Here is a 144,179-nt window from a genome sequence, read left to right on the forward strand (position 1 = left end):
TTTTTAGTAACCAATTTTTTGTTCTTTTGGCATTGGTATTTTTCCAGTTCATATAAAAGAAATACAAAATGAAATATATATATTTAGTTTTTCCGTCCCTATCTACTTTAATGCTAAAACAATGTTGCGTTGAAATAATAATTAAATACCGTGACAGCATTGTATAATATTCTTTTGTATGTTCTGCATCATGGATGGAGGTGATGTTTTTTCTATTTATTCAGGTAGTTTTGCTCAAAATGCTTACAGGTCAGTGTAGTGAATAGGTCAGATGTATTTAGTAATTAATATAACATTTTTTAAGAGCCTTGTTTCAGGACCTAATTTATCTTCCAAAATTTTCTCTTCGTCCATGTAATATAACAAGTCCGTGATCTACAGGGTGTTCCACAGTTTTGCTATCCGTGTTATAAAAAAATATTTTGTAAATTTTAATAATAATTATAAAATTGCGTTAAATGAAATAACGCAATTAATTGCATTATATAGGATAATTCAATTAATATATTTCTTTATAAACCAACGATTCAAACACGATCCATAACTTTTCCTATTATAAGTTTCCTATTTTCAAATAGCGAACAATGTTAACTCATGACAATGTGTGAAATTGCATACGACGTGGTCATGTAGGGCTGCCTCTTGTGTTACTATTTATTAATATTGCAAACTCAGTGACAACTTTATGAAGCGTGTGTGTCTGTTAGCTGTTATAACCAGAATTATTGGATCGCGTTTGGTAAGTCGAAATCCTATAACGCTATTATTATACAACATTAATACATTATACATACAACAAAAGCTTTAAAATTTACAATAAAACAATTTTTTATCTTCGTTCATTTTATTAAAATACTTCGAGATACTAATTCTATTATATATATATGTACACTATATGTAAAATTATGCATATTCGTATAGCAATATACATATATATATATATATTAACAACCCTGTGTCATTCAGGTGAAAAGCTGTTAATGACTATGAATATCATGCTTCATACATCACAATAGAGCGCAATTATTGCTCCGTTGTTTCAACTCTTCATAATCCAATTGTTTCTTATATTTAATTAAAATATTTATTTTGTTTCCGAGTAAAAGTTGTATAAATAAAAAAAAATACATATTTAAAATAACTCGTTTAGGAACGATGTTTTTAGATCAATTTTTTTGTATTTAAATAAAATATTCGAACGTCTCCTTTGTGAGTTCTGGACTGTATCCGTATATGTTGAATAAAGAAATTCTTAAGTGACATTCTTTATATGTTATTTCAGAATTAAATTCTACTTGTCATACTGAATTCAGTAAGAAATATCAATTATTTAAACTGTAATAATAGAACGGACACGCTGAAAACTATTTTCAAATTTATTCAATACGATTTTATGTTATATCACAAATAACATAAATCCTCTTTTGACATAATAACTAGACTGTACAAATTTATTTGTATGTGTATAAATTTGAATCATGACCGAAGTTTAGTAAAAGCTTTCTGAGATAACATTTGAAATGGTTTCGCTCGTCCATCAATTAATTTCTAAACAACGTTCCGTTAAAACCAAGTTATATATATTTTTTTTAATATTAATGTAGCACACATGTCAGAACATAATGATCTAACTACTATAATAAAAATGAAAAATGTATGTATGTACTGAATCATAGATTTTTTTTTAAACTTTGAATATAACGTTAGAATAATATGAGATTAAAAAACTTAATTTTTAAATAACAAAAATTATGTAAACTCTTATATTTGCAGACAAATAACTATGAAATATAACTCAGCTGAATTTTCATATTATCTATAACACGATAAAATACAAAATTAACAAAATTCTTATAAAGTTAATAAATACACAACCACATATACTGAATAAAAGTGGTTATTCTGTTATGATGTTTCTACTAACACTAAATTTAACCAAACTTTTTAGTAATTAGAGTTTGAAATTTCAATTAAAACGTACGTCGAAAAGTATCTCAGTAAAATCTCAAGCATGAAATTGAATTATTAGTCCTTACCTGTCAAAAACAAATCTTTAGCTGTCAAGTTCTAAGAATTGGATGTCAAAGTTTTGAAGTTTTCTAAATCTCATATAACTTTATCGCTGAATTTTTATGCACTTCCATGTACTTAATGATAGATTTATATCTATTATAAAGAATTTTTTTTGTGGCATGCAAGTACCTTTCTTTTTAACTGTAGGTACTGTGTAAAATAGTCAATTGATTCTCTGGAAGCACATAGCCGTTGAGTGTTATTGCGATTATATTTATATGTTACATATATTGTATAATTTAACTACAACACATATAATATTCAACCCATGTAAATCAGGGTACATTTAATCCAAAATAATTCCCTTCTCACATCTGAAACTTGTATGAAGTACTAATAAAGCATTATCTATTCATCTATTCCCTTATCCTTAAACTAAAAGAATTACTATATGTAAAATCATACTGAATTTTAGTATCAACTTTGTACGAGAAATTTGTTTTATTTAACGAAAATGAAATTGCTATGTTAAAGAAAGTTTTCGTGTTGTCTTATAGACTGCAAACGTCGGAAAAACAACATAAGAGCTGTGGCTTGATTTGATCATCTTTTTTTAATTCATGATATCACTTCCTTTCTTGGCTATTGTCTTTTTACTTTTTCACCCAATGTTTGTTTATGCCTGATAATAAACGTTGAACAAATGAAGCACACACAGAAATATGTTTTTTTTTTTTAAATTTAATACTAAGTAGTAAAGCAGCACCTTTTAAGATTATACTTCTTCCATTACAATTTTTTTTTTTTGTAAAAATTTATTTAAAGTAAAAATTTCAGGATCATACGTTTATCGATAGTATAAATTCGATTATATTACCGACGAATTATATTATTCTTGATCTTGTGTAGAGCTAAAAGCAGTTTTTATTTAATACTTTCTAAAACATAAATTTCACCCACAATCATTTTTTATAATAATTAGTTATTTAATATTTTCTCCTTAAGGTAAATACATCTTAAATATAGAATTAATATCGAGATTTTTTTAGAACCAATATTAGTTTTTATTATTATAATATTCAGTACAGTCTAATTTACATTTTGTAGCATTCATGAAAGTGAAAAGATTTAGTGAAACTAAAATTTATAACTATCTCCAGAAACGTGTCTGAACTTAGCAAGAGAATGACAATTGACTAATACCAAAACAAATGCCACATAACAAGTTTGACTGTTATCAGCCAGTAGTTGATAAACTTCAGAATTTACCAGCAGACTATTTACAGTGTATATTAATATATAAGAATTTATTTTAGTAATTAACGTAAAAATAAAACATACATATTTAAAATGTTGAAGGCTGTGATTCTTATAGGTGGACCACAAAAAGGTTATTTGTTTTGAATTTATTGTTCCGACGTCGTCCCCGGTGTTTGTTATCTACGAATAGTATTGTTTATAACTATAAAATAATCTATAGATCTCCCTGTAGATACTAAAATTATTCACTTAGAATAACATTTAAAAGATAATGCAATAAGTTACGTGTTAATTTTTAAAGACCTATTAGTTTTAGAAACTACTGAAATTTAAACATAATTATATACTAAAAGTAATAAAATATCTACCGAATATTATTATTACATAATTAATTATGTAAAAGAAAATATATATACACCAAGCGAAATGTTTTACAACCCAAGAATAAACCATATAATTTTTTCTTACTCTGAATTATACTTTGCAGGTACAAGATTCCGTCCTCTATCTTTAGACACACCTAAACCTTTATTCCCTATAGCTGGCCTTCCTTTGATCCAGCACCATATTGCCGCTTGTGTAAAGCTTGGAGAATGCAAAGAGGTTCTTATAATAGGATCATACACCACAACTACCATGGCCCAATTTGTTAGTGACATGCAAAAGGAATACAAAATAATTATAAGGTAAGTAATTTACATTTTGCAATGATAATTTTATGGATTATATAAAATATGGTGGAAATTTAAGCAATGTATATTTTTCCACTTTAATTCCTTATTATTCTATATAAGATACTTTTATTATTAGATTTTAGAATTTCCTTTCATTTGAATAATTATAGATATGATAAGAAAAGTCAAACTGTTTCATAAAAAAGTCAGCGATCATTTTGAAGCATTTAAAAACTTAATATTATATTAATAAATATAATAGATATGTTTGTAGGTGTAGATGTAGATATAATTAGATGTAATCTTGTAGATATCTTCAAGAATTCACTCCGCTGGGCACTGGCGGTGGTTTGTACCACTTCAGAGATCAAATCCGTGCGGGCAATCCGACGGCATTCTTTCTATTGAATGGTGATGTGTGTGCTGACTTCCCTCTCAAAGAACTGTGGACCTTCCATGAGAAAACATCACAATCGTTGGTATGAAGTCACAAATAGTCATCAATTATTATTGTTATCTCATCTTATACTTTAAAAAAAATTTATAGTACTTAATAATCTGACTTTGACCATTTTAATTTATGCTGGGTGTAGTATAATTTTTGCATTATTTTTATTCGTGAAACTAATACATACTTCTTGCCGGAATATTCTATTAATAACTATCATTTTAGTTACTGAGTTTTATAGGTGTAAATCCTTATCCATATATAATAGGTTTAAAATCACATTATCATCAATTACTATAGCAAATTCTCATGTTTGTACAAGTTTGTTTTGAGTAAATTCAACTGACATTAAGATTAAAACGCGTTTCATATTCAAATATAAGCTATTAATTTATTTTATCATTCCACCAGTCTAGTTTTCTTTCAAATTTTATCGAAATCGTCATAGAAATTACACATTGTCATGAATTTTGTTCATCAATATATAAACATATAGGAAAAAATATTATATTCTTCATTATTAAAAGTTATCAATTGACTTCTATACAATTGTAATAAAATTTTTAAGATAACAATTATGGGCACTGAAGCTACGCGACAGCAGTCAGTTCACTACGGCTGTATAGTTCGAGAGCCAACCAGCAATTCGGTCACACATTATGTTGAAAAACCAAATAGTTATATATCTACATTGATCAATTGTGGGGTGTATGTGTGTTCGTTGCAAATTTTCCACACCATGGCCGATGCATTTCAAAGGAAACAGGAGGGATTTTATAGGTGAGAAATAAATTAAAAGTAGGATTTATTATTTATAAGGCATTTGTTTAGAAAAAAAATTAATTCACATCTCAATTTTGGACAGACTTAAACAATGATATGAAAATTCCAATAAATTACCAAAACAATAAAAGTGCCCTATGTTACAGATATATTCTTAGATCTTCCCGTGACCAATATTCAGGCTGTCTCACTCAGTCGACAATTCAATAATATTGAAAATGCAATACTTACCTCAAACTTATTTTTTTTTTAACAAAAAATTTTAGTCCACAGACAACATAAGTAAACAGCACATTTGATATAGTAATAAATTTAATTCTAGTGGCAATGGTCAAAATGGTTCACACCCCGGTTATATGTCCTGGGAACAAGATGTGCTAGCGCCTTTAGCAGGGACAAACAAGGTGTACGCTCTGCAGGTATACAATAAATATACATATATAAATATATTTTCTGTTTACTTGTTTTTCCATATTTTTTTAAGTGAAAATTAATTATGTAAATATTTACTATGGATAGTTAAAGATTTTACTATGGATAGTTAAAGCATGTTGTTTGACCTGAAAGATTTTTTACAAATACATATAATGATGTATAGAAGGCCTTATAAAATTGTCTATTTAATTAAAGCAAAGTCGGTAACAGGATTTAAACCGACAAACTATGTAAAATGACTGTCCAATTGTTTTTTTTTTTTTTGGCATTTTAAAGAACCGTTTAGCTGGTCACAATGTATGACATAATATATATGTTCCAGGTGACCAATTGGTGGTCGCAGGTCAAGACAGCTGGTTCAGCGATCTACGCGAACAGACATTACCTGGAACTTCATCCATCAACACCTGCAACCACTTGTCACATAATACCAGATGTATACATACATCCGACCGCGACAGTACATAGCAGCGCTGTTGTTAGTATATAGTGTGATATATAATATATGAAAAATATTCTAAAAACCTATCTACCTTCGCAAAAAATTTCATCAAAATCGATCCAACGGTTCAGCAGAAATATAGTCACAAACACAAGGACAGTTGCTTTAGTAGAAACGACCTTTTCGTCTCCTTATAGGAAACTTTATTAACTTTTACTGTCCTTGGTATGCCAAAAGGAAAAACCTTTCTGTTTATATCAGTAGTACATAAATACAATCAGAAATGATTCAGCCATGAGTGATGGGAGCCAATAACGACTACTAATATTGAGTAAATCTCTTCTGAGGAGTTCTACGCCGCCATAAAATATTGTCACTCTGAAATCTTTGCAACATTCTACATCGCTATTATGGTAGTTTCCAAAGTAATTTAGTTATTATTTATGATAAAAAATAAATTAATATAAGTAATTTTTATGATAGTGTATTAATAATGCATTTACATTAAAATATCGGGACTTCCTTCCAAGATATTAGACCCAAAATAAGTTAAATATTAGATATAAAAAAATAATCCGTTTTTGTACTACACGAACCATAAAGAAAACTAACTTTTTTTTTTGTCTGTTTGTTAAGATGTTGCAAAGAACCAATTTTTGACTCAAGATTTCTGAATAATCAAATTTTTTATTAATGTGACAACAGTCCACAGATAATATAAATTTATTTTGTAATTAATATCACAGATAGGACCGAACGTGTCTATTGGTGCGGGGGTCACCATAGAGGCGGGGGTTCGAATAAAAGAGTCCATCGTTCTTAACAACGCGACTGTACACGAACACGCGCTTGTTATGTATACTGTTGGTGAGTGTACTTCAACATTGTATATACATATGTCTATGACAATTTGTATAATATATACATCATGTATATAATAAACTGTAGTAAAGTAGTTAACGCAAAACACCAATAGATGGCGTGTATGCCATATGTATTTATTCTATATAAAATGTTATAAAAATAATAAAATTAATTGATAATATAATAGGTAAGCTCGTTCTACTTTATTTATCGATCGATTTTAAAGAAACATTGCCTTTGAGAGACACTTAAAGATAGGATATAAGCCAGTATTTATTTAAATACAGCGCCATCTATTATAATGTTTGAGATAACTACTTTATAGTAATTTATTATCTGGGAAGTATTATGTAAAAAAAAAATCTTATTTTTAATCTAAAAATCTAATGAGTTTTTGCATGTTTATTGTTTAAAACCTATTTTGGTATGACAAAACAAATCCTTAGAAATTACATAAAAAACATAAATTTTGATTAATTAATCCATAGAAAATAATTTATAACTAAAATTTTTGACTAATTATAAGTTTATTGAACCCTTGCTATTATAGTAATCTTATATAATTAACACTAACAAAGAAAAGTCACTTCATTATATAAAATTGACATAATGACGTCACAGTTGTCAAATGTATGACCTTGACTATCAAATAACAAATGATTTAAAAGTTCTAACTAGCCCTTGCAGATATGTTGATGAAATATGGACCTTATGCAAATATATCGTAAATTCAAAATTCCTTTTCATCAAACATGATTATGTAATATTTAATTATAAATAAAATAATTTTAGTGAAATAAAAATACACAGTATATTACTTATGATTACCTATTAGTAATATTAGACTGAATAATACTTATACGATAGAAACATTAATTTTTCAGTCGGTCAAGAGGCGTCAGTGGGTGAATGGTCCAGGGTTGAAGGCACGCCTTCAGACCCGGACCCCAACAAACCCTTTGCCAAAATGGACAATACTCCGTTATTCAACAGCGACGGAAGACTTAACCCCTCGATAACTATACTTGGTGAGCGAAGAATAAGTTTTTACCATGATTTTATATTTCAAATATGTATAGTTTTTAATATATTTGGTTTAATAGACCTATGTTATGTTAGTAACGGTCTCAGAGACCGAGAGACGATTTTAATTCTCTTTCCATGCGCTGATATATTTTTATAGTGTATGTATTCTATCAGCAACATATAAAAATAATACCTAATATTGGTTGGTTTAATAGACCTATGTATTGTCAGTAACGGTCTCTGAGACCGAGAGACGATTTTAATTCTCTTTCCCTGTACTATATATACATGCTTATATCATATAATGTTCTCCAACAGGGGCGGGTGTGGTGGTGCCGGATGAGATGATTCTTCTTAATTCCATAGTACTACCGCACAAACACCTGACGAGGAGCTTTAAACATGAGATCATATTATAGTGTTTGATATGTATAGACAGAACGGTTGAATTAAATATAAATATATTGTATGACCAAGTGTGAATGTCATTTCTATAAATTTAAAATCCTTATGCTTAAATTAAAAGTAATTTTTTTTATAATAATTTTGTATGTCTTTATAGTCTGTTTCCGAGTGTAGCTGTGTTGAAAGTTACATCAAAACCTGTCTATCGGTTCATGAACTCACAGGCATGTACCAAATTGTTTTCATGATGTGTATAAATTAATTTAAGCGATAACTTTTGGTTATCATTCGTGTACATTGCATAAATTTAGCTTCTCACTTTGTTTATGGCTTGTCATAGACAATTGTGATTTAAGAAGGTATTGAATAAAATATTTAAGCCCAACGGATGTTTCAATGTCTGATGACCGGTTCTAGTAAATGATATACTAATTGATATTAATAATAGTGTGTAGTACTAACATTTCTTGAATATGTTGTGCATATATATATATATATATATATATATATATATATATATATATATATGCACAACATATATATATAACCTACTTCAACATATATATATAACCTACTTCAATCTAATCAACTAAAAATCTTTTTAATAAAATATATATATATATATATTTACAACTTCAATACAAACTCTGAGATTATTATATATTTTTTTATGTCAAAGATGACAAACTAGCAGACGGCCTACCTTACGGAGGTAGTGCCGTCACCCATGGACATCCGCAAAAAGTTTTGCCGATTCGTTGCCACCCTTATCTGGGGAAGAGAGAGAGGAAAGGGTGGGAACAGGGAAATGGCAACCGTCTCTCTCACTCATCGGACGAAACGCAGCCGTATAAGACTACTTCACGCGGATCTTCTGTGGGTGGTACTTCCCCGGTCGAGCCAGTCCACGTTCGAGCTATATTAACTTGACCACAGCTAGGCTCTACGACCTCAATTAATTAGTTCAGAAGATAAAAATATATACATGTGTTAATTTTATCACTTAAAGAGACTTTAAATTACTATTATAGGAAAGATCTAAGTGGAAGTCATAAAACGACTGACTTGTTAAACTAGTTATAATAAATAACCACAGCTCAGTTCAAAAGAAACAAAAAAAAAACTTAAATATATTTGATTAAAGTTTTCTCGATAGAAATCTTTGACGGACTTTTAGTTGTCGAGAAAGAGATTTTGATGGGAAGATGTAAATGACGATTTAGGGAACAGCGTTGATATCTGAAACGAAGCTAGTACAAGAGATATGGGTAGATTAGCTACGTAGGTGTTTGAGTTAATAAAAATACAATAAGCTAATCACTCCCATTTGCCTTTGTAACGCTTGTAGGATCGATTTTATTGCGAAATACTCTCAGGGAAAGGTTGACTTTGACAAAATCTTGTCTCAATCGCATAAAATTGGGTGAAGCGAGCGTAACGCTATACTGGCGACTCAGCTGATCCACGGAGACGATCTCGGCAACCGAATGTGCGACCGAGTCGACGTTTTTTTGTTCGATAGCCCAAATGTCTGGGGTGGGTTTTATGAAAAAAATATTAAATCGGGCCACCAATTTAAATTTTAGAGCCCGAATACGGAACTAATGCTAAAATAAATGCGAGAAAAAAAATGCGAAGATTCATCTCCTAGTTACTGCCTAGAAACGTAGCAAGTTTACACTCTTGACGACTTTCTTGCTCAGTCTTTGCGTCCAGGAAACCTTGAGTCATAGTAAGAGAATGAATCGATGAAAAAGTACAAACATACACGTGGCAGATCTCTTAGTGGTGTTTTAGTAGCTAGAATTTGAAAAATATATATGTCGGATTTATTACAAAATAATTATTTTAAAGGCAGGACGCCAGCCTCGCTGACGTCACTCATGTCACTTGTTTCAGTAAGTTCCAGATATTTTAAAATGAAACTTCAATTTTTCTAAATGTTCTTGTACTTCTGGAAGGTTCTTCATAATCACATTCTTGATGATCCGCATTCGCTGAACTCTGCAGTCCGCTGTCGTGCGTCCAGACGTCATATTTATACCAGAATTCAAACATAGTTCTATTCTTTTTGATTTCGTTTTACTTTTAACAATAGTAACGACGACCAATAAGTTTTTATAATAATTGATGACAGTTATTTTCATGTTGCATCCGTCATTGAAGCTGCTTGCGCCGATATATATTAGGGGGTTTGAAGTTGAAATGTATTTACCAGGTCTGCTTTTAAATTAAGATATTTAACTAAAAAATAATATAAGATAACAAGTTAAAACTTTAATTCATTTTAATAGGAAGAAATAGTCCGTTAGTGTGTAGCAGCGTATCTTTGATTACAGAAAAGGTGAGTATTTAGCTGGACGTAATTATTTGACCAAATTTAAACTGTTAAGATCTGTGAATTATTCGAGTTAATTTAAATGACATTGCTAATAACGATAATCATATATGAGATATATATCTATAATCTATTTATAATAAAAACAACTATTTAAATAGTCCAAATAATAGAATAACAAGCAACAGATTTCCGTGTTTGTTTATCAAAAGCGATTTTCTTTGGAAGTCTTAATGAAATCGATTTGAAATTAACATAAAACGAGTTGAGGAAAAACACAAGCTTTTAAGTTATGGTTCAGGATAGTTAGCCTTCGTTTCTATCGCAATAATATTCAGACTAACAAGATGTTCGAACCTGTAGGGGACTCCCCTTTGATCTAGATTAGTAAAATATCTATGTCGATTCCATCAAAACACGGTTGTTCCCACAGTGAAAGTATCTATATTTTCCTCAGTACTGAGGTAAATAACCTAAACATTTATTAAATAAAAAAAAAACCTAATACTTAGTCATTTAAATATTATACTGATTTCGCGAAAGTTACCTGATTGGAGTAATGATTGAGTAAAAATTCACATCAATTTGGAAAAATCTGGTGTAACAGAACCACAGTATAACAATACTACTGGAATAATATTAACTAAAATTGGTTAAGATCCACCACAAGGAATTTGGTCTTTAAAATATCGCTTCAAAATCGGTCGATCCGTTTGAGAATTACGATGCCACAAACAGACACACACACAAAGTTCCAAGTAAAACTTGTAACCTATATCTTGTTATCATCACTAAAAGCAAGTAACAATGTTCAGAAATGTGAAAGCTTTTTTAAGCTATGCCTTATTCGCAATGGAATCGTGGAATACTTTGAACTAGTAAATATTTTTATTTGTATGACCAATTATAATCTTCATTACTATGTGGAGAAAATACGAAGGGGTTTGTCGAATGGAAAAAGCCTCTTTATTTCTTTTATAAATAGATAGGAATTCCCCTTAATCGAATCAATCGCTCCATAAACATTTTAACCGGATTCTAAATCGCCTTGGCATAGAAAGGACAGAGTGGATCTGTTCGATGGTCAGTCAATTTAAAAAAAATTTGCGCCTGACATGAAATGTATGTTGTTTGCTTATCTATATTTTCTTGATAACTTTTGTTGGTGATATTTTTCCAAACGAAACCACAAACTTGCTTAAATTAAGATTAAACTCTAAAAATGTTTATAGGTTATATATCAATAGTGTTGCCAGAGAGTCGAAAAATAAATACTGTTTCTACTCTGTAATAAGTTTATATTGTGGAGAAATAATATGTAGAAAAATAGTGTTATTGCACTTAATACAAATATATGTTCTAATCATTTACAAAATGGCGTTTTGTCTAAAATTTCACAAACATCGGAACAGATTCAGTAAATTAATATATTTTTCACTGGCGAACAAAAAAGGGGTGTTGTGAACATTTTTAAAATATTGATAAAGTTACATTGGTTGACTTAGAACGCATTCATAACTAACTGTTACCTATAGCTATTTGTTCTTCATCTGCACATTACCTTATAAAAATTACTTTTAACTTAATAAATCAATTGCGTACTGAATTTCTCCATATTCTAAATAGCCCCTAACATACTCACCATAATATAATTAATAATAGGCATAAATATAAATAATATAACTGTGTATCTTGGGTGAGTTTACACAACACTAATACCCAGAATTTTGAACAGTGAGTAAAAAATATTTTCATAAAGCATAGCTATAAGAAGGCACATAGACCTATGGGAGAAATTTATCTTTTAAATCACGCATATATCATTCCTATATCCCAATTATTTAAAAGAATATAATGGCATTTAATTCATAAGTTGTTAAGGATATGAAAATACTTTTTAAAGAAAATATTTATTCAAGTTAGTCAGAATTACCAAGGTGACAATATGACATAACATGAGTATTGAAATGACACAAACATTATAGGTTATAATACAACATGTGTCAAATGGTTGATTTCAATGTCGTAATGGTTTTTTTAGAAATTTAATCAATTTTGTAGCAGTAAATTACTAATCATTAACTGTTTAAAATATATTTTTTTTATATATATGTATATGTGCACTATGTGTTGTTAAATTTTGGTTGCAACATAAAATTAGGAATACGTGAAGACTCACTGATGTTTTTTTTTTAAATTTTGATGTTTTTTTTTTAATTTTGATGTTTTTTTTTAATTTTGAGCCGGTTGATCTTCATAGAAATCGGGTACGTCAATCTCATTCTCTTGTCACTTGATCACCTTTATTGCAACAATTATATAGTTTTTTTTTTTTGACATACAACAGAATAAAGTATAAACAAGTTACAACTTATAAAGATTTAAAATATGCAAATGACCTTTATTAGCGGTTACTTTATAATTGTTGTTATAATGTAACAAAATATCGTAAAAAAAATAGTCTGTGGAGCCCATCCGCGCGGAAGAATTGAAACTTCGTCATGTTGGAATTATAACAGGAGGGGGTAGAAATAGATTTTTAAGGATTTTTTTTGTGTTTCTTTAAAATAAACTTTAATAATATTACTTACAAGTCACAATTGATTGCCGGCATGCGTGCGAGCGCCACGCATTCCCTCTTGAGCTGTTTCTTTTTATCCCCCCCCCCCCCCTCAAAACGTTAAGCGTTCAACGCAACCATGTTGGCAGTCACATAAGAAGTTTCACGTCAATAATATTAATAGTTGAAGTACATATATAGGTAATAATTTTTGTACTATATTTTAAACAAATGTTTCTATATTTTTTTTAACATAAAACCTTATTTTAGTCTGGTAATAAAGACTTGCATAGTTTAATGTCTGTAACCAAAAACTTGTTACAATCATTACGCTATGTTTTTGCTGTCATTTTTGACATTCAATGTATAAAATTTCACTTTGTGAGTGTGGCCTTGACGGAGGTTCCGTTCCCCATCTTCTCTTCAGCTGTCCTAAACTCCTTCATCCCCTATATGATGTCCTCTCCGTCGACATTCCCCGTCATTTAAATACCGAATATTTGTTGTCTTTAGTTTTTGGTCCCTTTAGTAACTTTATATGTAACTACATATACAAAAATCAATAGAATTAACTTGTTATATATTGTTTTACCTTTACATAACATTAGTCTTAGTTTTATATATCTCCTATGTTTGCATCTAATTTAATTTGTTTTGTTTTAGATCTACTAACAAAGCTCCTAATTGTAACTCAGCCGAGGCTTTTAAATTTTATTTCATTCAAAGGTTAATCCCGGATCGTGTCTCTTCCAGTCGTTGCGCGGATGAAGGACATATTTTAAACAAACAACAACAACAATAAATTGCACTTTTTTTTAACAGAGTAGCATGATCTTTCTCTAGCCGCCCCTGGCTTCGCTAAAAATATTTGACTCGATTTTGATTACTACATATATATAATGGCAATAAACTCATTTTTGCAAACAACAATTTTAAATTTTTAATAAATAAAAGCAACTTAATAGCCTAACGTCTGTACATCGGTAATCAAAAGTTCCTATAATTGAGATTTATGTATAGATATTGCAGAGGGCAAAACATTTTGACACGTTGTATCGAGATGCTACAGTACATTTAAACCAACGTTTTTGTCTAATCCGTTTTGCATTAACAGTAAACATATTAAAACAAACTTGTGCATTGAGATTATGCATAAAATAAGCACCCACGGCGTTACCTTCACAGGTCACGTAAATGTAATAATTGCCAATACCGGACGAAACAGTAAACAGCGCTGTCAAATGTCAATTAAAAATGGCGGAATTAAAATACGAATTAACTTTTGTTACAATGGTTTCATTTTCATATGATTTGACATTCCAGTTTAATGATGTATTATTATTTTTTTATTTAATTGTCTTATTACATGGCACCAATTGTCAAACATAAGGATATCCTTTGTTTTTCATTTCTCCAAAGAGGCTACTACAAATAAGTCCTGCGAGAATTGGACTAATGCTGATCGAGACACAGCATCCTCAACAGAATCTTTACGGGCAATAAAAAATCTACAATATTTTCACACTTTTTAAATAATAGACTTAATAAGTACGTGTCTTTAATAAAAATTTTCTTGAAAATATTGCGATACTAATATTATCTTAATTCCAATATACTAACAATAACCAAAATAAGGAAAAAACGTGACGGATAAAATCTCATTTATCTCCGAGCTCGTAACTAACAACGTTTCTCATTAGTTCATAGCCATAATTAATTAAATTGGTAGGTAGCTAGGTAACATAAAATCTTGATAAGATTTGTAGAAGTAGCTTGTAAAATAATTATTTTTTTCTCGTCTCCTTTCGATTTTTTCAATATGATATGGACCAAAAAGTTTTAAGATTTCCTGGAACGAAAATCGATTGACATTACTCCCGATCTATAGAGAAATAGGGACAGACACACAAACACCCAATTATATAATATTAGTTACATAATATTGACTATAAGAAAAAACTTCCCTTGTTTTTTTGTTATATATTTTATAACGTAGATACTAAGATCAGACCTTCAATTCAACCTCCGTGTCTATAATTATTAATATACAGTCAATGAGGATGTTAGATTGGGTACATCATCAGTATCATTGTGCGGAAATATTTAAATATATATACATATAAATAAAATCCGAAAAAAAAAATGAATATCACCAACCCTAAATATACATTGTCAGATGTATATCAAAAATTGAATATTATTAGCAATTTTAATGCGACAAAACCCAAAACACTTTAATATTATAATAATACGAAACAAGCCTCCGCTATAGTAAAAAAATAAACTAAAATAGAAAACAACATTTCGTAAACCACCGATAAAGATGATTTGCAAACGAATCAAATAAAAATACCTCCAACATTTTATTACTGTATTGTCATTCATTAAATTCGAGCGAAACAGCCTCATAGCGTTTAAATAAAAGAAAAAAAAAAAACAATTAAAACTCAAATAACATTACATTTTTTTTCATGTAAAATTCATATAATTTTTACGTACATAATCAAAAAGCTCGAGTCCTTGTAATAGAAGTGAAGCAAATAATTCATTAATTTTATAAGGCAGTGTCATGCCGGCGACGCAGCCATCTACCTCGCAGTACTGAGGAAGACATTGTGGTGTTTGGATGTTAAAAAGTGTTTATAACAAAATGAATCTTATATTATCAAAACTAATGTGGCAGAATGGAACGAGAATAAACCAATATGTGTTCGCCATTATCAGTAAGTTTTACGTATTTATATTTATATAACTTCTCGTTTATTCCGTTATTGAAATTAATATAGAATTCATTGTTAAATTTTATTTGTTTATGTTGAACTTTGGAGAAGTTAAGTGAGTTATTTTTGTGTAATCCCGTTAAATAAGATGAGATCGTATTATACATCGGGTTTTACCCTAACATAACAAAAAAACATTGAAAATGCTAATTTTGTTTGTTGTAAATGGTAACTCGTTACATTTTAATATTCAAATTTTTTGTATTAATAAATCATTATAATGTTTTCTAAGCCATTTATATTCTATATATATATATATATATACATATTTGTTAAAATTTAATACCTTCTTTTTGTAAAATCCAGAATCTCACTATTTATTTCTTTGTTGTATGTACATGTTTGCCTTAATAGTTATAATTAAATACAATTACTATGAACGTAAAAATGCAACTCAAACTAAAATTAGCGGGAATAAAACGACAATTGCAATTTTTTTTTTTTTTCATATAGTCACTCCTAAAGTCATATCTTTTTTTTATCAGCGTGTAAATAAAATTGCATATTTATATTTAAATCTAAAAAGTTACACAGACAGTTAAATTCAAGTGAGTTATTTATATTGAATAAACTAAAATTTTAGATCGATTGTTACAAAAATTTCAGAACAGCGGGTTATTATTACATCATTTACTTGAATCGTATTCTGTACATGGAAAATTTTGAAAATGACTTATAATGTATTCATTAAAATATTCAACTTAACTTATACCTTGAAATTATCTGTGACGTTTCTTAAGCAAAGTAAATATTTACAGTCTAGGCAATGTACAGAAGTGAATTAACTAATCACGTATTTTGAAACTCGAATACTACGAACATTAAAATATGCAATTATAATTTAAAATGAAAATATATAATTATTATTATTATTTATGTATAATGTTATTTGCATTTCACTCATTAATTAGAATCCAAACCAGGAAGTTTAAACAGAAATCCTCGTCACAGACAATATTCGAATTAGTCCGATACTATACAAGATAAAAAAATCATTTAGTTTTTTTAACAATTTTAAGGGCATTTAAGTTAAACACATATTTAAATTAAATAGGTTTGTTTTCTGTGATTTAATTCTTTAAACAGTTGTGATAATTCCGTTAAATTATAATAATAATAATAATAATAAAATGATGGATTTATCATGCAATTGTATAATTTTAGTTACTAAATCTTTAAAAATATAAACGTCATGTGTCAACAAATTCGTAAACGTCACAACACTGATTATGACGTATCATTTATTTATTTTTTTTCTCTTCTATCGAGTCTGTAATCTCTGCATTCTTATTTGAATATACAAATATTCGATGTGAATAACCTTAACGATAGAAAACAAAATAAAACTTTCTAAATCAAAAATATCAACCTACTTAATAAATAATATACAGAGTCAAAATTATTAATTATATTACAGACCATAAATACATTAACATTTTTCAATAATTTTTACATATTTTTTGGAAATCTTATTACATAGCAAAGATAGTTATCAACTCGTCTAACTGCACAATCGTCTAACAACAGTTAAATGTATGATTAGGTTTATAGAAAAAGACATTTAACTGATAATTTTAAATATATATTTAGAAATATACCAAAGCGTAATTTGACTTCATGTTTTTTTTTCTGAATCGGGAATTTATGGAGTAATCTCAAAAAAAAAAAAATTTTTGAGAAACATCAAAAAGAATTGTCGTATCCTAAATATAAAGATTTAATTTAAACTTTCGTCAAATTGTTATATAACTTTTCAATACAACATGAAGATGTTATTAAAAATTATTTAATCTCGTCAACAAATCATTTGCCACTAACATTTTGACATGAAAATTAACCTTAAAAGAAAAATTATCGACCTTCTATCCTTAAACCTTCTGAACTGTTGCACCGACAAAATTAAGTTGAACCTACTTTATAACATTATTGGTATAGTAACCGACTAACATTGACAAATTCAGGCATGTCCTTAATGAGTGTGAATTAATACCAAGACGTCATCTTGACACATACGTATAACATAATTCACGGACTTCATTTTATTATTTGTATTAAAAATGAGTTCATATAAGATTTTGATGTAATATTAACCGAACTTTTACCGGTTTTCAAACAAAGTTATATCAATACCAAATGTTTTATGCAAAATGCATTTTTTTTTTATCATCCAAAAATAAACCGGGAAGTTCAACAACCAACAAACAGCAATCTCTTATTTCTTGTTTTGATGTAACGGAAAATTTAAGTTCGTAATGAAGTATTTTTTTATGTTTCAAAACGATAATATGTTGTACTAATATTCTTTATGTAAGCTAAAAACAATCCTAATCCAAAAATCGTTTAGGTAAAAATCTGGTCATTAGTTAAATAAAATACTGCTTTTTTTGTTTAAATTTATTATGATAAATACATTAAAAGTAACAATTTTTTGAATAATGTTTTACGACGGGTAATCTAAAGTAACTAGCATCATAGAATAAATTTATCAACATTATTAATAAAACATATACTAACAATATATATAAATATTGGCGATCAATTATCACATTGTTATATACGATTCGTTTGTTTGCACAGATTATAATAAATCGATATTCTATTTGTCATTTCTTAATTATCTATTCCTTTTCTAAAGTTACATTAGAATACTGACGAATTTTCTAAAAACCAGTTATTTTTAAACGTATTATTATGTTAATCTCTCTACTTTCTAAGCACTAAATACCAATCCTATGTGAACTATAATTAATTATATCAAAACATATGTGTGCAAATGCGATTAATTTAAGCGCTTGACCGATTTTTACTGTATGAAATGCAAAACTAATACCGCTTAGAGCGCTAAGACGCAAAAAATAAACTCAAACAACTATCATTAATTTAAAAAAGGAACCACATTTGTGTACACTTTTTTTAAATTTTTATTTGTTGTCGGTATTATTCAGGTACGGCTATCATTTTTTTGTTTGGAGTAAGCGATGATTTAAATTTAACAGACGAACACATTTTTCCTAATAATCTACTGTTTTTTATAAACATTGTTTATGTAAATTGTTTTAAAGTCTTCATTGCAATTCTGTTCTCGGGTCTTAACAAAACATACTCTTATTAGCCATAACGAAATAAAAGATATACAGCCTCAAACTAAATATTTTCTGTGGCAAATGCAATTTGAATATTTTTCTTCGCCACCTTTTGTTTTTAAAAAATATATATTCTTATTTATGTTGCTATTTTCTTGTTTACATCTCATTTTTGCCTTCAATTATATACGACCTCGATCATCTGTGCGATGAACGATAGGATATAAATATAAATAAGTGACGGATTAAAAAATTCTGTTTTTGTAACTAATTTTTTTCTCAATTACGAATTAACTTGAATCCCGGAAGGAATTAATTAGTGATGAATCCCACTAATTTCCGGAAACCTCAGCTGAGGTGCAATCCCTGATTATGTTATATTAGTAAACAATTTACAATATATATGATATTTATGTTTCTCGTATAATCGTTGTAAATTATATCGATAGAAAATTTTAAGATATAAAAGATACATTTAAATATTAATTTAGCATCTCAAAGCTACGAAGAATATTCATTCAAATTGAATTCTTATTATAACTATCAAATATAAAATACTTAAAGAAAAATACAATTGATTCCATTTTATCATAATACACCTGGAATAAACACGTTCAAGGTAACATAAGATTAATTATCATAAAATAAGCCGGTATTGTAAACATACAGTAAAGCTATAAGCATTCCTTATATATAGAACATCGTATATAATAGAATCAAATTGACAGTTACTCTAAAATATACCACGCTAAGTAAATGAATGAAAGAAGAAGTTTTTTTTTTTGAATAAAAATTTATTATATTACAAGGGCCTTAAAAATTTTCGCGTCATTATAAGCTAAAAGATTATAACTATCGTTTGAAGACCAGATAATTGCATATTCGTCGGTACCTGATAAAAATTCGTCAAAAATCACAGATAATCAATAATTTTTAATTATCCTACATGCATGTTATAGTCTGTCAGAATGCAAAAAAAAAATTAATAACATCTCATAAGATTTTAATTGTAAGAAACAATTTTTATGTTGGTATATAGAATCAGAGAAATTGCTTAACAATCTTATCGCTGTAGAATTATGAATGAAAAGCATTAAAACCGTTTTATGAATCAAATGAAATGTTTGCATGACGTGTAAACATTGAATACAAAAACTGCCATTATTATACACGTAGATAATTGAGCAAACCATCCGTCCGTGTATTCTAAAATAGCCCATTACGGGAATTCATAGCGTTTGTTATCGAGTAAATTAAAATGGCCGTTGATTGCTCATTAGTTATACAAACGAATTCTTATTATCTACATTTGATTTGTTATGAACTACTGCTTCTATAGTCGTTTTTTTAAGAACCTCGTGTGATTTTTCGAAATGAAAAAAGTCTATGTATAGTATGGAATTAAATTTTGTCTATGGGCTTATTAGAGCAAAACCTTATTGTCTATCTCCCAGTTGCCGCAGGAGTTATTTTTTTTTTTGGCTAACTATCATATAATTTTTGTAAGCAATTTACAATAAGATTTTGTTAATGCCGACCAATGTGGGAAAAATTTGAGGAAAATCAATGTATTTTTGTTTTAATATAGCCAGGATGCTGATATAAGGCTTTATTAATATTTTCACAGTAACAATTCCTTTGTTGAGCTTCGGTATGGTGCAAGGCTGGTTGTCTCCTATGATCTCAGTGCTGCAGTCACCTTCGGGCCCAGCGCCGGTTCCTTACACCAGCTCGGACATATCTTGGATGACCTCAGTGACTTACATCACTGCTATCATCTTTGGAGCTCCGATGGGGTACCTCACAGACAGATATGGAAGAAAGATCATGGCTCTGATCACCACGTTGTCTTTAATCGTGAGTACGGTTCATGGTTGATATGGAACAATTATAACAAAGCTATATAATTCTCTAAAATCTTTATTTCATTTTATGTTATTTGTGTAATTCTTATTTAATATGAACAAAGAAAATTACTTGAATTTTGTCCAAATGAAATAAAATTATAGTGAAAAATGCATTAATTTGATTTATTTTAAAGTTGTCCAACATGGAGAGATTAAAATAAAACGTAAGTTTATATATTATAGTTACAATCAGATGTTAAATGGAGAGGTTTTCACGCAACACAACAGTGTGCTTAGCACAATCTTCCATTGTCACACTACATACGAAGCGTTTCTCGTTTTTCATTCAATAACGTACGTCATTCAAAAAAAATAAAACATTAATATTGTAAAACTACACACGCTTCGTCAATAATTCGATGTTACAAACTAGTTATAAGCATACATTCAGGCACTATCATAAGTTTCATATTTATCGATCAACAATGAAAAAATATAAAACCTCTTTTTATAATTGTGTTTTTTTTTTAAGTAGTATTTTTTATATATAATAGGAATGAAGTTTTGATAACAAAAACAATTCGAGTGAAAAAACTATGTTCGATCACTATTAAACAATTAAGACGTCAAATAAAAAATATACTGAGACTTGTGTTAAAACAGTATTTTTTTTTTTTTGGTTATAACCCTCGATATAACATTTATATGTTTTTTTTTAATGTTATCTGTATATTTTTGACACAACCTATTTAGAAAACGTGTTAATGTCAGTTTATAAAAAGAATATAACCACAATTCCGGTTGGAATGAAGCCTGAAGCATTAAAAAAAGAACAAAAACCAAATACTTTCTTTAGTTATAAAAAAGTTAGCAAAAAAATCTTATAATTTCTGCTTACGTCTAAATGTATTTTTTTTGATAATTCAAGGTCAATCCATTTCATATACCCGGCCAAGGCCATGCTTTACCAACATTATATGACATATACTTTTGTATAACATATAATATACAGCAATGTCGTAAAAGTATATCGTAATATAAAGTTATATAACACTTTAGCCAACACATAAAATCAAAACCGTGCTACGTTTCATTATAAAACTCATAAAGTTACGATAGAAACATTTGAAAACGGAATATCGCGGCAAAAGCATGAATGAATTCATTAACATTGTTGTATGTTTCAGCTCTGATAATATTTTTTTTTATTTATTAAAACGACATTAAATTACAAATAAAGAATAACAGGTATGACGTTAAAAATATATAATTTGAAGTTTAAAAAAAAACATAGATTAAAAAAGTTTGTAAAAATTTTAATTCCAATTTTGATTTAAATAAAACAGTGCTAAGGATACATTTATACATTATTCGTCCTTCGATGAGCTTCTGTATAAACAAAAAATATTCTACACCAAAAATATAAGCTAAGTTATAACTATGTCGGAATAAGGAAGCGTAATTAAGACCTTGTGGTACATAAGTTATGCATAATTTTAAAAATTCATCACAACAGAGGCCATAAATCTATAAAATCAATTTGATTTTTCCGAACATCATGAATAAATACGTTAATATCAATATAAAGATAAACTGCATTTAAAATACATCTTTTAAAATTGTAACATTTTTTTATATACATACTTTTAAAATTTAAACGTATTTTCCAGCCAGTTCTAGCAAAATCTAAATACACAACCAAAGATATCTTTATCGTATAGTTTTATGTTTTGCAGAAAAACCTCACCTTTTTGCAGAGTTTAGAATAAAAAAGTTTTCCGCTCTCATTCTATTATCTGTATTGTTTATATTTTTTACATTAAATAGATTCGAGTTTAAAAACTAGATTAACGTTCTTTACAATTCCTTTAATGTCAACTTCCTTCCTATGTCTTTCTTTATTACCAATTTCCGCAACTTTATATCTAAAAATGTTTATAATCAAATATGACAAAACAATTATAACAGAAAAAGTTTTGCTTTAAAAGTAGCTTACTAATGTTTGCTAGCTAATGTGACATACATTTGTACGTTGGTTTTCGGCGGTCTGCTATTTTGACTCCTACTATATATATTTAATTCTAAAACCATTCACAACAATACAAATGCTATCATTTAAAATAAATTGAATTCATCCTCTATCAAGCAGAATGTTCGCCATTACAAAAAAAAAATTAGTTTTAATTAAAGCAAATACGTTACATATCTTTCAAGTTCCATCCAACCTCTACTTAAACAGGTTTCAAAGAAAAGAACAAAAAATATTACGGTTTCTCGCATCATATATAAAAAATGTACAAAAAAAAACAACAACAACATTCATGTACTCTGTAATAATCGAATATAAATCTAAACCAAGCCTCATTTTCCAGCTCTACTGGCAAATCAAGCTGCTGTGCATTCGTCCATGGGCGCTGATCCTAGCACGTGCTATAGCCGGCATACCTTGCTCGGCTTGCTACATAGTGCTGCCAATATATTTGAAAGAAATAAGCGACATCGATCTACGAGGTGCTCTTGGTTCGTTGCTGATTTTAAACAGGTAATAATAGTTCATACATTGATTTGATTTACGTAACGTAACGCATCTCAATCTGTCCTTAATTATTAACATTATATCCGTATAAACAAAAGTTTCTCAAGGAAAATCCCCTCGGGGTCACAGGCTACGATGTTTCGCGAGTTGGCACTACGAGTTTTAATCGGCAAATCATTAACGTCAATTTCAATGCTTCCAATTCCTAAAATCTTCAAACGACGTCATAAAAACAATGAAACTGTCTATAGCTAAGTATTATAAAACCTTGTAGCAGGTAGCAGCTCAAACTAGCTACTTTGATTATGCTTCATACGAAATAATATTTAATTTAATTCAAATTTCAAAATTCGACCTTTCGTATACATTTGAATATTGTTACATTTAAAAGCAACGTCATTTAAATATTGTTTGTTTGCAAGGAATATTTTTTTTTATTCTGTGGCACTAATGCGCAGATATAAAAAAAAATCTGAATAATCTGTATAATATATGTGAACGTACAAAAAGTTTTTATGTTAAAAGTTTTGTTTTAACTAAAAATTTTATTTTTGTAATTAGAATTATGAACTTAAATTATTATAAGGTATGTGAAATTTGCTAGGAATGTATTAGGTGCGATGAAGTATTTTGACGTCTGAGTTTCACTGCTATAAATTTTATATAAAGCCTGATGTACACGACACGGTCAAAGAAAATAATAACGGGTAAGAAAATTAAGAACTGTCTTTTTATTTTCAGATCCTTAAGCATTCATAAATTAAAAATCTAATATCATGTATAAATCGATAATCACAGATATTAAATAATTCATTAATGTAACATAACATTTTATTAAAAAAATTCAATGTACAGACATAAATAACCTTTTTTGAAAATATTTAAAAGGTTTTATATATATATATTTATATACGTTACAGTATCAAGGACATAATACATGCTATCGTGTAGACCGCATCTTATTTTTCTTTAAAATCAAAACAAGTAATTCTTCACGATAACATATTCAAAATAGATTCCTTCGTTGGTTAATTTTAATAGAAACTAAATCTATATTATGCAAAATGAACAGACGAATATTAACCCAGTTTTTTTTTATGAAATTTATCATGTTTATTTTTATTATTTTGCGACCTTGCTCCCATTCCTTCTTATTAATTCACATCAAATAAACCAAAGCGCATAAAGTAAAACATCTTTAAAAAAAAATGTCAATTCAAATTTTGACGTTTTTATATAAATAATTCTAAGTGAATACTTTTCCGTTATCAACCAAACAACGCGGTACTCTTAAAATATATGTTTTAAATACAAGTAACATAATTTTAAAGACGAAAAAGAAAATATAAAAAATATTAAAATTTCAAAAACCCTTTCCATAGGATTTTAAATTTTTTTTAAATTTAATATTTCTAGTAATTGAATGATCATTAGATCGAATAATTTTGGAACATTTTAGAGATTTTGAAATAAAATAACAATTACATACACCTTAATATTTAGTTTAATTCCAGTAATGGCAATAGTCAATCCTTGGATTACATCAGAGAACTGGGAAATATATCCTAAAAAACTCTTTACAAAGTCAACGATTATAACGATATATATATATATATATATATATATATATATATATATATATATTTTAACTCTGAATTTTTTATATTTTTATTATTTAATTGACGCGGAAACTACAAATTTAAATTCAATTTTGATTCTTATCATTTTACTCATTATACGCGAATTTAATTTCTGTATTTTCAAACTTTATTGAATACAGCATAGAAAAACAATATGTATCCCTAAAACTGTACTTACCCGTCAATCATCCGTTCAGGAATATCAAAATAAAAATAATTATAATAATATTTAAAAATATATTTTCATTATTTACATACCTTTTGGAAGTATTAAAAATACGAAACTGATATATTATTGTATTAAATTAAATGAGCAAATTGCTAAAAATTATAAAAAAAAGTTATGTTAGATTAGTGATTTATATATTTTATTTATTTTGCCAGGAATATCGGCTACCTAGCTAGTTATGTTTTCGCGGATCTACTCGCTGTTAACACGATGCTATGGATCGGTCTGTTGGTGCCCACATTAGTATTATTTATATTTCTTGTGATGCCGGAGACACCAGAGTTTCTTGTGAAACAAGGCAAGATTGACGTAAGTGGTACATAAACGTATATTTTGTTTCAAAATCATTTTATTTTTTGTTAAAACACGATTCAAACTCATTCAAATCATACATAGCATTATTTATGGTATAAAAATATATAAATCGACCCGATACGGAAAAAAATCTATTTTCCTATTTCTTATTAACGGCTATTCAATTGACATCTGGTGTTTTTTTTTTCAGGAGGCCAAAACTGTGTTAGCATGGCTTCGAGGTCTGAGCGTCATGGACCAAACTCTTGAACAGGACATAGACAATATCGTGAACGTGGAAAAACAGACCAAAGCTGACAGCAAATCCGTCTGGAGAATTATTTGTAAATACAAACTTTATCATAACTTAACCTAGTCAATTCTATTTGAACATCAACAAACGTCACGTAAATTTTTAACGTTTTTATTCCACCGTCAAAAACCGAGGACAAATAACAAGAATGTGACATCTATATTAGAAAAGACGGAATAAAGTTAATTCCGGTCATATTTTATAGTATATAAATTCAAAGACGTCAATTCATAAAGGAAGTTGATTTAAATATATCCAATGGTGTTTGTAATAATTGGCACGACGTACGCATTATGTTCTTGTGGCAGAATAGTTCCTTATATCTGTGCCAAAATGTGAATTCTAAATTCAAAATTCTAGCTATTTGCATAGAATTTACATCTTCATGTAAAATGTATAACGTTTTAAGGACGTATTACGAATTCTTTATACTGTTAGTAGAATTTAAATCTCAAAACATTGTTTGATAATACGATTTAAATTCCGCTTCATACTCACATAAACATTATACACCTAAATAATATAATTAAAATTAAATAAATATACGGAATAATAAATTAAGGCACTAATATGTAATTCCAAACGAACGAGACGTGTAAAAGTCTTATGTCCTAATCAAGTTCCACTTTCATCATTATTTTCAAATCTATGTCACACAAAGTATATAACGCTGAAATGTCCAGTTTAATGGAAAACTATGTGATATAACTTAATATGTAGTTTTGAAGAAGCACATATGAATCAATAAGTAAAGCGTTCGTCTATCTTAATATACATTCTGAAAAGTAATTTAGTTACTTCTTCCACAAGACAAAGACATTATCGCAATATACGCGTTGCTTAACTTACTTCAGTTACCCTTACAATTTCACGCGGACTAAAAAAACCTGAATACTCAAACATTTGTTCTTTTGTAATAATTTGTTTTTAGTTACAAACGAACGAATTGAATCAACCCAGATTCATCCGACAGTAAGGCCACAGACCCCTAAATATAATCTAGAAGATAGATGGTTGTATCGTTCTAAGCATTAAGCAACATAGAAACCAAAAACGAATACTTTACTAAATTTAAAAATAAACTATTTTAATTCAGCCTTACTTTACATTTCCTCCAATTAAATCAGTTGTAAGAATTATAGTAATTAAACTAAACTAACATTATTATTAATACACTCCCGACGTTTCGCTTACTTTGCAGCAACCCTGATCACGAGCAGAAGAGATGTGTGTTAGACCTCATAATTATAGTAACATTTGACATTTCCTTTCAGTACGAGACAGAGCAGCGTTTAAAGCGTTCATAATAACCCTGGTTATAAAGATAACTCAACAATTCGATGGCTATCTCATAGTGTTGATATACGCTGGTTTCGTGTTTGAGAGGGCGTCGGAATCCATAAGTCTTAAACTGAGTCCCAACAAGCAGGTCATGATGATAGGAGTAGTGCAACTATTGGGCTCCATTGTAGCTACATGTATAGTGGAAAAAACAGGGAGGAAGGTATGACATCTACATATAATTTATACATCATCATCATCAGCCTATCAGAGCCCACTGCTGAGCAAAGACCTCTTCTCACAAGGAGAGGGTTAGAGCATTAATCACCACGCTTGTTCAAGGCGGGTTGGCGATTTCAAACTTATAATTTGAAATTATAAGTCCAGGTTTCCTCATGATATTCATATATAGATGTACAATAATATATTATACATATCATACACATTAAACTTTGAGAAACCTAACACTAAAATGATAACTTAATTTAACTTAAATACCTACACAGAAAATAAATACTAAAAAAAAACTAATGAGCCTATTTAATAGATTTTTCATAATACATAAATATGGATACAATATACCCGCTTTACCCTAAAAAGTTACACACTAGCTAGTAACACTGACATCGCTAGCTGGAGGCAAACTTTGGCATATATCTGATGGATTAATTTGCAAGAAAAACAATCTTAAATACAGAAATCCCTATTCATTATACCACCTATGAGACTCAGTTACAGTAACTTCAATGATAACCGTCTCCAACAGCTTCTGTTGGTGGTGACGTCGCTGGTGGTAGGAGCAGGCATGCTGGTACTATCTGGCTGGTTCTATTTCACCAGCAATGGTACTTGGCTACCAGGCTGGGTGCCCGTGGTGGCTATGTGTATGTGCATCTTCGCTGATGCAGGAGGCTTCCAGCCGATATCGTACATCATTATCACCGACCTGTTCAGCTTCCAGGTATGCTTAACCTTATTTAGCTTTTATATTCAAGTGCCTATATTATTATTACTTTAAAAATCATTGCTATAAACTTATACTGAGTAATTATTTAAAAGTAATTGGAGTTGTATTTTAGCTATATAAGAGTTGAAAACTATATATATATATATATATATATAAGTTTTCAACTATATATATATATGTAAAAATGACATGTAAACTAAATATGTAATGTTAAGCTCGTGTTTCCAATACAATTATAGAAATGGTTCGAACAAGCCCTGATACATTAATACCTTCAAGAAATGATCAAGCGATATAAAATTTTCGTCAGAGCATTTTCCCTCACAAATGAGACTGACAAAAACATTCATTATACATAAAGCAGGATCAAACCCGATAATCTTTATATAAAGCCATTATAATATATAGCTTTCATACAACACGAAGCACATAAGCACTTACAACACTCACAATATATCAATATACACAATTCCAGCTCCGTGGAACGGTGTCGTCTTTCGCGAACATATGTGCTAAGCTCAGCAACTTCGTACAAATGAAATGGTTCACTAAGATATCAGAGCTCATCAGTATCCATTGGACCTTCTTGTTCTTTTCCATCGTCTGTTTCTCCGCATCCCTGTACACCGTTATTGTATTCCCGGAGACGAGGCATAAAACCGTCGAAGAAATATACGAGAAACTGTCAAAGAAAGATAATGACAGAATAAAAGCTGTGCCATAGATAACATTAACTCTATATATAATGATAGTTATTGATATCTGATTTACGATATTCCGTCATATAATGATTTGTCATACAAATCAAGACTGTATTAGATGTATCTTTAGTTATGTTCTAGTTGTAAAGAGTGTTATTGTTTATGTTAGTACCCTGTACCGATAAAAGATTGTTCTGTTATATGTAAGGGGAATAATTTAATTTTTTACGCATTAACAATACTTGTTGAACCCATACAAGTTGCTTACATCCCTATAAGAGCAATGAAATTAAAACACGCAGATAATATAAATTTTGTACATAATAGATTTCAAACTAAGTAATTTCAAAATGTTTTTATATAGTATATAGAAAATTATAATAGAATGATGTTATATGTGTAAAATAATTGATCGTAATTTATCCTGTTAAATATAAGTTCCAAATATAATTGTTAAAATTATATACACCTTGTTTTTTTTTAACAAATTCCATTTTTAAATATATTATTCTATCGGTAGCACAATAATAATGAAAAACACTAAGATAAAATTTAAATTATACGATTTAAAAGTCTGACCTTGAAGAAAACCAGACAGAATGACATTACTGTTAGTGATAACTATTGTCTGTGCTTTTGTTATATTGCAAATCGTCTGCGTTATGCATAACAAAAGTTTGCATCGACACACGACATACGGAGCGTGAAGCGTATCTTATTAAATGGCCAACTGTAATGTGACAGGATTTATAATTTAAAAACTGCATTTATTACGTAGCGATACGTAGCGAAGGTGAGCATACAGATGACTTTTAGGAAGTAGGAGTAGAGTTATTCAGAGTCACACATCTTTAAACAAAATACTTTTATAATATTAAAAAACTCATATACTTCTATATTCGAACTTATTAGATGCAGTAGCGACGTTGGGATTTGTCGCGGTTGGCCGATAGCCCCCTACTGCACCCTTTTTATCCAAAGCCTTGTCTTTTTTTCGAGATCTACTTACTCGTAAATTCCCTAAAACGAAAGAATCTTTATGTTGGCAATACTTCAACGGAAAAAAGTATTTAATCTGTTCGATCAAAGCGCTGCAATAAGTTCGTTCTTTTTTCGGGAATCCCGAATCATATAGAAAGTCAATGTCCATCTCTTTTTAACATTTTGGGTTAAAAAGAGATGGCGTTATGTTTTAAGAAGGGACAAAAGCATCTCATTATTGTTAGTAAAATTAGTGTAACTACAAAAACAACAATTTCAAATATTTAAACTCAGTAGACCGATGTTCAACTGTCTGATGAGGCTACTACTCCAGCCGAACAGCTAAAAGATTTCAGCTTCATGGTTTCATTGGTTATTTGGTATGACTAAATTTTCGAGTAAATTTTGTGATTGATGATTGATATATAAATGAACAGAAATGTTGCAAAACTGCTGCAATTTCTTGGAATACTACAGCCATAAAGGCTTTAAACGCGCTAGTTTAGTTGAGATAGAATTGGTTAAAGAACTAGAAATCGGACCTGAATTGAAAGCTCCAACAAGGATTGGAAATACTTAACTTCAAGCTGGTGAAACTGCTCGCGATGACAGTATAACCTCTACAGAAAAAAAATGGAGATTGAACTTTTCAACAACCTTTTGGATACTATATTATTTTCGGTCAAAGAAAGGATCGAACACTCAAATGAGTACTTGTAGTTTGGGTCTTTTATGTACAATATTAAACAGTTTCCGGAAAAACCTGACCTCTTCATACTCAGTAGTCATCGCCAGTTAAAGTTAACCGTGGGTTTTAATTCAGACATGGGCGATAGAACTCGTGATTCTGATATTCTTTTCGTCTGACCAGAATGTGGTGACCCACTCCTATTTTTGTTTCAAATTTCATGAAGATCGCAACTTCACGGAATAAATCCAAATGTATGCTAGCACTGCGAATATTGTTGACGATATCCGTTATGATCGCTTCTGAGGAGAGAAGTTTACAAATCTGAAACCGATGAAGACCGATTTTCGATCATCGATATCTGAATCTAGATTCAAAAACTTAGCGACTTTAAAACGAAATTGATGAAAACATCGGCTTTGATAACCTTATACACAATTACGCTGATAGGCAGGTAAGAGAACTAAAATTTTAGTCTAAATTTTTTTTTTTTTTTTTAAACCGTAATACTTATTTCGTAATATCTTTTGCGATTTATACTTTTTACGTATGAGTTTAAATTTGAAGTCAGGAGCACTGTAGAAATCTGGCCCACGACGCTAATAGTTTTAAAACTGATAAGATTAATATCATAAATTAATCGTTAATAGATACGGCTGCAGTTAAGATTTCAAGATAGCAAAAGATTGAACAAAATCAATTGCTATTTTTTTAAAACAGATAAACAAAATTGTGACTAAAATGGTCATATTAAAAGTTGAGTGACAATGAATAAATAGTTTAAATTAGTGCAATTAACCTATGACACGTTGTTCCAACACATTATGTTAGATAGCGTTTCTAGCCATCCTGTTTTCCGTGTTGCTTTTTGGGATAGCTTCAGAGATCTATTAAAGAGCTTTGTCTTTTAAATGCCCTGATGCCGTGGAATTTTTTAAAACTTTTGCATACACTTTTAAGATCCTTTTTAAAATCTCGAAAAAAGACTTTCCTCTTTTTTTAAGCTATGGCTTCATTCGCACTAGCATCGTGGAATATTCTGCCAATGTCAACGGTTTTATTTGTTGGACAATTATAATCTTGAGTACTGTGGGGAACTTTTCTTTTCTTCATTCGTCATCCTTAAAATGCCAAAATAAATTACTGACAAACGACACCTGATGTAAACGTCATAACTATGAACTAAATAGGTACGAATTGCAGCAAGTTTTGTAATTAATAAAATTTTAGCGTTTGAGATAAAAATTTACTATTGTATTATAAATTTTATACTTTTTTACATTTTTATGACTGTAGAGATGTTTTTTATTATGTTAATAAAATATAATTACTTATAATTTCCTAAGTTTTAGTTGATTCCCTCTTCCTATTTTTAAAATTGGAATGTCGCGGTTTATATACAAAAATCAAAAGTTTCATATTATTTGTTTATTTGACGGAATATATAGAAAAGGTTGTATATAATGTACCTACATTAATTTCTGTTGTACATTCGACATCACCTACATTTCTTTAAGAATTTTTTTTATTACGAGCTACATTATGAAAAAAAAAACGAATTATTTGATATTTTAAGTGGGCAGCAGTATGAGTAATTTTAAAGTATGCAAATTATATTATTTATTAAGCAATGAAACAGGTATTTGGTAAATTAAATAATGTTTGTGTATGTACTTCACACTGAAATTAATCGTTAAATACTTTTTGAAATTTAAACTCCTAGCTTAGCTTAAGTTTGAATCGTCGGGTTTCAAAGCGTGTGACTATTCCCCATCACCGAACTCCCCGCTAGGCAAGAGGCGTCCCAAATACGTTCTCCTAGACCCTGATGATAAGATAACAAACGACGACACAGACGCGATGACCCCATTACACAAAATCACACCAACACACACCGCCTTCGCCATGTAATCCAATCTCCGATGTCATCCCCTACTACAACGACGTCCTAAGCTGAGGTCCGGCCTGTTAGAGGCACCCTCGGGACGGACGTACCCCTCCGTCGGGACGGCCCTTCGGGCCCGAATTAAACGGGTAGGTCCCATAGGGCCACCCATCCCTCTCGGTGACGCTGTAAAAGCCAAAAGTGGCTAACAGCTATAGACAATTCGAAATAAAAAAAAAATCGTCGGGATACATAAGGAACGTTAAAAAATTTCATACAATAATCTTTTCACATTATTTTTTAATTATTATCATTTAATGCAATCTGTTTCTGTGAACAGTTAGGGTACAGTTTTTAATTTATGCATTTCGTCTTGGAGAGCCGCGAGTCCAGTGACACGCTCTTTATTTATATTTAAGAATAGCTAGTCTCTAGGGGACTTTCTTTTCTAGCCTTTTGAATATTGATGTGTTACTCATTAAGTGCGTCGTCAGTATGCTTGGATGGTTTCTAGTCTGATTCTGTAGGATTTCATTGAGTTCTTGATCTCTTCTTGGACTGTTCTTATTTCAAGGTCTTGGTGAAAACCACGGAGCGTCTGTTATTATCCTAAGAAGTTTGGATTGGAAACTTTGGAGTTTTTCCAGGTTAGAGATAGCAGCTGTGCCCCAGAGTTGGAATCCGTAAGTCCAGATTGGCTCGATGAGACGTTTGTATAATAGGAGTTTGTTCTTCATAGACAACTGTGATTCCTTTCTGAGCATCAAGTATATTTTTCTTAATTGCATCCCCAATGCTTTCTGTTTGTGAAAATATGTGTCCTCCAGGTGAGGCGATGATCGAGGTAAACGCCAAGATATAGGGCTTCATTTGCTTTGGGTATCTGTACTCCATTGAGGTTCACAGGGGGACATGTATCGCGACGAGTCGTAAAGGTTACCTGCACGGACTTGCTGTCATTTGCTTTTATCCGTTAGGTGGTTTGCCAGTTTGTGATGCTGTTTAGAGAGAGCTGTAGCATGTTACTTGCTTGTGCTGGTTCATCATGTACAGTTAAAGCCGCCGTGTCATCAGCAAAAGTACCCACTACCACACCATCTATTGGTAAGTCTGCAGTGAGGATCTTGCTATGCTTTGCTTTGCTCTGCTTTGCGATAGTGCTATGCTTTTTCCTAAAGCCAAATTGGTGATCTGGTATTATTTTACTGTCCACAATTACGGTATTTAGTCTCTTTAAGAAAAGTATTTCTATAACTTTTGATAGTATGGGCAGTAAACTAATCGGTATATAAGACGATATATCTTCAGACAAAACATTATAGTATTAACGTACTATTATTAATTGAGGAACGAGAAGCGCGTCATAACTGAATGACGATACGAACTTGTGATTAGCTATTAGCTATTCAATGTTTTGTCATAAAAAAACCCCTATTAATTTTGACACTTGTGTCTAATAAAATTAAGTGTCAAATTTCCTTAACATTTTTTCTTACCTTGTCGTAATATTCTAATTGCCAGACATTAAAGGTCACCTCATTTTAATTGGAACTATTGTAGTTACAAAACTGCATGTAAGAAATAACTTCACCTTTTCTGCCGTTGGTATGTCTCTTATATGATTGCGGACCTCTTTACCAATTTAATAATATGAATTAAATTCTCGTCATGCGTCATTACTATCATAAAAATGTATCCAAAACAAGAACTATATCCACGACATAAATTAATGGTCCTCGAAAGGTCAGACGGACACATCCGAGTTCAGTGATTACGTGTTTAGTCAAGAATAATTATATAATCGTATATCTAATCACAGGTCGTAAGTATCACGACTATAAATACTGGAGGCTTGGTATGACATTTATCACACGGTATAATTGAACTCGGTAAATGTTAGCCTCGAGTAACTTAGCTGAAATAAGAATGAATAATTCGGAATAAGTAATTTTTGATTTTTAAAAATAACACTACTCTAACCGGAGTATATTTTTTTTATATATTCTATTATAAACAGAATGTATTATTATTTTTTTTTTCATTGCCAAGAAATAACTTTTAATAGACGTTCTAAATAACTGAATAAATAAAATTATGTATTAACCGTATTTTATTATTATGAGCTAGACAAACTTTTTGTTTGTAATTTTGTAATTCAATTCTTTTTTTTTTTAATGGAAGCAAAGAATGTGGGTACACGGAATGATTTGTCCGTTAATTCTAAATAAAGATGGGTGAATATCAATTTTGAAACAAAATGTTCCTAAAAATATGTATTAAATTTTGTGAAATTATTTTGAATTTTTTTATTTTAAATGAGAACAACATAACACACAATTAAAATCCAAGTCACGTCAAAATAATAACATAAAATTTTTATAGTGGAATGTGTGAAAACTTCTATAAAAGGCAATTCAAACATGGCGTCTTTGCTTAACCATGGTACGAAATTTATAAAAGATGTACATTTAAAACTCCTTGAATAGTTTATACTGAATCCGACTAAAAAGTTGTGCTGTGAATCGGATTTGATAAAATATACATTTAATTTTAAGTTTTTGAGGATCAGAATTATGTTTAACGTAAGTTTATACAATATTGTTGTTTATATTCAATTCACGGTGTATAAAAAAATGGCGCCCAAAAGCGTTTTTGTTTATAGTCTATAATACAGATTATACATAATATTTGTAATTGGAATTAAGTCTGTACAAGTTGTTATTTTTTTTAATGTTGATCATTGCCTTCATCAATAACACATAAAGTTCATTAATAAAAAAAGTAACGTTTAGAAACTAATGCAGGAGTACCAGTTATAATTATTTTATTCCGGAATTTCATCATTCTGCTGTGCGCCACTTACTACCAGAATAAACCCGTCTAGTTAATAATAGGACTCGCTTTACATCCTTTTTAATTTAATCCGCTCAAAAAACTAAAGAATAACAAATGTAAATAATTTTGAAGGTTTACATTTTTCATGAAGGATAAAGTTTTATGGATGTTTAAAATTTAATTACTTTCATATATGTATCTCACTTGCGTTTATCTTATTCGCCCTGTAGTAATTAATTAACAAACAAACAAATAATATGTCTTCATAAAAATTTTAATTAGGATCCGGAAAATGATCTGTTAGCCCTTATCATTTATTTTTTTATCTCGACACTTTATTTCTCAAAGTTAATGTCTGTTTACTGTAGACAAACTCAGGAAAATATATAATACATATACAAAAAAATTATCATCTTCAAAAACCTTGGCCACATTTTAGTTTATGTTACTGTGAGGTCACATTTACATTATTATTATAAAGGGAAAAAAAAATGTTAAGATATTAAAAACATTACAATTGTTTTTTTAACTGTCCAAAGCAGGCTAAAGACGCTTTATATATTTTTTTTATTCCTGGTAACATAACATCAAAAACGTCGAAAGAGTAAACCCTTTAATGCAATAAAAAATATCTATATGAAAGAAATTATTATGTACATAATATAACGTATTTCATAAAATACTTTAGGCAAAGTGATTACTTAATGAAACTAGTATTATTCGGATTTACTACGTGGATTTTATTATTTAAAAACTACATAGTCCCGACATAGTTCCCGACGACGACGAGGTGATCTGCCCGTGATCACGGTTGCTGCAAAGTAACAGAAACGTCGGGATTATGTAGTTTTTAAATAATAAAATCCGCGTAGTAAATCCGAATAATACTAGTTTCATTTAAATGAATACTCGCGAAAATCCTAGATCTCATTAAAGTGATTACTGTTATTTTAATATGTTCTGGTAAAAATTTATTTTATTTAGGAGTTTTTATTTTTTAGCAAACAGTATGCATATGCTTAGTACTTCAGATGACGTAACTTCATATGAGAAACCTTAACGTTAATGTTATTAACTTAACGTAGATATGTGAACCCATCATACTTAAAAAAAAACAACACTTAGTTTTAATTATGAACAGGTGGTTCAGTGATTATCTTAAATGAACTCATTTTTTTTTAATCTATACTTATAATAAATTTGTAAATTAAATATATTTAATTCTGTACATGAAATATATTTTCAAATTTTACTGATGCCAAAAATGCAATCAGTAAAATTTTTGTCTGTCTGTCTGTATGTTCTTTATAGAAACAAAATTTACTCGACGGATTTTAACGAAACTTGGTACAATTATGTTCCTACTCCTGGGCAGGTTATAGTATACTTTTTATCACGCTACAATCAATAGGAGCAGAGCAGTGAACGGAAACGTTGGGGAAACGGGAGAAATTCCTTAATTTTTTATGCTTCCGTCGCGTATGCAGCCTGAATGATTAAAGCTACGTAGAAATCATGTATGACGGAAATATTATACATAAAATTATATAAAAAAATATCCCATAACTGCTTATGTCTATCTTTGACTCACAATAATACGTGTAACTCCCAATAGCTTAGAAGCTCGGAGCTTTCTGATTATATTTGTTTATAATACTCTCACTCATCCCCAATTAAAAAAATAATAATATTATTACCTATTCAATAAAAAAGAATCATAGAAATCGGCACAGAAATAGCAAACTTATACATGAAATACGCTAAGAAGCCATCACGCGTGATTGCTGATTCATGCTATAAGGATTATTTTTGGGTAACGGTTGCCGCGCTCGACGCGGCTCGCGGCGGTGGGTTATAAAAAGGCGGGAGGCGACCGCAGTCTTCATTCAATATTTGGCTGTTGATGCGTTCAGAGCGTTCGTCTTTATTGACAGACAATAATTGATATTATAAACCGTACTTATCAGCGCGACTTTTAGTCTTTAAATAGTTTATTTTAATTTCTGTTGGTGTGGTTTTATAAAATAGCTATTAGTTGTTTTGGTAGTGTTTAAAATTTAAATATTCGTTCACATTCCAAATTATTAATAGTTTCCATTTCATTTCTTTTTAGGTGGAGTAGTAGTAGAAGTAGTCCGCATAGATTTTTAGATACCGATAGATTAGTTTTGGATAATTTATGTTCAGTTGTTTTTAGTATTGTGTAGGTAAACGCGTAGGTACTTTTATTAAACAGTAGTTATAGTTATTTATTTTTAAGTGAAGTAGGTGAAGGTATAGGTAGCTAGTATAGCATAGGCGTTTCCGCTTTATTTTTATTTCTTTTTCTGTTGTAAGTTGTACATATTTCTGAATATAATTCTATTAGAATATTTTAGTTTAAATAGGCCCTTAGATTTTAAGTGTAAGGTTGCTATAGTTAAGACCTCTAACGTAGGTTATTTTATTAGGCAACTGACAGCCTTTCAGTTATCGTTGATTAAAAATAAAATAGAGAATGCCACCTAAAAAACAATTATGTTTATCTCGAACTTCGAGTCAAGCTAAGAGAATGAGAATTATTTGTTCTCAATAATCGGCAAAGGAAAGAGCACATCGGTTAAAATCTATGAGAGTTCGTGCCTCAACTTTTCGAGCCAATAAAAGCTCTCCAGAGAGAAAGATGCGATTAGCAGCTGACAGAGCGAGAAGAGCTACATCACGGGCGTCTCGAAGCTCTTCTCAACGAGAGCTAAGGCGTACCATTGACCGAGACCATTATCGCAAGAGTTTTTCATTTAAACTTAAAATCAATGGTAGATCTACTTACCACAGATGACATTTTTAGAGAAGTATAGTGTTGAGTGGCAAAAACGCGGCTTACCTCACGCACATATCTTGCTTTGATTCAAATATAAGATTCGACCTAATAATGCAGTCAATTCAATCAGTGCGTAAATTCCAGATCCGATTGCAGATCCCCTGTAATACAACATTGTTAAAACTCATGCGATACATGGTCCATGTGATGCATTTAATCAAAAGCATTAGTGGATGAAACTGTAACAGGACATGAAAGATACCGATTATAACGTCGAAGTTCAAGAGACAATGATGGTTTTACTGTTAAAAAGCGAGTGTGGACAACAGGTTACTTTAAATAATAGGTGGGTCGTTCCATATTCGCCTGTGTTGTCTAGAGCATTTCAAGCTCACATAAATGTAGAAATGTTAATAGCGTAGAGTCAATAAAATATATTTGTAATTATATTATCAAGGGCAGTGACCAAGCTACGTTTGCGTTGAGAAATCAACATGATGAAGTTACTAGATTTCAGTCAGGTAGATATATCAGTTCTTTAGAAGCTGTATGGCGGATCTTAAGTTTTAACATTCACGAAAGATACACTTGGCTTTCCCCCTGTATATAAGCATACAGTAATAAGACTTCAATAAAATACAGTCTTATATACCCCTGTATATATGACTGGGGAAAGCAAAGTGTATAGTTCAATAAATTCCAAACATTCATTTAGATAGAAGGTGACATTTTTTCTTTCCATGAGAAAAAATCAGAAGTGATTCACTCAGACCACATTCCATTATCACGTATAAAAAAAAAGGTCTGTGATGTCAACCTCCTTTGTTCACTTTTCCTGGAACATAAAATAATAAGGACAATATTATATTTAAAAAAATAACGTCTTATCTATTAAAATAAAAATAAATTCGATATATGTAATTTTATTATTTACAGTCTATTATGATGAAAAAATATATACTAATATCACAAATTAAAAAAAAAAATTAGAATAAACAATTAAAATGTCAAATTTGGAACACATCGAATATTCAAAAAAAGTTCAATCAACCGTCCAGGCGCGAGGGATATGCTGGTTTGTTTACAATTTTGTTTTATAACATTGGTATCATTGAAACACTGGGTTGAGTTTAGTAATTTGGTTTAGTATACGCCGTGCAATTGACAGTGGTGCACGTGCGCTCCAATTATTAACGTCATTGTTACGATAATGTGTTAGATATAATATATAAGAAACAATTATTCATACAAAACATATAGTGCGTACAGTTATTATAAGTATAGTGTCCAGAGAAAGTGATCCTCATTTGATCTGTGCTACTTGTAACGGTTATTTAGCGGACTGAATATTGTGAGTGTAATTGATTTATGTTATTATATTTATTTTAATTCATTTATTAATTAATTCTAAACATTTATTAGTGAGTGAAAATAATAATAGCTTAATTTCTTAAACATATATTTTAATTGTTTTTTTATTTAATAGTAACAAAAAACGTCTTTCATTTTTATCATTCTTTTTATAATTAATCCATAAAACGTTATATTCGGAATCATTTGAACAAAAATATTTCTTGAATTACACAATCGTGAAATTTATTATATGGATTCAAAAACGCATTAATCGAATATATTTAATAACATTATATTTAACCCTTACTTGTTAGATTTAAATTTAGTTCAGTTACTGTGATCGCATCGTCAAACTAAACACTAATTCAGAACGTGAAAAGCTAATTTCATCTGTATATTCTACTTTATTAATCTTATAAACCATAAGAATATAAATTATAGTTTTTTTTTTATATAAAATACCAATGCCTCTGTCTTATGACATTGGTCCATGAAATAACCATTATGACAAGATTTTGAGTCTACATATTTATAAGAATAAAAGAAAATAATAGTCTAAAGATTATATTTTATAACTATAATTTTTTTTTATAGACATTTCTATAAATTCAAGTAATGGCGTCGTGCCGTCTTAATGTATCGTAAAATTTTATTTCCATGAATCTATTGTTTTTTGAATGCTTTATCAATAATTAATTACCTATTCGTTTTGACAAATAAATGCTAAGGATTCTTGTTATTTAAATATATAATTTCGGAGCTTGAGAGACCTTTCTTGGAATAACTTAATAAAAAATGCTGGCAAACAAACGTCAAACTCAGGTATACTTATAATAGGAATAGGGAGAGGTTTTTTAAGTATTGCAGGACTTTTGTAGTGTTATTATTCTACTATAATTGAAAATTTGAGGATTGATTGATTGATTGACTGACTTACTGATTGATTATCTGTTACACTGCCGCAAGAATTACGCCAATCTAACTTTTTTCTAGGAGTAAAATAATCTTAAGACGAGTTCATATCGTTAAAGTTAACAAAGTTTCGAATTGTTCATACAACATATATCGATCCTTCCATGTGTTTAGATTTTTGAATAAAAAAACCTGAAACTGTCTGTGTTTTGTATGAATTCAAACTCATGGTAAGGTTAAGGCTGTTTAAAATTTATAAGCATTCTATAAAATGAAACAATTACTTAATATTCGAAAACTCTAGACAATTTAAATTAATTTATAGTAGATATTTTGTATGCAACGCCATTTACTGTACCTAGAAATAATTACGCCTTAATGAACTTTTTTAATTAATTTGATTTCAAACACATACTGACATAAAATTCCCACGCCTTATAAGACTTTTTTATTTTTATTATTTCACTTCATTTAAGGGCATTCTTATAGAAGATATAATAATATATGGCCAGTACGTAATGACAAATGAGTTTCTATATGATGTATTCTTTTTTTTTTTAAAACAAACTAAAAAAAGGCGTGTGTACACGTTTTTTATCATCTAATATCAAAGCTCTTAGCCAGATGTTCTTAAATAGTCAGTCAATTTATTCTCTGATGTAGACATGTGGTACTTGAATGGAATTTTAATTTTTTCATTTGTATTCAAACACAAATACTATTTAACTTTTCAATTTGGGCTGTGACTTTTGATAACAATAAATCTTCTGTTTTTGATTGATATACAATGTTTCCACCACTACTTTGTTCGTACTAGTCGCGTGTTATACGTTAAAGATTAACGGCGTTACAAACGAACAAAGTAACTTTGTTAATTATAACTAAATTCTCTACCAGTAACATGTACATACGTTTGAAACATTTCCCTATATTTCATGGGTGCATCGACTTACAAGTAGTGTCGTAAAATTTTCCATGGACCATATAAAGTCACAAGTGACTAGCCATCGCTGTTAACAGACAATGTTACTAATGTTATAACTTTTATAACTTATACAGACGCTTCTAATATAAAAAGAAAAACGATCGGATTCTTTTAAACATTACCAATATGAGACCTAATTAATTAAAATTGTATTTTAAAAACAAAAAGCAGAATACATCAATGAAATGGACAAGTTTTCCTTGCAACTGTGTCTGACATAATAAACTCCCCGGTGTAGACAGGTTCGATTCCGGAGTTGTTCAGATAGATATCAGTTATATAAGTGTTTTAAACATTTTAAACCTCCCTTAGGTTGACGGTTACACTAGTTCAATTCATAATCCAATAGACTTTATTAAATACGGCTAACACATTATAATATATATATTTAAAAAAAATAGCAATCATCTTTACTAAATGTATGTATTCTCACATCGTGTATCTATCTATATATCTAAATGTATTTGGTTTAAGTTTTCGTCTCTGTCCATTTGTTCCGTCATAGCTTTGATAATAAAATAAATTGCAGGTCATTTTTATTGCAGAATCTTTATCAATATACGTGACTATATAAATATTGGAGTAACTGTCTTTTCCATTGAATCGTATAAAACATAGTCACTGTTTCGGTATATGATTTCTTTTGACATAGCTCTATTTATCTACAATGTTCTCTCACTGCCTCTTCTTTCTCATGTTCTGTTCCTATTTCTTTATAATCTTCTCTACAATGAATTATTTTATTGTTTTTCATTCTCCCTCCGTTAATTCTTAGGGCCTGACCTATTTAGCTTATTTGACTCATTTGATTTTTTCTCCGTAAATATTAAATTAGTACCACCTTTAAACTTTTGCATTAATTATTATTTTGCTTGATTTTATTTCACCTTTTATCGTAGTACTTATAATGCTTCATATCGCATAGTTTCTTTTGTTTTTGATTAGCGCATATTTGCGTAGGCGCACCATTTTTTTTTTCGACCCTTCATCGATTCTTCGTATTGTTTTAAACAAATTTTTAAAGATTTATGTATTGTAAAGTAATATCAATCAATCAATTGCTTCTTATATTGGAATCATATTAATATATTTTGTTTTTTATAATTTAGAAGATACACGTTTATATATGATTTATCATAATTTTCATATAGAGATTTATAATCAAAATTAATTTTGATTTCGTTTATAATCTTGTCTTTTATGTTTGATTTTCGTTAAGAGGAATCGAGTCGCGTGAAAAATTGTACGGTAGAGCTTTTCCAAAATTTTTTGTGAATCTATTTTCGCTTTAGGGTTTGTTTGTTTGTTTTATTTTATAATTTTAATATTCTTAATAATTAAATTATTAATTAAAATAAAATGCTTTTGAACACGTTTATAAACACGTGCTCTAAATATTAATTAACTTTTAATCGACATTATAATAAACAAAACCGATATATATTTGATAATAATAATTTCCTAATTGGCATTCCATTTATTAGTTTTAATTTATTATACCTAAAGCTAAAAACTAAATATTTAATCATCGTCTCGTGTATACGCTAATAAATTAAAAAAATATATTCGAAATAAAGATAATGTCCTGAATAATAAGGCATAATTACAATTTCCATGGCGTTCGATATTTAAAAAAATTAGAATAAATTTCTTACCAAAAAGTTTAAATAAGCATTGTAATAAAATTAAAAATGTAAACGTAAGTAAAATTTAGTAAAGAAAAGAAATTAATGGGATTTTATAATTCATAAAACAGAATATATGAACAATTACTCTAATTTGAAGCCATACTGAGATATACTGATTAAATTTAATTTTACCTTTGTTTGCTTAACCGTTCGCCATTTTTTACTCAGCGACCGTCGTCTAACGGGTTAAGACGAATGTATTGACGCATTCAGCCAATAAGTCAATGATGTAACCCATTGTGTTTATTTAAAAAGTTGGTTACTAACCTTATATAACATAATTTTGAATATCAATAAGCTTCTCATTCTTAATAATAACACAATATTAATTATTCAATATATGTTGTATTTAATACATAAATTATCGTAACATTATGCATGACTAAACGATTATTAAACTAACTCTTGCCCGCGAGTTCGTCCTCTTGGAATTCTATATTTGACTTAGAGTGAAATGTATAAAGTGTGTAAGAACTGTAGTAATAATACCCAACAGTTAGCGACATCTATAAGTCTATCACATGACTTAATACTAATTGCAACTGTTTCGACTTCATCATGCGGTAACTACAAGAAATGTTGCCATAAATTATAGCCTATGTCTCATTCTTATGTCTAATGTATGTAACTATAGAGTGTAAATAAAATCCGTTGAGTAGTTTTTGTATGAAAGAGTAACAAACATATATACATCCATGGTCGTAGCCACACTCGGGCAAGCTGGGCGCTTGCCCCACCCTGGCTATGACCTTTAAGATGCCTAGTTAAACAAAAAGAAATTCTTATTCTCACAACAGTCATAATATCCGTAAGAAAGTTGCACAAATAAATTGTCGACATAAAAAAAATGCTATCAAAACAAAAAGCGCGCACGATTGACTGAACGCGCGTAACGCAGCGGTCTTTTGAAAGCGACCCGTATTACCGTAGGTGAATAGTATGGGTAGTCTGTAGCATAGCGAGGCGAGCCGTCTGTCACCGCGCGGTTACTCATCCCTGCCCGCGTCCCGCGCAGCGCAGACAGAACTCTTCTATGGCTCGTGGCGCGAATCGTATTGCTTGTTTTATTTAATTTTAATTTATAGTTAATCTAGTTGACTTAATATTTATTTTAACAGTGCTGGTTGGTGTTTTTTGTATACTTAAATAATTGAACGGACAAGAAAGACACGTGTGAATTGCGGAAGTGTTACATATGTTATGTGAAATTTGTACCTACTTTAGTTATTTTGAGAAGTTTTTATTTTACAGACAGTGACTGTTGTGTGTGCCTACCTAGTGTGAATATGTTGTGTTTCAAGCTATTTATATTAAGCACTTTTAACTTTTCTAAATCTAAATAAATCTAGTGAACATTTTGATAATAAAGTTTTTGTATGGACTAGAACGGCTTCTGATAGTACTCAAGAGCAGGAACCAAGTGCCAACAACTTTTCTGCAGGTGTTAGATTAGAGACGTGATTTGCAATGGATATTCGATCTTTTTATAGCACTGATAGAGGTAAGTACCTACTTATAATATTACCTGGCTTCTCGCGCCCGGTTGGGTTACCATCACGAAAATCATAAATACAATCAGTGCTGACACCTATTTACAGTTTTTAAAATTATTTGTTTATATAAATATTATTAAAACTAATTCTATGAATTATTAGTTTGTGATATTATGAATTTAAATTTATAATAATTTTTGAGGTATAAGAAATTATTTTCCGGCCCAGATTTTGTAAATACAAAGCGCACCCGCTGCACTAAATATCTTGACTTGGATGAGTCTATTTATTACTGAGATTTCGTTTCTCATTTTTTAGCGAACCAGAAAAGGAAGTAACCTGCAAAAAGCAGTGGCGAAAGTGATAGCAATCGAGAAGGGATTAAACAAAAGGGTTTAGTAGCGGCTAACGATGATGGTGCCATAGCCAGTAACAGTACCTACAACTTCTACCCTAACACAAGCACATAACAAGCACAACAAGAGCCATACGCCGAAAATGACGAGGGACAATTCCTAGATTGATAATTTTTTATGAGTACAGCACATAAACTAGAAATTTTAAAAAAACTGTCGGATGCCTCCTCCAAGTTACGACTTCGGAAAGCCAAACTGAAGGGCGCTCTTGCATACATTGTATTTTATTCCCTCCAGCGACAAGTAGTAAAACAATGGGTTCATTCTCACTGCGACCATTCGTCAGGTACAAATATATGCACGAGTACGTCAAAGCACATGCAGCGTCTCAATGTCAGAAGAACTCAATCACGTCTGCTAAAAATTTTGTATCGAATATGCCCGTGAATGAGCAGTTAGTGCACCTGCAAAACTAAAACACGAAAATAAAAAAAAAATTGTAGTTTCTGTAATTGATACAGTTTTTTTTTTTTGATCTGCCATTAAGAGGGAAGGAACTTCATAAAGGTCTATTTGAGGACCTAATTAAACCCAAGATTGAGTCTGGTGATATAATCTTAAAAGAGCACGCAGACTCATGTGAAAAAGAAAAGCAACATATAAGTCGCCTCAAATTCAATATGAAATAAAAATATTTCTGAGGATGTTATCAGAAATGACATCATAGACGGTGAGAAAAAAGCACAGGAATATAGCTTTTTGGCAGACGAAAGCTGCCACATAGTAGGCAAGGGGCAACTGTCAATCGATGTCAGATTTTTTGAAGAAGAAAGAACGATGATTCGCGAAGAATTTCTAGGTTTCGTCAAACTGGTTGCCATGGACGCCAAATCTATTGCCTCTGCCATAGATAATTTCATCAGAAACGTGAGTGTGGATCCAGCAAAGTGTGGGGCAATGCTTTGATGGGTGCTCCATAATGTTGGAAAAAGATGCTGGCGTTCAAAAACTGCTACGAAAAATATATATAAAAGCCCTATCCACTTCGCCAGCCACAAATTAAATTTTGTGGTTCATGATTTGAATCAAATGGCCGCTATACGTAATGCGATCGGCAGAATAAAAAAAACGCCGTAAGCTCAAACAAACCATGGTTTGTATGGTTTGTTCGGCTCAAACAAGCCAAAGTATGAGTCGCTGGTTGCATAAATATGAGTGCATTGGCATTTTTAAAGAAAATTATATTAAAATGATCACGGCCCATTTGATGCGTTCGCAAGAAAGCAACAGTGTGACAAGGAAGGCGGCAATTCCGAATATATTGTATCTGTTTGCCTCTTTGCGAAATATTCTGCACTGCTTCATCCAATTATAAATGTCTTACAGTGCAAAAGCATTGACTTGCTCTAGTGGGCGAATCATATGAAAAGAATCATTGGCACTTTTAAAAAAAACAGAGAAAATTTCGACGAACACAGCGGCAATTTTATAGCTGAAGCTGAAGAGGTCGCTGATGCTCTAGAGATTGATTTGTCAATGCCGCGTATCGCTTAGAGACAGACACATCACCCAAATCCACCAACATAAGTTCCTGCCCAGTTTTGGAAACCATCACTGTTTATTCCTTACCCAGACTTGCTGATTATATCATTAGAAGATCGTTTCGCGGAGAGTAACTACCGGCATATTCTTTGATAACATTGCACCCAGTGGAGTGCACACAATAGATGCAAATAAGCAGTGCTTACCCAACCTATATAACAACTAATCCAAGATTTTTAATTGTTACTTACATACTTTTAATCATACATTACGTATGACAATCCGGTATGTAGTAGAGTACGCCAGAGCGGCCATAAGCACAACTACTCAGTGCGTATTTTTCATACAAATAATCTCAAGGACGATATACAAATCTCGTGTTGTATGCAGAAAATGTTTGCACGTGTGTGTGCAAAAACTATGCATGTGTTATGGTCCGAGAGGCACAGCTTCCTTAACTCTATTCTTTTAAAAGGACATAGAAACGGTGTTAATTGACAAATGGAACGGGACTCTCTGATTGGTCGGTATACTGTTCGTATATTTTTTTCGCCATATTAAATAAGTTTTAATTAGCTAATGAGTGAATTTATTAACGAATTAAGGAAAATTAAAGTTCTGAGCTCTGTGCTAGTGATGTGTGTTTAACGACATTAATTACTAGTACATTTTGAATGGTCGTTTGAATTTTGAATTTTTCGCTGTCGTTTGTTGTTGTTCGACGATAAAATTAAAATATCACTATATTTTGTTTTCCTTGATTGTTGTTTTCAAATAATAATAATAATAATGTTCTGGATCTCCACTGGATATTCCGATTTTAATAACTCTCATAAAGCGGTGATGAACAGATCGTAATCGTTTTAAGGTACTTTCGTGGCTCGGAGGTAATTGATAGATTTATAAAATATATAGATAGATGTTAGTTCTGATCGGACTGCTGTAACTTTATGCGCGAAAATGTTATATGAAACTAATATTTTCCGATTACGATGATTTAATTATTTTTAAAAACTACATATTCCCGACGTTTCGGTTACTTTGCAGCAACCGTAATCACGGCACACATCTCGTCTGCCCTTTAAAAATATTATTTTCATTTAAATGAATACCCACGAAAGTATTAGAGCATATTATTATCAATGTTTGAGAAGAGGAAATTGTGATGAACATTCTTATTTTTTTTTTTCAAACATATTCTGCTTACCTACTTACCTACTCCAAATCTCTGTGCACGCCCCTGTTCTTGAATATAAATTTTTATCGTAAATCCTTCCCTGTCCAAGGTGCGAAAATTTGTAAATCACTCCCACCTTTTACATTTCTTTTAAAATACTGTAATTTTGTGATATTTCTACTTTTGATGCATAAGTAAAATAATAATATATATCTTTACAAATTAATTTTAGTTTGTCATGTTTCTTAATTTACTGGACCCTTAAGTATCGTGACGTACTTTACCTTTACGGCATTCCCCAATAATATAATAACTTTTTTAACCACAGTATAACAATTCGTATTAAAACCGGTCACGAACAATATTCAATCATATCCGTATAAGCTATCCGACTATCTATTTGTTCACCGTTCATATTCAGCAAAAAAAACATTTTGCTATGTAAGAAACAAAAAATACTACGGTAGATAAATAAGAAAAATCACAGATTACATAAGGATTGAAAAAGACAAATCGTTTTAAAAAAATGTGGTCTCGACAGAAAACGTAAAATAAATAAATAATATATTAGCTGAAAAAAAAAACAATATGCATTACTTGCTATCTAAGGATTAATCTATTAATGATAGGTCAATACACTTACACTTCTGGGCTGATATTAACCAAACGTAGCCAAGAACCACCGCAAGGAAATTGGCTTTAACATGAAAAAACAGCATCGAAATCGATCGATCTGCCTAAAAGCTACTATGCTACAAACTATACGATATACACACACACACACACACACACACACACACACACACAGATACATACACACAAACAGTGTCGACGTTAAACTTATAACACTTGTCTTTTTTCATGCATATATATATATTTAGGTTTTTAACGAAATTATTAAAAAAATAAAGTTGCCTTATTTATAAGGCAACTTTATTTTTTTAACCTTATTTATTTATTTAACAGTATTTTTAACTAGAACAAACTCATTATTATCTTAAATCAAAACACCTTAAATAAGACAAAACACTTTCCCGCGTAAAAGTGAGCAAACCAGATGTTATCGCTTTAACGTCACTTCGGGTGCGTTCGGGAATTTTACGGTTCGGTGCTAATTAAATGTGTGTTCCCTAAATATATATATATATATATATATATATAAAATAATGAGTAGCATTCTAAATATTAAGAGGTGTAATAAAATCAACCAAATTAAAAACCAAAACAAAATATTCAATATACATATATACAGTGAAAATAAAAGGAATATAATACAGTAAACAAAAAAACAAAATACCTAACTCACATAGGTACATTGAAAGCTGTATATATGTGACAAAAACAAAATGGACGCTTTGTCAACGGAATGACATTACGGGCTTTATGTGAGAGAATTGACTCATATTTTAACGGAAGAAATAACCGTTGGCTGACTTGTACAAAAAGGTAAAAGCAGCAGAAACAGGAATCTGCAATTAAATGACTATTACTCTATCTATACATAATAAATTAATTACTTTTTTAATCGATACGTTCAAAAACAAGACGATGTAGTCATAGATAATAGTTCACAATTTAACTTATATTATTATATGAATAAAATTACATGTAATGTAAAATAATTTTATTTCACATACGAAAAGGAAATTAATGATGACATCTAAGATTTTCGGTTATGATACCGAAACGTCGGGTTTAAGTAGTCATAAAATAAAAATAAAAACGCCTATTAACGTCCGAAAACCTTAGTATAATTTTTTTTTAAATCCTCACTGTATTCAACAGATAAATTTCTAAGCATATCAATCATGATCTATACAATCTACATCATTATCTATACGATCTCATTTTATCTCGGCTTAGTAACTGCTTGACATGTGTACTATGATCGAGATAAAAACGTTATTAATATATAATACAATCACTACAATACTTATACAATGACGTCACAATGACACAAACCTTAATAAATTTTCAGCGAATGCGACAGTAATACTAGATTTATGTTATTTAAAGAGCAAAGTTAATAATAAAAACCTTATCTTCCGCCTTGAGAACTAGTTTGTACCCGTGACTTCCGCCTTACAACTACATATTAGTATCGACTTAAAGCCAGTAGCACAATTCCAGACAACATCATTTACTACAACTGATTGTCTGCCAAAACTAAAGCAATGTCATCCAAATAGGTTAAATAGTTTTACAAGATGAATGAAAAGTACACAAACTCTTGAGATAATGAAATTATGTCTTGAGAATATTCGAAAATAACGTAAATCATATAAAATGTTATTATTGCTGTAATCATATGACTAATTTATATAACATTCATAATAAACGCGTCATTAATTGACATAGGATTTGATCTGGACTCTATTCAATCTATTTATCATAACCCTTACATGATACGTGCGTGTCACGTGCTAGTATCAAACCTGTCAAGCGTGAGTACAACTTATATTATCGGTTCTGGTTTATCACGTGTTTGCAACGTAAATACGAAAGTTTTCACGTTTCTTATTTAATAACGTTAATACTATTAACGAAGATTCATGTATGAAATACTGGATTGTTTTGTATTTGTGTGACCTTGGAATCAAAACTAGTGACGAACGCTGTCATATAGAACAACATATTGGTTACTATGGAAACGAAAAAAAAATTAAATTTCGAATTTCGTTTTGTGATTCTTTATCTTTATGTAAAAGCTTAAGAATTGTTTACGCATCACAGCTAGATAAAAGACAAAAATTTTTTACCCTTAAGTCAGACACTACTGTAGTATATCAGGGTAAACAAAATTATTTTCATAAATACACAGAAAATCCCGTGATCGATTTTGAAAAAAATCTGTTAAATATTTGCAACTGCATAATAGTAAGATTTTTAATTCTTTGCATAATGCAAACGTAATATCCCTCTAGAGTTTGTTGCTAACGAAGCAGACAAGTATTCAATATTATTTTTTTTTTTTTTTTCAGTTCCAATAAAAAAAAAATGTCTGTTTGACGAACGCAATATGCTCCGTGCACTAAAATGGCTCCATCGTATCCAAGATGGCGGCATCGCCAACCAGTTCTTCATGGCGTTTATGGGTGAGGTTTATTTATTACCTGATATATTTAAAAAAAATCGAAGAATTTAAATAATTATTATAAAAAATAAAAACTCATGTCAATAGTATAAATGTTACCATAAGAAGGCCACTAGTATTTCGCTATTGATTCATCTGTTCGTATAAAACAATTGAAATTTATTTAAAAAATTAATTAAATTAACATTTAAGTCGAACAGTCCAGAGTTTTATAAGCAAGAGTGACCATACCATCTATAACATTTCCAAAATACCACGAGTAATCAAATTCCAACCATCGGACTGGAAGTCGCTAGCGACAACAATCTGCTGAGGAGAAGTTCACCTTGTTTAATAAAACACACTCCCTTTCATACAATAATCTAATATTATCAGGATTATATAATTCAAAGTTTAAAACCAATTTTTTACTTTATGGGATTAAAATGTTTCTTTATTAACTGAAATCCACAATAGGCATTTAGTTACAAAATTTTTCAAAACGTCTCTTCGATTTTTTTACGTTATTTTAAACGTATGAACACGCGGTCTTAGACTATAACATAAAATCGTATTGAACAATAGAATAGTCGTAAATACGATCAGCATTTATCAATCAAATAGCATACAATAACTTCATTTATATCTACATTTATAATAAATTATTTTATAATAAATATAACCTTCGTATATTTTCCTACGCCATCTACGCACACATACCACACCACACAGACAAATCATTTTAATAAAATTATAATTCTTATCGCGGTTCTGAGTAAATCATAAGAATGTATTTTTATTTTTTTATATATATATACTTATATAATCGTAACGTAATCTGTGGTAAAATTTAGAGGATTTTTGCATTGGAAACAAACTTAAAAGATATAAGTTAATAAGATTCCAATTAAACTTCAAATCGTGAAGTCTTAACAGAAGTACATTTTCTTCCCTTTCCAGAAGTAAGATACTAAATTTTATTCACCTTTACAAACAAATCGTTTCGCAGAAGTACAGTTGCGTTTACCCTAGCTTAAAGGTAGTGGGTATGGCCTGATCTTTCTCATTTAATTCCCTGCATTTGATGTCCAAACAACTCACTGTATAAGACAATAACTTCTTTAAAATCTGCCGTCATCTCTTTGATAAGACAAATCAAAGATAATAGTGACTACAGAAAATTATTTAAGATCCCTAATAGCAATGATGAGGAACTCGAAAAAAAAAAGAAAAATTAAATTTTCCCGCCATATTATTAATGTACCCTTAGAACGAATTCTCATCTTCGAAATCAATATCTATAGTTTGTAAGTTTTCGATTTATAAAACCTTTCATACAATCGTACTAACGTACACTCGTGACTCTAAGACATTAAAACTGTTTGTGTATAGTTTAACGATGCAAAGTACTAAGGACACAAGAATGTCACTGCACTTTTTTCATTCTTACAATTAATTATTATATTCAAGCAAATTTATACTTTAAACCCCATAAATAAGACAGTATTGCGATACGCTATCCATAATGGATTCAGGCTATTTTAAGCACTAATCCTCAAGAATAAACATGATATTTTTAAAAAGGGGGAAACTAACTTTCTAGAAATAGATAACTCCAAGAAAGACATAGTAAAAGTTACGTTGAGTTTCTGAACGTTAGCTATTTGACGCGTTATTTAATGTAAAATTAATAGAAATATACAATATCATTACTGAAATAATTATCAGAAAATATCCTATGTCAGTAATATTATAAAAACGAAAGGGTTGACAGGATCAATACATGTATGTACGTTTGTTACTCTTTAACTCAAAAACTACTAAAGTGATTCTGATGAAGCCATGCAATAATGCAGCTTTAGCATCAGAATAAGGTATAGGCCATAATTTAGTCCGAAATTATAAGTTAGCTCAGGATCAAGGCTTAACAATTAAAATTTGTATGACGTCACGTGGCACAGGCTATATATGTCACATCCGGTTGGTTTCCATATGTATTATATTAACACACTATATTTCTCTCTAAACATAAATGTAAAGTAAATGCGAACAAAGTCGCGAATAAAAACTAGTAGTATTCAAATTAGTGCAACTTGTACCTATAGTGTTTTCGCGTTTCTGTGGGAAGTGGCTGAAAACATTGATCTTCGAATGCCTTCATAGTTAATTTTTAAATTTAGAATACTGGGTAGAATGTCTAAAACATTTTATAGTATACTATCTGAAAAAAATAATAATCAAAATACATGCAATTAAATTATAAATTACTTAATCACAGTTAAATTTATCTTCACGTAGCCATACAGCGGTTTATCTGACACAATAAAATTTATTACTATTGATTTTTTATTGCACCTCTAAAGTTCAGGAATATTTATTGTATAATTTATTTATGTTAATGTAATTATAATTACTTCATTAATAAAAATCAGACTTACGTTTAAATGACTCATGCAAATTATTCTATATTCATTTAGTTTCTAGAAATTAATTTACCCGTACCATTTGTTTAGAGATTTCGTATAAAAATAATTATGTAGTTTTATCATTATGGTTTACGTAAAATTAAATAACAATAGTAGGGGTTTTAGCTCCGCTGGTTCCCTTATGTATAACAGGTTTGTGAATCACGTGCGCAAACGCATCTAAACGGGTTTCCTTTCAATGAAATTATAATGATAAATACATAGATGTCAACGAACTCCGGAATGCTATGGGAACAGATAATATATACTAATCATTATTTCTAAGTTACGCTTCGTTAAAACATTTTTTTAACCTCCTCATGAATGAACATTCGCCTTAAGCAGCTGACTTAAGTTTCGGTGCTCAAAGACAACAAGCGTAGTGATGGATTACATTACATTATATTTTTTTATCGATAAGTCCTTGAAACGTGCAAACTTATGTATATAAGAATGAAACTTCGCTTTAATTTTGGCTATAAAAAACAAGCAATAAGGAAAACGATTTCAAAATCATAAAAATATCATCAGAGACAAGATGATTAGATCCATGCTGTCAATCTATAACACCTACTTGTTACTATGAAGAAATTGTCAAAATTTTCTATCGATATCCATATATTTTCTGATATCAATTTAATTTATTGTATATATATACAGGATCTATGAAAGCTTCACGTATATAAAACACCCAGAAAACTTATAACTGTTTAAAAAAAAAAAGTCTAACACACACGTACAAGTATAACCATATAGAGAATTCGTTTGGAGATATTATTTTTTTTACGTTTGTGAGCTCATTATTGAGAAAAACAGACAGTTTTTATAGTAATGCTCATTGAACAATTATTGTATTTAAATGAAACTAATATATTTTCGGATATACTACGCGGATTTTATTATTTTAAAACTAAATAATCCCGACGTTTCGGTTACTTTTCAGCAACCGTGATCACGGGCAGGCGAGATGTGAAACGTATATCCGAAATATATTAGTTTCATTTAAATGAATAAAACTCGCGAAAGTCTTAGATCTAATTATTGTATTTCTTTAGTATTAAAACATTTTAAATATACAATACACTACCATATGCTAGCTACTGACTTTCACTACTTATTACAATGTTTGCTAAATCATAAACATTAATCTACTAAACCTTGATTGAACTCGTTTTAACTAGACCCAATGATTACTCGGAGACTGTGTATCTCAAACGTTTACCGGCGGATACCCGATCTATCTGATATATTTATCATTACTAGATTTGACTTCTAGACTATTTCAATGTCTTACGTGAAGACATAACAGGCTGTATGTTTTAGTCCTTTGTTCTCATGATTGCTATAGATTATATTTCTTAGACTGGTTTCGGATTACTATAATAGAGAATTTCAAAAATAAATACTAACAAAAATATATATATTTTTATATATAAATAATAAACGGTTGGTAAAATTATTGAAATCGTTTGAGAATTTTTTTTCTCATATTATTAATGTGTCCCGATTTATTACAAATGTTATGACAGTGGCACTCACTACATAGATATATTTATCTTATCTCGAATATCTTATTGCAACTCCATGATAGAAGGCTGTATGAACACGAGGACTTGTAGATTTTATTAAAAGTTACGTCTCCGCCTTCTCTTAAGGACCTATTCTTAAAATTTGATGACGTCAAAGCAATTCACCTTTTGTATACAATTTGTTATTATCACGTTTTAAACATTCTAATGTTCTATTTTTATTATTGTCTTTATAATTATATTTAATGTCAGAAAATATATAAATATCTCACAATTATTGAGTATTGTTAAATAAGTTAATCGTATTGTAATTAACTCGAGAATTATTGTATCTTAATTATCTAGAAGTATCGTATCTCATCTTAAACTGTAGAAGTTATTGTATCTTAATTAACTGTATAAGACGGTGAGGTCTAAGATAAAAAAATTCTATATATATATAATATACGAAAATTATCTTTGGGGACTAGTTCTGGACTAAAGCTGGAGATTCCTTAGAGGAAGTTTAAACACAGACATTCGTAACTTTATATATATATATACAACACACGAGAGATGATAATTATGTTGTATAATAAAAAATATAATGCGTCATTATTCAATTACTGCTAGATAAGAATAAGCGTACACTTGATTGACTTATACACTGAGATATTTTTTTTCAATAAATGTATATTATTAAAAACATAATGAAGAGATCAATACAAGTTTTTGCGTCGAGTAAACGCGGACACCGACAGGATCCAGTTTTATGATCAATACATCTTCTAACAGCCGCATCAAAATGTGTTTAGTTTGACAATGGAAACTTATGGCTAGGAATACTATTAAGTTTCCTGTCAGATGATCGAAACTGATGGTCATTAATAAAGGATAATCGTTATTTGTAACTGCTTATATGAATATATATATATATATATATATATATATATATATTATTAGTTTTAAATACCATTGCTACAATTCATTTTATGCAAGAAATATAAGGCTTTTATTTATTCATTTATTTATTTATTTATTTATATGAATAAATTACATTTAGATATAATATGATTTGGTTTACTTATTAGGTGTAAGTTATCAAACAACTACACCTACTTCTATAAATGAGAGAGTAAGGCGATCTATTTGTTATCTTTGCAACTAATTTCTTTTAACTTATTTCATTGAAATGCTCTAGACATAGATCTAGAAGTCTATAGGTACATGAGCCATAGACGAAGATACCTCTAGAAGCTTCTTTGTCTTAATATTAGTTGAAAATTTCTTTTATTTTTATAAATCAAGCAAATTAAAAATATGATAAAAATTCAATGAGTAAAATTGCGGACTTCATATAATCGCATTTTTTATGTAAAACTTTTTTTATTATTCTATTTAAATACTATAAAAAATCAGCCAAGCATTATGATTTCTGACATAACAGTGACCGTACCGGTATTGAATTTCGGTATGCTGATGGGATGGCAGTCCCCTATGACTCCCATCCTCCAGTCCAAGGATGGACCGGCTCCTGAACCGATCACAGACGAAACCATATCCTGGATGGCGTCCATCACTTTCTTCCCTCCTATATTCTGCGGCCTCCTCGTTGGTGACCTGGCCGACAGATGGGGCAGAAAGATCACCACACTCCTCACATCTCTCCTGCTAACCGTAAGTATTTAAATTCATACATATTTACGTATAAGGTAAAAATAATACACAAAAAATCTGAAATATTAATCATAACTTTTTTTTTGTGGGAAAACCATTTCCTTCGCAGCATCCATAAATAGCACATATAATTTTGCATACTTATTTATTTCATAACTGTATTAATTAGGACGTATAATCAGACTTTCCATTTAAAAAAAAATATATCGAAAAAATGTTTTAGGACGTTACCAACTTAATGTAGGTATTTCTTACTACGAGTTTGCATGAGCGCAATTTATAGATCCTTTTCCGTTCATTTAATATATATCATCTTATCTAATGGTTAAGAACCTTCAAACTTTCGGTGTTTAAGTCAACTAAGCCAACTCGAAACTAAAAATTAGTAAAGAACTCTCATTATTATAATATATTAAATACGAAAGGATGTTTCAAAAATACAATGAACCACAAACCACACACTACACTGCTCATTAAAGTTTTAAACTTATCTGAAGATTAACATTTGTATGAATACTTGCAATGACATAAATATCAGTTAAAAATTAACACCATACAATAACTACCGGTTATTTTAACTGGACCAGTGAGACCGCTTTAATGACAGTTATGTATCCAAAGTATGAATAACCGTAAGTAAAGAAATAACTATTCTTTATATATTTTTACTATTCAGCTGGTTTTAAAATAAATAATACTCGTCATTATGAGGGCGCGAGCTCGGATATTCTCGTAGTTTTAAATATACATGACACTGAGAGCAAATGTAAGGAACGATTAATAAGAAACACATTGAATGTCTGATTTTTTTTTATTGAAGCAATAAAGTAACCTCAAACCTCTCCCATCGTTATAATACTATGTAACATCTAATAAAAACACAATCATTCTCGACTTACGAGTTTTTAGACATGTCATAAATTTTATTTCCTTCACGAATACAATACATTGTTTGTGAGACTGAGTTTTTCGGATACTACGCGAGACGGTTTCGGACTTTACGCTGTATGGGAACAGAAACGTCGGGTATGTGCAGTGTGAAAAAAAATTGTGCGTGAAGTCAATCCGCGCGGAAAAAGTGAAACGCCGTGATATGGAAATGAAAATAGTAAGGGGTACGAAAAAAATTTTAGTGAACTCATATTGTTTCTTTCAAACAAACTTTATAAACATTGCTTACTGTTCACAATTGACTCTCTCTCTCTCTCTCTCTCCTTCTCTATCTATTCCCCCTCCCTGGGAGCGTTCAAAAAAGTCGTAGTACCAGAAGAGCTTAGTTTGATATAAATGTGTACACGCGAAGATCTTAGATATCGCAAAACATTGCTTCATAGCTTAAATATCGCTTTGATTTATTTAAAAAGTTAGTTTAAAAAGTAACTTCTTTTAATTATTCCAAGATAAACTATATATATAGTGAAAATTTTCGCAAAAAAAAATTATAGTTTAGATATACAAATACCTATTTATTTATTTATTTAATTTTACTACAGAAATATATATATTTGAAATTCTTTTGAAACACAAGCCGGACTATAATCTTCACGATTCAGCTTATAAGAGTTCCTAACCTGCGAACTGCTGCTCAAAGAAAATACTTTTCCATCCATCAGATAAGTTGGAGCATAACTCTGTTCTCTCTAACCCCATGGGCTCTGATACTATCCCGGGGAGTGGCGGGGATAGCTTGCGCAGGATGTTACGTGGTCACACCATTGTATTTGAAGGAGGTATGCACTTTGAATTCTTTAAACAACAAACATTTCAGCTCGAAACTAATATTAACGGATTACTACGCGTATTTTATTATTTTTGAAAACCACACACTCCCGACGTTTCGGTTACTTTTCAGCAACCGTGATCACGGGCAGACGGGATCTCGTAGTCTTTAAAAATAATAAAACACGCGTAGTAATCCAAAAATATTAGTTTCATTTAAATGAATACTCGAGTAAGTCTTAAATCTCATTATTCCAGCTCGAAAGAAAAAATAACAAAACACATGTGTGGAATGTCTTGTTTGAAATTTCTAATATCTGGTTTACAACAAAAAAAAGCATTATTCGGAACAAAAAATGAATTCAATATAAATTACATTAATTTATAGGTAGCTTCAGACAAAATTCGCGGCGCTCTGGGCTCTCTCTTCATACTGTCACAAAATTTCGGCTATCTGGTGGTGTACGTGGCTGGAGATATATTCTCCTTCAACTCTGTGCTTTGGCTCTGCACCGCTATACCTTTCCTCCACATGCTGTTGTTCCTTGGAGTTCCGGAGACGCCCGTGTACCTCATCAAACAAGGAAAGGTCAAGGTAAGCACGAATGTATACATTATTTACGTATTCCATCTTCCATCTCTTCTTCCGTCAATCCATCCATCTATCAGTCATCAGTCAGTCATTTTGTATAAAAAGGCCATTTTTAAATTATACATATATAAATATATATAATTTACAAGTGATAACGCAAATATTGACAAGAAAAACACGTACATACGTTTAGTAAACAATGCACCGTGAAATCAATTTTTTTTGGGTGATATTTTTTTTCACGTTTTAATACTTACGACGTTTTAAATTCTGTCTGTATCGAAGAATATGTTGAAAAGAGATTTGAACCAAACCAGTGAAAAAATAATGACTTAGTCGTGATATAATATATTATAAATCCTGATAATGAATTCTCAGAAATCTTACAAGGTTACAAAACAATCCCCTTCTCGATATTTCATAGATGTTCCGTTGATACAATTTTCCTTAACCGTTCGAATGAGGCCTCAAAAGAATGTAAATTTATACAAAAAAGACGTTAATATAAAAATATCATATGATCAAAAAAAAATTTTTTTTTTAATTTATTTTAATCATCGCAAAAAATCCAGAAGCAGATTAAATCTGATTAAATAAAAAAAATATACCTATTTTTGTTGAATTTAATTTTTTATTAATATTAAATGTAATTTTATTTTATTTATAAAAAATATACGCAATTATTAAAAAGGAAAACATAAGTTACATTTCAAAGCAGTATAAAGCATACCTTCACCTTCTTAAGCGTCATGTTGAAAAACATATCAATTCCAAGAATCTGTAGCGATACAGACTATAAAAAATTATATTTTATCTGTATATTACTTCTAATATTTTTATTGCTATTAAAAATAAACAATTCCTCGCAAAATCTACTTTAATCTTAACAAACGATAACGCGGTATAAACTATAAATTGACACGCGTGAGATAACAGTCTCTCTCCTTGACCCGATAACAACACTTCAAATGTGATTGATAATTCAAATACACTTTAAATGAACTAAATGAACCCTTACACGATTAAATTTATTTAAATGAAAATGAATATACACTCAGCGTCGTCTAATAATAAATGAAGACAAACATTATCATATTATTCGTAACAAAATTTAAAAGCAATTTTTACTTGATATTATAAAAATAAATAACAATTTTTTTTTTCTAACATATCCAGAGAAAATACATATTTTTATAATAAATTTGTAAAAATATGCTTACTACTCTTTTGCATCGTCAAATCAAAAGGGCAATTTTTAGTTTTTAATACTATCAAGTGCGAGGATTTAAAAAAAAAAAAACGGGAAACATTCTGTTTGTAATATCACGAAACAAACTGTTAGTCAGTATTATTTACTAACACCCAGAACAACAGTATATTATATAGGCGCTAGTAAAACATATAAAGCCTTCTTTAAAAAAAAAAAAAAATTAATTAAATAAACGCCATTATTCCATTCTACAAACTCCTACCCGTTTTCTCCACACACTACTCCAGATGACAATTCCTACAACAAATAAAAACGACTCCAGTGAGAATGAAGCCATAACTTAAAAACATTGCCATAGCGTGTGCACGATTGGCTAACTGATACAAACAGACAAATAGCAGAACGCTTTCACTTCTATATAAAAACAGGTTCATAGTCCAAAGTTCAAAGTAAAATTAGTTAATAATTCTCTTAACTTTCAACACCGACATCTTATTGAACAAAGTATTACGAAACAGAAAAAAAAATCATTAAAAACAATTTCTTGGCCGCTACATACTTCAAGTTTGCGATGTCATTGAAATTTGAATTCGGAACGTTTTCGGTTTATGCATTGAAATACCTTTAAAAATTGACTGACAAAAAATCTGATTTCTCATATTATTGTAGTTTAAATAATATCAAGAGTCAATTTTATCAACGTTATTATTCGATATTTATTTTATTAATCTATTAAGGATATTTTATCTAACATAAAATGACAGACGAAATGAATTAATTATAATTTTATTTATAATTTAAAAAAATCTTTGTTCCCTTACGATATTTACTTTAAGAAATTTAATTTATATGCAAATTTACTGCTTACACGAGCATAGACAAAAAGGAAGATAAAAAACAAGATCTATTTGAGAAACGTATGCCTGAATGGATAGTTAATTTAAAAAAGAAACATATTCAAGGAGGCGAGAGCAACTCTAGCCTGGCTGAGAAACACGTCGCTTGATGACAAAAACTTACAAGAGGAGATACAACAGATGGAACGAGAAGAGGAACACGCCAAGTCCGTCCAGAAAGCCACGTGGCGTAGTCTGGGTATGATAAATATCTCATATACTTCATACAATTTCTTAAACTAGTCGGCCATCTTGGATTTTACGATGCTGGATTTGGAATGACGTCACAGCTAAGTAGACACTGTCATTCAGATTAAATATATAAAATTTCAGTTCAATCGATTTTTATATATCTGTAAAAAAAAATCTTAATAAAAATACCTAAAAGAATAAAGATATACATATATATGAATAAATGACATTCAAAAAATTTAAAATAATCATCAGTATATTTCATAGTGACACAAGTAACACGTACTAAATAAAAACAAAACGTTTTACTCAACATAGCTGCTTATATCTAGAAAATTATGAAAACACAACAACCACAAATTCTATTATAAAATAATATTTTACGAAACCTTATAAATGTTTACTAAAAAAAAATATTTACAAACCTTTGTTTTATAACTAAATGGTTGAAAAATATTACTATTCTAAATTCAAATCTACAGTCAAGGACAAGACGACCTTCAAAGCGTTCAGGCTATCTATGAACGTGATGTTATCACAAGAGACCTGCGGATATTTGGTAGTGCTCATGTACGCGGGCTCCATCTTCGAACAGGCCTCCGAGTCCATCCATCTTAAGTTGAGCCCCAACAAGCAGACTATCGTCGTCGGTGCTATACAGCTGCTGGGGTCAATACTGGCTAGCTGCATCGTAGAAAAGACTGGCAGGAAGGTAATATCTTGGCAATTTCATTCCGAACTGTGAGTTAGTAACGAAAAAACATCTTGTTTCAAATTTAGAATCTATCTTATATTCACAAAAAAAACTATTCTATATGCAAATGACAAAATGCTAGTAAATATATATAAATTTTCTTCTAAATATGTATATTTAATTTTTTAATATATGCAATAATAAATGTCATATATCCTCAGTGGCTGTTGGCAGTGACGTCATTCATAACGGGTCTTTCAATGCTGGGTCTGGGCGCGTGGTTTTTCCTAACATCCTATTCAATATGGCTGCCGGGCTGGTTTCCGGTGGCGGCCATGTGTTGTTGTATATTCGCTGATGCGGCTGGATACCAGCCCGTACCTTATGTTATTACCTCCGAGCTGTTTTCTTTTCAGGTAAATGTTTTAGAGTAACAAAAATAAATTAATAAAAGATTTTATTAATTTTTTGAGATTTTGAAATATAAAGTTAAATTAAATTTATTGAAACGAATATTGCTTTTATAATTCAATATTGATATATATATAAAGTAACTGTCATAAGTAATTTGTTCCAAATGACAGTTAAAAAAAACTTTAAATTAAAAAAAAAGTTATATGTTAGAAAAATACATTTTATTCCAGCATCGTGGTATGGTGACATCGTTTGTGAGTAGCGTCGACGCTTTGAGCGACTTCCTACAAACAAAAGCCTACGACCCGCTGCTCAAGCTGCTGGGGATACACTGGGTGTTCATAATGTTCTCTATAGTATGCTTCGCTGGCACGACATACACCGTGCTATACGTACCAGAGACGAAAGACAAAACTCTAGAGGAAATATACGCCATCTTGGACAGGAAGAAAGACAAAAGGAAAGACGCAGAGGCGGGAAAGGGTTTAGAGATGAGTAGATTATAACGACTTAATAAATGTACTTAACGCTTAGCGGGCATGTTGATATTTTTGTAAAAATATATACATTTTGAATACTTTTGATTGTGCAATTGATGTGAATCTTATTTGTACTGTGATAAAGTCGAAATTACTTTATGTTACGCTAGACCTATTCACCCCGATTGTGATATTTATGACGAATTCTATAAGGTATTATTAGTTTTAAGAACAGATTATATTAAAACTTAATTTATTATTTTGTTTTATTCTGTACCAACCATACATTTTGTGGACTTCTAATATGTTTCTGCTATATTTAATAATTGACTGAGAATATAATTTTTGTCTCCAATACTTAGCTTCAGCAATAGTCGTGCGTAATAAAGTTATACGTGCAAAGGAATTGAACGGAATTTATTAAATAATTCAAATACATTTAAAGAAATATGAACATAAAAATTTTATTTACCGAAGATCGTAAAATATTTTCGTTAAAATACATTTCACAGATTAAATAAAATATAATGTAGTTGAAACCGACGACGAAACAATGCACTGGGTTCTCGTTTTTATGACTCTATCAATGTTTTATAGCTATGTTCTGAGCTATGGAGACCAAGCCTCAGTAGGTAAGGTATTGATATGATTTTAAATTATAATTTTATCTTAAATAATAGCCGTTGGGTCAAAAAAATAAATAATCCGTAGACTAATATTGCTATCATAAAAATGCTTCCTGTAAAAATATATATGGAGAATTTGGTATTTACTTCATTATTAGACCGTGGTTTGAGATTATATTTCAAATAGGTATTTGTTTACGCACATCAAAAAAAAAAATATATCAATCATGTAAACATACTAACAATATTTTAATCGCTCAAGTCCTTTTATGTATTTAAGTTAAATTTAAATTCAATCTGGACCCGTATGGAGAGGCTCCGCTCCAAGATGGCCGACGGAGACATCGAGATAACAAAAAATCATTAAGAGTCCGAAACGACTTCCTGTTCAGTCTGAACAAAGACGCTCTCAGGATCCGGGGGGGGAATGCCACGGATACGACCAACTATCCGTACATAGCGGCCATTATAATCAACGGCAGGTTATGGTGCGCCGGCACCATCGTCGACGTCAACTGGGTACTGACAGCGGCGCATTGTCTGAATTAGTGAGTCATTATTACAAACAATTCGTTACTATTTCTCTGAAACAAACCTTGAAGTCCAAGCGAACGAAGTGCCGACCGGGGTTAGTATGTACTGTGGAGTATAGAGTAAAAATCTGACATTAAAATGTCAAGGTTTGATAGGTTGATGACAGTTGAAAGTCAATAACGAAATTGACTTTGACAAAATATTCGACAATTCCAATGTGAATGGAGCCATACCATAAAAGATGACGTAAATTCTGAATTGTCGATATTACGACCTTTTTGGTATTAAATAATTAATGGACGTTTCAAATCTTCAGACCGAGACTATATGTAAATAAGCATCCTAACCGCTTCGCCTTATAGCGTGCTTCACGTAGCGCCAATGAAGACCCTGGGGCAGTACGTGAAGGTCAGGGTCGGCAGCGCCCAGGCTCACGAAGGAGGTTTGCTGGTAGACGTCGCCGGGGCCGTGCGACACCCGAAATTCGAAGAAGAACCCGTGCCTCATGCTGATGTAGCTTTATTGAAACTAACTGAAAATCTTGGTGCGAAAGACAGAAGTTCTATATAATATAAATATTATGTTCATTAATCCAATTAATTTGCAAATATAATCTCATTAATCTACAGAATTCTCAACTCACATCAACCTGATTAAAATAAACGAAGATATGAGGGAGCCTTACGCGCAGAGTTTCGTGTCTGTAACCGGCTGGGGAGCGACCCGTGTGAATATAAATATTTTTTTATTAATTTTCATTATACTTCCCACTCGCAAACACAATGACAAGAACATAAATATAATTGTAAAAATTATTAATATTAGACTAAATGAACAAAACACATATTATACAAATATTAAATCCCATTTTTATCTCCCATATAACGGCACTCTTTATATTTCTGACACAATTTAGGATTCCAGATTATATAAACATCGTTTTTTGTCCTAACCTCAGGGCACAGACACAGCCTTCAGAGAACACACGCCCGACCTGATGACGGCTCGTCTGAAGGTTCGCACGGTCAACTACTGCAGAGACGCGTACCAACTGGTTAGCGGGTTTCAGTTCACCGCAGACTTCTTCTGCGCTTCGTTGAGAAACGGCACCAGAGACGCGTGTTTGGTAATCACATAATAAATACTTTGAAAAACTTCCAAACTATGTAACGCTATAAAACATATTTGGTTTATTCAATTTCGCTAAGAAATTTTGACTTACAATCATTGGCTGACGCGAACTCTCATTTGTTTAATTTCCAATCGCTGTTAAAGTAAAGTTTAGGAAAAAGAAGCTTAAACTTAAAAATTGCATTAACATTTTACACCTGCAGGCTGTATGCAGGCTGTATTCTAAAATTGCGTCGTCACACTATACACGGATCGCAAACAAGTTTTCGTTCTTAAATCTTCTTATTAGACTACTATATAGTAGGTATTAACGTAGGTTATTGAACGTATATATTTAGCTTAACGATGTAAACTTAGAATAACATTTTGACGTTTTAAAGCTATTTATCCAATGCTTGTGAGAAAATAAGTGATACTTACGGGAAATGACTTTGTATTAAGTAATGATTTTCACATTCAATAAAACGGTGAATCAAACACAGTTTGCACAGACTTACCGAAAGGTAAACTTTAGATTTAGATAAAACTTCAAGAACATTTACGTGACAGATTCATTTTAAAACAGCGTATTCTCGAAAACTGTCCCCTATTTGGAATGGCAAAGTGAACTAAATTAAATATTAAAGATTATTTAATACTTAATATAAATATTCTGTAAATATTATTATTTATCTTCATAAACTTCGTCAGTTCGACGCGGGCGCGCCAGCCACCCAACACAACAAATTAATGGGCGTCATGAGCTTCGGGCCCGAGCGTTGCGGACACGAATACCAACCAGCGGTGTTCATTAAGGCTTTTTATTTCAGGTTATTCATATTTCCTTCAATTCATTTAGGATTCGGTTAGATAAACATTGTGTAGACTTGTGGAGGTTTCCTGGGCCAACACCAAGAGCCATTTTATAAACAATTTTAATCAAGAAAATATAATATTCCAGGAATAAAAACAATCGATTAAAACTATATAATATTAGCAATTTGACATAACATTACTTTCAAATGTCACCAATTACCCACCAGCTGTCAAATGACAATCAAATAGTTTTTGGTACATCACATGCTAATATAAGTATTCTGTCTCTTGTAAAGGGATTTCGTGAAGCACACTATATCCTCATATAAGACTACAGCTGAACTTATAGAAGCCATGAAAGATATCGACAAAGTTATCAGACCACCCGTTCATGTGAAACAGGAACACGTGGTCGTGGAGAAAGATGAGCAAGAGGTCACGGAACCAGATTATAAACACGATTGATTTAATAAAAATATATAATAGTATAGCTTTTCAATATTATAATCTCCATTTTAAGACACAAAGTTAATCAAAGTTTATTGAAATACAAGTTTAGATTAAAATTTATTATTTATTATAAAAAAAAAATTGAGATGATGAATAAATAGATACGAAGAGAATTCGAATCAAATCTTCGATATGTCCACGACCAGAAAGTTTAATTTTATGTTAAACATTACTTCAGAGTTTCATAGATCATTATAACAGTGGGTAGTTAGTAGGTCCCATAATACAGCCGAACAAATTTGATTCTAGATTTAATAGGCTACTGAGTATTGTTGAAAATTTGACTTATTGTAAAGATGCGACACTTTAATATTTATAAGGAAAGCACAAAGAGACTTTAGTGGTCAATAGTTGTGGGAAAATGTAAAATTAATATTTGGTTAAAATATCTGTTTGTTAGATCTCTTTAAACAACAAATTAATGTAGGGTATGTTTTAAGGTACAGTTTCAATCGTGATTCTTAACGTTTGTCTTTATTTAATATAAGGTTCCCACAATTTTTTCCCGGCACTATCCACAGGTGCATTAATTTAATTACGATTAGTATAACACAGATGGCGCCACTTGTAACACAATGTTAAATAGTATTTCTTTCATATGTAATAGATTATATTTCATTTAAGTTTTTTTAAATAGACTGTATTGTAGAATGAAATAAATCGACATTTCCAGCTGGTTTAAAAATACACCCAATAAAGGGTTCAAGCTTTAGGCTTATACTAGTCAAAATGTGGAGACCACACGGAAATTCCGCCATTACTGCAGTATATTTACTTTCAAGATACTTTCTCTTAAGACCGACTGAAGGCTACTCGTCTTACTCAGAAGCCCGCAGCGGTTGGTGATTTAAAAGGTCATTGCTTGGGCAACTAGCGGATTGAAGTCTCTTAATACCTTAAGAGTATTATACCTTAATACTTATTAATGTACCTTGAAATAATCACGATTCTTTGTGGACCGTATGTTATGGATACGGTTCCTTAGTCCCCCTTTGCTCACTTCTACAGCGATATAAAACACACTATCATAATAATGGACACACACTTCACACACACACACTGTGATACACACTTCTCAGCTGATAGACTTCCCGCCGCATACGCAGGTAGAATAAAAATAATTTTAATCAATTATGATTTAAATGAAGGTAGTCGTGGCGCGGTATTTCAATGACCAGAATTACATTACCTGTAAGGTGGATCTCGTCCTTGTAGGTGTGTTTAAATAAATAGCTTATTAAATGTAATTTATTATTTATTTTAATACATAACTACAGAGAATCATCACTGCGAGTAACGCGAGCCGTCGGGGCCTCAAGTTTTTGGTACACTTAAAATTATTAAGACACAAAACAATTTTAAAAAAAAAAGAATTAAACATTAAGTTAGATAAAAACGTGGACATCGAAACGTAAATATGCCATAGAGTTGACGTTTACGATCTTTGTAATAGCTCTTTGTTAGAGCATGATCAGACCAAAACCATTGCTTTAAATAATACACATACATTTATAATAAACAAACACAATTCTCCGATTCATATTTTTCACTACATAATTATATTAATAGTGTATGTAATCACTGTCAGAGCCTCCTCGCATTCCCAGCGGCGTTTCACGGACGTTTTTCCAACGGGATAAACGCTACAAAAAAAAAACGCTCGTTCCACTCCTTTCTCCTATTCAATTTACGTTCCAACGGCCACGTGATGATTTCAATAACAATTGTGTCTTGCATACAATACACATGATTTCAAAATAAAATTATCATACTGTCCAGTAAACGGAGGAAATTTGGCCAAAAAAAAAAAAAATAATAATAATAATTCCATAGCAATAATCAATGTATTACGCTGTATAGTTTACATATCATGTGTACTCGGGCGCGCGAGACCGAAACTTAGGGGTGAAAGGGAAAAAATCGACCAACCGAAAAAAAAAAAAAAATCAAAAGAAAATTACATCTAAAACAACGAGCAAAAACTGTATCATTAACTTACAAACAAACGCTATTATACACTGTTCTCCTCCATTACATATTCTCTAGTCGTTAGTCCCTCGGATAACGGAAAGTCCCTTCAAAGGGAACACATTTTTTTTTTTGTATGAAATAAAATTATTCAACCCGGATCAGGTTCCGTGTCCGAACACCGATATTATAAAATCTAAACAGTTTTGGACCGAATCGAAACAATCGGAGAGCATGTCTCACAACACAGTATTATTTTGATGCACGTATTAAAAACATTTTTTATACATTAGACTCCGTCCGTAGTCTCTTTATAAAATTTATGTATAGACCAGTCCATTGATAAAAATTTTCTATATCCTTCCAAGGAATATGAGTCTTGTCTTCGAGTTAGAGTCCTATAGCCAGTCTTCATTAAGCGTAACATCTGACTGGAAGGTACAGGATGTATTCTTATATTCAGGCCGGTTGTGACGTCACAGATCCCGTACAAAACAACGTTCAAAGTTATTAACACTATAAGAATATCTTGATTTGTTATAGCTATATTGAGAGGTGAAAGTAGGTAACAAATCGATTGAATAGAATACTCATTTGAACACGCGATTTTTTTTTATATATAAATTTAATAGACCTATATTGACAGTGACATTAGCAGATATATGACATTGACAGACGATGACATTGACAGACACAGATTAAATAACAGGTCGCCAATTATAGAATACATCCCGGTACGTAAAATTCAGTCGCTTAGGGCGCGTTTTGTTTGCGGTTCATCCACCTCGGTTTCCGGAGGTTGTTCGATCCCCGGTAGAATTATTTGTGTTTCCGATGCCTCCGAGGGCTGAAAAAAATAACACATATATATAAATCTAACGAATTGAATAATCTCAATCATAGTTTCAGTCCTGAGACATGGTGGAGAACAATTCAATATGTGGTATAAAAACAATCTCAAAAGCTTATCTTAGTTGATATATAAGGTGACATCGGCAGTCCATAAATGCTAACATAAGCACAACAATAAATAATCCAACAAAAACAGTAATTCATATATATTTTTCTGTTTCATTAAAATTATTATCTTAAGCTGCACAATCTAACATTTGACTTAGCATTAATACTCTCAGTTCTCTGGATTTGCTTGGATAAGTTACACCATTGTGTACACCGCTTTATTTCTCAATTATTCTTATTGCATATAAATTACTGAGGAGAATAATCCTTATATACACTATATAGTCACCTCTACATCATTAGTATTCTCCGAATCCTTGTCTTGTCTGGGACGTTTCTTTGCCTTTGTATTTGTTTCCGTTGTACCCTGGCGTTTCGGTTGGAACTATAAAACATGTAATTATAATGAGTAAGGTATTAATGAGTTATTTCTAAAACATTTAATGATTTAAATATAAAAGTGCTTTCTAATAACAGAAATATTATAACCTAATTATAAAATAGCTATATATAAAGTAGCTTTTATATGTACCTAGCATGAATATATATTAGTAACATACATTACCATTAAGTATCAGAGATGGTTCAGTAATTTTTTAATTCACTCACACTCAAAAATCCTCACACATGTTAATATATGATAATAAATTTAACCTGTAGTTCTGGCGGTAGGAAGACCCTGGTGTTGACGAAGAAGTCAGGTTGCGGGGCGAAGTACATGGTCGGTATGCGAGCGTCGGAGGGGAAGTCCCGCAACTCGAAACTACTCGACCGCGCCCAGATCACGGACATGGCCAGGTCACACGTGGCCCACAGTTTCTATAACATTTGACATACACATATATTAAATAGGAAACAAATAAAACTCAATGGACAACTAAAATATATATATATATATATATATATATATTTTACCAGTTCCGTGTTATATATATTTTTTCATCAAGTATTTCACTTACAAATAACCATTAAAATTGTATTATAATAAGTTTGTATAAACTCAAAGTTACTGTGGAGGTACACTGGCGTGATGTGCTGTTATGATACAAAAACTTAACTGCTTGGATATAATCCGTTTCATTATGTTAACTTTTGTGTTTATTTAGTATTTTTAAACAAACCACCGTAATGTGCGTCTGGCTTAACTCTGTATAACAGTATCATACACTTACATAGTTAACCGAGTCATCGGTCTCGTTGAGAGCGTCCTTGTGACTCTTCATCCTTTCCACCAAGCTCTTGTAGAATCCGTAGCAGTAGAAGTCATTGCGTGTTATGAGAGGTTCCAGTATGAACCACAGGCATTGCTTCACCACCTGTCATTGAAATTATATATTGATACAATTAATTTTTTTTAATTATAAATTCTTAAATTATTATTTTTTTGTACCGACTAAAATAGAAAATAATACCCGCTGTCTTCATAATGTAGAGCTAGTATGATATATCATAGCCAAGATAATAAAAATATATATATATATTTATTAAGTTGTGTTATGTAATTTTTTCTAAGGTTAACATCGATGAATAAAATGATTGTTATGTAACGTAATCTTGAGTTACTCAAAGTCTGTTTTAAAACTAAGTTATAATATAAATAATTTTTTTTTTTAATAATATACAAACTTTGATATAATTAACATCAAAACTATATATAGGGAGATGTGTTAATTAATGTTTGGTGTTTATTATAGTACTGTCCTACAAAATGGCTGAAGCCAGTATTTGTAGCTTCCAAACACAAGTTGACACTCAGTGTTGCCATCACAAAATTAACATAGGCTCAGTATTATGATTATTTATAAGTAATTACAAACATTGGTTTCAATATAATTAATAGATATATATATTTTTACTATGTACCCTTAATCTAGTATCAGGTTCCCACAGTTCTATCTCGGCAATATTCACAGGTACATTAATTTCTAATTCTAAGGATTATACCTTTTATATAATTATTCAGGCACAGATGGCGCCACTTGTAACGATAGCTCACCTTAAGCTGCTGTACATTATCGTGTGCTGTGAAGGCCGGGTCGTGGGCCAGTACCGGCACCGCGAACACCATCATGTAGTCGGGCAGGATGTGAGGCAGTTGACTCACAGCTCGCTCCACTATTGATACAATTAATACAGTCATATAACCACAGACATTTTATTATTTTATGTAAATATGATGCAAAAGATATTTAATTGTGTTAAAAACTTTTTACTCTATAATAATATTGCCACATCTATAAATATTTCCTCATGTCTCCTAATACCTCCATATATATCATTATATATAACATTTTACTGTACTCAGTTAAATGAAACTAAGCTTTTAATATCCAGACGTTTCGGTTACTTTGCAGCAACCGTTATCACGAAGGTACAATTTTAGTCTTGAATCTTATATGTTCATTGTTACTTCCAGTAATGTCCCACAAAACGGCTGAAGCCAGTATTTATTGTTTCCAAATACAAGTTGATACTTAAATGTTGCCATTACAAAATAATAATGCTTCAGTATTATAATTAATTATAATCAGTCATAAAAAAAAAATCTCTGTAGTATATTATGTTTAGTACAGCACAGATGCTGAGATGTAACAAAAATACCGACAAATTTAAATTCCAAATACATATACATTTATATATTTCTACTATTTAAGCAAACTATAATGTATATAAAGTATAGCCACCCTTGGTCCCGACGGTGATGTTCCTGACGTACTCTCTGCGTCTCACCACGTCCGCCAGCATGTACTGCCTCACCAGCCCGCGCACCCGGCGGTCCGGCTCGCGGCCCGCCAGCGCGTACATACCCATGAAGTCCAGCGGCAGACACTTGTTTGGTATACCCTGGAACCAGATCAGAGAATCATATAGCGTTCATGTGTATATAGCATTATCATTAATTTTTTTTACTTATATCTGTTGAATTAAATAGCTTTTCTTGTTATTATTTTTACTAAGCTGACACAATTCTGACACATGTAATGGTGAATTTGGTTTTTATTGTCAATGTAAACAAATGTATTTTATTTTACATACTTTCGACAATCCTTTATGAAGTTTAGCTGCAAATGCTTCCCTGACTTGTGGTACGCTATCCTGTAAATAAAATAACACTTATATCAATATATTATTTTTATACATTATAATAAGGTTAGAGCATTAGTCACCACGCTCGCTCAAGGCGGTTTGGCGTTTTCAAACTTATAATTTGAGATCATAAGTCCAGGTTTCCTCAGAACGTTTTCCTTCAATGTCTGTTGGTGATGTTTAAATACCCTTAGAAAGAACAAATGACTCAGAACAATCGCATTTGTATGTGTAATATTCGTTAACATAATTATATGTTAGAAACAATACAAAGAGATACACCCACCACCATGAGATGTGACAGGTTATAGAACTGGTCCGCAGTAAACTGGTCTCCGACCCCCTTCTGTTCGCATATCTTTAACATGGCAGCACCGGCCGCCAGCCTTAGGTGAGCCATCTCAGCTCCGGACAACTGCTTCTGCTGTTATTACAAACAGGAACATTTTAATTACATGAATATATTTATACTAAAATATGCAAAAACTTTTTGGTATAGCACATTTTCATGTACGAGAGGTTTAAGTCATAGTGTAGCTAAAATATATAAACATTCAAAGTAACAAACAAACATATCTCTTTTCCGAGATGCTTCTCTACACACCTGTAACAAATCTCCCTTATGTACTATGAAGGCGTTCAGCATCCTGAACGTCTTCTGCGCCGACAGCTCGTCCCTCTTCAGACCCAGCAGCCAGCGCGCCATACACTTCAGGCCCTCCAGCTTGCAGCGAGTTTCCTCTGGCAGATCTTCTTCCGGACACCAGTCCCCTTCAGGAGCGTTGGGTCCACCGCCACCTTCCCGCACTAACAGCTCTTTTACTATCTGTTAACAATAAAAGTATATATAGATGTATATGTACATGAACATGTGTTATTTTTTCCCTGAGTCCTATTGATTTTTTTAAACCAATAATCAGGTTTTTCTTATAATATCTATTAAAATATTAAAATCAGCTCAAAATAAGTTAAACCGACTCGAATTACTCAGAAATTTATATACACCATATGTATTTTAAGTTAGGTGAAGAAAAAGATTTTTGACTCTTTATTAATATAAATTGCTTTTAAAATAATCGTTGTTCTGTTGTGAATATAAATTGTCTCACCTTCCTAGATACAATATTTTTAATAAGCACAGGGAAGTTATCAGGTAAGTTGTGCGCTATGTGTCCGAGTGTAACGATAGCCGTGCGGTAATGTTCCGAATGGGGACTTAAAGTAGTTTTCAATGTTTCCAGTATATCCGTGAAAATTTGGGATCTCTGATCGGGGACGTTGACGAAAAGGCATCTGGAATAGAAAATTAATTAAATATTTAGCATAATAAAGTAAAAGTAAGCATATTAAGCCCTCTTAACTTTCATATATATGTAGGGTGTATACCTCACTGCATTTTTGGCTTGTTTCGGCGTACCGACCTCCGCATAGGCTTTGCATAGTGTTATAAGTTTCGGGAACAACGCTGGACACGCCTCACCTGCAGGACAGGCATACAATTCTTATGATTAATACAGTATGAAAACGACAAAAATGCTTTTCAAAATGATATTTAAAAAAAAACCGTCTTTACGGTTTTAAATATTTGGTGAATTCAGCACTATAATGATACTATGACATTAATTGTTATACAACATGTATGTGTATGGGAGCGTGTATGTGTGTGTGTGTGTATACCACTCACTCAAGGGTCTATATTTGCCGAGGAAGGTGAGCGCGGCGAGCACATGCGGCGCCACGTTCTCCTCGTCCAGCTCGAGCAGCCCCGTCAGCCGATGCAGCACGTCCTCGTGCAGGAAGTGAGCGGGGAACATGAACGACAACATCACCAGCAGCTTCAGACCGCGCTCGGCCGCTTTCTTTAAATCGATACCTGGAATGCGTTCATATATATTATAGATACTCTGTTCGATTTCAACTTATATTAAGGAACACTTGTACTAAAACAGATAAATAAAAAGATATTCATTAAAATTAAGCGACTATGGCAACATAGCGTAACACTCAGTTCTGTTTCTCATAACACAGCAAAGCGCTTGAAATATTCATTATCGGACGTCTTATCTACTATGTGAGTACAACATTCTACCATTTATATATATACCAGAATTATTACGTATGTTTGTATATGACTAGATTTTCAAGTAAAAACTACTAAACAAAATACTTTCACTCAGATTATTACGCGTTATTTAATTATTTCTAACGACACACTCCCGACGTTTCGGTAACTTCGCATCGACCGCGTCACGGAAGCGAGATGTGAATGTCTGTCAGTCGGTTCTGTTATCTATCTGCCGCCAGCGATTTCTTAATTTTCAATGGACAGATTTAGTGTAACACTAACCGCACTCCTCCGCTATGGAGGGGTCGTTGCCCCTCACGGCGCCCTCTACGTAGCCAACCAGTATGAGCAGGGACTCGTGGTCCACCATCACTGAGCTAACTCGTTCCAGCAACATTTTGACCGTGTTATAGTAAAGGTTGGTCATCACCGGCTGACCCAACTTCTTTAGGACACTCGACTGAAATGATAATATTAAAATTATTATTATTATTTGATTCAATATATTTTAATAACTGAATATTGTATTTTGTAGTATTTTTTGGGTATAATTAGTGGTGTAAGCCCATTTAAAATTAATTAAAAAATTTATTATATACATTATACTGAGTATATTTATACTGTTCTGATCGATAGTAACGTTTTTTAAGTATTTTGGATTTTGTTATATTTAATTTTTTAAGTTACAGAAAAGATGAGTTAAAAACTCTTCAAACTATATTAACTAACAGTTTTAACTACAAATATGCAATCCATCAACTCACAGTGGTGCGAACACAAACTTCGCAACTGACATTAGGATTTAATATCGTCTCCATCCCTTGCAGTAACTCCGGCGCTTTTTTCATATGATTCGAGAATTTATTCAAGAACTCCTGAGCCTTGACGGACTCTGGCAGGAATTTGGAGCTTATGTGTAACACTTTAGAGATCATTTCCTTCTGTACCGCCGGTGTGGGCGGCTTCCTGTGTAAGTCCACCCACTCGGCCACCGTGCGCCTCACAGCGAGCTGATGTTTCTGTAGCTCTATGAACGCCTTGGTGGCGTTGTCGTCCACGTTCGACATCAGATAGTATAATTTCTTCATTCTGACCGTCGGCGGCAGGGTGTATGGGACGAGTGAGGTGTTCAGTAATCTCTCAACTAGCAACCTGTCTTCTAGAGCTGTCATGTAGTAGCCGTGTAATATTTTATCCTTAATCCACTGCACAGCCTTCTCGGTGGCGGGCGGCACAGATTCCTCTGTTAAAAACTTCTTGTATATCATGGCCAGGCCGGACATAGCTTCTTTGCGGATCTTGAACTTCTTATCTAAGGTCCTCTCGCGGACGAAATGCAGCAGATCTTCGGATGCTGCGACCGCTTTGAAATCTCTCTGAGCTGTCGCTATGATAGCCATGACGACCTCATAGCGGACCTGCTCCTGTGCATCGTGCTGTCTCATCTTCAATGTGTCCGTTATGTCTTTCCTCAGGTCCGGATGGTGCACCAGGAAATGCATGCAGTACTGGACGCATTTTATCCTTATCTGATCTGATATATCGTTGAATCTACCTAAAAATGCTCGCCATAAAGCCGGATATTGCTTGGCGAGCTCCGAACCCGGCTCGGAAAACATTCTAGCGAGCAGAGCCACGGCCGATAAACGCTCGTGAAATTGTGCTGATTTTAATTTACATTCCAACTGTGGCAACACTGAGAGCAAAACAGACGGGCAACACTGATTTAACTCGTATATTAATTCGTACACTTTGGAAAATATGAGAAGATTTTTCTCTTCTTTGCCCAAAATCAGGACGTGGTTAAAGAACTGCAATTAAAAAAAACACACAATTAATACTAATAATAATGTATGCATTAAGTCTATTAGTCATTCGAGCAAGAATCACAAAACTGATTTTACGAACACAATTTTATAGATCTCCTTTTTCCCCGCGACTTCGGTCGCAGGAACTTCGGCATTGTGCGCAAAGAAAATTGAATAATTTACTAAAACAATACACACGCTAACTAACCGTCAGCGCCATCTATCGTATAAAATTGCGAGCAACTCCGGGACTATAGACTATGTTATTCTGATGGCTACGCTACATGACAGCAACGTTCCCGTACAATCTGTTCAGTCGTTTTTTCCATACAAACTTTTCAATGACATTGTTCAGACACTCACTGCTTGTATATACGGCTCCAAGGTCTCGCTTGTCTTAATAATGAGTTCCTTGGCTAGCGTGTAAGCGTGCTTGTGTTCCCTTTTGTTTGGCTCCACCAGATTCAATAGTATCACGTTGAGCAGTTCGTTGGAGACCACGTCGGACTCGGTGATTAGAGGGCAGAGGACGTCAAGCATGAAGGATTTCACTTTCGAAGAGTGTTCCGTACTGAAAACAGCAAAATCATTATTTAATGACGTACAAGTTTTTTTGCCTTGGATATAATTTTTGTTATTTATTTGTTACTGCGTTATTAATTATTATTTTTTTAATATTTAAATATAATTTTCGATTAGAAAATTCCTTAATAACTTAACCTAACGACCTACTTGGTCGTAATCATAAATATAACCATTTCATTCACATACTGAGATCCGTTATTTATATTAAAATCTACAATCTTCTATTAGATAGGCAATCAATATAATTTACTACATCTTCTTTTTTAACAGACACACACGTATATATATATATATATATCATCATCATCATCATCAGCCTATCGGAGCCCACTGCTGAGCTAAGGCCTCTTCTCACATGGAGAAGGTTAGAGCATTAATCACCGCGCTTGCTCACGACGGGTTGGCGATTTCAATCTTCTAATTTGAAATCATAACACCAGGTTTCCTCACGATGTTTTCCTTCACCGTTATATATATGCCATCAAAGGCTACACTTACTTGACAATTTTAAACATAAGTGAGAACAAAGCGCAGAATATTTCCTGGCAGTCTTCAAGTTCAAAGCACATGTTGAATGATTTCACGTAAGCCAGATTCTCCAGCAGGTAGAAGTAACGTTTGAAAGCCGGGTCCTTGGGGTCACGGAGACCCTGCAGCTGGTTTATTAGGAACAGGAATATGGTTTTCACCTGGAAAAAAATTATAAATATCATATTACTATGTACGTTATCGAGCAGCGTTACACGAAAAAGTAGGACGATGTGCAAAAAAATCATTCATAACATTATATCGTTGCTACCTAGTGACTGCTGGTTTGATGGGACGTTGCGAACACGTACTGAGGGTATTATAGGTGTGTTTGAATTTTTTTAACACAAATCAGTTACTTCAAAAATATACAAAATTTTTACACTTGAAGAATAACTTCGCGGGTAATGTGCTGTAAAAAACATATATTCAAAGTACGAGCAAAATGCCATGTAGTGAAATATCTGAATAATAGATCAATGACAAAATAAGTTTCGGAGATTGTACGTATGTATGTGTGAAATATTTTTATGTATGTGTGTTTGTATGTGTATTACCTGTTCCTGGTCTTTGTATGGAGCCTCCGGCGCATATACCCTGAGAACATCAGCTATACAGCAGGCTATAAGGAGTTGGACGTCACGGGACGGATGAGTGAGGAAGAACTCGTCCGCGAGGTGCAGGGCCAGAGGTATGTACTGCTGGTACATGCCCTCATCTTGGCCGAGACCTTGAAGGGTATGCGCTAGAGCCTAGAGGCGAAAGATATGGGAGAAGATATTTGAATTACAACTGCTACAGAGATTTGGAGATTATGATTTTCATCGAATAATATTAAGTTAAATAGTATTTTCGATTATTTTATTATTTTTAAAACGACATACTCCCTCACATGTCTTATATATCGTACTAGTTCCTCGATGCAAGACAGGTGTATGTAGTTTTATTTAAATGAATACTCGCGAAAGTCTTAAATCTCATTACGAAGATAGGCTGAAAATATAACTTACATGTGGTAACTTTAGATTTAATAGACACATGAACTAATTTCACTGGATTAAATTTTTAAAATTACGTACAGGAATAAATTCATAGATTTATTAAAAAAAATTGTAAGTATCAGTAATTGTGATATGATTTTATTTATAACTGAAAAAAAAAACATTTTATTAAAGAGATCTTACATATTTTTTCGAATTCTATATACAATTTAATTTGAATTAAATTTAAAAAAATATATCCGTTCGGCTGCTAAAACCGAAATGAGTGTGGTGTTACAAAAAAATAATTTACATAGCAGAAATTCACGGAGATATTATGTATTGTAAAAACATTTTTACAATACGTAATGTACAATACCTATTGTAATAAATAATAATACATTTCGATTAGTTATTTAGTTGGTGAAACTCACTTTTTTTTATTTTGTCATTTAACATAATGGCTTAATTTATAAGTAAAAACACATTACAGTAAAAGACTCAGTTACTTTTTGCTTATTAAAATATCTTTAGTACTAACTCCATCTCGCCCCGTTTGATGTGTTAACGAGTTAACCCTAGCACTGACTGATACGAATATAATTGAAACCGACAGTTTGAACGTGCATATCATGAGATGTATTGGAATATGTATGTATAACAAACTTTTAAACTATCAGTAGTATGTTTAGGTTAAACTGTTACTGTAAGTAGATGTTAGAATTATTTTTATTAAATCCCGACTTGATCACTTTCAAATGGCTAAGATATTAGCTTGATACATTGTAGTGGGCTATCAAACTAGAATAATCTCAGCATCCGAGCGAACACGCGTGTATTAAGGCGTAATATCAAAATATATCATATTGTTGAAAAGTCAGATCATATGACGCCTGACTTCACACACTGATATACATATGGAATTGATTCGGAGCTTGACCCACCATACCTATGTGTTGAGGTCCGGTGGGTTACATATTTGAGTTTCTGGCATATAAAGCATTTCTGACGCTTTTGTACTTTACATATCAGATTTAAACTAAAATATTTACCATAAGAACGCTTACCATAGACCGACCCAAGTACAATTGTAGGAGGCAAGTTATTATAATTTGTTTTATTTAATACATTTAAGCTATAGTGCCGCACCACGCTAATAAGGGTAATATTATTAAACTATTCATCTAAAGGCGGTTTTCGAAGAATGTCGGTGGTAGAGCCTAGCTGTGGTCAAGTCACTACAGCTCGAGCATGTGCCGGCTCGACCGAGGAAATAATAAAAAAAAAATTTACTGTAATGAAAATATAAAACAATATTTACTACACTAAATGAAAATATATTTTTTCTCTAAATTTTATGCGAAAATCTTAAGAAATCATTATAAAAAATAAATATATATATATATAATCACGTGCTTGGAGACGCACGCGATTGGTGACGAGCAGGTGACGTAGCGTTTTGGCGGTTTTATTTGACGTTTAAACTTTGGTAGTAATTAAAAAAACAACACAGAGTATAAACCGTGTACGTAAAGAGAGGATCTTTATCGTATTTATGAAAAAAAAATCTATATAACATAAGAAATATAAAATTATTGTAATTTATGTAAAACACTAGTTTCTTAAATAATTTCATATTAGATTATATAGATGTTATTTAAATTTGGTTTAACTAAATTAGATCAATCTTCGTCTCACCTTAAGCCTTCTCACAAGCTCGTCTGGTCCTAGGTCATCGGTAATAGGACGGCAGCCTTGCGGGTACACTATTTCCGCCATGCTGCCAATCTAAACAAAATTTTCTAAATCAATAACTGAAATATATACGATTCTATCACAAAATGGAATTTTATTTATATTTTTTTTATTCATCAAATTCATTTAAATACCTTTTCTTTGTATATATAAAGCTTAGCTTTATAATATTATTTTTACATTGATGTCAGACAAATAAATTTAATTTTATAATATTAATTCTACACATTACAATTTGAAATAATTTCTCATTAAACAATACTAATATGAAACAGTATGACATCCGTACAGAATGTATGTTTTTGTATGTCCGTTATTCCGTTCCATCATATCACTGACTTGATAAATGTGAGAGGACATCACGACCATTTTGAATTTAACATCATGTGCACATATGACAAAATAAAGCTGTGACAGTATAAAACTTGTTAAGCATTTTGAGATGTAAAGAAAAGAATTTGACAAATATATGGAGCCTCATATTATCACACACATTATATATGTGTGTGTGCCTAACAATATGTGTGTGTGTGTGTTATGGATATATATATATATACAAGCATTTGACACCTAAAAATAGTATTTATTAAATTAATATATATCCGACCCATTTCCTCATGTTAAATCTAAAGATAAAGCATGATACATAAGATGCGTGGGAGGATATTTTTTTGCTAACACTATGTGTCAAACGGAATTAATATGAGCATTATGAAATTAGTACATATTGCTTTTCTGTTAATTTCAGTCCAAATACTGTTGTTTTGTTTTTTAAATAATTATAAATTATTGGCTAATATATATATTTTTTATCATTATAATTTTTATTCTTTATAGCAGAAACTTAAAAAATATAAAAAAAAGTACCGTTTTCACTTATTAATTTGCATACAATATAGTCTATAGCATCTCATGAGACCATATATTTTTATTAACAACAAAGATTAGTTTAAATTAGGAACACGTGTAGTATGTTAATTATATTGACAATATTTTTGTATGAAAACATAAATATTACTTTTCTTCAAACACATATATATATATATATAATATATATATATGTTATTGGATGTGGTGGTATCATTAATTATTTTTTTCATACAAACTTGATAGGACTCGACTACAAATTGAACCTTATTGGTAGTTGGAAATTAAAAAAGGTTTGAAATACTCTAGTCTATACCAATAATAGCCTACAATGGTTTCACAATATCTGTTTCCTTTGGAACTGTTGATGGCATTTTAAATTCAGTTGCTTGGTGTACTTCATTGTTATCATTTAATTCCTCTTGATTTTCTGACACTGAATCAATGTCTTCATCGCAGTGGATAACGGTTGAGACCAGGACTGATTTATATTTTGTTATGTTTTCAAAATATTTGTTGCGGTAACTGTTTTGCCCATTCACTTGGTGGTAGATTGTTCTCACTATCTAATATCCTTCTACATAATCCAGGAAAGAAAAAAATATGTTGTATTATCAGCACCTTCACCTCTTCTATTTTGTTATGAAATTTACTGTCCATTAATTTACCTCTTTCCATCAGTTTTGATAGGAACCATTTTCATCTACAACAACCCTTTTATATACTGTCCTATCTATTGCAAGATACTGATAGCATTTGCAGGCAAAAAGACCTTACAAGAGTATAAGTGGGATAACCTTCTAGACAGTTGTGGTGGCCTGGAGGTTAAAGGCCCGCCTCTCACACGTAAGGGGGGGGGGGGGTTCGAAACCTAGCAAGTACCAGTGTGATCTTTTCATATGTATTTTTTAAGAGTATTTAGACACCATTGACAGACGGTAAAGGAAAACATCTTGAGGAAACCTGGTCTTATAATTTAAAATTATAAGATAGAAATCGCCAACCCGTCGTGAGCAAGTGTGGAGATTAATGCTCTAACCTTCTCCATGTGAGAAGAGGCCTTTGCTCAGCAGTGGGCTCCGATAGGCTGATGATGATGACGAACTTCCTAGAAATAACATAAATGTAATATTCTCCAGTCAGCATTCCATTTATTCAACATCCTTGGCATCATAATCATCCTCTTATTTTCTGATTTGTTTGTTTTATGCTTTGTTGTTCTATCAATCGTTGTTAACTTCTTAAAAATCCAAGGCTTTTCTATTTACCTATAATATAGAGCTTAAATCTCGGTGCCATTCATAATACGCAGCTGCTCAAATTTTTAAACGCTATTTCGAGTTCCTCCTCCCACGCATTTTGCATCGACACATTAAAAAAATGTTGTCTAGCGTTATAATCAACAAGAATACCGTTTCGTCCATTAAAAATGTGATTTGGTCATTACTTTTCCAGCGGTTTAAGTCACAATTTATTCTTACAGACGTTCGGACGTTCCATTCCAGCTATCGGTCTATTGAGATAAGCTGCTTCTCCAGATATTTCATCGTAGGTTGTTAATTTCGTTTACTAAAATTTCCTTCCTCCTCTCCCTCTGAAGCTTTAAAGATGGTAATGTCTAGTTGGTCAGCAAATTCCACAACTTCCGTTTTAATCTTTGCTACATTATTCTGTCGCTGAATTTAAAACCACGATAATATCGCCGGTCCCGCAAATTTTTGCTTCCTTAATTTCTTAGTGGTTCAGAATGTAATGCACATTCTTAGTATTTCCAAATAGTATCAACAGGAGATAGACTGATGGCTGTGTTTTTCAATATCACTATTATTTTCTTGTTTTTGTATCGCACGTTAATACGTTCCTCATTTTCTGACCACCGTGATCGATCTGATAATACAGAAAAGGATACCAAACTCTTTAATATTGGACACAATAACATTTCCTAGGAACAAAGGATTTTTGGAGTACTGCTATACGTGTTCCCATTCAACTAACAGTCACAAAATCAAGGAATGTTTTTTTTTTTTTACAGAAAAATGTCTCAAAAATTTCAGCACCTTAAAGATTTTGTTAGAATCTTCTGTAAGCTTAGAAATATATATTTGGTGGCATTTATATGTGTACGTATAACCTTGTAATACCGTTAGGTTTTTGGAACCAAACAGAACATTTGGAACTGACTTATTTCTAATAGGAAGTTTTATTTATAACGACCTTATCAATAATTTACACTGGATCTGAAAGGTACCAGTATTTGACAGATTTATATAAAAAATCTGTAGTAAGTGATTTATTTTATAATATATCGATTAAACTACAAAGTCGTTACGAAATCGTAATTACTTCACTTGGGATTTAATACATTATTTTAAACTAACACACCCTATACAGACGCCACTTTCAAACCATTTAACAACTTACGACGTTATAAATCGTTAAGAATCAACTTCGTGTTAATAAAATTGATAGGAACTCCAGATGAGAACGCTAGTTTGTTTATCGAATTTAAATTTTACTATACAGCATGTGTTAATTTCGATTGGCGTTCTAAGAAATTTAGACTCATGATTTTGTACGACGAATTTGCGTATGCGCATCATGGTTGGTAGACTTATAAAATTGCTACGCATTACCGTAGCAGTTGGCAGTTGCTTATAGACACTCAAACTATAAACGTAGCGAGTGAACGTGAACACTCTGTGTTTAAAAGAAATAGTTTTTATAATACGCTCAATAGAGGCGGGAGTTATAATTTAATAATAAATAATTTTGTATGGAATTTTGGATTGACTTATTTACAGTTTCCATGATATGAAAAAACAAAGTAAATTCTATAGGCAGAATAGGGGACATCTGCTTAATGAAGATACGTCAACCATGATCTGGATCGAGCGGTGCTAACTTGCTTTTATAGACAACACCTGCCCCTATAGGTTTAATTTGCTGAAGAATAGGACTAACCATTTGAGGGTATAAGGATGGCTCCGTAAATTCAATCAACATTACCATATTAACTATGCTTAAAATTATGGAGAAATACCAAAGTTGATAAAAAAATGACACAAGGCGGAATATCTAGCATGGGACCAGAATTTAAATTATTGTAAACTTGAAGGGACATCTTTATAGTCATTTATGATAAAACATTATTTTAAAGTAGAAAATTGCATCACAGGGATGTTCTCCACGAAGCATCTTGCAGTGCTAACAGGTGCTCACATAAACAGTGCAGATAAGAGTATATACAGAACTAAAGTCATGGACAGTCTTATATTTTTGGCACAATCCCGCTTTTTTGTCTCTAATGTTCAAAATATAGAATAAGTTTATGTTCAACAAACCCTTATATTAAACAACCTGTGGATCAGTCTGTGATAAAGCCAGGAAAGTCTAAACATTAAAAATACTTCATGATTTGATCTAAGCATACCACATCTTAGACGCAATAACTTTCTCATCAAAGTCACAACGACTATCCAATACTGTTTTTGATTGTTAGAAAATTAACATATGCCATGAACTGAGTCCCTTAATATGTTTAACATGCAAAATATGTTAATGAAAATCCACAATCAACCATTGCGTTGGTGAGGATCACATTAAACAGCTTCACCAACAGAATTTCTAGATTCTAAAAGGGATGAATCACAACCCTAGCCTCTGCCGAACATCAAACAAGTCATTGATGCAGCAAAACTACAACAAAAATACAGTTAAATAATAATATTGATGTAAAACTATTATAGTTATAAGCAAAATACAAATGAAAATCCAATTACAGTACTGGAGCAGAAAATTATCAGGTGTATAAGGCCGGCTATTTACAATAAGGGTTGGGACATATGTACGGGTGATTGTTGAGTCAGTTACATACTTACTTTATTACCAAATACATATATAGAACAGTAGAATAATATCTTTTTTATTTCTCTCTATTTAAGAACATATCTTTATAACAATAAAATTAATTTCGTTACACTTCGTTTATAATGTAACAAGTTATTTTTAAATGTATTTTATATGTTAATGGCTGGAACAGCTTCTAGAAATACGAAATCTGATGATGAAACAATATTACATTTAAATTACATTAAAAAAAATGATTCATACTCATTAAAGGCAAGGATTCTGAAAATTTTCAGTAATTACACTATAGAAACTTTTCACTGTTTTGATTATAATTCTACTGTTTAGTTTAAAATGCTTTACTTATATTTTGAATAATATAAATTATAATATTACACAAATGTGTCTTAAAAAATTGTAATTTAAAATAAAATTCATGAAGGAAAACTCTTGAACCAACTTTAATATTACATTAATATAATGAAATTTTTAATAAGATAAAATAATAAAAACTATTTTTAATGTACATTTATTATTATATTGCATACGGTAGAAGAAATGTCAGAATTTGTTGAATATTTATTTATTATCTGTAATTCAAAATATTTTCATTATAATTCTAGAACATGCTGTGATTTTGAAAGCAAACACCTATGTAATGTGTTGTTAGTCTATTCTTAATTTATCTGCATATTCAACCATTATTATAATCAGTAGAAAAATCACTGAAGCTATTGTAAAATTATGTTTATATTAGATATACATTCATTAGTGAAAATTTCATGATTTGAAATTGTAAAGATATGTTTGATGAAGAGAAGGATGTGAGATTTTGTCATGATCTTTTTACTGTAGTAAAGCTTTTGGGGGCAAAGGCTGTGAAAAGTTCATAAAACCTTAGTTCAAAGCACTCTATAAAACTTATGACATGTAAAAGCAATGTTTTGTATCTTAAAACTCTTATTGTCAACATTTAATACCCAAAACCTAATGACAAATGTGATGCCAACAAACACAACACAATATCACCAAAATGCAAGATAAAATGTATTAAATACACCAAGGATTTCATATAATTCAGTAATAGCTAATTTCGAAGCGTACTACTCAATTGTTTTGAATAACATATTTGCGTTCGTGGTTACTTTCATAGTCCATAATCGCTGTTACTTCGATCCTAATATGTATGCCAATGCTTTACGCATAAACAAGATAGTTTTTCTAGGTTAAATAATTTTAATTTATATAAATATGATACATGTCTACTTACTTTTTAATATAGATAAAAGTTATTTTATATAATATAGTGTAAATGGCTTAAATACGTACAAGAAGGCATAGACGTGGGCCCTGATACTCCGATGTTTACAAAAATCACCACAGAAGTTAAGCCCAAACCAGGGAATCACGGTAAAAACATGTTAACTTTACAATAACATCATTAGAAAACTAAACATACAAATATAATAAAGTCTGTTTAATCTAAATACACAGTAAAGTCGTATTGAAATTTTTTTAACAATCGGTGGACGCCAAACTGCGGGAAAAACTACAGCGAAGTTAGCAACAATTGAACTTGCATTTCAGAAATCAGAGTAGTCTTTAGTCTGTGGTATTCGTTTAGTATTGAAAAAAAATACTATTAATAAAATTATGTTGCAAATAATTGACTTTAACTTCATAGAAGCTATATCTAGGGTAAAACGAAACGTTTATTTTATATTTTAATAATTTTATGTTATATTCTAAAATTTAACAATATTGCCCATACTTTATTTTTGACAGACTATATAAAGTGCAAAATGTGCTGCGCTTTATAGGAGAAAGTGAAATCAAATTATATAGATAGATATTTAATTTTGAGTAAAATTCGAATCTGACCAATATTATTATATATAATTGAAAAATTGTCTATTTATGTTAGCAATTTTAGGTAAATTTAATTAAGTTATTAGAATTTTTTTAGAAAATATCATTTTGACCACGTGATTATTTAGTGTGCTTCAATCGTAAAATATAATTTTCAAATGTAAAAGATTATACTAACGAGGATGAATAAAATTACACCTATAAATTTTTCCCACTTTTATTAAAAATTTTTAGAAGAAAAGCAATCTTATATACTAAAACATATTAAAAACTAGACTTATAGCAACTATTAAAATTACAACTGCTTAAAAGATTAGTAGAAGGCAGAAAACTTTAGTAACATTACAAGCAGCTGTCAGTTTGTCATGTTATATAACACTTATAATAAAACCTTTTATTTCCATGATCCATTTACAGCATTCATTTTTACTATGGTTTTCATAGCTGTCATTTTATACATAAAATAATGCTTATCAAAATAAGGAACACGTTGTTAAAACGATTCCTCTTCCTTTACAAACGGTAACGCGACTCCACCGACGGCTGCCACTACTTCTCTATTTTCAATAAAAGTAATTCGTAATTTTTTTGGGATATTTCTGAACGAATGTTGTTTGTCTTTAAGTAATGTGTACAAAACGTTCGAAAAATGAAATGAATAAGGCCCTTTAGAATTTATACATTCATATAAACCAATGTCCTTATAAAAAGCACCATGTAGTTTTAAATTAAATACCTATTTTTCAACAATTGTTTCTTAACGTATAATTGTAACAATCTCATGTCACGGCAGTAGTGGTTACTTAAACCTTATTAAATAATAAATCGTACTTAATCTAGCTCTAGCTTCCTAAACGACCCAGCAGTTGAGTGTAAATCTTGAGTTAAATCATTTTTCTCGAGCGCATACAGATCGATGCACATGTCGTCCAAGGCGAGTAACTCTTCTCTGTGTTTCAAAAGTTTTCGCTTGAGTTCGTCGATCATGTCTTTTAATGGAACTGTTCCGCCATATTCTTTCGGTAATATAGCAGGGTCGACGAATTTAGACAATTCTTCAGCTGAGCGATGGAACTGTGCAAAAATATATACACATGAATTATCAGCAGTTATAATCTAAAATAACATTAGAATTTTTTATGTGACTAAAATTACCATCACACGATCTTTGAGTTTGTCGCTAAGCAATGAGACGGCGAATTCAAAGATCTTAACACCGTAATGAGGAATGTTTACAAAATGAGTGCGTTTGTGTCGCATTGGGGTTGAGTTCTGAAAAAAATATATATACATAATTATATTTTAAATAGCAAAAATTTTCTTTGATTTTCTTAAAAATTTCAATAATAAGGTGAATTACGATAAGAATTTTAGTTTTTATGTTAATATGAAATCTTAATACACTTAATTTATTTGAATAAAAGTGTGGGATGCTAATATTATATAGATTAATTACTTTGTTGTCTATGGTTACCTGTATACAGTTAAGCATGATTCGGACATCGTTCAACGACCATAGACTAACGTGCGGCATCTGCATGCCAGCTTCGTCGTTGACGTGTGTGTAACCTAGTAGTTGTGATCGCGGCTCGTCCAATAACAGCTCCACGATCATAGAGTGTACACGCGCCATTACGCAGTTGTCAAACTTATAAGGATCGAAACGACCTGTAGGATATTATGACTGTTATAGTTACTATTCATATGTTACTACTGTTAAGTATATTTGTAATGTTTAGTAAATTATAGCTAAATAAATATGAATATGATATTATACATTCGTTTTTTCATACACTTGTTGAGTGAAGGATGTTTCGTGTGTAAACTTCAATTGACAGGATGTGACATTATTTGATAAATTAAATTAAATTGTATATCTTACCCATGCAAGACAACACAACTCTACGTCCCTCAGCATCTCTTTTCGGTAGGGGTAGCAGGTACCCGGCTTCGATTACCGCGGCTATTTTTGGATCTAGGGGATCCAACTTTTGGAACCACTGCGGGTACATTTGTCTTATAGTGAGATATCGTTCCAGCATTGAGCAGGCTTGTGGTATAGAATATTTCTTGGTACGCAGGAAACGAAGTAGAAATGGTGCGTCTGTGAACAATATATTTAATTGTTACATTCTCTCAAATACGATTGAGTGGAGAAATTCCTGACATATCACCCTTGAGAAACGGCCACAGCCAACTATCACCATTTTAACTAATTGATATATGTTTTTTTTTTTCATTAAAAGTTTTAGATTCATTCCTGGTTAATTTTACATCAACCCTTTATATAATAAATTTTTACAAATATTTCAACCCAATATCAAAATCATTTAAAAATTTTAAGTCAAGTATAATCGATATATAACCTATATAAATATGCAAAAATTGATTAGGACGTGAAAATTTGTTTTTTTTTTTGTATTCTATTTCAGCACAAGTTTAACAACCATAAGATATTAAGGTTTTCATTTTGCAACGGCTGAATACATTCAACCATTTACTACAACACAAAGTCCACTGTTTTGAACGTATTCTGTTTAGGTATAATGCTCTTAACAGACATCGACACTGTACTCGTATGTCGTAAGTTCTCTTTACCGGTTCTGCATTTCTTAATAGCGGGATGTTTCTCAATGAAGTGTCTCATTTGTGTGAGTGCGTGTTCTTTTAAAGCTGTTTCCTCTCGAATGTCGATTCTGGCAGCTTCTCTCAGCTCGGGGGGAAGGTCTCCTGTATTCCTCTCCTTCGCCTCCAGTATTGCCAGTCTTTCGTCTTCAGTTATCCTTGGATCGATGTCCGGTTTTGGGGCGTGATCCCGTCGGCATTCTTCAGGCTGCAGGACTGATGTCGCCATCTTTTATTCTGTAACATTTTTTTTCCTTTATATATAATTTAGAAGTAAAATTAAATTGTTAACTGAAATTTTGTCTCTTGATAGACGTTGTTAAACCAGCAACGCCATCTACCGACGTGTTACATCGAAATGAATGATATTAAAAAACGTCATGAAGTTACGATAATCAAAGTACTGCGGCAGTTCTTGCCATCGGAAACTAATCCGTACAAGATATCATAAGTTTTTTTTTAAATACTTATACATTATAATGATTATTGTCAATTAATTATATATAAACTACCATTTTTCCTCATTGTATCTATAATAAAGGATTTAACTGTAATAATATAAGTATTACGTCACTTCCACGCACAAACGAACAATCGATTCCCTGTATCTGTTTCATAATTTTATATTAGAGCAGTCTATTAACCAGATTGCAAGACGCCTATTATTACATAAGGCTTGTTTCTCAATTTTGTAGAGATATTTGCGCAATACGTAGCTTATGACCTGGAACGTGCAAATAACCTGTGAACTTTATGCCGTAGTACTTGCAATGGGTAAGGGCTATAGACCACAAAACCTTCGCTGACACGTCACTTTCAAGAAGAAAATGACATCATTATAAAGGTGTTGTTTCACAGTGATGTGATATTATTAGTTACCTTATCTAGGTAACAGTACGAAACAAGTTTTTCTTGTTTGGTTTAATTTAAGATCGGTGTATTAATGGAAACGTGTTTTACATTTACTTAAAAAAATCATAAATTTAAAAAAAAAAAAATTGAAGCACGTGTACTATTAAAAGGAACCTAACTCGCAAATAACATAGGACAGATAAATTAAATCTTTTAGTGTTCATATTTGCATAAAGACATTCACTTTGTAACTTTACAAGTTAATATCGTGTGCACCTATTGTATTACGCCGTTCTCAGCCAACCATTTCGAGTGGGAATTCATTGCCCTAAAAATGCCACATTTAACCAGCAAAATGAAAGTGAGAGTAAATTACAAATTGCCATTGTCAAAGCTTATCACTTTTACTATGACGTAGGAGTGAAAGTTACGAACGCGAATTTGAAGGTTAATCATTTTAAGGATATGCTCGATTTGGTTTTTTTTGCGTGGACTAAGTATACTTCATTTAATTTGGGAAATTCAAACCATTTCTAAAAACTTTACAAATTTAGGTATATATGCTAGACGGTTTCAATACTCTCATCGCTTTACTATAGAAAAATGTACTTTTTTTGCCTGAATAAGATCTTGTTTAAATATATTAAAGACATATAAAGGATGGCCTTGGACTTTTGTCAGAAAAATGTCGTTTCCGACCTCGAGAGGTGAGAATATTTACTTATTTACCACCAAAAAACTATTTGCAAGCATAAAATTCGTATAAATATTTCATTATTCAAGTTATTTCTTCTCTCTTTTATCATAGAACATAAGTCCCAAAAACCCATTTAAATTGAAACACTAGGGAATTCCCGCACAGGTTTTTTCCTTAACTACCGTCAAATCACGGCGTTCCTAATAAAACTCTGTTTGTTATTCCGTTGAATTCTTTATCATTATCAATAAACACATTCCGAGTCTGAGAGCGTATGACTTACGTGTTTAAAATCATTATCCACCTAAATTAAGCATATATCAACTTTATTTTCATTATCATAAGACTTAATATTCAGTCATCCGTCGACAGATCCAGGATTGAAGTTTCATCGTCTGTACCTTCATACATGTTGTGAATTTGGATACAAAAGTTAAGAAAGGGATAGTTCATTCACATCGAAAGAATTTTTATGTTTCATATATATCATTAATATGTTATATCCACACAAATAACATATATTAATTCATGATATAAGAACTCATTAATATTTCACGTTACTTTTGTAAGCCATTACACCTGTTTAACATCGAACAGCGCAAAAAAAAATCTTTAAAAATTTTATCTATATATTTTTAGCAACTCCGCTTTCATATGTCTTAAGAGTCAGCTTGAAAATGGACCAAAAAAAAATTACCGTCTGAACAAATATCAGGAGCTTTTTAGTTTAAATGAAACTAGTATTATTCGGATATACTACGCGGATTTTATTATTTAAAAACTACAACCTTGATCACGGTTGCTGCAAAGTAACAGAAACGTCGGGATTATGTAGTTTTTAAATAATAAAATCCGCGTAGTAAATCCGAATAACACTAGTTTCATTTAAATGAATAAAACTCGCGAAAATCTTAGAGCTTTTTAGTTTTTATATATCGTTAGTTTATAAATTGCTCTGTCCTATGATAATACTGTTACTATGCGTGAACCTTTAAAAATAGTTTATTTAATTCATACTTAATTTATATATATATTATTTCTTAATTGAAACACATTAATATATTATTTTAATAAACCTATAAATTATATGTCTTTTTTTAACAAACTATTAAAACGATAAATTGCAAATTACACTTTAATATAAACGATTTTGTGATATCACTTTAACTTTGTCAAGGGCATAAATCCTTTCAACGTTTGAAAACTAGGTGGACAAACGTTAAGTCGCCAAGTAAACTAGACACGTTAAGTAAATTAGCACGTTAATAACGTAATTTCAACGTAAAACACTCACGGTCATGTTTCGGCCAGAATTTGGGATACGTCGTTCATTAAACCATGGCCAAGCAAGACTGCGGTCGTTGCCTCTCGCTCCCGAATTATGCCACCAGGTACATTATTTTATAGGATATTGCCCTTTGAGGTACTATGGAAATTGTCGGTAATGCTTTCAGACCGTTCCAATTATAGTGACAGAAAAAATATATTATACGCATCAAAGTGATCTAGAGTAATAAACATTTGTCTACATTTTATATTACTTTCAATGAAATCACTATTTTATATCTCAATATATTACGTTTAAAGGATAACAAAGAGGACAAATAATAAAAAGCTCATTATAATTTAAAATGTCAAACAAAAAATCCATAGACAATACATCAAAAAGATAAATTAAGACAGAATCATAATGACAAGTGCAATCAAAAAATTATTAATTAGTCACAAGAGTAAAAAAGTCATAAAAAACATTTCGGAATATTGAATCGGTTGCAGAATAACGCAATTAGGGCTGAAGTATGATTTACAATGGGATCTCGAGCGGCCATTAACGTTAAGTGAGTTCTGAAAAAGATTCAGATCATTAAAAAACTCGAAGTGAATCACGGTCATTGGACGCTAACCGTTAACAAAATGTGCTCGTCCCGTGCGGCCTTTTATGGGGTCCCATATAAATGTGACCATGCACATATATCATAAGTATAAACGATCCTTTGCAATGATATTCCTTCCAACTAATAATTACGTTTTAATCTTAAAAAATGCGAGTCCATTACCATAAAAGAGATGAAGTATATCAAGGGTTTAAAAGATTATACCAAGTTTAAACCATTTATCTTTCATGAAAGGTCAATATAATACAATAATTTGTTATTGGATGACCTTTAAACTTGCAGTGTAAGTGGAGAAATTACATAGGTATATTTTTTACTTGGAAACTTATTATTTTTACTTCTATATTATTTCATAATAATAGTTACACAAATTTCGTTATAAAATCATACGGAACCCATTTATTTATTATTCATCCTTCTCATCTTACATTAAATTTTCTCTTCCGCGTACGACACATTGCACTGTCACGAATTTAAAGTAACTTTATATCTGACGCATTTTTAATTTGTATATATTTTAACCACCCAGTACGAAGCTTGACATTTAAACTGGGGATTCCTGGATACCAAGATATCGAAGACAAAAAAATATATTAATAATATTTTTTATCTTTGTTTATATATTACCAGAACATTACAATCATACCGAAGCTCATTCACTCATGCAAACAAATGTATGACAAACGATTCTACTTTAGTTTACTATAATAGACATTTGTCAACAGACTAAAAAACGAATAATTAAATAAGGATTAGTTATTCAAATAATATCATAATGGTATTGACTCAACAATTTATGTTCGTTGAGTACGATTCAAAAACGCAAAAACAAAAGACACTAGAAGGTCGCTCACCTATACTATAATAGATATATTTTATTGAATGACATTGACAATAAACAAAACATTGCTATTATGAAAAAAGAACATCATTAATTAAGTCTCTATATAATATTTTCACGTGTTAACATTTTTATAGCCCATTATTGTCATATTAGGATCAATTATTGTAACAAATACAATGTGGTCTCGTGTCGCAGGAAAAATCATTTAGTATGAATTTAATACTTATAACTGTTCCTTATTTATTATTGTTATGTAAATTCGTTTTTAAATGTCTCGTTATGGATATGGCTAAAACTCTTCAAATTCTTTAGGACATGATTTTTTTTTCACTACATTTGCATTATATGCGTAACTTATTTAACAGTTACTATTTTTTATAAAACTTGCAATAAGTGATGTGCTTGCAGAATTACATATGACAGATTTCGCATATTAAATAACCTTTTCCGATTCTTGATTCTTCCGATTTTTTAAATATTGGCTGAATACTTTTAACTGAAAAAAAAATTATATATATGCAAAGAAATAAGTTTATATTTCATATTAACAGTAAACATTATTTAACTTTAATTACTGTTGTAAGTTACGAAGGTTTCTAACGGTTTCTAAATCTTATAACGAACAAAGATTTATGTGTCAAGTAAAGCCCTGAACACCAACCCGCAACAAGTCGTTTAGCTACATACAAGGCAGTCAAACGTTAATTACGGACTCCATTGAAATTAAAAATGACAGAAAACAATGACGAAACGTAATGGCTCATTACAGAGAATATATGGACTTCCATTATTTAATCTGTTTTTATATTTTGACAGCCACAAGACTTATAGGTATAACCTCTACATTGAAGATACTTTTAAATTATAATTATAAAGGTGAAATAGATTACCTACGAATGTTTTCAACGTATAACCTTTAGATTTTTTTTTTAATGTATTTAGTGTTTTTAATATATTGCAGATTAAACGTATTATATTAATACAATTGCTTTTAGCGAATAAAACTTTAAAATAAGGAATAAGTGATAGTAAAACTGATGTAGAATTAAATATTAATTCTTTAGAAGTTAATGTGAATAAGTATTATCTTAAAAAAAAAATTGCACTCGGATATGTTGGAATTAGGTTTGACTCCCAGCAATCCACAGCATTGTGCTTTAAAGGTATACTTTTCCCGTAGAATTTACAACACTGCATCATCTTGGTACATATATTTTGGAGAGCAAGAATACCGGGAATCAGTATTACTTGACCGCATCCAAGTTTACAAAGGAGGTTTAATTATAAAGTTATAAATACATATTATGTTGTATGAAAAATAATCCGATTAAAAATAATAACACGTTCTAAGAAATCCTTTTAGCTACGAACGAAAAAAATATTTTTTTACTGAATGAATTACAGATGAGATACCGAAATTCCTCAATGTAGGTATAGTTTAAAATTAAAACTCCTTTACTGAAAGAAACTCACGAATATCATAAAAAGAGCGTTGACTAAAGTTAGTACGATCTTTTATGGCGAAGGCATAATGTACATATGTTCCCCTATTTTATATGCTATACGCCTTTTACCGCCTTCTGTTCATAATATTTTACTTATTCGATTGACTCATTACTATTTATATTTCTTGAATTTAATATCAGTTGTCTTATATTTATATAAATCATCTTGACATTATATAGTTGAAAAGTTGCATGTAGATTCAACCTTGACAATATCCTTATCCACGCACAATACAACCTCATTTTAACGAACTCAGAACTATACTTACAACTGACATCGATTTGTAAAAATAATGCTCAATAAAAAAATATATAAAGGATTACAACTCCTTGCTGCCTCAAGATTTGTTGATTTATAGGATTATAAGTTTTATTTATTTTTGTAAAGGGTTGTTTTTGCGTGACAAATGGGAAGCTCGTTATCTTGCCCCAAAGTTTATAGGATTATGAGTTTTGTTGTAAAAGAGAAAGGGTTGTTTTTGCGTGATCGTGAATGGGGAAAGTCTGACGCGAAATGAGGACGGACTGAGTCACGTTAGTTTGTGGAACATATCGGATCGCAATACTGAAAGTTACAATAATGTTGATATTTTTAGCATTCTTTATTGTACTTCACTATAGAGGTATAATTTTAGTACTTTCACATTACCAAATTATATCTCATAGTTACCTAGAATAGTACTGGTGTAGATTGTTCTTTTAGATCACTTTTATATCAGCAGATGACATAACAACCAACAACTCCTTAGTCATTGCCTATAGTAATAAAATTCCTCATTAAATAATCTAGTAACCAATTAATATTTTATACCTTTGGCATATGTGAGTAAAAATTTTATATGTCATAATTGTGACATGATTTATTTAAAAAATAATTATACCTATACTGCCATATAATAGACAACTGTGAAAGTGCTTAAGAAACTGAGAAGAAAATAACCATTCTTGATGAACTATTATCAACGATTATAAGTGATAAAATCACTATGAATTATCTTTCAAATAACAATGTTTTTTTTTTCACATACATCTCACAATTTAAACCTCGCACGGTATTTAAACATTAAAATTGTGTTTTGTTACCTCGCCTTTGTTGTTATATTTGAACAGGTCACGGGAAATAATCCATTTGCATTTAAAATAACTAAATGAAAACAAATCCACGTTACATACGTATTTATTCACTTTGTAAATATTTTTTTATGCGAGTATAGTTTGAACATAACGAAGGTTCATAGTCATTTGTCATATACAAATCTATTTACAAAACATCTACTTATGACCAGTGTCGTCTTGGTTATGTCACCCATAAAACCGCCTTCACGTTTCTACATATCTAATCAAATCAAATAATTCACGGAGCTATGATAATTATCATATTTTTTAAGTTTCCATAATTAACACACTTATTAAATATATATAAACTATAAAGCAACTCTTGAATAATATAACTCTTCAATGCAGACATCTTGAAATCTACTTTTGAAAATTTAACTATTCGTTTTTAATGTAAATAAAGGTCGATAAATACCATGAAATTTAAAAAAAAAATGAGAATAATATCTAACCATAAATATGGATATCGAAAAAAGTTGTTTACTGTCATTTTATTTTTTATTGAAATCAATATTCACGCATTTCGACTGTGTTACCTATAGTATATAATAGAAATAGTATTGAAATTGGAAATAACATAAAACTAACCAAAAAGACAGATCAAAAAAGGTTATGTGGGTCGTTTTTAAAGGAAATTATATCATGTAATCAACAAACCTTTTATTAAGCGTTTAAAGCACTTTTAATTGTGCAAACGAACCTTGACAAAAAACTTTTGACATAATCAACACTTGCAATACTTGCAACACTATAGGTTAACACCAACACCATAACAGATAAAATATTGCATAATTTGGATGCTTTTATGGGCTATGGCGTAGCTAGTGTTAATCGGTGTCCAATGTCATGGCGGGAGACGTCAATTCAGACGCTATGACAATGTTTGAGCAACATGTTATGATAATTAGGAAACTTAATTAAATATATTTGATTTCTTTTTATTCGTATTTTTGTTTATACGTTTAGATAAGTTAGTGAATCCATATATGAGCATATACAACAAAAAAGTATTACGAAAATTTCGATTTTTTTATTTATTTATTTGTATTTGTATGTTAAACAAACGAGTGTACATTATTAAAACATTAAAGATGGTCACAATCATTTGGAACTGTAACATCAGCTTTCTAAAATCATAAATGCGCCGAAATATCACAATTTGTGATAATCACGCTCCCACAGATTTTACAAATTGTAGTTTCACTCTCCGTAAGACCTACTTTCAGAAATTAACGAATTAATGCATTTGACATTGACACAAGAGACAATGAAATTAACATTTTTGTAAATACATACATTTTTGTAAATTTATTATATTTTTTGTATATTTATTTAACTTTTTGTATATTTTTTTAATTAAACATTTTTTATTTTTATTATAATGAAGCCATCATAAAAAAAAATCGTACAAAATTTCTGAAGTAAGTAACATATAGAATTTGTACATATATTAAATCTACCTGTATTGTAAAATAAATTATTGACTGTTAGCATAAGAGTTACATAAGTAATATTTTCTGCATCATGAACGTTTGAATGACAGTTTTTAAAAAGCAATTAGAATAAAGTCATAGAAACCGCTGTTCTGTTTTTTTTTTTTATTGCACATTTTTAATTTATATTTTTTAAGCTTTCATCAATCTTAAAATATTAAAATTAAGAAAAGGGAGACACCCTAAAACATGGTCACTTTGTAACTTTATTTACTACGCTATATATAAATGATTTCTTGAAAAAATTATAAACGAAAGTTTTAAAAAATTTATTAAAATTATATAAATATGTATAGCTTTTAAGAATCGTATAAGTAAAGAAAGTTGTGCATATAATAATGAACATTATTTGTAGATTACAAGCTTTTAACAAAACTAAAAATATTATATACAAAATATTTTTCTTATGTTCATATAGTAAATAAAAATATTAACGTACAATAGCTGCATAATGAAGGGACTTACCCAAAGTTTAAGGAAATTAGTTTTTCAAACTATGTCTGCAGCTTCTACACATCCAAAATAAATTTACTCACGAATATTCTTCCACTCTTTTAAAGTATAAATATATATAAAATATATTTTTTAATTGGTGTGCGATGGTAATAGAACCCACCGCACCAAGTGTCGGGTTAACACTGACGTACTCTAGAATCAGTAGGTCGCGTGCAGCTACACTCTATCATTAAAAACTCTTTGGACTTTCTAAGGAAACTGAAAAATTACTGAACACTGACAATTTCATTAAAAAAAAAACTAGACCTTGTTCTATTTTCAAAAAAGTAATGAGACTAGACATTTCGTAATTTCCATTCCAAACCGAGCACGACCGGTTCAGTTGTTGATCATCTCGCCTCCGTTTTTCTAACTTTCTTCGACCTCAATATAGAACGATAGTACTGGCAGACATTTTAGTGTGCATTTTATAATGTAATCGAAAATATTTATCTTATAGAAGGCAAAAGTGAAATTTGTTAACGATTATCATATAGCAATTTTATAGATTATATATAATTCATATACACAGTATATAAGTATTTCAAATAAATTATAAATTAATATAATGGTAATAGAAAATCGAATAAATATTAATGATTAATCACTGGTTTATAAATATAATATGAGATTTCTAACAAGTCTTTTTTTAATTTATTTTACCTAATATAAATTGGCTGCGTACTTGTGAACTGTGTACTTAAAGTTGCATGTTATTTTCGCAATACAATATTTTCTTACAATTGCATTTAAGTAGAAGAGCATCACTAACCTTGTAACCAATACTAAATGCACTGAAGTTTAAGAAATACATAATATAATAGACAGTGATATAGCGAATAAAAATATAAAATTTTGTTTCAAGAATGGTAAACATGCAATGGTTCAACATATATAAATGTTAAGTAAATATTTAAGGTATTTGTCCCTGCTTGTTAAATTGTAAATGTTCAGTTTGTATCAGAGAATATAATAAAAAATTTCATAAATTTAAATAAATATTATAATATAGACTCAACAAAAGAATTGATTTGCTGCATTTATATCATTTAAACTTTAATTAAAATTTTACATCGTACAAATAAAATTGTCCTTTAACAAAAAACATATTGTTTAAATCCTTAATATTTGTGGGCATTAATTTGTGGGAACTTTAAATCTTTCAAAAATAAATTTCAAAGTGTATTGCAAATGCTAACTAAAAGTTTGAATGAAAATAAAAGGTTAATTAGTTGACGTCATTGAAGATCCAACATGGCGGACAGCTAAAGATGGCAGAACGTGTAGACAGTTCATTACAAGCTATATTTTACTGTAAAAAATGCAATACAAATATTATTTCTACTTTTATTTAAAATAGCTCTTTTTTAATTCTAAGGTAGCGTTAACGTATTTTTTAAACTGTAAAGTCGTCCAAAGTTAACGTAACAATTTATAATAAAGAAATAATTAAGAGTTCAAACCTTATAGTCCTTTTTTAAAATGTAGTTTCGAATTTTAAGGACAAGAACAGTGAAAATTCAAAATTATAATTAAAAAACTGAAATGACTATAAGTCAATATACAACTTTAGACGCTATATTATTAAAACACAAATATTAAACAGTCATTTTCAATATTGAATATAGGAATTCAGTTTAGGTCTTTAATTACAGTCTTCACTTGTAATCTGTGTTGAATCCAAGTATTCGATTTTAAAGACGATCACTAAGATTGTCAAAAAGGTATCCATCAAATGTCAAATACTTACATTTTATAAAATCTAAACAAAAAACGAAAATGGCAGCGAAGCTGCCTCTTGGAATAGTAACCCATTCTCAAAAAGTGTGTAGTCTTTATAAAAGGGCTTTACGTAATTTAGAGTCGATTTATGATGCACGGTAAGAATTCACGCAAAACGAATTAAACCCTCTAAATTCAATTACGTAATGACTGCTTGTTATTAATATCTAACCTTTTTTGTTTTCCAGATTTCTTTTTATTATTTCTTAATATTCAAGAACGTTACAAGAGTTACATTTTAATCGATGTCAAAATGTTTCGTTAGACTTTTTCTTTTTTTTTGTATCATGTTTTGAGATGGCTATAGAATTCCATACTTAGAATACTAGACTACAAATTTGTTTTAGTAGTTTTGGACATTTTATTTATCTAGTAGATTTGATCAATATTTAAAGTACTTTCAGTTATACTAATACTGTCTTTTTGTAGCCATGTATACCGTTACCAAGCTGTGCTTATGAGGGAACGTTTTGACAAGAATGCTAAAATCCCAGATTTCCGTAAGGCTGTGAAACTTTTAGAAGAGGGTGAACAAGAGTTGTTCCTTAACCAACATCCCTTACCCAAGAAATGTGAGTTGGAAGTTCTTTAATTTAACATGACATTGATAAAAATTTTTGCAAATACAATATAACTCGTTAATAACTGAGTAATGATAGAAGAATTATTCTACTTATACCTCCAATAGTGCAGGAAAGAATTAATTTCTGTAACATTTCAAGTACATGAATAATGTTGTTTTTATAAATCTCGATAACTATTACTGAAAGTCGTTATTACAAGAAAAATAACCCTTTAAACATTATTCGACCTAATTTTAACAAAAACGAATGTAGTATTGTCGGGGATAGTTCAAATCCTCTTAACTAGAATTGGATAGTTCATTAATCTGCAATAGAAGCAGCTTCACAGAGAATGGTTTAAAGTTAATCATTATCTAAATTAGCACTTTTAAGAACTTTTTTTCATGATGACGTATTTATTTACGTGTTAAATTTATTACTGACTGAAAAAAGTGACGTTATAATGCATAAAATAAAAAAAATAAAAAAGTTTTAATCTTCGTCTGTAACAGCTGCTTCTATCGTGGATATGCGCTATTATCCAATACTAGTTAAGTAGATTTATACCATCGCTGATACTATTGAAGTAATCACTAAGAATTAAATAAATGGTTTTTAGTCCCGACTAGTCCTGGTGGTGTTGCCCACGAGAGAGTCGTGACCCCTCCTGATTGGGTTCTCGACTATTGGCATCCGCTGGAAAAAGCTCATTACCCTGAATATTTCAAGAAACGAGAGCTCCGAAAGAAAGAATTTATTGCAATGTGGGAGAAAGAGTACGGCAAGCCTGACCCTAAAGATCAGAACCATCATTAATCATTGTGAATAGATATTTAGTAAAGTTACAGTAATTTAATTTTCGTTTTATTAAACATATATATATATATATAGTAGGTACCAGTCCTGTCCCCAGTTCGCAGTTCTTTACAAAACATAAAATAACCTGTTTAATTTAGAAAATTATTAAACTTATATTATGATAACTTTCAAATGGTACGTCCGATTTAAATGATTTAAAAAGTAATTTACAGATACTGATGTAGGCTTGAAAACGAAGTAATTTATTTTGATAAGACTTATTACCGTATTTATGTAAATAGCTTTCCAATAAACGCTTTAGGGATGCCAATTTTTAAAAGTTGTAAAATGTATATAGTATGTTATTCTTAAGAGATAGACATATGGCATCGCGAACTTTTCTGTAGACCTATATAAGATATACAATTCCACCATATAGCATTTTGTTATATCTCAAAGACTTTGACAACATTTTAGATGAAAGCTCTCAGACGGCTCATGTTTTCCCGACATCTTCAACAAATATCGTTAATGTACACACAAGTAAATACAAAATCTTAACAAATTATAAACTAAAACCTTCCTCGAGGTTCACGCTATCGAGTGGTGATAACTGTCTGATAAACGGTGCAGGAGTTTTTCCGTTTATCGCGAACAGACAGACAGACGGACGCGGCGAGGGACTTTGTTTTATAATATATATTACCAACACAATTAAGCATTGCTTCCTTTTGCCAAAATACAGGATAATATCGTTTTTTCTTAATATATATGAGATTCTTTTCAAAAATACTAAGAAAAACACAATAATATTCAATTCATTTTATTTTTAAACAACTATATAGAAATATAATTATGTTTTATGTACATAATTCTGATAAAACATATAACCAAAGTTTAAACTAAGTTAAAAAAAAAGTATTTAAATTTAAAAATTAATAACTAATAAAGTCTTTAAACCTTTATCAGCTTGTAAAATTAATTTGACAAGAGACATCTATACAATAGAAATTTTATTATGATAATTCTCTTCACACAGATCACAAACCGCAATCATTACAGTACCTTTGAATCAATTCTGACGAAAATTCACACAACAAGATACATACATATGGAGAAAAATATTTCTTATCTGTTATAATAACTATCAGAACTCAAATGTATTATTTACTGAAATATTTAATGCAAAAGAATATTTTAAATGATGTTATTAAGGAAATTCAATGTATATTCTATATATTATAAAAAAAATATATATCAAATGCAGAACCTCCTTGTTTTGTTACCAGTTAAAAATAAGAGTTTAGAACTAATATCAAAATCAAAGCGACTGAAGTCGTCCAATCCATATCACAGTTTAATTTCCACCGAGTGTCTGTCCTCGACCCCAATTGTGTCCAAACATATTACCGCCTCTCGCAGTTGGTCTTGATTGAGGAGCGGTACCGAAACCTCCAACATAACGGGTATCAGGGAATAATTCTTTCCTGTAAATAGTACCGGATAATTAAAGAATGTTACTACATGCCACAGATAATAAATATAAAACATAATAAAATGGGCTAGAAAATCTTGAATATATCCAAGAAGACATATAAATAATATTAAGACATTATTAATAGTCTGTTAGTGAGATTTACTTAAAAATAAAAGTATAAAAATTAAATGTATTTAGAGTTTTTACTTACAAAAATGCTGGTGGGGTCAAGAGAGCCGGTCCACCAAATTCTTGTGGATATTTAAATAACAGGAAGAAAGAAAGATGGCCAATGAGTATTCCCAACAGTTCCATGGCTCCACTGGAAAATAAACAAAAAAAAATCCTATTAGCTTACACATAAACAAAAGTGAATAGCATGGCTTAAAGTCTAAAACAAATTTCAATTCTATCTTTTAAAAAAAAAAAACACTTTGATAATACCCAATCCATTATTGCCAGATCAAAAATATTAAAATGCTTATTTTTATTGCTATTTTATGTTGATACTACTAAATCAATAGATATATTTAAACCTACCCTCCGCTTATGACGAGATTGAAGGCTAGCAACACCCATGGTAGGTACATCGCCTTGAAACGTGTTCCAAACCAGAATGAAACTATCACATCCTTGTTCAACTGACACCATACATATAACACTGAGAGTACCATGGGGTCCATTAATATCTGTCCAACAAACAAATTTCAACCATTTTTTATAACTAGCAGAAGATATTTAATTATTTAAATTAAACTAATATATTTTAGGATATACTATGCGGATTTTATTATTTTAAAACCACATAATCCCGACCTTTCGGTTACTTTTCAGCAACACAAAAGTTTTTAGTGCTAGTATTCGGGGAATAATTGCTATATGGCATATGTTAGTAAAGATATAAGGACTTTTTTAACTTATATCACTATTGGGAATGAGTAAAGCACTTATATCCATTATCTCAAGATACCTTCTTAGTTCTTTTATATAGAGGAAATGATATTTACTTACTAGACGAAGCATTAATAGCATCTTATTAGCTTCTCAACTTCAATATAAAAAAAGTATGTGAAAATAATTATTTATTAAAAAGAATTTATAACCTCATCATTCCTTGAATTCTAATCCAATAACATAAATCTTTATTATGTGAAGAAATAATATTAAAGGAGGAATAAATTTTCATGACAATTTATATTTAAAAAAAAATATTTATATTGCGGCAATATTTCTATAATAAATAAGTTGATGTCATTTTTTTATTCATTCTTTTCTTAAGGTATCAATATCTAATGGCGATCTTTTAGAAGTTCGATTAATTGAACCTATTTTTTTATATGGACCATTAGTTTATTTGCCATTACATAATATTTAAATTATTTTTATATATAAATGACCATACTCACTGGTAAATTAACCAATAATCCAATGATAACACAGCAGAGCCAGTTAAATAGTAACATGTAGAAGTAATCGGCCGGTTTGCCAGCAAACATACTTAGTTCCAATCTCTGTGAGTAGTTGTACAGGAAGTAACAGTTGATGAGGAAGTGGAAACCAGTCGATGGACCTATCGGATAATAGAATAAAGCTGTGATCGGCCGCCATATCTGAAAGGAGAATAAAAAATTTAAATTTAAGTATTGTAAGCACCAATATTATTATGAGCATAATCTTACAGTAATTTATAAAAATTAGTAATTCATATTCATCAATTCGTTTAATAATTTCAATGACGGTACAATTTAAAATTACAATATTGAGTTGATGAATCATTTAACACCTACGAGCATATACTTAATTTAAAAAAAAAAACACGATTTTTAAACAGAAAGCTTATCAACTAAAGCTATACCTGGAATTGATGTATGAAGGGGTAGTAGTCCAATATAAAATAATAGTAACTGATTACCCCAAACCGTCCTATTAAACTTAAACCTATTGTAAACGCCAACCAATAACGAGTAAAGAAAGGTACACTATTGAACCAGTCATTAAATTCCGACATTTTAGTCGCTTCTAAGATATCTGTTCAATAATAAAAGTCGATATTTCACTGTCCGATTGCAACACTTTAATATGTTTCAGATTTCTCTAATGACACCAAAATAAGCAAGTACACGTGTCCTAATTATATTTGTCCAGAAAAATCGTCGAAAATGTACTCTGTGCACAACTAACGCAACAGTGATATTTTGTTTTTTGACATTTATCCTTGGTAGGTACTTAATGTGGATATCAAGTGTTGTCTATAAAAAAATATTGTTGAGATGTACAAAACTATCTTCAAAAATAATTTGAAAAATAATTTAAAGCAAAAATTAGGAAAATTTTAATAACTTTGCTGGAAAACTCAAAAGTACTGTTAAATGTTCAATAATATATATATTCGTAAACTTTATTTTCTTAAAGTAGTAAATAAGTATCCAATTATTTTGGTCAAAGTTTTTGTTTAATTGTTTTTAGATTTGTAGCCATAATTTAATTCTGTTTCTATATTTAACCTTGTGTTGTAGTTTCCAGTACAAAAAAATATAGTGGCTTCTACTAAGCCACGAGCGCAGTAAAACCTTTTTTCAAATCCCAAGTTTTTAACCAAAAACATTCATAAAATTATTAAAATTAGTAGATTAAAATTGAGCTTTTAATTTTACCTTGATAATGAGAAAATGGGAATGATAGTGAGAAATTATTGGAAGACAAGTAAAACAATTATATAATTTAATTTCAGTCTGTATATCAAATCAGAGAAAAAAGAAAATATTAAATTAAATACTAAATCATCAACAGATTTGAACCAACCGTATTTGCATTATCTGCTCTGCCTAGAACATTCCACTTCTCTTCTCCTCTCTGCTGTAACAACATTTGTTACAGGGCTAGGAAAAAAATAGGCATTTTTAAGGACAGTTTAATTTAAAAGACTTTACGAAGTTATTATTGTTAAAAACTCATTAAATTGTCAAGACTGTTGAACTTGACAGTATATTATTTTGACATCGCTGAAATTGGATTTGCTATAGATTATAATTACGGTGGTTCAAAATAAACATAACCTCGCGGTTTTGCCGAAAAAGAGTATTTTAAATAAAGTACATCTTTATTTTGTATTGTTATTGAACACCAAACGTCACAATGGCTAGTCTTGTTAGAAAATTATTTTCCGTTGCCACCGTTTCAATTCGTCGAACAAATATACGTCTGGTTTCTTCTAAAAGCGATGCGAAAAAAAAAGAAGAGGAACAAAAAGTACCGAAGGAGGAGTTAGAAGATCAGATCAAGAAAAGTACGTCAAATAGAATTATACGATAAATATTTGCATTAAGTCCTTAGGATATATATTTTTTAATCTAATTGTAATATTTCTTCTAGACATAGTTGTAGAGAAATTCGGTGGCATCACAACTCTTAATATAGATAGACAGAAATCAAGAAATAGTTTAGATGAGGCCACGTTAAGAGAAATGTCTGAAGCTATTAATGCATTTGACAAAGATACAGATGCAAAAGTTCTTGTGTTTAACGGTGAAGGTGGCAGTTTCTGTTCTGGTTTCGATCTGGACGAAGTTGGTGAAAAGGGATATCAAAATTTCATAGATGCTGGGGTAAGCAAGCAACTTATTTTTTATTTTTTCTTTTCAGTGTCCAGTGTCAAATGGATTAAGTTTAAATAATGTAGAAAGGAAATGACAATATTTAGTGATAATTTCGACACAATACTTACTTATAATACGTAGTACGATATGTTGAATTTTAATTAAATACTATATAATTTTTGAAGTCAAGACTCCTTCGTCGGCCGCTCTGTGATAAGCCGACTATAGCCGCGGTTACAGGATATGCTGTGGGTGAGGGTTTTGAACTGGCACTTGCTTGTGATCTGCGCATCATTGAAGATACCGCTGTCCTCGGTTGTCTGGGACGGAGATTCGGTAATTATATGAAATATTTAAATTTTTTGAATTAATTTACTCTTTGGAAGCAATATATATGCAGTATTTGGTTCAGGAGGCAATAAACTCCAAAATTATTTAAATTTCCGTAACTTATGCATTTTAATCAAGTTATGTTTCGTTTTTTTTACGACGGTAAAATCCTTTCAGTTGAAAACAAAATTTTGTTTTAAATATTAATTTACATTAAAAAAATTTAAACAGAAAAAAAAATGTACCCAAAATAGTTATTGTAAGTTTTGTATTCCAGGAGCTCCACAAAGTCTGTATGGTGGGAGACGTCTAACATCTCTTATAGGTCTTTCTCGGGCATTAGACTTATTGATAACCGGTAGACCGATTTCCGGGACAGAGGCGCATGCCTTGGGACTATCTTGTAAACTCACTGCGACAGGAACTGGTTAGTTATAATTGTATAACGAAAATCAAAACAAACAAACGGCCCTACATTTCACCAAATTACATATTTAGTTTTATATATTATAGCAATGCAAACATTTTAAATTAAATTTTTTATATAGTAAAGTACATATTATGATTATAATAAAGATATTAAAAACAAAAGAAAATTTTTCATATGACCCTCACAGGAGACATCGTTATAAAATATTTAGTCGGATGATTGACTTGATTTTCCAGCTCTGGGAGAAGCGATAAAATTAGCCAAGTCGTTGACAAAATTCCCTCAAAATGCTCTCATGATGGACAAATTAGCCGCCGTTAATTCCCAGCTGAATCCGAACAGCGAAGAGAGTATGAGAGATGAAGCTGTCATGAACAGTTTGCTCGGATCAGCTCTAGAAGATCTCAATGAGGGAATCAAAAAGTTCAAAGGAGGTCTGATATTATTATTTATTTACCCAATCTTATAAATGAGGTTAAAAGCAAGGCATAGACACAATAATTATACCAAAAAGTTCAAATTTAGAGAAAGCTGAAAATTGGTGAGATTGTTCAAAATATAATTATAAATAAGATTACATACATGGTCACAGATAAAAAATGAGTTTTTTTTCGGTAAAAATTACAGATCATAAAACTATGTATAAAAAAATGTATTACTTTTTTCGTATTTGGCACTGTTTTGGATATGTAGCAATTTAATAAAACTAATGAAAAGTTGTAAATGTATTTTCAATAATCTAACCAATTTTCTGTTTGTTGTAAATTTATGTACCTTAAAATGTCTAAATTGACCGGACTTAAATAAACAAATATGTTATATATATATAAATTCAATATAAATTTATACACACATAACTTTATATTTTTTTAAGGTATCGGTAAACATGGGAAATTCTACAAACTGACAGAAGTACCCCTTAAAGATTGGGAGTTAGAGGAATCGTTTGAAGAAGTAGTCATCAAAGTTGACGAGGAGAAAGACGATAACAAGAAATCTTAAATTTATATACTAAACTGTTTGTGGGGAAATGATTTTTTTTATTGATCTAGTCTCTATTTAAATAAACCGATTAATAAATGTTTAATTTAAGAGATGGCACAATATTTAAACACGTTGTATGGAGGCTTTGATAATTTAATTTATAACTATGTATTAATGTATATAAGGGTTAATAAAATGCTGGCTAACCTTGTCTTTTATTTATTTGAGACTTATAATAAGATGAAGAAAAATTTATCAATTTTATAGACTTTGGGATAGAGGCACATGTATTGAAAGAATAGCATTTTCATATTCTTTCATTTACAAGTTAGGTGGTAGAGCCTAGCTGTGGTCATGTAACTATAGATGGAACATGGGCTGCTCGACTGGGCAAGTACCACCCTCTCACAGAAGATCGGCGTGAAGTAGCCTTTAATGGCTGCATTTTGTCCGATAAGTGAGAGAGAAGGTTGCCCTTTCCCTATTCCCACCTTTTCCTGACATTCCCTTATTTCCACCCTTCCATATTCCTAAAAAAACAAGGTTGACAATGCATCCGCAACAGAGATGTTGCTCTCTGCTCCGAATGTCCATGGGCGACGGTAGCTACTGGCCGCCAAGTAGGCCGTCTGCTCGTTTTCCACCTTTAATATTAAAAAAAAAGTTATTTTAGTGCTTCAGTAGTTTCAGTTATTTCAATATAACGTCTCGCTGATGAAAAAAAGTATTAAATATTGTTTAAAACGACTAGTAAATAAATCCAGATGTAACCTTGCACCACAATGAGTACGATTAAATTAGAAATATATATCTTTTATATATAAATCTCTTACAAAAACACAATTTAGTATGAGACTAATATTTTCATAATACTATGCGCTATTTTATTATTTTAAAATCTACAAACTACCGAGATTTCTGTTACTTTGCAGCAAACTTGACCACGGCAGAGGAGATGACGATGATGACGAATGAATGCTCGCGAGTCTTAGATCTCATTGCAATTTCGTATATTTAGTTATGTGAATGAGTTCATTAGTGAGTTTAAATTACTTAGAGCTCGATGCTTACTGGATGTGGAATTCATATTAGAAATATTATTAAGTACATAAGTATTCTAGTTTAAATACTTTTATAACATCAGTTTAAAGTAACATTGAGCGCATGATTATAAGGACTCATGGTAAACATTTTATATTATGTAAAGGTATATGAATCTAAAGCTAGTGTTTTCATTAAATATGTTCATTGCACGAGACGAAGCTTTTTATCATTCCATGGATTCACCGTGCAGGTGCCGGGTCCATCGCGTTGCAGGGAAAGGAACTTCAACAGGGTTGGGACTTGCGACCCAAGCAAGGTAGGTAGGTTTAAGGGGAATTTATATAACGCGTTAAACGCTCACTTCCAAGCTCCTCTCTTTACCTAACTAAATTTGAAACGAGTAGGTAGGGCTGTCTTCGACGCACGTTCCAAGAACGAACTGATATTAGTTCTTGACAGGACAAAGTTTTTAGCAGGTTGTAGAGATTTAGCCGTTATACCTCACGCTCCTACTTCTAACGCGTACTAATTTACGACGAACCTATTCTTAGCTAGTTCGTAATATTAGTTGACCTTGATGGTATGGTCTTTGGGGATGCTGGTTTCCCAAGGTACCGTGAGCTCTATTATCACAACGCGCTTTAAAATTCACGAATACATAAATATGCGTGTTCTGGAGGCCGTCGCGACGCACGAATATTCTCTGGGATTTTACCGTATCCATTATTATAGTACACTAATACAGCGTTCACGCGGCCTTGTGGTACATTTAATGAAAGGGAACTGTAATGTAACTATGAGGTAAAAAAATAAATAAAACGACAATAGCAAAATAATGCAAAATGTTAAATTTATTCATCCTTAATTCCCTTCTCAGCCTGATACTTGTAATGCAGCTCCGAGCAGTCTTCGTTGGAAATGTTCACCCAGCCTTTGTCATTGATGTGATAGACACGAATTATACCGCCGGAGTAGGCGTCGCGGTGGGTGGCGTGGTAGATGGCCCGGCGACCCAGCTCTGGAACACAAACACACATACACAGTTACCGAGTACTAAGAGTTTCCCTAGTATACATTGAAATAAAACTAATATTTTTCGGTCACTTTGCAACCGTGATCACGGACAGACTAAACATGACGTTAGAAATAACTATAAACGCGTAGTAAATCCGACGAAATATTATTTTTATAGTTAGTTAATATTACATAGTGTAGTAAACATAGTTAATTAATATTACATAGTGTAGTAAACATAGTTAATTAATATTACATAGTGTAGTAAACATAGTTAGTTAATATTCAATGCACTGTGTAAATGTGGAAGTAACTGAATATAGAAATAGACAAAGAGAATATCAAATATAAATAAGATTCATTGACTTTGATGATAGGATCGTAATTGTTTCATTTTTTAACCAGCCAACGAAACAAGATAAATTTAGTAAATACAACTTCCACTATATAATGAGATCTAAGATTTTCGCGAGTTTTATTCATTTAAATGAAACTAGTATTATTCGGATAAAATCACGCGTAGTTTATCCGAATAATACTAGTTTCATTTAAATTCCACTATATAAATAATACCTTCTATTTTGAATTAGTTATATTTGGTTGAGTGCTGATAAAAAAAAACTATATACCTTGAGCTTCTTCATCTTCAAGGTCCCAGCGGTACCCAGAGTCAAGGACACCAAATGCATAGACGGATCCCGATCCAACAGAGAATACTTTGCCAGGGGTCCGAGTACCTTCACTGTCTACATAGTACAGTTGAGCGCCCTAGGAATAGAATATGTTAAGTATAAGACTATACATTGACCTGTGATTGCTAATGCGACATTTATTTATATTAGAGCGGTAAAATTTTTGAATACAATACTAACAATAAAGCAATCGTGTGAAGCAACCCAAGTGTTTAGGTACAGAACGGTTTTTATGGACATGGGTTCCGTTATCTGGCCCCAAAATTTTTACAGTAAAAACCACCCAAGATAACAGGGCTATCGAACAAAAAAATTCTTAACTTGTTCGGACATTTTAAAGAGTTTAATTTTATAAAAATCTTATATAGAGTGGGCATTGAAACTTTAAAGCAATCACATCAGATAGGAATACTATTAGATCCCTTCTAGCCATAAACCGGGTAATTTTGTCCCACTCATTCTAAGTCACAAAATTTTTCCAAGTGTTTGGGTAATATTGAACCAATAATATCTTGTTAAGTTAAATAAACATTTAACTAACCCTCTTGTCAATACCGGCAAGCATCATTCCCATACTGAGTCCCATCCCCTTGTAGTTATAGACCATGTTGGCCATCAGTTTGCTAGCCGCCGCTACTGAGATCCGTTCCCTGTTCCTGAGCTCATACAGACGGCACTGTTTGGCGAGGACACGATCCCAGTACACACAGTCAGCAGCACCACCGGCCAACGTACCTGTATATTTAATAAAAATATTTTTTAATCAAACGTTACAAATATGTTCACTGTACATATAAGTGAATAAATTCAGTGTGTATGACAGGTATTTTAGATCAATCTCTGTGAGAGAACAGTAAGAAAAACAATTTTCTCGCATATTATATTGATGATTTTAATATAAAAATGTTCCTTAACAGGTTGTATATTTTTCTGTTATCTAGATTGACACAAAAAGCAGAATTTTACATAGTCATAACATAGATTTTATTATGATCTTAGAAAGTTCTGTTCTGTACTGTTCTTCTGTATGTTAGTACTAAGTGTTACTTAGTAAGTATTGTGTAACATAACATTAAAATATATATTTACCCAATAAATAGTCATTGATTTCCACAATCTTTTTCATAGACTGAGAACCAATGAACTGACCGCCGGTCGCTCTGGAATCAACAGCTAGAAGTACTCCACCCTAGAATTTATCATTGTCAAATAGTTAATGATAATTTAATACATAATTATTACTCAAAGTTCCACTCATTCATTAATTGTACAGTTCCCTAGCATCACAAAAAACAGTATAAGCTGGAATAACTTCTTTGGTACCACTATATTACAGGTATAGCATTAATTGACGACGATGAACTTACTTTGTACCGAAATCCGAGTGTGGTAGTGCCGTGATCAAATTCAATTTTAATTTGACGGCCAGTTTCGTCTTTGGTGTTAAACTGGGCTAGAGTTTCTACCGGCTGCAACAGAATTATATGATTATGATGGGTAATGCAATAGTTGAGTTGAATTTTATCTACATTCGACATTAACCTTACAACTTACATTAGCGAACGGAGGAAGAGCGAGTTGGGCACTATTTAAAAAGTTTTGGGTGTAACCCATTACATCGTTGTTAACAGAAGCAAGAGAATCCACGGGCTTTAAGTTAATTTTCTCATCTAAACGGCAAAAGTCTATCAAAGCCATTTTGTATAATTTCAATATTTAAAACAAACTTTTATTGTACGCTTCTATACACGGGATGACAAGCGAAAACCGAAATCAAAACGCTAAATAACAGTTTTTGACAGTGACAGATATAATAGATTATAAACAAATGAAAATATAAAAGAATGTTTTATAGATACTGTATTCCTCAAATTCTTTCACAAGTAACAAATTCTCTTAATTGGAATTTTTTAAAACACTATTTTAGGGCTTTTGCAGTAATTGGATGTTTTTATTATATTTTCATTTAAGTAGTTTTCGTTGCTATATGCTATTTGCCACTAGATGGCGATAGTAATACAATGATGGCTTTTTCTTAAGATTATGTCGGGTTATTTTAAAATAGGGTACTTTAAATTAGTAACGATAATTATATATACATATATAAAATAAAATTAGATTTTTAAACAACAAAAACAAAATGTCGACATATCGGGTTTATTGATTTATTATAACAAATTCATTTATGAACGTTCAAAAATATTGTATGTCAACTATGAAGTATAGAAAATTACATTTTATTATAAGTCAGTGACTGAATAGTATAAATCATAATATAGTGTAAATAAAATCTTATAATAGATTTACTTGTTGATAATAAATACTACGGAAATGCTTATCATCTTATTTATAGAAAAAAAAAAAATCCTTAATATCAATATAAATAATGACATCCCAAGTCTCCATATACTTAAAAGATGTAATATTTAACTGTAGTTCAAGTGTATATTTGTACTTTTATAGAGTGTCAATATATTATTAACAGTTGCATTTAATAGGAGATAAAATGGCATATTCTTAGTTTTAAGGGAATATATTTTGATGTTTCAAATTATATCGTAATAATTTACGTAACTATTTTTGTATAGACAGGAACTCATATATATATAAAGTTTCTGATACTCACGATATAAATAATATAAGTTTAAAATTAAAAATCAAACATAAATGTTGCCATATAAAATATATTTGTAAAGATCAAAATTCACAATCTATCAATTAACGAATTATCTCACAGTCACTAAACACATATTTTAAGTTATGAAATTTATCGTGAATCGTTTTTCAAGTATAGTATTACAGAATTCATCCGTTTCTAAGTAATCTTATAAATACTATGAGCTTAACCTATGATTACCGATACTGAGTCACTCGATGGTCCGTTTTCATAACACGTGACGACAGCTACACGATATCGCGACGCGGTCGTGTCGTATAAAAAGAGTGACTTTTTTTTATTGTACGATGTTTTTTTAATAATTTTAAACACTTCTATTACTTTAGTTTTCAAAAAGAGTAAAGAATCATGTGATACTATTCTAAATACCTATAAATAATAAAACTAAGGATCGCAAAAAAGAAATCATTAGAATTCTCGGAAGTTGTTTTTCCTTGCTCATTAAAACGCTCCCTTCACGCGTTAAAAGTATGTGTAATTTGTTTTAGTTTCGTCCGAACATCAAATTCATAAGTCGTGTGCGAGAGAGTCACGACCTTTTGGAACTGCGTATTAAAATAACCTAGCCCTCGAAAAATGATAGCCCAAAATAATAATTGCACATCACCAGGTATCCTTACACCGTTCGGCTTAGAAATTTAAGTTACGTAAGAAAGGAGGTTAAGAAAAGAAGTTTCTATTGATACTGTCAATGTTTTATGCATTCGATTAAAATGAGTAAGGTAGAGAAGCGTCTATTATTCAATATTTATAACTTAAATACAAATTCTTAAGTAGTATTTTATTATTGGACTAATAATATGAGCACAGAATTCAATCATTCGTCTATATAATGTTATCCGCTCGTTCGCCGTTACGTGTCGGTGTGAGAGAGGTCCGAATTCGACATATATTATCGCATTTTTAAAGGAATCCATGCGTTTATCTGAGTTAGGTCAGTTTTGGTTCCCATAGGAATCTGTTGATGCACTGAGACCTACTTTGTCACGCGATCTATGGAGTTCCATGTTAGGATGGCCATGAGTTAAGCAGATATTTAGTAATGTTTAAATTTATTTATACTTATGTCGTTAAAAAAAACTATTTATATAATATAGTAGTAATTTTTATTCATCTCCCTGTAAATATCTTGGTAGACACTTTGTGATTCAAGTAAAAGTTTTAATTACAAGAAAATGTCTTAGAATAATGATCACAAAATATATATTTAATTGAGTTTGTATTAAAATTATATTATTAATTATGTTATGCAAAACAATGAAAATCGTACGCCATTATTACATTTTTTGGTTTACACTAACTAACTGTCAACTTATCCTCTTTGACATGTGTCATAAATGTATATAGTCATGTAGCGTTCAGTAATAATATAAAAAAAATATTTACACTAGTTTATTTTTACTACATCTTGTATGTCGAGTCACTATTTTTAAATCATTTAATAATCTATAATAAATTCTGTCAAAAGTTATTTGGTTTCGTCTTCATATAATATAAATAGTTCTTAAGTGTTTTAAAAATATATTTTAATTACACTATTCAGTTGTGACTTTCTGTTTAAAACAATATCTTCGGCCTGTTCTGAATAACGATAACGTTTTTCCGCTTCCGTAATAATAAGATTATTTGTAAGTATAACTTCATATTGATTCGATGTTAGAAATATGATGAGAGGTTTTTATGAAATTATGATAATAAAAAAAAAAAAAAATTACAGAAGCATTTCCATCGCAGCAATAAAATTCATAAAGCGTGATATATATTAGTATATGTGGTGATTAAAAGAAACTACACTTTAATTAATTTGTTTCTAACTTAATTAAATTCATTTGTTAATTGTCAATTGTTTTGAGTTTTTTAATTCAATAGTTTTTACGCAACTATCTAATTCACTGAATTTCATTATGGCAAAGATTAAATAAATTGTAAATTATAAAAAGCTGAATATTTCGTTGTAACGTCTCCATTCGATTAAAAATATAAAACTCTTATAAGGAACTGTTTCATGTCGACTTCACTGACAACTCGTAGCCTTGGGACGAACATGGCCGTGCGTTCGGCGGAAAACGTAATTTAACGTCAGGAACAAGGAGGAAAATTTAATAAGAAAAAAAGTTTGAAATAAACTTTATAATACAAGTAATATCATTTATGAAAATATTGTTACCAGTTAAAAAATATATCTGACAGTTCTAAAATCATGGCCACCTCTAATTTAGTATCCATTTTGGAATTTTAATATGAACTATATTGACAAGGAAATGACAGAAATTATACGAAGACGCCATCGGGGTTCACACGATAACAAAAGTGATATCATTAACCGTAACAGCGACGTGTCGTGTTTTATATTATTATGTTAAAGAAACGAAATAACATTGAGATTATAGTCGTTTATAATAAAGTGTTCCCATCACATTTTCTCCGGCTTTAAATATAAAGTTTGTTAAGACTTTTCTGAGTATATTTTGCAACTTTCTGTCTTGTTAGAACCTCGTAACTATGTTTTGTATATAGTTACTCCGTTACAGCAATTTATTGACGACCGACGGTTAAGTTTTAATCGCGGGATGAATCTGTTTTGTGGAACAGATCGCCATAATTCGACATTTAAATATTAGAATGGGACAAATATATTGATTTTTATATGAGACTGAAAGGGATGACACTATAATGATTTTACTTTATGTGAAATACGTAATGTTGCCCGCTCCTTATTAATATTCTAAAATAAAGAATGTTGCCATCTGCCCTCAGGTATGGAGTACATTTTTATGATAGGGATGGACTTCATATTATCGATTGTATTTATTATCGATATCTATTGTATTTTTTGTAGCGAATATAAAACATGCATTATTAAAAAACAAAATCAAAGCCAAGCTTGTTAGTAAATGCAGTGATTAGATCCAGTTACTTCGTCTACTTATAATAAGTTAATATTATAATGAGATCTAAGATCTTCGCGAGTTTTATACATTTAAATGTAACTAATATTTTTCGTCCGCCCGTGATCACGGTTGCTGAAAAGTAACCGAAACGTCGGGAGTATGTAGATTTTTTACAAAAATAAATCACGTGTAGTTTATACGAAAAATATTAGTTTCATTTAAAAGTTTGGATTACTTTTCATAAAACTCAGAATAGGAACTTAGTACATCAAGGCTGTACTTCCTAACTGTACCTTCACTATAAATCACTCATTACAATTAATACGACGCATTTCCAGTTTTATTAATAAACCTTTATTGATTTATATACTAAGAGTATTAAGACTTATAATTTCAAATTATAAGATTGAAATCGCCAACCCGTCTTGAGCAAGCGTGGTGATTAATGCTCTAACCTTCTCCGTGTGAGAGGAGGCCTTTGCTCAGCAGTGGGCTCCGATATGCTGATGATGATGATGATTGATATTTATTCGTGAATAAAAAATCTGGTGACGCTCTGTATGTTGTTGGACGTTGCGAGTTATCGGATACTTTCTTTTAATATATACTCAGAGTCCTCTCTACATGAAGGATTATCTCACTTCTGATCAGGAACCTCAAGTACCAACTCCTTGTATCCGACGCCATGGAACACATTTTTAAAATTCTCGTCTATTTTATGGAATCCTAAGAATCGTTTGACATAACGCAACCATTATGAGCAAGTTATTACCGTCTCTGTAACCTCGGTGTGAGATGTGTTTGTATAGATCTGATTCAGAGCTCTTTATCTTTAGATGAGGTATAGTTTTCCTGTCAAAATTGTCCTCGCAAGCTACTGTGTTGGCTTACCTAAAGGTATGAGGTAAATTTCCCTGAACTGTAATCAGTGTCAATACCTTACAATAATACCTTAAATTAATCTATCAACACTTACAATAATTCTGGTGAATGTTGATTCGAATAGAATATTGACCTTCGACATTTTCTTCTTATTTTTTATTATACTACGTTTCCGAGATATTTCGACTACTTTCCAGTAGGTAACTGTGATCACGGGTAGAAAAAATCAAAATAAACACACAAATAAAACGATCATATCTTTTAACCTGCTAACTTATGATCTATTCCTGATTTAACCTTTCAATTTATTTATATATGGGACATAGAATATAATACAATATTAAACAATGTCACGAAATGTTAATTTTACTTACCAACATTATTAAATACAAGAGGAGAAGGTTATAAGCTATTCTTCAATGTTATTAATATTTTTATACTTTATTTTATGTGAATTTAATTAACGAATATATATATTTAAGAATATATTTTTACTCCTAATATATTATATAATAAACTTAATTGAAAACAAACATCCAATCCATCGATAGACCCTCGGACATCACTATCCCGAGCTCGATGGTGAGCGATAGTAGTGTTGTAGCCGCGGGCTGCGTGCGCGCACCCTTTCATTTTCTAATTATATAACTGGCAACATCGGCCCGTGCGCGACCGTGCTTCAATTTTGAATTTAGAATCATTATCATACCGGCCATAGCTCACCCTCACTACCATTGTCTATGGATTACGCTCATTTATATAATCTATGAACACGTCATGAACATCATATTGTCTTTGGTTTATATTATATAAATATATATTCTAACATATATTAATTGAAGTTTATTATGTTTAATGTATCGTCGGTTCTCTCATCACAGATTAAACGTTTCAGGCCCTGGTAATGGAAGACTGAATGCTATAATTTTTTCTCTGGAATATATAAAGAAAACGTATAATATATTCAGAACACTTGTTTTAATGTGAATAACATTTTATTTGTTACAGTAGGTGCTTTACTGATAGCGTGAAATGTTTAATCGATTGTCATTATTCAAATCAACGGCCCGCGGGCGCCATCTTGCGTGGATGCTACCCGCATGAAAAAAAAACAACGTATTAATGAATTATTAATAGTAATTAGTTGTACATTTATGTATTATTATAAGTTTTTGCTGATTTTATTTATTAATGTCGTATAATAATAACAATAATATCTCACAGTGTTATGTTTTATACTCTGCGCAACATTCTCTTGACCTTTATTATCAATGAAATCTCAATTAACGTCGTGATTAATTGTCCGTAACGACTGTAATTATACATTATAAAAACTATAACGACTACACGTTCGGTTTGCTGACAGCTGAGGCCTCAAGCTAAATACTAAAAAGTTCACGAAAAAATTCGGTCACATCACGTCAGCCTCAGGTCCTTTAAATACTAGAGCTTCTTGACCGCTAACAATATAGGCAAGTTTACTTCTAAAACCTAAGGCTATAGAAATAAACATATAAACGTAAAAGTATGTAGCTATGTATATAATATTAATGAATAAGTGAATGTTTACGAAATATATTTTAAAATGCAGTATTGCCATACCTCAAATAGATTTCACAGAGTATATTCAATACAATAGCTATATAATATTAAATCCCACATCAAACACCTAGATATGTAACGCCGTCGTCGTCTGTCACCGCCAGCGAATGTAATTCCGTACGAACGGTAATATCAAAAGGCACTCACAGTACCTACCATAGACAATTTCGCGCGCGAAAGATCACTATCTAACCGGTGGTCACGTGACCGCCGCGGGGCCGGTCACGTGGTGCTGTTTGTATAGTCATGCGGCTTTTATTAACTCGCTCCGCTGTAGGTTTACAGAGTACAGGAATCAATAAATTATACGAGTGTTATGCAAACTTTTTTGATTGCGGTAACTAAGAATTGGTGGCAGAATGTGTATGGTTCGTTGCTTTTGAATTTTTAGTAAAAATTAACAGCTTATATGTATAATATAATAACCATTTAATATTGCAATCATCTTCATGAGAGTCATAAAGTCTCATGTTCTTGTATTGAGATATTGAGAATATGACATACTCTAGAATCTTCTATTTTGATCCTTATATATAACACAAATATAATACATAACCGAATAACGCAGTCTATATTTCAAACTAGTACAAAGTACCTACTTTTTATAAATTAACAATAAAAAAAATACATTATTTTGATATATGAACTACTTGTTGATTTGTATTTATTATGTGTAAGAAGTTTTCACACGTCTGTTTTTCTTAATTAACTAATATCCATTAAGTGCAAACTCTCTTGTTCTGCTATATAACTGTCACATTAAGAATGGCAACATTGAATTCACAACTAACGTGAACAGATCTCAAATACACGTGTGAATAAAGTTTTAAAAGCGTTATATTTATTTAGCATATTGCTATAATATTCTGTCATTGTGTCCGCGTCGTATAATCTGTAATGTCAATACTTGTTGACTGTTGAGTGACACTTGACGTCGCGGGAGCTAATCCCAGAGGGGCACAGAGAAATAATAAAAATGACAGACGTGACAGTGTACAGATAATATAATATATTTTTATAAAATATATATTACTTTTCTAATATAACTTAAATGTTTTTTTATGAAGTCTTTCACTTAATATGTCAATGCTATATTTCTGAACGAAATTTAAGTTACGTTGTCCATACTTTTAGAAATTAATTTGTTTATATTTTGTTTTATTTCTTTAATTGTGTTTAATAAAATATTACTTTTTTTTAAATTATTTCCATTCTAAGAATAAAATGATTATATTCAATGACTCTGTTTAATATTGTCACTTCCATAACAGCGACGTCGCTGTATTCAGTTCAAATGATCAACACTCATGTCGTGTTGATTTTTCTACTGAACTAAGTCCATTCAGTTTCCCTGATAATGAAATATTCCTCTCGGGATCCGTAGCCACTAATAGTAAGCTCGTTAGGACCCTCCCTGGGAAATGCGGATTTGCAAGTAATTTGGCGGTTTTGTGGTCTCAGCGGGTTACATAAACTCATATCGAGTTTACCCTTACAAATTTAATAAAATTATTTGCAGTTTCTTTATTTTTGATAGAAATTTCGACTGGTTTAATATTTGGAATTTATTGATCTAGTGAAAATAACTTTCTTTAGAGACGTTAATATTATTAAAATGTCAATATTTTTATATTATTTAAAACTTTAATATGCATCAGATTCAGTGAGAGTCGTACTACGTATAAACAAAATTCACATTTCAATTAACTAGAATTGCTTAAAGAACTACATATAAAGAAACGTTTGAAAGGATTATATATAAGGATGTAACAAAAAAATATTGAAGAAAAAAAATTACATTGAATGATAGCTAGCTGTATATAAAATGTCTTTGCATAAAAAAATCTCAAGCAACACTTGGAGAACCTAAAGCTTCTTTATCACGGATCTAAAACAAACATGAACTAACATTAAAAGGAACCGCATCATCAGATCTTAACTGGGATCGTTATGATATCTGCATAACTGCGTTCCCGCTGCGGGATTGTATCAACGAATCCCCCGGGATCGATTCAAACGTGTCACATCACTATAACAAGTGACAAACGATTTAGAACTCTATACTAGTATATTAGGGTAGATATTTCATTGTATTTTTCGTCACCAGTTATGCTAGTGACGCGCCTCATCGATATGTCACCCTATCTTTAATATATGCAAATAATACGCATAATATAGGGTCCGTTGTGTTCCGTGTTTTATCTACTTATCTGTGAAATGGTTCAATTAGGGAATCGTGCTGCGGTCGGAGGGGTTTGTATGGAAATTTTAATATCACATTGAATATGCTAAATGATTTATTGCAACTAAATTTATATCATATTTAAGTTTACTATGGATAGATTCGAATACGTGCCTTCATAGGCTAGTGGAAGGTTTTAATATAGAACTATTGTCACATGACATATGAAAGAAATGTCAAAATATATTATGAAAATGATATTTTTGTACATTTTATAACAAATTTTTTTTAAGATCTTGTTAAAATTTGGCATTCCTTCAAACTCAAATGGGTTTACGAAAAATATTCATACACATATTCTCCTTAATCTTTAATAAAGTAGATATATTACGTTATATTATATCTGTTAACTTCCAAACGATCTCGATATTCTGTAGCGTCACTGGCATGATTCACAGACATACCTAATGGTGATTATTTACATAAAAATAAATCCACGAGCGCACATTAACTCGGATCTCGGATCATCGGACATTTATAAAAATTACAACAAAAACAACCGATAATTTTAATAAAGCTAAAAACATAACAAAAAGATCAAACATTAATATCTTTATCCGTATACTTAAGTTCGGAAACATAGATAATTACAGTTCAGAAACGTTGAGTTAAACTTTACAAAATTAAAACACCGGCCCGGGTATCATTATGTTTGCATTATTGTTTTTTATTGACCCCGACTTAACCCGGGTCACGACGCATCCCAATTAGGGGTGATTAGGACCTGTAATTTATTGAGTGCGTCCAGAAACGCGAACGGCGCCTTTAATGTCCGTGCCGCCATTTTATTTGTCTTAGGTGTTGATACGTGTGCGATCTGATCTTTGAACCTTTATAAATGAAAAATCGCTTCTCGATACCATTCTTCTCAACATAAATAATTAATTATTAAGGAGGTTTTATTCATTTCAATAATATAAATGTCACTGTCACTGTCAGATTTTTTTAAAAGTGTATTTTAAAATATGTAACAAAACGTTGTTATATACGATGTTGGGCGTAAAATGTTAAATTAGCGGGATCTAAACTCTGTCCCGGGCATTAATTATACGTGACCCAGCTTTCCCGGGATTCCTCGAGCCTTCCCCGCCCTATGATTAGTCGTCATACAACGCACAACAGAACTTTCAAAACACATTAAACATAATAAAAAATAACTTTTGACTTTTTAATTGTTATATTCAGGACCGAGCTTAGATTTATTTGTGAGTTATTTAATTTGAGGTTTGGATTTAAAAAACATTTTGAGCAATTTCTGAACATACTGCATTTATATAGCGTTAGTGAGATAAAATTCTACGAACATAGAATAGACTATTATTTAAATTCACGAAGACGAATTATCAAATGAAATTAAAGAAAAAAAAACAACTTACAAGTTACCTACATTCAGTATTTTAACGGAATTTATCAAAATATAACAGTTAATTACGCCAACATTTGATAAATACGAACTAAATAAACGCCGTCATTGATATTTATATGAGTGTCTTACAAAACATTCTAATTCAGAATAATATATTTTCAGTACGAGTAAATGAATGAAACATAATCAGTGTAAGTACGTTTTGATTCAGATTTTTTTATCTCAAAAATATTATAATATAAAAGATCATTCTAGAACATTGGTTTACTAAACGTAAACAATTTAAAGGCATAGTTCCTATGACGTCTACAGAAAATAAAAATGTTTTATTATAATCAAATAACGAGTGACTATTTGGTTATTTCCCATACATATAATACATGTAAAATCAGCATTAATATTATTCAATTTCGAGGTGTTAAGAGTAAAATTGAGGTTGTTACAAACATAATAATCGTATGCTTACAACAATTTGCATCGAAGCATTACCAGTTACACAGTTTTATATTCAGAACTCTCGACACTATAGTACACGTATGTTATTGATTGGAAAACGGGAAACGATACGTTCGGCGTTTCAAACTTGTGCTATTAGTATAAATCTTAAGTTATAATTAAAAATATTGATCGCCTTTAACATGAAAGTGGTTTAATGACCAGTACAGTCGCCATTTTCGAATTGCTTTGACAGAAATGTAATATAAAATTAAATTTATATATTTCCAAATTCGACTTCGTATAGATCTTAATTGTAAGGAAATATGTATAATAACAATATAATATGTTTCCTTAGTATTATTTTTAAATATATTATAATGAATATCTAGTAAATTTGTTGATGGTGGACATTTTGCTTGTAATGTTTGATATCGCTGTGATGAACCAGATTCAAGACTCGTTAGTGATGGGGCGGCATCGATATTTCAATTATCGATTGAAACAAATGATGGCATGTCGTAGTCTATGGATATTATAGTTATAGTTTATGGTCGCGCTGCGCCCGCAGCCATCTATTACTTGGTATGAAGGAAATTCGATAATTGAAGATTTATACACATTAATAGCTTTTACTGTATTCGTATTATACATATGCCGTGTTGTTTTTAATGAACAAGACATTTTTAATATAAATATACTAAATGGCCATGTTTAAGTCAAATTAAAAAACATTTAGGACAGATTATAAAAAGTATAAAAGGTATCTGATATGTAGATATTAATAAAAAATAATACAATTCTAATAATTTACAAGTAATCTTAATAATTTTTGTTAGACAATGTATAATTTATATATTTCTATGTTCAGTCTTTGATGTTCTGAGCCGGCTGTGTGTAGCGGACCGGTCCGTCGCCCACACGTTCAATCGATTATATCAGACATCACTAATAATAAATTGTCTTAATTATTACGGTTTTTTTTTGTCATGAAATTTATATTTCTTTATACATACGTGTTAAATATAACTGGTAATTTGTTAAAATTATGTTTTTATTGTTTTTACAGTTATATTAACAAAGGTTGTAGGATGGACTAAAATCTCTTGTCTGTCCGTCTGTCACTAAAATATCGGTATCTCATTAACTGATATAGTTAGATAATCGATATTTAACACAAATATATATAATTTACCTTTCCTTACCATCAACAACCAAAAATACTTAAAAAACAAAATAAAATATTTTCCCTCCTTTTTGTAAAATATCAAACCTCTTTTCGAGCTAGACCTATTCGCACTTGACCGGTTTTTTTTTAAATTAAATCGCTTTCGCAATTCCAGAGACAGTTATATGTGAACTAGAATTACTGTAATCGTTGACTGTCTTAAAACCCATCGTAAGGTCGCATTAGGTTGTAAGGTTAAATCGTAAGTTAGGGCTTTATATAATGATAGATAATTACCAAAGTATGGACTGCTTTGTCTAGAACACAGATAATAAATGGGAATTAATTATTATAAAAATGTTATCGTATTTTTAATATTAATTAATTATCTTTTGTATTTTTCTTATCGTCTCCCAATATGAGCAATTTTTGATAAAAAGGATGGTGTTGTAATTGACATTATAAACAAAAAAGAAACGATACACAATCAATACCCTTTCTTAATAATTGATTTAAAAAAAAATTGGTAAATAATTATGTTCATATATTTCAAACAAAACTTTCACTTTCACTTCAAAACATATCGTATAACATAATTTCAGTGTAAGTAAATTTTATAATTAATAGCACAGTCCATTGATCCCTATAACCGAGCCATGGGTGGTTATTCGCCACATTAATACTACAATAGAAAGCCACAGTTATAACAACATAATTACAGTCACACCGCGGCGTCATTGGCAAAATTTGACAATAGCCGCGTCCGGGGTTCGAACCCCCGTTGCCTGCGTGTTTGTCGTTTTAATTTGTCAAACCCCTTTTTGTTCTCCTCAAAAGGACGTTTGACGGATCCGTTGCGTCACTTTCGCCATTTTTGTTTTGTCTGTCATTTGTTTTTTTTTTTAATTTTCGACATTTAATCAAGCTCAGATCATTCCGCGTTCATATTTATGTCGTATACGTTCAGTATATAGTAGGCACGAGAAAAAAAAATCATTAACGTTTGATAAGTATTATTGAGTTTATCGAATAAATGTTAATTTTTTCATGCTGAGTATATCAAAAGGCCACAGATTAAAATAAAAATGACCCCACATTAAGTAACTACTCGATTACCAGGTTCGCTAGCCCTTTGTACTACGATTAATTTTTGTTAGTGATGTTCTATGACAAGGGGATTATCGATAAAATGACTTTAATAACAAATTTAAGGATATTTTAACATAAATCTACCACCAGCTTGTATAAAGAATGGTATTAGTATTATTTAAGATGTGGGCAGATCTCTCTTACCGTCGGGCTTGTAAGATCTTGTTTCTGAATAATTATTATAATTTGATAGAATATTCTCATCGTGAATCAGATTTTTTGGTTTAATCATACCTATATATTTAAAAAAAAAATTAATTTAGCAATGTATTTATAAAGAGTACATGTTTTTCCATATATTAGTGCGACGTCGTTTTTATAGTCATTTGATATTCGAATGTTACAATCGTTTAGAAATTTTTATTCGCATTAACAATAATAAACAACAAATAAAAAAAAAACTTATTTTTTTAATCACTATAAACTTTAAAAAGAATGTATGACAAAAATATTGATGTTTTTCCCAACACTATCACAAAGCTGTATTAGCTGTAATATTGTTAATACTCCATCCAAGGCGCTCTTTGATCTTCAAATGCATTTATACATACAAATGATTAGTTCTATACCGCTTTTCAAAGCGTTTTGTTAATTTTGTTTTTTTTTTTTATTGTGACCGGTAAATTTCAGAAAAATAAATTAGCAAACAATATAAAAAAAGATGAGTTAGAACTAAAAGAAACCACTAAAGACGAAGCACCATTACGGAGAATAAATCACAATAAACTCGGTTTACGGATGCCTAAAATTTCCGAACGCACGAAATTGCCCGACTGTATGCGAGGAATGTTCGAACATGGTGATAAAAAAAATAATATGGAGCGAAAAAGTCGTGATAGTTATTCAAAAAAGGAACGCGCGGCAATTACTGGCACGCGAGCGGACAGTCGCGCGCCGACAGCGGCCGCGTACACATTAGTTGTTATGTAATGTTATAAAACGTTTTTATTATCAAAGGGACGTTAAATTTTATTAAATAATTACTAATACTGTTGAAACGAACGTATTATCTAGAAAATTATGATATATAATAGTCTATTTATGACGAAGTAACACATCAAAGTAAAGAAAATATGCAGTACATAAAATTTGTACCTAATAATATTTAATAACAGCTTACAATGTTATAAACTCAACTTAAGTAACGTCGTGATAGCTTCAAGCACCGTCGGAACTTGGCTCCGTGAATTTCTTTGAACTCACTTCATGTTGCTACTTATTGAGTTTAAATTATACCTTGACGTCTTATAATCGTCTAAATTCTAGGGCGATTGGTGTAGCGATTTATTTCAAATATCTGTTAATGTTGCCAGATTAAACATATACAGAATATAATATGGAAGTACATAGTATAATAGAGTACATCAAATTAATCTCTATACTAATTGGTAACACAATGGTGGTTACTTCAACATGTGGTCGTGGTCTAAGTCGAAACGTGACCGCCGCGAGTGAGTCGCGCCACGCCCCGCGCCTGATCTGTACTCGGCCTTACGTCTTCGATCTGGTTTACTTTTTAAATTTGGAGAATTCAAACTTCGAACTTTATACCGTGTTTATATGAAATTATTATTATCTCTTTTTTTTAAGTCGATTTGAATTTATATCCAGCCAGTTTTTTATAGGTTTATTAGTTTTTTATATGTTTATTTTTTATAGTATTTATGATTAAAATAAGTGATTATAATATAATTTAGCCATGATGTTTTTATAATGAGATTAAAATAAAAATGCAATGTTAAAATTATTATGTCATGAGATATAAATAAATACCTAGACAATAGACATTTAATGAGATGAAATTTATTGTTATGAAGGTCAAGATATGTTTATATAAAGTGTGTATTTAAATGAATAAGCAACAGATAAATAATCAGTAAATTTGTCTTACCTACTCAAATGAACGATGTGATTTTTATTAATAAAAACTCCTAATATAAAATCCTTGTTTAAACATTAAAAAACGGGTTTCCGAACAAACATGACACGTTACTAGTCTGGCAACTTTAGAAATCTTTTATAGCAAACATAATATTATACAAGTTATACACGAAATTGTATTCCACTTTCATTGTTACGGAGTTATTGTAGGGGGCCAGATTGTCTTACTCCAATATGCCTACTCTTCCAAAACCAAATACCTCGAGGCTACGTTCTCCCTATTCATGACCCCACGTTTCCTGAATAAAAATGTTGGCTGAATGCATGTGAACGATTGATCCTCGCGAATATGTTCCAATTAAAAATAGAACTTATTCCTTTTTTAAAATCTGACAGCTCGGAAAATGAGCGCGCGTCACAGCGGGAGTTGTGAGACAATGGGTTTATAGGAGAGTGTTAGGTAAGTAATGGTATAAGGTAAATGTCTAATTAAACAATATTTATTAATGTATTATATAGTATAATTACAATTTATATAATTCTATATATAGGTACTACTATCTTAAAACATAACTAGTGATGCGTTGGATTTTTGTATCCAAAAAATCTTATAATAATAAAGGAAAAATATTTTCCATGTCTAAAACCGTCATAATAAAATTCAGAACAAGCTAAAAAAACTGAGTATTATTGCTGGCTGGTGAGGTTTGGTGTGTAAACAAAACAAAAAAAAAATAAATCTTAGAATTTAAATTAGGAATCCCCTTGCCAACCGATAGGTCGGTGTTCGTACGCTTCAGGGTATTTACATTAGACGTGCGCACTACTTTATAAAACAGGGATTACAGCGATCTTTCATTACCTAATGGCATAATAGGGGGCACTTGATTACGTTTCGGATCAAATATGGAGTTAGTAAGTTTGGGGTTCAGAGCAAGCTACTATTCAATATATTATGTAAGTACATGAGTTTTTATATAAAAATATCAAGTCAAACAATTAACCTTTACTAAAAAAAATTTAAAACATATGTGATTTTGGTAGTCCTTTAAGATGTCAGTAGTTAAATTAAATATATCGCTGTTAAACATTATCGCATGCTGATCATAATTCAATATTTTTGTATAATAATATTGAATTATGATGCCAGCGTATTAATTCCAGATCCAAAATGAACTAAATGAAATGTGACTTGATATTCGCTATAGGGTTGGAATTTATACCGATATTATAATAAAAAACGATAAACCGATAAATGAAATTATAACCAGATAACATTAGTAACGGGATGTAAACAAAAAATAAAAACATTTAAAGATATTATAATATCGTTGCGAGTGTGAAGACTGTTACCCGCAAGCACAGCGGGCGGCGGCGTCCGACCGAGCGGCACGCTACCGCGTTCTTATTTTAAACTTTGACATATTGATGCGACGGAATGAAAGCTTGGCGCTGATTGGCTGATTGGTTCATTATAAACGTTCTCTTTTTAATTGTAATCTATAACTGGAGATTTCTACTTTGTTACTATTTGAAAACTGCGTTCACTATTTTGAATTAACTCGAAATTGAAAATTAAATTTTGACGTATCCATGACATAGAGCCAACGTCCATGATTGGTTTGTTATTTGAATTTTCTTTTTAATTTGTGCTTTTAAGTGAATGCATAGATTTGGTTTGTTTTTAATATATGCTTGACTACTCGAATGAAATTCTAATTTTAAATTTGACATAACGATGTAATGACGGCCATCTCACTGATTGGTGGTTTCATTGTTCATTTTTTAAATCAAACTCATTTAAATTAGTAATCTTTAAATTCCAATTTTAAAATCATGTCGGTTTTACAGCTCACATTGAAAAACAAAATCACTTTTAAATCGAGTTAAGGTAGAACTTTTGGTGTTGGTGTTATTTGTCACATTTTTTTTTCGGTTTAAATAAATACTTATCAGTTTGGACAACACAAACAAATTAGTAAATTCAGGATCAAGTATAACAGGTTTATTGTCTGTATTATTCCTTACAGCCTATCTAAGACTTATCTTTTATTAATAACTCCATATACCTACGCAGGTAAATACGCTGGTAAAATACATGGGCATAAGTAGGTATTAAAGGAATAATTTTAGTATCGAGATTCCATATAAAAGAAAAGGAAAGTTTAATGAAGTGATGAAAACATTGATAGTCTTTAACAAAATATACGTATCGTTACACAAAGTACCTAGGAAGGCGACAAACATCGACACATGTTCAAAGAGTATTATAGTGGTCCGCGATCCTGAATAACTTATTGTGAAGCAAACATGCAATATGTCGCCAACAATTAAATGATTAATGCGCAGATAAAATGCACAGACGATAACAGTTAAAGATACTTAGTAAGTTTGTTTTGTAGAAGAAAATTATGAAAAAAAAAAAGTATTTTTTAACAAGTAGAGTTCACCAATGTATCTATAATGATTTATATATATACATATAAATCAAAATGACTTGGAAAATTTTTATTGTTATATTATTTTCTATTGTCAACTATGTAGCCTTTGCGAAGAATTCGGTGTACGTAAAATGAAATTGAGATTTCCGTTGCGTACAAATAACACTCTAGTACCGGTAATTGATAAGATAAAAAAAAATACAAATAAAACATAACCTAAAATTATATATTCGACATCTTCGCGTTATTATTTTCTAATTTAAAGAGACGCAAGTGTCCCTTACAGCGGAACACCGTCGCTCGCAATAATACACATCAACCCTCCGCGATTAATACACGAGAACAAACCAAAGGGCTGCCGATTGTCATGGCCCTGGCTATACTTATAACAATACGATATTTTTAATTGAAACTACGTTAAAATAGGTGCGCTTTTAAAATTATTCAACAATGTTTTTTATGTTACATCGGCTGTATGTGACGGAACCAAATCATTAAATCCTTGTTCTTATTTCGAAATCGGCTGATTGAATATCTTTATAATAACTGTCAATAGGAATATGTCTTTTTTTTTCAATTCGTCATTTTGACAGGCGAAGATCGAAGACCATCCTGCCTATTCATTAGTATTCTTTGTCTTCAATGATTTTAATCATTTTTATACCTTTAGTATACATATAAATTAAGTATATCACAATACAGCTCTTTAAGAAGAAATCAATTGGCTTTCACAGTTTTTTTTTTATCTAGAATTAGGTTTAAAGATTTTAATGCCGAGATTGCTGACATTTTTTAGGAAGTTTATGATATGTGAAAATTAGTAGAAAATTATAAATTTTTATAGTTACATTCTTGTTTACAATATCGATAGCTAGCATATTGTTTGAAATATGTGGCGCCATAATCTTTTTGGATTCGATTCCTCTATACTATCGACATGTTAACATCTGTCCCGCGTAAAATATCGATATCGAGGGATGTGACAGTGTTGTTCGTAATTAAATAGTTGCGATATTTAAAAAAGAAATATTTTGGAGACGTTGATACATATATAATTAGTAAAATGCTATTTGTTATATAAATCATGTATTAATCACTTATAACATAAAAAGTAATTACTATTATCTATTGATGATTTCTATACTGTGTCATTTAAACTATATTTCTTATCTGTATCCTCGTGCCCGTGATTATCGTTTTTAATAATTAATTCCTCGTTATTTTTTACCAATCACTCGTATGAACGCGACAGATGGCGTCGTTGTGCTCTAATGGCGCGTGAAAATCGGAACAAAACGGCTATGTTTACATTTTTACAATTTACACCGTGTAATTAACGACAGTGGCATTTAAAATATTTAATGGTAGGGGTTTTGGACGGTATCTTTGTGTGTATTTAGGAAGATGAAAATATTATTATTAGTAATCAGGTGCTAGAGGCATATATTTTAGAATTAAAAGATAAGTATTTTGACTGTTAATATATGAGACGACGCGTAACTAACAAACACACATACGGACCAGTTATAGTAATCACGTATTCCACCTTTGTAATCCGTATCAGACTTAATCTCGATTGACCTCTAACGTGTGTCGTAGATGCTAAGTCTCGGCTGTGTGACACCCAACGCGTTATTGTGCTTCAAGTCGCTTGTATGGGTAAACAAATAATTCTAATAAATAAAAATTTTAAACGTAAAGAAAAATACTAATGTTCCGATATAAAGAGACGAAACGGTACGGAACCTGTCAGCATTCTATGGTTTCGCCGGGAAGGCGCCGGGTCCATCGCGGTGCAGGGACGCGAGCTTCAACAACGCGATAATATATGTAAAAAGGGTACTATAAGCAATTATATATATATATATATATGTGTGTGTGTGTGTGTGTGTGTGTGGTTGTTCCAACATAGTATGTTCTTAGAGGATGTTTTTGACTTTAATGAGACTGTTTGTGACTTACTTTTTGCTTTACAACTGACGGATTTGATAATACAAGCGTGAATTTTATATTAAAATGATATCATACATGATATGATATGATATGATATGATATGATATGATATGATATGATATGATATGATATGATATGATATGATATGATATGATATGATATGATATGATATGATATGATATGATATGATATGATATATATTTGTCATTCTGAAATATTAAAATTAATAGCAACGTAGTATAACATGAGGAGATAGGTAAAGCTAGTTTTATTAAGTAAGGTTTATCATCGAAATACGTCTACAAGCTTATAATGAATTATAATGAAGAAGAGATATTTTTTATTGAAGAAGATCGTTTTATTGTCTTAACTGAACCTAATAACTGATGTATTTGAGTTCAACACAATAGACAATAGTTAACTTATTCAGTAGACCTATCATTTAAATACAAAAGTAAAACGTAAGACGAATACATTTACTACCTAACTTTTTGTTACTAAAATTAATTTTAAACTACGTAATTATATATAAATAGTACTTTATTTTTGGCTTAAGATCGGGAATCAGTCGCAAGACTATAAGCAGATGCGTTGTGTGGGATCTTGATTGCAAGACGACGAGGCCATCGCCTCATCTGTCTTTTCAGAAGACATCCCTCCTCTTTAGTCTTTTCACCATGGCTGAAGGACATAAGAGCTGAGTTGCCAGGACTTTGGGAGAAAGAGCCGGGCTTTCCGCATACTTTTTCTTGTATATGTCTCTCTGATTGAACTGTGGGAACGTTGGGATGCTTGTGTATATCGTTATTTCTGGAGAACCACGGAGCATTTGCGATGGCTCGTGGGATGTTATTTTTTACTCGTTGTAGGCACAATATTGCTCCTGCTGGCGGAACCCCAGAGTGGGATACCCTAGGTCAAGGTGGGTTTCAGGGCTGAGTTATAAATCAAGAGCTTATCGTCAAGGGACAACACTTAGTTTCTGCCTTTCTTTCATGTAAATGTCATCTCTTTTTTCTTTATGTGATAGTTCCAGGTGAGTCTTCTATCCAGATGAAAGCCCAAGTACTTTACATATTCTGAGTCTGGTAGAGGATCGGCGCCTAGTTTGACAGGTGGGCTATTTCCCTCCTTAGAGTGAAAGTAATGCGTGTAGATTTTTGGGCGCTTGCTGGGATGCGGGACTTTTCATCCATGAATAAGTGTCGTCAAGGAGATTTTGATGCTCGGTACTGGCAACACTGGGAACTGTATCACTAGCAAGGTAGGCTACGTCATCAGCATTGCAACGATCACTTCATGAGATGTGGGTGAGTCAGAGGTGAAAATATTGTGCAGCACAGGGCCGACTACAGAGCCTTGTGGCACACCAGCAGTAATTTTGCGTAAATAGTACTTAATATAAGTATAAATACATAACTTCGCAGATAAGTTTAATACTTATATTGTGACGGACAAACATACATTTATAAAGAAATCAGTGGAATGCGAGGAGGGTATTCCGTGTCCTATCGTGAATACTATACTATAGGTACCTAGTACCCACATTATATTAACATAATCGTCTTAGAGAACATTAGTGTGTTGTAAAGGAATTTTAATTATACTAGCGGATACCCGCGGCTTCGTCCGCGCTGTTTGATATATTAAATGTATGTTACAACAAGTTTATGTATATCATAACTACACACGCAGGCTCTTTTATCAAGAGCAATGAAAAAATGTTAACGCAACGTACGTACGTATCCGGTCACTGTGAAAACTTTTGGTAAGCATAAATTTTTTACAATTTTTTCTTGCTTAGCTGTAACAATAATATTCTATTTAACTTTAATAATACTTTATTTTAGCTGAGAGTCGATTGTCTTAGCGTGTACTGTATGTGATATATAAAAATTAATAATCACAGACGGATATCGAATACCTACAAGACATCTTGGATATATTAGTTTAAACATTAAGTTGTTACATTCAAGTAATATTTCAGTATAGTTTAATAAATATAATAAAGGTATTAATGCATGATACGAGAGGCCGCGGCTGTATCCTGTGTGCAACGTGTCCAAGACACAGCGTGGTACAGATAATACATAAATATACACTATAATAAAAAAAACAATATTAAATTATACAACTGATATAGATTATATTTATGCATTTTATTGAACTAGTTTCCGCTCCCGAATTGATAGGGTTGTGTGACTATGTCGTTCCGGAATTACCTATGTTATTTATAGGAAACTGAATCATAATTTGTTTAGCAATTTTTGTAACACACGTTATCATTATTCAATTATTATATTCAGTTTTGATTATCTAAGTGAAGAATGGATTCGTGTAGGAACATGCAGCTAACGTAATAAATTTTAATTTATAAGGAAATATGCAAAACTTTCAATTATATTCAAGTCAATTTGTCAACATTTTTATTAATATATTTATAAAGACAGAATTCTTGAGACTTTCACATCCGATATATGAGAACTATAAAAAAAAGTTTCTCGAAATAATCAATACATATCACGACATATATATTAATTATCGACTTATTCTGGATACGAAATATAAGTTGTATTTATATTTTTCGATTTAACGTATAATATAAAAGAAATTTAATAATAAACGTTAATTAAATCATAAAATAAGCCACTAAATCGTTTCGCGTTCCGTTCATGGCGGTAATAATTTTCGCGCCACGCACATCCCATGCGGCGCTGCCAACATACGAATACACATCTTTACTTTTACAAAAATAGATAACGTTCGAGTTAACACGCATAGGTTTAATGTACTATTCCGATGTAGAAAAAAAAAAAGCAGCTTCATTTATACAGCCAGTGTTAATGGAAGTCAAATAGTTTGAAACATAGAGACGGCTTGATTTCTATGCAGCGAAACGAGCGCTTTAAAGCGATTCATAGATTATATGTAAGGTTAGCTAAAGGAGCGCTTTAAAGCTATCCATAAATGTAGTTTTAAGTAGCACAAGAAGCGCTTTAAAGCGACTGGACGGTTGTCTCTCATAGAAAACTTTTGAGGAGTTATTCAAATGTCAAGAACACAGCACACAGAGCCGCTAATGACTGTTGAATATTTTATTATTGAAAGATGGCGGACTGTAGTGTGAACATGATAGACTTACAACACGACAAATATTGTATAACACAGATACAAAATACGTTATTAAACAAATATAACTATTAAAGATTATATATTTTCATAAAATTTAAGTTGGCAGTACAGATTTCATATAGAACGTAGGCATTAAACTGAAGTCCTTCGAGTGACAATAGCAAATAGTATAGAAAAATTAAAAGCCTTTTATACGAAGGTTGAAAGTACAGATTATAATTAAAATATAGGTAGTATATATTGTATCAATTTTCATTTCTTTTCAATAAAGTAGATAAATTAAATGTACTCGATAATGAACAATATGTGAATATACTTAAGATATATTTTCATTTGTTTCATATAGATGTATATAAAGTGTATAAGACGCTTTCATAATTAACTCTACATTTTTAAGACTAAACATATTTTAATGTAACTTCCAATGGGATGTAGACTTGGTTTCAGGACAAGATATCTATAATAAGCAAAAATTAATTATATATATATATATATCATGAATATTTTAAGTATTGCTAAATAATGTTATAATTTCAATTTAATTATTATGTAATCTTTAAATATAAATAAGTATAAGTATGTAGGTAGCTACTCACGTAATAAATTTAACAATGTTTAATAAAAAAAAAAAATGTAGGTAGGTAACTGATTAGAGTATCATAATTCTTACTGAAGTACCTACTTATATTTAGATACTTACATACATTTTATAATTAACTTGACTAATATAACAATAAAGTAAAGAAAAAAATGCCTCAACGCCTAGTCATCCTACTGTATAAAGATACGCAGTCTCAATATTAAAGATAAAGAAAAAAGATAAAGCCTTTCCTATTTTGATATCTTTTAGAGCGGAAACTAACAATGCGTGTGATCGTTTGTGTGACGTCTTAACAAGTGATGGAACGAATTGGGTGAAACCTTGCGTTTTCGATAGTTTAGTCTGCCTACACGAAAAAAAATTACACATTTCTGTTAAATCCATTGAAAAAGATCTGTTTTGTAGATTGGATTACAAACGGATTAACTGAAGTGGCGTGGTTTTTGTTAGTGTACCTACTTTTTTATATGAGGCAGCTACCTACCTACCTACAAGAACGATATAGATATTTTAAGAAATCGAATTCTCAAGTTAATTCAAATTATTAATTTGCATTAGGTAGATATGAAAATGTAGTTTAATAATAATGATAAATGAAGCGTATTAAAATTGATTTAGAAAATATTTTAACCTGTTCTACAACTACCTACATATAAAGCGATGCAATATCACAATAGCTCAGTCAATAAAGTGGCGGTAACAAAATTCACAGGGCCCGCGTTTAATTTAATTAATAATTTAAAATACAACGCAATGAGATAAAATAAATATCAAACAAGAAAAAAAAGCAAGACGTAACGAGATTAAATTAAAGTATATAAAATAAAGGGAATGAAGATTAAACAGGAAACCTCAGAGGGAGGGGTATTAATGGAAAGTTGCGGGAAGAGAAATATACAATAAAATATATATAGCCCTTATTGGTATATACATAGAGTTCATTTCAGCATAACCACCGACGAACAGACCAGCCCCGAAGGACGTAATTCTTAATAACAAAACATTTTGATTTACATAGCTTTGAGAAAAGTATAACGAGATTTTTTTTTTGGTCGGTATACAAATGTATGGGATTCTTATATTAATTATTCATCTGTTACTTATTTGTTGCAAAGAATAAAGATATGATATGAAACGTCATTCAAATTAACTCAATATAATAAAAAAATATTATAATCTATGGGAATAATGAACTAAAAGCGATTCTAAATGTCGTCACCGAATACGTATTCAGCCAAAGTTTCAACATATGCAATCTCCTTTGTATGTATGTTAACCTCTTTTATATATTGAAACCTCTTTTGTTATTTTTTTTTCTTTTTTCAATATAAAACCAGCCAACAGGTGTACATCCCACAGGGATTGTAATTACACGCTTTGTAATACATTTTTGTAAGTAATAGATGTATCGACTTTAAATTTATGTTTTTTTATAGAGGTAGGTAGGTACATTAAATTCTTTATTATCGGACAGTCTGAGTGAAACCTTTTGTTTGTTATTAGGTACGGAAGTGCAGAAGTATAGACTTATTAGGCATAAGTACTTAATAGATCTCTATATTCGGGTACAACTATATTATATACCTAAATACTTATATATTACTTTTTTATTATGTATACAAAGTCAACAATAATATATAAGTTATTTTTTAATTTTAATAAATCTATTTTTTATTACTCGCCAGTCGCCAGTCCTAAAAGTACCAACGATTTGAATTTCGAACGACGTTCCATTTTCGAAATTCGTTTGATGTATAACACTCGTTCGACTCATTGACAGTATATTTCAAATCATAATCATACAGGGTAATGTATAAATGTTTAAAATATTCTTTCTAAGTACCTAATAAAATAAAATTTACAGTACTGACAACATTTTAGCATATCATTGTCAGTTCCTGTACATCATCAGGTCCAACGCCATTCGCCATCTCTATCACATCATTCCGCATCAATCCACCAGCGACTTTAATTCCAATTCTGTTTCTATATAAAAGGCATATTTTCGTTTTCCGACGCCAGCGAAATTGTCATCGCGAATAGCTCAAGCCGCGGGCGAAATTTCAATAGTTTAACGACATGCGAATAACGACCTTATGGTGATGCGTTAAAGGTCGTTTCACTGTGAGCTGAATTCTATTCAGAAGTGTAACAATGAAAACGCCAGCGACGCACTCGTAAATAGCATCTCTATCACGTTAGGCGTTTTTAGTCTCTATCACTAAGACATTTAAGTCTATAATGGCTTGTGAGGAGATCTGAACTTGAAAATCGTCGGTGACGCTCGATATCAAATAAACATTGTACTAACAGGAACGCCTCAAGCGACGTATAATATATTAATGCATTCTGAACTTTATTTTAATCGCCTTAAGGTCGAGAATTTCATATTAAGTGGTTATTGCTAGGATTTTCGCCGGGGGGTGTGAGAGAGAAACCTTTACGGGTGTACGCATGTGTGTGAAGAGGACGGAGATATAGCTCCGAGCGCTGTGATTGGTCAGGAAGGCCGCAGGCTGTGAACAGTAGCCCGCCCTATGTCTACTGTAAACGATGACAACCCTAGAGTAGAACGACGTAACTCATAATTATATGAAAATATTTTTTTATGCGATCTAACATTCTATATTCAATTTGATTGTATTAGATACATTATATTATTTGTGTATCGATATTGCATTGTTCACTTCCGAAATCTTATTAAGCTAAGAAAGGAGAGTGAAGTCGAAAATAAATAAATGTATTCTAGTGTATAGGAAATCATTTAGATGAATTTTAAATCAAAATAGAGTTGCCAAAAAAGTTCACTTACAGCATTATTCTATGTAAACGCCACCGGCGACTCCGAGGGCGACGTCTTATATCGCTCGGGGCGGGGCACACACACACAGACAAACAGATACACACACACACACACACACAAATATATATATACATATACATACATATATGTACACACATAGACAAACACACACACAACGTTATCATGTTTAGTGAAAATCTCAAAAGGTCCTGAAGTAAATTCTCAACTGTTCGTAATATAAAATGAATATTATAATACATCCGTCTTTATGTTACGACAAAAATACTAACCGAGACTGAAAAACAGAACTCACATCTGTGACGTCGGTTAGAAATAGTGTTATTATGACTATGATAATGTACCTAACTTTAGGTGATCAATAAAATTGCCTTTTAAAATCAAATCAATTTGATCAATAAATATATATATATATTGAAGTAATTTAATTGAAAATAATGTTAGCTTCGGTTAGATACAAGGCACCTATATATTTACCTTACATTTAATTCCTAAAACTAACAAATAAATAAATACAATTTAAACAATCGCAAGTCATTTTGTGTAACAAACATACATACATAGCTAAACATCCTAAACAGAATTTTCCCTTAAAGCAACGTGATTAAGTCTTAAAGTAAAGTGGAAAATAAGTTTTCTAAGGTGAGAAAATGTTAAGAAAAAAAAGAGACCGTCCACGAGGAAACGGAAGTCGACAAAATACTGCCCTAAGTTAATATCCTGATAGTGTCGACACCGTGGGACGGGAAATTGGAAGGTTACGGAGATTTGCGCGGACGGACGGACTCATTATATACAATACGAGGGAGTCCGTCACTGCGGGTGGGAGTAGGAGCTATTATAACTAATACCTAAATTATTATAGGTGAGATTTATTGTTGAGTTTATATATATATATACTATTAAGTATTTAAAACTAAACGTTTAAAAATATATTTTATCTTGTACCTACCTAATTAATATATATATATATATATAATATTTTGTCAGTCTGTAAGTACATATTAGATAAAATTTAAATTAATGTGAATTGTACCCAGCTAAGCACTTACTTAAACAAATCTGCTCATTCAAGTAGGTATATAAGTAGGTACTTTATTAAATCACTTAGAATTCGCGATGCCATTATCGATAATTATCTATTTAAAAACGAAATTGAATATTTTTTTTATACCGATTAATTTGAAATATGAGAGAAGAAGCGGATATAAAAAATGTATTTATCATAGTCGTAACGTAAAAATATTTATATTCAAAAAAATATTTAATCACACATTAAGGAGTAAATCTGATGTCGCGTCTTCATTATATAATAATGTCATTTTTTCTTTTAAACTACTTGCTACATAACTCTTACGTATATAAGTCGTGAAGAAAAAAAATCAATTTTGTTCACTTTGCAGTCACACGATACAATAATATATTTTTTATAAATGGATGTACGTACTCGTTAGTACAAATAATAATAAAAATTTCATAACACGCTGTATAACATAACAAATAAAAACAACACCCTATATTCTATAAGGGAAATAAAAAAAAAATTCGTTAATATACCAAATTTTTACAGGATAATACATCTCAAACAATCAACTACACCCTGTATAATGCGATAAAAATAATTTTCAACATCACAAGCACACCCTGTACGTCGAAAACTCCTCTTTAACATTGAACATTCAACAAAATCTAAACAACTTCTATAACACAATACACTTGCGAGTTGGATTTTCATTTAACTGTGTAACAGGCGTCACAATCATCTACAACACTAGCCATTATAACTAGAGCCGACCGACATATAAAATGCACCTTATACTATACAGATAAGATGCATTTTTGTCTAACCTCAGCTCATTGTATACTGGTGGTTAGTTGCACCATCAACAGTCCTCAAAGAGGCCGTTCCCAATGCACCTTATGTGTATTAAAATAGAGCTTAATATCGTTTGCGTCACGCTGCTGGTAGTTAGTAACAACTTCACGGCTATTTTGTCGCATTACGATTGCTCTTACCCCACGTGAGAGGGTAATGAGCGGGTGATCCGGTTAGTTGCCATGGCGACGGGGTGACGGGGGTGACGGCGGGTTAGGGAGATATGATGGATGTGTGTTTGTTAGTTACAGAGCCTTTGATGTTTATTTCGTGTTGGTGAAAATTTATATTTAATATAAGTGAAAATATTTTAATTTTCATCTGTTTCATAGTTTTTTTTTTGTAACAAACACACATACATGTATTTTTATTTATATCAACATATAGCATAGTGTGTAAACCGTGGCATAATATTACGTGGATTGTATATAAGTAGGTATACCTACCAATATTTTTTTCTTAATAAAAATAATATATGTATCATAATTAAAAAATACTATTAAATAAATAACAACTATTTATATAAGATATAAATATTTATTTAGTTCATGTTAGTGGTTCACTGGCGAGAGGTAAGGCCATAACGTCCGGTTAATTTAACTAAGACGAATAACCAGAGACAAATCAGGACAAGCAATACCTTATATATAATGTATTTGTGATAAAAAAAAATTACTAAACTAAATAAATTAGCGAGGTGATTTTTTAAACGTACTTACCTAAGTGAAAATCTTTAAAATATTATACGTATATTTAAAGAAGTAACAAATTTTAATTAAATATCTTATGAAAGTAAATAAGTGAATTTTATTAGATACTTATAACTGGAGGCTTTACGTAAACAAGAAATATATATGTATTTGATTTTGTATTAAATGTGACATACGTTACTGTAAACCAGCTAGTTAATAGTACGTAAGTTAAGTACGCGGTAGTAGTAGGAGCGAGAGGTATAACGGCTACATCTCTACAACCTGCTAAAAGACTTGGGCCTGTCAAGAACTAACATCAGTTCATTCTTGGAACGTGAGTCGAAGGCAGTTCTAGAAGGTTCTTTTCAAATTTGGTTAGGTAGAGAGAGGAGCTTAGACGGTGGAGGTGAGCGTTTAACGCGTTAGATAGGGCCCGTTAAACCTACACCTGGGTCGCAAGTCCCAACACTGTTGAAGCTCCTCTCCCTGCAACGCGATGGACCCGGCATCCGCACGGTGAATCCATGGAATGCTGAGGTTTCGACCCTTTGACAAGTATTATCCTTAATATTAGTTTCCGTCATTAAATCCGCACGTTTACTGTTTAGTAGTTACCAGTATTCCTTCGTTATTCGCTTACTATCAAATTGGACGTATGTTAAGTTAAATGTAAACTATCTTTAACCTATACTTAAGACGATGAACCTTATAGTAAGAACACGTACCTACACTTAAAAGTGAACCGAGACGTAACACTGAAGTAAAAATTTTGATCTATCGATAATTTTTTTTCAATATACCTAATTAAATATATATATATATATAATAATAGACGTGTAGTTCAAAAATAGTCAAACAACTTAGAGTTCATCCGAAAAATATTAGTTTAATTTAAAGGAACACTCGCTAGTCTTAGATCTGTTGCTTAGCGATGTTCCGTGCGACCGGCCGGGGACGGAGCCGCGATCTCCGTGATATACGCAGCTATGCACGTATTCCACAATATCTTATTTTTACTTTCTCATTATAGAAGCCGTATTAATGTATGAGGTGTAACCTGCGGCCAGCTCTGCTGTCTCGAGGCGAGTCCTGGCGTCGCTGCACAGGTACAGGGTGTGCTGACTGTGTTTATCGTGACAGAGATTGTTACACGTGTTTATGTTGAGGGTATCTGAAGTTAATTGTATGTAAAAACAGGATTTATATATAAAGTGTTTACCTACAATTGAAAGGGATAAATAATGTTACATAATTTTTTTATTAATATATTTTTTATTTATATTGTAATATATATATATATATGTGTGCGTGTGTGTGTGTGTGTGTGTGTGAACACCCTGTATGTACGTTACATATGCAAGTTATAATAAATGTATCCGGCTAATGATTATTTTGAAGATATCCGCGCCCGCGGCCACCGACCATAACACACCAGATTTATAACGGACGGTTAATATTTAACATACACACATATATATAAAGATAATAATAAAAATATATACATAATAACTAACGACAGATTAATCCCCGTTTAATTTAATTATTTTATTACATTACGTATTCATTATTTGGTGGTAATTGATTTTAATTAATGCTATATAATTTTTATCCACGTGTGTTTGAATAAAGGAGGTGTTTTGTTATTGTCTGTTCGTCTGTTTAGATTGATAGCCAGAACTGTTCCCAAGGATTCGTGTTTATTAAAAATATATATGTATATATAGTTGCTCATAAACATATAAAAAAAATATTTTCATTATTTCTATACTAATTTGAACCCCTGTCTCCGTTCGCAGTGTCTGTTTTATGCATAACTAGTTTAAACAAGTTTGTTTGATTTATAAAAATAATGATATATATAGTGTCAAAGAAAAAGGGGTCTGTATGCGTGTAGTGTCCAAGGTAACCGTGGGTCAGCTCTGCGACGAAAAAGTTATCGAACAGATGTTTTGAGGCTTTGCCAAAATATAGTTTTTATATAAGACTAATATTACCAAAGAGTTTACTGACATCGCTTTAAAAAAAATTAGAATACTTGCGAGGTTTTGGTACAAGTAAATATAATAAATAGCTATATATATATAAGGATAACTTGTGTCTGTCGTGAATTATCAGAAAAAATCACTATTGTCCATAATTATTGCTGTAAGTTAAACTTAAACAAAATAATTTTAATTAAACCGAGAATAGATCTGTGTTTGATTTTTGGTATAAACACGACAGCTGAGTGTCAGTGAGTGCGGACTACAGAAGAATGTGAATATAAACAACCTACAATAAGAAGAAATACAAAGATTTTTAGAGGAATTAAAGTTTCGTTTCGAAACATCATGGGACGTACTGAAAGTGACATTAGTGACGTCAGCGATGGTGACGTCACTCTGTTTAATAACAACGAATTTGTATTAAATATATATATATATATGTTTAATAATATATTCCTAACAGACAAAAGCAGCGCTCTAGCATAACTATAAAGTTATTTTAATGTAACATAAATACGCGAGCTGTCTGAGAGGAAGCTGTCTCGTCTGCTTTGTTTTAGAACAACGTTATTCTTAAACATCATTAAGATATTTTTTTCGTAATTTTTATCTTAAGCATTACTATAACTAGTTTAAAATTTTTATTCAATTTATCATAAGAATCTTCTCTGGGACGTTTTCTGTTTATTATCATACGGATAGAGTTTTGCCGGTAACTAACCGTGTAAATTGTGCAAGTTAAGTCCCTTCCGCGGTAGATCGGGACTCATCCGTCCGTAGAAAACTTATCAAGATATAAAATCATCCACATTGGCTGAAAAGTACGACTAAACTGTACACAATTTACATCCATCCGTCTCTACAATCAGAGACAGGTGATGGATTCTCAGACGTGGAACAGAGTTGGCAAATTTTACCTGATGTGTGATGCCCTATACACGCACCTATTCTTGGATATCATTCGTAAGTGCCCTTGGTGTAATTTTGAATATTTTCAGTCATGATAACTGAACAGAAAAAAGGATTTAGTTAACGAAATAAATAATTTTCAAACATTGTATAGGTACCTATATTTAGATAAAAAAAATATATTCTAGATAACATTTTTACAAACGGAATGTAGAATTCTGAGTAACATATATATTTTTTTATAGCGACGTAAAATTGACTTTCTGAGTAAATTTCAGAGATCCCAAAGCTTTGACCATAAATTAAAATGAGGGTAGGAATTATTTTCAGATACCCAATTCTACGTTTTATTGAAGTAGGTATCAAAGCAACAGTTAACCTAAAATAAGAATAAAATTCCTTTCATTATCTAAGTTCTAAAACTGAGTTTTGATCTTCTTTTTAAAAAAATGTTTCATTATTATTAAAGTGAGGCCAATGTGTCCCAACCATAGCTAGTGATACTATCTATCAGCTGATTCAATTAGGTAAATTCAAACACCCTGTATATATATATATATTTTTATATACAAACATACAAGAATCAACAATATCGTCGACACAATCCAGAAGGATAATTCTGACATAAATTTCAGTTACTAAATGTCAAATTGACATTGACGTAAATGTCATGATGATTTTTTTTTTCTGAACCAGAAATTAAAAGTCGAAGGCACCGATTCATTGAGACGTAATTCCTAGTTATTTTATCAGCTTCTTTGTATCAACATCCGTTTTGAGTCTAGACCTGTAATAAG

General features: G+C 31.0%; 10 protein-coding genes across 12 annotated transcripts; 6 read left to right on the forward strand and 4 right to left on the reverse strand.

Moving 5' to 3' along the window:
- The first annotated feature begins 3,228 nt into the window (after positions 1-3,228).
- Positions 3,229-8,735, forward strand: LOC116775239 (mannose-1-phosphate guanyltransferase alpha-A). The gene is made up of 9 exons (XM_032668094.2): positions 3,229-3,403; positions 3,761-3,959; positions 4,258-4,426; positions 4,964-5,175; positions 5,501-5,597; positions 5,936-6,091; positions 6,802-6,922; positions 7,804-7,947; positions 8,264-8,735. Exons 1-9 carry the CDS (start codon positions 3,364-3,366, stop codon positions 8,362-8,364), a joined length of 1,239 nt encoding a protein of 412 aa, XP_032523985.2. The 5' UTR covers positions 3,229-3,363; the 3' UTR covers positions 8,365-8,735.
- A 7,075-nt stretch (positions 8,736-15,810) lies between these two features.
- On the forward strand, positions 15,811-29,383 carry LOC116775177 (facilitated trehalose transporter Tret1-like). The gene is made up of 8 exons (XM_032668019.2): positions 15,811-15,971; positions 20,739-20,968; positions 23,331-23,500; positions 25,519-25,672; positions 25,869-26,001; positions 27,245-27,474; positions 28,018-28,212; positions 28,694-29,383. Exons 1-8 carry the CDS (start codon positions 15,875-15,877, stop codon positions 28,940-28,942), a joined length of 1,458 nt encoding a protein of 485 aa, XP_032523910.2. The 5' UTR covers positions 15,811-15,874; the 3' UTR covers positions 28,943-29,383.
- A 9,886-nt stretch (positions 29,384-39,269) lies between these two features.
- On the forward strand, positions 39,270-62,789 carry LOC116775301 (solute carrier family 2, facilitated glucose transporter member 8-like). Of its 2 annotated transcripts, XM_061524460.1 has the most exons (10): positions 39,270-39,459; positions 44,165-44,547; positions 50,596-50,709; positions 56,108-56,337; positions 57,951-58,067; positions 58,445-58,651; positions 60,821-60,953; positions 61,429-61,658; positions 61,862-62,056; positions 62,285-62,789. In XM_061524460.1, the coding sequence occupies exons 2-10, from the start codon at positions 44,514-44,516 to the stop codon at positions 62,558-62,560; spliced, it is 1,536 nt and encodes a 511-aa protein (XP_061380444.1). In that variant the 5' UTR covers positions 39,270-39,459; positions 44,165-44,513; the 3' UTR covers positions 62,561-62,789. The 2 variants fall into 2 exon arrangements, with proteins under 2 accessions (XP_061380444.1, XP_032524063.2); XM_032668172.2 differs by lacking the exon at positions 44,165-44,547.
- A 242-nt stretch (positions 62,790-63,031) lies between these two features.
- On the forward strand, positions 63,032-66,105 carry LOC116775361 (trypsin 3A1-like). The gene is made up of 7 exons (XM_032668252.2): positions 63,032-63,165; positions 63,440-63,707; positions 64,056-64,237; positions 64,323-64,420; positions 64,652-64,819; positions 65,515-65,633; positions 65,916-66,105. The coding sequence occupies exons 1-7, from the start codon at positions 63,087-63,089 to the stop codon at positions 66,082-66,084; spliced, it is 1,083 nt and encodes a 360-aa protein (XP_032524143.2). The 5' UTR covers positions 63,032-63,086; the 3' UTR covers positions 66,085-66,105.
- Positions 66,106-67,363: 1,258 nt separating this feature from the next.
- Positions 67,364-86,141, reverse strand: LOC116775458 (sister chromatid cohesion protein PDS5 homolog B). The gene is made up of 19 exons (XM_061524459.1): positions 85,908-86,141; positions 79,809-79,898; positions 77,688-77,882; positions 77,101-77,291; positions 76,381-76,588; positions 74,974-76,020; positions 74,492-74,669; positions 73,829-74,017; positions 73,531-73,624; positions 73,254-73,437; positions 72,749-72,970; positions 72,431-72,568; positions 72,094-72,153; positions 71,742-71,901; positions 71,054-71,172; positions 70,230-70,373; positions 69,712-69,876; positions 69,347-69,442; positions 67,364-68,944 (listed from the first exon to the last, which is right to left on the reverse strand). Exons 2-19 carry the CDS (start codon positions 79,887-79,889, stop codon positions 68,843-68,845), a joined length of 3,573 nt encoding a protein of 1,190 aa, XP_061380443.1. The 5' UTR covers positions 79,890-79,898; positions 85,908-86,141; the 3' UTR covers positions 67,364-68,842.
- A 507-nt stretch (positions 86,142-86,648) lies between these two features.
- On the reverse strand, positions 86,649-98,115 carry LOC116775279 (retinaldehyde-binding protein 1-like). 2 transcript variants are annotated; one of them, XM_032668147.2, is made up of 6 exons: positions 97,940-98,115; positions 89,046-89,309; positions 88,330-88,551; positions 87,922-88,115; positions 87,603-87,719; positions 86,649-87,521 (listed from the first exon to the last, which is right to left on the reverse strand). In XM_032668147.2, exons 2-6 carry the CDS (start codon positions 89,299-89,301, stop codon positions 87,279-87,281), a joined length of 1,032 nt encoding a protein of 343 aa, XP_032524038.1. In that variant the 5' UTR covers positions 89,302-89,309; positions 97,940-98,115; the 3' UTR covers positions 86,649-87,278. The 2 variants fall into 2 exon arrangements, with proteins under 2 accessions (XP_032524038.1, XP_032524039.1); XM_032668148.2 differs by lacking the exon at positions 97,940-98,115 and adding an exon at positions 91,916-92,075.
- Positions 98,116-99,677: 1,562 nt separating this feature from the next.
- On the forward strand, positions 99,678-101,170 carry LOC116775309 (NADH dehydrogenase [ubiquinone] 1 beta subcomplex subunit 9). The gene is made up of 3 exons (XM_032668183.2): positions 99,678-99,849; positions 100,181-100,323; positions 100,934-101,170. The coding sequence occupies exons 1-3, from the start codon at positions 99,749-99,751 to the stop codon at positions 101,128-101,130; spliced, it is 441 nt and encodes a 146-aa protein (XP_032524074.1). The 5' UTR covers positions 99,678-99,748; the 3' UTR covers positions 101,131-101,170.
- A 749-nt stretch (positions 101,171-101,919) lies between these two features.
- On the reverse strand, positions 101,920-104,798 carry LOC116775238 (derlin-1). The gene is made up of 5 exons (XM_032668093.2): positions 104,445-104,798; positions 103,996-104,199; positions 103,130-103,278; positions 102,801-102,911; positions 101,920-102,599 (listed from the first exon to the last, which is right to left on the reverse strand). Exons 1-5 carry the CDS (start codon positions 104,595-104,597, stop codon positions 102,470-102,472), a joined length of 747 nt encoding a protein of 248 aa, XP_032523984.1. The 5' UTR covers positions 104,598-104,798; the 3' UTR covers positions 101,920-102,469.
- Positions 104,799-105,582: 784 nt separating this feature from the next.
- Positions 105,583-108,140, forward strand: LOC116775071 (probable enoyl-CoA hydratase). The gene is made up of 6 exons (XM_032667877.2): positions 105,583-105,875; positions 105,962-106,194; positions 106,371-106,521; positions 106,793-106,942; positions 107,182-107,379; positions 107,820-108,140. Exons 1-6 carry the CDS (start codon positions 105,725-105,727, stop codon positions 107,945-107,947), a joined length of 1,011 nt encoding a protein of 336 aa, XP_032523768.2. The 5' UTR covers positions 105,583-105,724; the 3' UTR covers positions 107,948-108,140.
- Positions 108,141-109,806: 1,666 nt separating this feature from the next.
- On the reverse strand, positions 109,807-112,463 carry LOC116775068 (proteasome subunit beta type-5). Its single transcript, XM_032667873.2, has 6 exons — positions 112,234-112,463; positions 112,047-112,148; positions 111,769-111,868; positions 111,221-111,414; positions 110,617-110,755; positions 109,807-109,991 (listed from the first exon to the last, which is right to left on the reverse strand). The coding sequence occupies exons 1-6, from the start codon at positions 112,375-112,377 to the stop codon at positions 109,825-109,827; spliced, it is 846 nt and encodes a 281-aa protein (XP_032523764.1). The 5' UTR covers positions 112,378-112,463; the 3' UTR covers positions 109,807-109,824.
- Between the last annotated feature and the right edge of the window lie 31,716 nt (positions 112,464-144,179).

This window comes from Danaus plexippus, chromosome 25 (genome assembly GCF_018135715.1).
Source record: "Danaus plexippus chromosome 25, MEX_DaPlex, whole genome shotgun sequence".
Taxonomy (NCBI): domain Eukaryota; kingdom Metazoa; phylum Arthropoda; class Insecta; order Lepidoptera; family Nymphalidae; genus Danaus; species Danaus plexippus.

Excerpts from the sequence above, each read along its gene's own strand:
- LOC116775238 (XM_032668093.2), bottom strand. The coding sequence starts at position 104,597 with ATGTCGGAATTTAATGACTGGTTCAATAGTGTACCTTTCTTTACTCGT. Across the intron at positions 104,200-104,444 it reads CCTTCATACATCAATTCCAG|ATATGGCGGCCGATCACAGC; the intron begins GTATAGCTTTAG and ends TTCTCCTTTCAG. Across the intron at positions 102,912-103,129 it reads AATCTCGTCATAAGCGGAGG|TGGAGCCATGGAACTGTTGG; the intron begins GTAGGTTTAAAT and ends TTTATTTTCCAG.
- LOC116775068 (XM_032667873.2), bottom strand. The coding sequence starts at position 112,377 with ATGGCTTTGATAGACTTTTGCCGTTTAGATGAGAAAATTAACTTAAAG. Across the intron at positions 112,149-112,233 it reads CTCTTCCTCCGTTCGCTAAT|CCGGTAGAAACTCTAGCCCA; the intron begins GTAAGTTGTAAG and ends ATTCTGTTGCAG. Across the intron at positions 111,869-112,046 it reads CACTCGGATTTCGGTACAAA|GGTGGAGTACTTCTAGCTGT; the intron begins GTAAGTTCATCG and ends GATAAATTCTAG.
- LOC116775177 (XM_032668019.2), top strand. The coding sequence starts at position 15,875 with ATGTTAAAAAGTGTTTATAACAAAATGAATCTTATATTATCAAAACTA. Across the intron at positions 27,475-28,017 it reads TGGAAAAAACAGGGAGGAAG|CTTCTGTTGGTGGTGACGTC; the intron begins GTATGACATCTA and ends CGTCTCCAACAG. Across the intron at positions 28,213-28,693 it reads CCGACCTGTTCAGCTTCCAG|CTCCGTGGAACGGTGTCGTC; the intron begins GTATGCTTAACC and ends ACACAATTCCAG.
- LOC116775301 (XM_061524460.1), top strand. The coding sequence starts at position 44,514 with ATGGATATTCGATCTTTTTATAGCACTGATAGAG. Across the intron at positions 44,548-50,595 it reads TTTTTATAGCACTGATAGAG|TTCCAATAAAAAAAAAATGT; the intron begins GTAAGTACCTAC and ends TTTTTTTTTCAG. Across the intron at positions 50,710-56,107 it reads GTTCTTCATGGCGTTTATGG|TGACCGTACCGGTATTGAAT; the intron begins GTGAGGTTTATT and ends CTGACATAACAG.
- LOC116775239 (XM_032668094.2), top strand. The coding sequence starts at position 3,364 with ATGTTGAAGGCTGTGATTCTTATAGGTGGACCACAAAAAG. Across the intron at positions 5,176-5,500 it reads AAACAGGAGGGATTTTATAG|TGGCAATGGTCAAAATGGTT; the intron begins GTGAGAAATAAA and ends ATTTAATTCTAG. Across the intron at positions 6,923-7,803 it reads GCTTGTTATGTATACTGTTG|TCGGTCAAGAGGCGTCAGTG; the intron begins GTGAGTGTACTT and ends TTAATTTTTCAG.
- LOC116775458 (XM_061524459.1), bottom strand. The coding sequence starts at position 79,889 with ATGGCGGAAATAGTGTACCCGCAAGGCTGCCGTCCTATTACCGATGAC. Across the intron at positions 72,971-73,253 it reads AAAATATTGTATCTAGGAAG|ATAGTAAAAGAGCTGTTAGT; the intron begins GTGAGACAATTT and ends TATTGTTAACAG. Across the intron at positions 69,877-70,229 it reads CCGATGACTCGGTTAACTAT|AAACTGTGGGCCACGTGTGA; the intron begins GTAAGTGTATGA and ends CAAATGTTATAG.
- LOC116775071 (XM_032667877.2), top strand. The coding sequence starts at position 105,725 with ATGGCTAGTCTTGTTAGAAAATTATTTTCCGTTGCCACCGTTTCAATT. Across the intron at positions 106,195-106,370 it reads AAAATTTCATAGATGCTGGG|TCAAGACTCCTTCGTCGGCC; the intron begins GTAAGCAAGCAA and ends TAATTTTTGAAG. Across the intron at positions 106,943-107,181 it reads ACTCACTGCGACAGGAACTG|CTCTGGGAGAAGCGATAAAA; the intron begins GTTAGTTATAAT and ends TTGATTTTCCAG.
- LOC116775361 (XM_032668252.2), top strand. The coding sequence starts at position 63,087 with ATGCACTGGGTTCTCGTTTTTATGACTCTATCAATGTTTTATAGCTAT. Across the intron at positions 63,166-63,439 it reads TGGAGACCAAGCCTCAGTAG|TTAAATTTAAATTCAATCTG; the intron begins GTAAGGTATTGA and ends TATGTATTTAAG. Across the intron at positions 63,708-64,055 it reads GCGGCGCATTGTCTGAATTA|CGTGCTTCACGTAGCGCCAA; the intron begins GTGAGTCATTAT and ends TTCGCCTTATAG.
- LOC116775309 (XM_032668183.2), top strand. The coding sequence starts at position 99,749 with ATGGCAGCGAAGCTGCCTCTTGGAATAGTAACCCATTCTCAAAAAGTG. Across the intron at positions 99,850-100,180 it reads GAGTCGATTTATGATGCACG|CCATGTATACCGTTACCAAG; the intron begins GTAAGAATTCAC and ends GTCTTTTTGTAG. Across the intron at positions 100,324-100,933 it reads ACATCCCTTACCCAAGAAAT|TCCCGACTAGTCCTGGTGGT; the intron begins GTGAGTTGGAAG and ends AATGGTTTTTAG.
- LOC116775279 (XM_032668147.2), bottom strand. The coding sequence starts at position 89,301 with ATGGCGACATCAGTCCTGCAGCCTGAAGAATGCCGACGGGATCACGCC. Across the intron at positions 88,116-88,329 it reads AGTTGTGTTGTCTTGCATGG|GTCGTTTCGATCCTTATAAG; the intron begins GTAAGATATACA and ends AATATCCTACAG. Across the intron at positions 87,720-87,921 it reads TCATGCTTAACTGTATACAG|AACTCAACCCCAATGCGACA; the intron begins GTAACCATAGAC and ends TATTTTTTTCAG.